Source organism: Corapipo altera, unplaced genomic scaffold (genome assembly GCF_003945725.1).
Source record: "Corapipo altera isolate COAL_440 unplaced genomic scaffold, ASM394572v1 23b, whole genome shotgun sequence".
Taxonomy (NCBI): domain Eukaryota; kingdom Metazoa; phylum Chordata; class Aves; order Passeriformes; family Pipridae; genus Corapipo; species Corapipo altera.
In genome coordinates this window covers 15,791,059-15,934,406 of record NW_020884885.1, presented here as the reverse complement: position 1 = coordinate 15,934,406, position 143,348 = coordinate 15,791,059, and the positions used below count along the sequence as shown (strand labels likewise).

Here is a 143,348-nt window from a genome sequence, read left to right as displayed (position 1 = left end):
AGTGTCAGCCAACACAAACAGGGCAGTGAAAAGGATGAAGATATAAATATGCAAGGAAAAAAGATTCTTGGATTTTGATGAATGCACTATAAGAATGGGATCGAGGTAACTCAAAAAAACTACAAGCAAACAGAATAATTCCATGGGGAAATTTGTATCCTGAGTTAGAATTCTTTAACCTGTACTCACTTTGAGCTGTCTGACTGTCTATCTGTTCTATCTATCACAGAGTCAGGTTGATTTTAAGAAATGGTTAACACACATAGATGTAATAACCCTATGTAAATAACAGAAATACTTTTCTTGTAAGAAATATTCCCAAACCTCTGCAAAACGCTACCACAGAATTTACATATATCTTTTAGTTCTGATGGCATGACAATCCACTTTGAATTGGCTCCCATGGTAACCGCAACATTAACGTCCCCTGAGAGTCATCTCACACAAACACACACACACACACACAGGATTGGAAGGGACATGTCTTTAGCTTTGCAGTTGAAGAGACAGAACACAAACTTGATTCAATGCAGGGAGTCTCCCTGCAACCGTACCCTCCTTTCAGCTAACGGCGTTCAGAAACACACCCTTTCCTTCCCTTAGGAAAGGAATTCAGCTCTCAAGTCATCTCCAACACTAGAGCATGCACTTCTTGTTAGGAACTGACCCTTGCTACCTTCTTCCCTCACACCTGATACAGCCTAATTGTATCACATGTACTTAAATCATTTCACTAGCAGCTTTTTGTTCCTCAGCAAGACCCAGCCTTCTAATTTTTCTAGTTGAGTTGGCGGAAGCCCAAGAAAGCCAAGAAAAAAAGCTCTCAGTCAACTGGAGTTAGCTACTCTAGAGAGACACTGCCATGCAGTCAGCCCAGAGATGCAGCCCAGGGAAAAGTCCCCTCGCCTCCTTCCTTCATCATACAGATGGCTCCAATGCTCCTGAAAGCAAAGGCATCCTTTGCTCACCTATATCTCATCCAATTCCCCTTTCCAAGGCCATGTCTTTCACCTCCCTCACTAATGATTTTCCTTAACTGGCCAGCCTAAGCCGCTGCACAACACCACAGTATCATGCTCCCACAGCATCCCACCTTGAATTAGGAATACAGGAGTGAAATGCACCTCTCCTACTTCATCACCTTGAGGAGAGGAGCGGTAATGACTAGACTGCAAGCAGTGAGGCATCACTGTTCCACCACATCACTGTGCTGTTCACTGCCACACACAAAAACAAGTCCATGTCTTTCTCATTTCCACCTGCTAGCAACTGAATTTCATGCAGGACTTGGTCTAACTCAGAAGTTCCCCAGAAAGGGAGCTGATTTAAAAACAAAACAACACAGCAAAGCTACATTGTCAGTATGTTTCCGACCTCTAGTTTGCTGTGGCGTACAAACTATGAAAGGCATCACAGATTTTTAATAGGAAAATATCACTTTATGTAAGGTATATTTATCATCCTGTTCATGGAATACCCCTTAAAAATTTAGATAAACAGTCCTAGAAGAGGCACTTTCACAAGATCTCACTGACAGACATAATTCCATCAGCATCCCTCCTTTCCAGCCTGCTATAATATATTAGTATCAGAATCTGCAAACTCAGCCTCTAGCAAGACAAAAAGAGGCAGGAAAGTAGTGTGAGTGAGACCTATAGCAATGAGAAGGAAATGTTTTTTTTAGGAGAAAGACCAGAAAGTGATGGTTCACTCTTTGCCCCAAAAGAGTTTGTCCCTCTTGGCAAACCAAACTCTTTCGTTCATCTTCCAAACATATTTTGGCTGAGTTTTCAACTTCTAAAAAAGAGGCAGGAAATAGCTAATTAATTATAGTATCATGAAAGTGATGAAAGCTAGAAGTTTATACAGCTTTTGTTTAAGGCTTTTGTTGAAAATAAGGGGGTTTTGGGTAAATTGTTTAGATTCTAAAGTTCTGCTTAACATTTCTAGAACTTCAATTACTTGTAGATAACAAGCAATGCATGCTATCTAATGAAAATTACTATGAACACTACTCTTCCTTTGGGAAGTATCTCCCAGTAAATGTGCCAGAGATACTTACGCAAGCAACAGGTATTTTTGATTCAGTTTCTCAGAAGTGAGAAAAGAAGATAATTTAAAATTCCTGCCCATTTGGCACAGCACACTGCTCCTTCTGCCTACCGTTCTCTCCAAGACATGACATGGTAATTCACAAAGCAAATTCAAGTCCTAAACATATCTGCCATTTTACATCTGGTTCCTGTTATTTTAACCTAAGAAGCAAACTGGAAAAAAAATATTCCTATTACTGATGATTGCTTATACTTTCCTAAAATCCCCTTCTTTTGTTCTATCAGCCAGGTTATTTAGAGGATATTACTCTAATCCAACAAAGAACTTAAGAATATTTCCAGTGAAGGCAAAGGCTGTAATGGATCAAAATGCTTTATTTATTAGATTTTATCAGCTCAGGCTTCATATCCTAACTACTCCACCAAAATACCTTGCAGTTTCATTATTCTGCCTGTTAGCGATAAATCAGGCATAGAGCACGTAGACTCCACATGGGAGTTCACTTCTACCTTCCTAGGGGCAACTTTTCATACATCAGCTATCAGATGATGATACTAGTACCAACTTCCTCTAGACTTTTACCACAGTTATTAACAATTGGGTCAGCTGCCTGAAGAGCAAATGGTCAGAGTGCACATCCAACATCCTGCCTGCCTTGAGGACAACGAGAAAACTAGCAGGACAACAGTTCCACAGAAAACAGCCAGTCAGCTGCTGCTCTTCATCCTCAGTACAGTCAGGATTGCCCAAAGCAGTCCTACCATCAGATAAACACCGGGCCAGGCTCTCCTCAGTTACACCAGGGCACTCGCCTACTCACTGCACTAGGCTGTGCTCTTTGCATGCAACTTTGTATGAGCACAGACTTATTCAATGCAGTTACAGGACAAGAGCTGCAAGCAAGTTAATGAGCTAAAATAAACGCCGCTCAAGGAAATTCCTGCTGCTTCATTTGTCATGTCTTGTATTGCTTAATAGAAGATCACACGAATTAGGAACCAATGTCATCAGCATTGCAACATTCGGGAATTCAAAAGCAATGCATAAGGCTGAAGAGTTGTTCTTGAATCCCTGCTCGCTTGCTGTGTTTGACACCAGCTGCCAGTACTTCCACAGAACTTGCTCTATTCTGCTCTTGCTCCATCTCATACCAGTTACCCAGCTGGCAGCCCAGGAAACCTCACCTCAAACACAGGTGAGAGAAGGGGGGAGGGGAGAGAGACTACAAACTCCCTGGGCACCTTCTTTCTCAAAGTCATATTGCAATGCCTCCACAGTAGCTTCTTCTTCTTGACCTCCTTTAAAAAGAAAAAAACAGGCATTATCTTTGCCTGCAGGTGTCAAGGAAATGAACAATCTCAAAGCTAAGAGATGCAAGATGCATCCTCACTTGGAACTCCCTGTAGTCAATCCTATGGGACAGAGACCATAGCTAGCACTAGCCAGCTGCTATTAACTACTGGAACCTGGATCCTTTTTACCACCTCCTCATGAGAGACACATTGTACTCAGACATGACTGTGACAGGTTCAAGGCACCAATGAAGCCACCAGTGCTGTCCAAAGCAGAAACCCTTCCTTTCCTGCACCTCACTCCTGCTCTCAGAAACACCCACTCATGGCTGCTTATGTGTTCCTGATTGTTAAAATTAGCAGCTTCCCCAGAAAAGGGTCTTGATAAAGAAAGAGTCAGCAATTAGCAGGAGTGGGGAAATACATCTGCCCCATGGAAAATCTTCTGAAGTCAAACAGCCAGTCCACAAGTCAGCAGCAACAGAGATATTCAAAGTCCTCAAGTTCCCCTAAATTTTCCTGTTACAAAGTTGTACAAAGGATCTTGTTTTCTAAAAGAAAATAGAGCCCATAAAATTGAAGAAACATACTAGTGCAAAAAGATTTTAGTGGGTATCTTTGGACAACTGATACAGAACTCATGTATTGGTGGCAGTGACAAGTTACCAAAATACATCATTACTCTTCAGAAAGCAGGAATACAACACATATCCTCTTTATTCCAGTTTGTTCATCTAAGCCTAAACAAGAACAGGTACTTTAGGTGAACAAGAACTTCAGATATATTTCAAGCATTTCATAAAGTAATAGCAATAAAACATCTAGATAAGGAAACATTTTACATTAAATGGGGAAAAAGCAAAACAAACCCAACCAACAGCCAGGATTTCCCAGTAAAAAGATTAATGTATTTAAGTAAGGAGGGTGGTGGGAGGAAGGTCAAGAAATGGATGTCCCATACCACAAAGAAGAAAAACTATTGCATATTTAATGGAATACAAGATTTTTATTTGAAAACCTATCAGATTCTGAAAGCATAACCATCTTCCTTCCCTTCCCTCCCTTTGTAACCATTTTCCTCTGTGATGCAAGGGGGAATGTGGGGGAGGGCAGACTACCACACCTCATTGTCTCCTAGCAAGGCTGCATTTCCTTTTCCAGGGGACCTGTATCCCAATTCTACAGGAACATGGCCTGCAGTTGATTAGGCTCTTCTCATCCCAAAACACCAAAACCACAATCCCACGCTTTGCCAAAGCAAAGAATAACAAAGATTCCCATCTTAAAATCTTAAAGCACTCCTGTGTGTCCCACGAAGTTTGCAAGGGAGCAGACCTATCGAGCAATCATGAATCCTGCAATTCCTGAACTGACTGGCCTCACTAATCTGGTCCCAGCACTGGAGTACACATGTTTTCTGTTGTTCCATACAAGCCAGCAGTCTGAGAGAAAGGAAAGTGGTAGTTGACATCTGTGACAATCAGAGAACATTCTTTATCACAAGGAAAAAAGAATTTTATTCAAGGCAGGACAAGAGAGTCATTGTCACTCACCAAAACAGCTCACAAGCTTCATCAATTAAGGGACACAGACTGAACCTCCCGTGAGTTTTGAATGTTTTCCCCCCTTTTTCGCCAGACCACAATCTAAAATTACTCATCTTTACCAAAGCAGAAAGAAAACACAGTTAGAAGGGTGACAAAAGCATTGCTTAAGAGCTTAAACTAACTGCAGCTTCAGACCTGTACCTTACAGCCAGGACTGTATTTTGAAAAAGGGAAGAAGAGGAAGGGGAAAATAGTCATATCACACACTCACAGAACATGCTCAGGAGAGTCAAACTTTGAGTCTCTCATGTCCGAAATATACAAAGACACTCACACCTATTACGTTTTTTATGCTACCATCACTGCACTTCCACAGCTCTTCCACAAAGCTGAGGGATGCCAGGAGGATACTTCAGTGACAAGGTGGGACCTCCATTTTTTGACAAATTTGATTAAAATTGGCTAACAGAGTCAAACATTATCACCATGTGGTAACTGTCTGATTGTGCCTGACAACCTCACACAGTGTGATTATGTAGGCTCATTTTTTCAAGTGTAGTTTCCCAAGGAAATGGGTGAGGGAAAGGCATTTTTACTGGCACTCCAAGCAAAAACAGAGTTTAATCTGGCACCCTTCACAAGTACTCAATTAGCTTCCAATTCAAGAACAGAAAAGAACAAATTAATTGACCATCAAAGTCTTAGAACAACCCTGGTATTGTGCCATTAAATGGAAACAAGGGGAATTAGACTGCAAACAGCCTTGCTGCAGGCGTCCAAAGCTGCCCTCTGCCAACACTTCTCCCATGGGACACCTTTGGTTCTCATCAAAAGAGCCAACATAGTAATTGCAAGACAGACAGTAGATTTGAAGGCATGTACCAAGAGAATTTCCAGCAGTCAAAATCCACATACGCAAAACCAGTGAGCTGACACAGTCATATGCACAAATCAGACTACCAAGGGGTCTAGCTTACGCAAACATTAACCAAAGTATAAATCAGTAGTGTGACATGTTAAACAAAAGTGGATGGATGAAAGCCACGAAAACGCTGCATCCCGAACTTCATCTTTACACAGGAGGTTAATCAGCATGAGTAAGCGAGTGAACGTGTTCACTTCTGTGTGTGCAGTATTCCCCAATGGTTTAGTCATTACAGCAAGAACCCAAGCCTTTAAAAAAAGATCTGCCTAAAAAGCTGAACACTTCAGAGAGCAAAATTAACTTGGAGGTTAACTTCCCTTCCGAAAGAATTGTATTAGACTATTATCTACAGAAGTCAAAATCAGGCCAACATTTAAGGGCCACAGGGGGAATAATACAATGACTGCAAAGGAAAAAAGCAAACAATGGCTAGGTGCTCACATTTGTTTGAGTCATATACACAGTGGCATTCATAATGATACTAATTTTGAGTTCTGCTTTATAAGGCATATTCCTAAAATGAACTTATTTTCTAATTATGAGCTCCAGTGATCATGCACATTAAACAATGAAAACAAACGGCAGTAGATATTAATGTTGTGACAGTCCCGTTATCTCTCAAGCAATGCATGAGGATGAAGCTGTTAGCCATCCTCATAGGCAAAACTCACTTCAAATGTCACTTCTAGCGAGGTTCCTACAGCTGTCACTTCACTCTCCCTCTATCCATACCAAAAGGAGGCAATTAGGGAAAACTGAATTTGAGATAAAAATTCTTACTTACCAAGAATATTTATAGTTTAGAGACCATGTCCTTAAAATGATCTTGCTAGTTTTTTTAAATCAAAAACCCAAAACAAGCACCCTCAAAAGCAATTGGGAAATGACTGGAATTTTTTCCTTCGTGATGCTGAACTTCTAAGGGGTTCCCTGCTCATTGCCCTCCTTTAAAACGCAGAGGCAGCAAAGACTTGATCTTCGAGGTTTCATGTTTATCAGCACACGAGGTATTGCTATTTTGCCACAGAGCACTTAAGGCTTCTAACAGTCCTTCATTATCTCCCCAGGAGCCTTCATTGGCAAACACAGCAGCACTGCATTGCTCAGCTGAAAAGCTTAAAGAAATATCTTCTACCTGTCACCTCAAAGCTCAGCTAAGTCCAACAAGCAAAAGCAGAAGTTTGATGCTTGAGAGCCCCACCATACACAGCTCCTTAGTCTTATTTTCTATTTTGTCTAGATTCATCAAGCAAGAACAAGACAGACAACAGTTTCTGAAGACTCACCACTTCAACCTTGGAGCAGGTGAATTTCAAAGCCAAATTATATTACTGAGAGCAAGAAAACAGCACCTGATTCAGAAGCAGCAGGGAAGTAAAAGATGTGCAGCCTATGGTAAAGTTACACCGCCTCCTTGTAGGACAACACTCCCTTGTAAGGGGGTAAATTGGGGCTGTTCAGCCTAGAGAAGAGAAGGTTGCTTGAAGACCTCAGAGCAAACCTTCCAGTATCTAAAGGGGGCCTACAGGGAAGCCAAGAAGGGAGTCTTCATCAGGAACTGTAGTGATAGGCCAAGAAGTAATGGGTACAAACTGAAAGAGGGGAAAATTAGATTAGATCATAGGAGGAAAGTTTTTACTATGAGGGTGGTGTGGTGAGACACTGGAACAGGTTGCCCAAGGAGCCTATGAATAACCTCAACCCTGGCAGTGTTCAAAGCCAGGTTGGATAAGGCCTTGAGCAACCTGGTCTAGTAGGAGGTGTCCCTCCCCATGGCAGGGGGTTTGGACTAGATGATCTTTAAGTTCCATTCCAACCCCTTAGCATTCTATGATCAGAAAACTCTGTTACTTAATGGTTTTGTGCCTGCTGCATTACTGCTCTCCCAGCATCACAAGCGATTCCAGACAGACATCAAGCCTATAAAAAGAAAAGCTCTGAAATCTCAGCCCATATTGTTCTATCAGTGGTATAACCGATAGGTGTTTCTTAATGTGTCTTTTAGCTTAAATATACAATAACTTTCACAATACCATCAATATAGAGCTGAAACAAAAAATAAAAGTGCTACAAGACGGCTCAGAGAAATCACAGACTTCTCCCAGGACAGACATATGGACAACATCTGGAAGACATTCAGGTTATCCCCACACAGAGCAAGCAAGAGTCTTGCACTGAGAGAAGAGCATCTCATTTGAATTGGGGGAGCAGGACTGCTCAGTTACTCCTCAGTATCCTAAGAAGTCTTCCAGTGATTGCACAGAACAGACGTTCAAGGACAATAGCATGTGATGAAAGACCATTCAGAGATAAGACTGTGTAACTCTTTTTGCCTTCTATGCACTGTTCCATCAGGGTTAAAAGGATGCAAGCTGGCCCTCACCTTAGTCTGAATTCCTGAACAGAGACACAAATAGCAGTAATACAGGCATATACTTAAAAACAGCATTCCTATGCTGATTCATACTGAAGCTGGGACAGAGAATGACACATTATACATAACACATTTAAAAAGTTTTGAATGAGACATCCAATTTACATTTCTTTCAATAAAAATAGATCTGCTTTATTCAGAATTGCTGCTATTCCTATTGTAGTTCGTAAGAAATGCAAATTCCCAGAAGAAATACGCATTATTCACTTTCAGAGCGTGAAAGAGATATTTGCATAGAATCACAGAATCACAAAATGGGTCAACGTTGGAAGGAACCACAATGGGTCATCTGGTCCAACCTCCTTGCTCAAGTAGGGTCATCCCAGAGCACACTCCATAGGATTGCATCCAGATCATTCTTGAATATATCTCCAGTGCAAGAGACTCCACAATTTCTCTGGGCAACCTGTTCTAGTGCTCGGTCACCTACACAGTAAAGAAGTTTTTCCTCATATTCAGGTGGAACTTCTTGTGCATCACTTTCTGCCCATTGCCTCTTGTTCTATTGCTTGGTACCACTGAGAAGAGCCCTTGACACCCTCCCTTCAGATACTTCTATGCATTGATGAGGTCTCCCCTCAGTTATCTCTTCTTTAGGCTGAACAGTCCCAGTTCTCTCAGCCTGTCCTTTTAAGAGAGATGTTTCAGTCTCCCAGTCACCTTCATGGCCCTCTGCTGGACCCGCTCCAGGAGCTCCATGTCTCTCTTGTACTGAGGAGCCCAGAACTGCACACAGCACTCCAGGTGAGGCCTCACCAGAGCTGAATAAAGGGAAAGGATCACCTCCTTCAACCTTCTGGCAATGTTCTTCCTAATGCACCACAGGATGCCACTGACCCCAGGGGCATACTGCTGGCTTATGGACAGCTTGTTTTCCACCAGGACCCCCAAGTCCTTCTCCACAGAGCTGCTTTCCAGCAGATCACTCCCCAGCTTGTACCAGTGTTTGGGGTTATTCCTTCCCAAATGCAGGACCCTGCATTTGCCCTTGTTGAATTTCAGTTCTCTGCTCATCTCTCCAGTCTGTCAAGGTCCTCCTGAAGGGCTGCACAGCACTCCGGGCTATCAGCCACTCCTCCCAGCTTTGTGTTGTCAGTGAACTTGCTGAAAGGGCATCTGTCCCTTTATCCAAATCAGTGACAAACAAGTTAAGCAGTACTGGGCCCAGTACTGAACTTTGGGGGACACCACTAGTGACAGGCCTCCAACTAGCCTAGATGGATCTTGGCCTTCCTTGTCTTATTTCTACCTACTCTGACAACCTCTCTATATTCATTCCAAGAGACCGGACCCTGCTTCCATCTCCTGTGCATTTCCTTCTTATGATTGAGTAATGACAGGAGTTCATTTTTTCATCCATGCAGGTCTCTTGCCCCCTTTGCCCAGTTTCTTGCTCATCAGGATGCATCCTTCTTGAGCCTGGAGGAAATCATCCTTGAATATCAACCAATTCACTTGGGTTTTGAGAAGCAGGGTCTCACTTCAAAACACAGATTCAGAACAATCTAATAATTCATTAAAAATACCTTTTCTAGAATGCATTTCCATTACCTTCCATTACTAGTCAGCGGACTGACTTGGAGGCAAGTTCAACTAATGCCAATCACATGAAAAACTATCCACAGAATCTACTCCTTACACAATAGCACTGACTGACATCATGCATCAAGGGAAATATTTTGACCTATGATATGACACTCCCAACATATAAAGATTTATTTTTCTATGTGAGCATGTAAGTGTAGCCTAGCAACAACAGCCAGAGTCAGTACCTTCTTTCACATGCATCTGACCCCAATAAAGCATATCTTTTGTCCCAAACCCTAACGGGTTTTTCTTGACAGAAAATAGTGAAAGAACAGTGTTCCCAAGAAAATTATGAACTACATACACATACAAACATATTAAAAAAGGAATAATATATCCCAGCAGATTAAAGGTTTTCCAAATTTAGTTTTCAGTCTAATGTTCTCTGGGTACTCAATGTATACAATCAAAACACTGTTTAGCTCCAGAAAGGTCTACTAGCATTTCTTTTCAAGTCCAGGACTGCAATCCTGCTTTTTGTCTTGTTTCCTCTCCTCAGGATCCTGAGCTCCATCCATCTCATGGCCCCTACAGCCAAGGCTGTACGCAGTTTTTATTCTCAACCTTCCTTGTTTTTAAGTATGTATGTAAGCAGAATGCACTTTTTCTCTATACAATGCTTTTTCATAGCACTTGCTTTCCTTTCCCCTAGCCCCTCACACACACAGCCCGCATGAGCACCACCATCCTTACCCAAGTTACTTCCTAAGAAGTAGATGTGAGCTGTCTAGGAACAAACCTGTAAAGCAAATACACTGCTCCCATCATCCACATTTTGGGATGGGGTCCCTTTGGACTAGACTAGTATCTTATGTGCTCCTAGAACACAGCTTCCAGTTTAGTTTTATCCAAAAATGAAAATAAAATACACACTCTGAAGCTACTCCATTATTCAAATTAAGTGTGGTAAGGTGGAATAATCAGGAAAATTAGCTTCAAAAAACATACTCCTAATGCAAATTAACTGTCCAACATCAGTGCACACACAGCAGCCCATGGTCAAATTCACACTGCCTTTGTTACACAGGACCAGTATTACACACTTGGAAGGTGCGAGATGCTGAGCAGGAAGAAACATGAGACAACCTGAACCCAAGGAAATCTTGTCTTAATTGCCAAGTTTTGGATATTTGATCAAAAACCCCAAAACATGAAAAGTTTGGTATCTCTTCCAAAGTGCTTGTACAAAAGTGACTGAAAGAGGTTATACCAAGTAGTATATTTTAACTGTTCTACCTCAGTGGCATCTCAATTATTTTTATTGTTATGACACAGAAGTACTTGTTTTTGCAACTCATTAAAGGGACACAATCAGGTTAGAAATAAGCAGACACACTAAGTGGAAGTCAGACTGAATAAAGATAAGTCTTTGGCCACCAGTCCACTGTTTTATTTGCAGCACTAGGCAACATTTCAGCAAGCATGAAGATGTATATGCTAACATATGATGCCCTGTCCCCCAGCCAAATACACTGTTTGAGTTCTTTACAGAAAATTCTACCAAACAGGGCTTTAAGACAAATGCTGGTGTGTTCTGTCTGCACTCTGACTAGACAAAAATGAACATTAACATATGCTTTCCTAACTATCCAAAGCTTAAGGTCAGTAGCATATTGTACACATACTTATAGGGGGCAGGTTTGTGCTCACATGTATATAGTATTGCAAATTGCCACAACATAACATCTATTTCCAGCTAAAATATATAACATACACCCAAAAAAAAAAAAAAAATCAGCAGACCAGCAAAGAGTGCCACACACAAGGCTGTGTACCTGTCAGAACCTGAGATGCTGGATTAAGCACTCAGGAGACCCAGGCTCCATTCCCAGCTCCAGGTATGTTGGAGATACGCCCTGCTCATCTTCCTTCATTCAGAGGACATATTCCCGAGAACAGGAGCTTTCTTTCCCTGTGTAGTGCCTTAGTGCTTACAGGGTCTCTGATAATCAACAGAACAAAGATTATTTCCCTCCTTTTCATACTTGCAACAGGAACAGGCTGACAAAACTGCAAGTCATCAGTAACTGTAAATAAGAAAGAAAAATACATAATGGAGGCAAATTAGATTTGGAAGAAAACATTGAGGGGAAAGGAACAAATCATCATTCTTCATCAGCCAAGATATCATTTAGTCATGATCTGGAGTGTTCACACCTCTGCCCAGTCACAAACTTCAACAGCTCTGAAAGGCACTGCAGCAGCACCCCAACGCCTCTCCTTCCGCCAAGCCTAAGCAGCATAACAGGATCATTCTGTCATTCAAGTTCCCACTTAGTTAATCACTGTAACACCTTCAAGTCTCTACAGTGTATTTCACACAGAACATCTTCACAAGCTAAAGCAGCCTCGTGGGTCTGCCCCTTCCAGCCCAGCACAAACTCCTGAGCTGCTGAACATGTGGGCAATCTTGCCACCCAAGAGCCGTGGGCTTGGCATCCTGATTTACCTGCGTGCTTGGGCCTACTAACAACCCTTTCCTGGCCACTGTTTCCTAACATTCTTTTTTTTATTTGTTTTATCATAAAGCCTCAGTTCAGATAAATACTTTGGCACGTGCTGCTCTGCCTTGGCTAAGCCAGACTGATGCAAGACATGTCTCAGAGCCAAGGAAAGGGACTAGTAAGGACATAGAGGAAATTCTCCATGGACTTTTTAGGCAGAGAGTATCTATGAAGTGCTGCTCTCAGTGCCTTCACAGGCTTGAAAACCTCTTTAAATGCACCTCTGAACGCTCAGCTGAACAGGGATTTGTCAGTACATTGCTGAATATGGATCCAGATTACATGAGAATAAACAATATAGGATATCTCTTTTCTGTACCTTGAAAATTCCTACCCTAAATTTCTTTCACCCCCTCAGCAGTGGCAATTTATCCATGTTACATCTGTGTGGACCTGTTCAGTTCAGCTCCTTCTCCATTACCATGCATTTGGCAGGTGATACAAGGAATGTTTTGTTGTTGTGATAACCACTGTTTGTCGTGATGTGGCATTTTCAACTACCTAAAGAAAAAAGTTCACATTGCACCTTCCAACAGCCAAATGAGTTCTTGATTTGAGACACTGTGGTGACAAGAAAATACGGCAGTGTAACTTTTCCTTCCCAATTACAGCTGCAGACAGCCACATGGATTGGTGCCAATAAAATGTAAGCTTCTGCCTCCATGGAAGTGAAATAACTTCTGTAGACTGAAAATGGAGGAGGAATAAACAGAAACTAATGTCAGGTCTTCTAACTCATATTAGTGCTTGCATGCAGTTGAGTGTTGACAGTTTCCAAGGCAAGACAAGGGCAGATTTATAAACATATTTTTGAAAATGCAATACAATTGGCAGATTCAGGGTTTTCAACACTAACTGTTCCAGAAGTCCTGGGTACCCCATCCTATTTGGTCAGACATCCTCTTCTGACTCTATAGTATGGAAATTATAGCATTGTCATGATTCTCAGCTCCTGGTCTTCTGCCACAGACTGTGAACCACTATCCTGCATCCAAATGGTCTGGGCAAGCACAGAACCACCTGTCTCACATACCCAGAACTGGGGTGTTTATCAAAGCCAAACACTACGGCTGTCTCTACACACCAGCTTGTAACCAAGTTTGTAGTGAATCTTTGGCAGCTAAGTGCTTTATTTACAGACAGAGCTCTAGTTTATGTTGTTGCAAGGCTAAGCACAAGCAGCTGACCAGAATTATTTTATGTCTGTACAGTGAGAACTTTCAGCTCCCATACAATTGCAAAGCATGCTGCTCTGAATGCTATAACAAGTTATTACCAGCAGTTTATATGCAGTGTACTTTTTTCTATCCATTGTAGTAGCTGAGTGTTGCCATCCAACCAATTCAGGGAAAAAAAATGAAATTATTCCTATTATCCAATCTTGAACACAACACACTCACCTTTGCTCATCTTACTACAATCACTGCTGAAAATCTATAAAATCAGTTAATCTCAGGTCCAGGGCTTGTTCCACCAGACATCCCACAGCAAAGCACTGAGTGAGTAATAACCTGACCATCCCCAAAACTTGCCAGTACCCACCTCAGCTAGGCTCAAATTCCAGCTTGAGACCAGCAACATTCTCTCTCACCATTTATGGGAAGAGCACACAAGCAAGTGCTGGAACCAATCAATGCATCCAGCTGCTGGCAAACTTATCTATTTAATGCCAAAACACCATTCACTGTAAGCAGGTACCAGCTCAAAGCTAAGTCAGAAAGAAAGAGCTCCTGGTACAAGTCAGCTGTTTCACCAGCTATTACACAGGAAATCTTCCATCAGGTAACTTAATAACAGCAAAGAAAGCTGCAACATGGATACTTGTCACCTGTGAACCACAGAGATGTTAACACCCTAAATGGTTGTAAGATGGAAAGAAAGGGATAATTACCCTATAGCAATAGACATTCATATTTTGGATTTTTTCTGGCCTAAATCTATGAAGGAATTAATTCAATTATTTTTCTGTACTACTGATTAACCATCCAAACACAAAATGCTAGCTACTAGAGCTGTATTTTTTCCTTCTCTTTCAAAAGATATTAGCTACAGTTCAGATACTTAAGTGTATAAATTCAGCCAGGCATGTTTAATGAAAGCTTTACCTCCTATCACTGCATTTTTAAAGTAGAGAATAGGCTGCCTTTTACCTTTCAGCATCATAATGAAAAAGTAACTCTTTCCATGGAATTGAAGAAAATACTGTGGCTAGCAGAGCCCTGTTGAGAGACAGATTAATTATCTACTCGGGTATGCATGCAAGAGTAAGCTTGTCACAGCAAAGGGGAAAAAAAAGGCAATCACTTAGGGAAAGGCAGCAAAGCTGCTGTGCTAACATTCTCCTCCTTTAGACCTCCACACAGCCCAGTGTAATGAGAGAGATGGTGTTCAGAAACAGCAGTAAAGCAAAATCAGGCTGGAAAATCTGCTGCCCTTTGAGTAGGACTACTACTGGCAACCCACAGCGCTGCCTCACCAGAGAGTGCGTCCTACTCCACGGTCAGGAGTGGGGAAGCCACATTTAGAGTGGGTAGCTTAGAAAGGAACATGATGCCTTTCAAAACAAGACCAACACTGCAGCCATAAACCAAAACAAGTGCAACCAGTGCCAGCTTTCTAGGGACTAGATGTCACCTGGAGCTGTGCATGGCCCAGAGACACTCAGTGGTTGACTCGTACATCACAAGCACATGTAAAGCGTGGGAAGGTTAGGGAAAGCATCCTCTCAGTTCATTTATTTAGTACCACCTCAGGCTGACATGATGCTTCTGTGCTCATCCCCAGCTCTCAGACTGGGTGTGGGAATGGATAGGAAGGTCTAGGAGAGAGACTTGATTCTGAATGAGAGACAAACAACAAGAAAGTGCAGGGAAAAGAGGAATCTGCAAGGTTTCCAACCAAGCTTTGTCTTGCTCCTGTAGACATTATACCAACATCTTCTGGCCCTTCCTGAGGAAGTCTCTACGGTCAAGACTCTGCCTTATTTGAGGTCTCTGGCTGAGTTTGGGCAACTGTACCTGTAGTCTGAGATACAGGCAAGTGCTATACCACACTGAAGGTCAAATGACAGCATATGTTCCTTGTTGAGCTGCTAACATTGCCAGCAGCAGCTATGCTTCCTAACTTAAAGGAGAGTTAATGACCCACAACAACTAATCAAGATATAGGCACAAAACAAAGGGCATCATTCTTCATATTACTAACAGCATAGCATCAGGCTCTGTACTAGGAAAAAAAAAAAAGAAAAAATAGATCCAACTTGAAACAAGCTTTTAGAAGCTCTACAAAAGTATAAGCAGAGTTTTCTTTAACCCGAGTAGCAGCAGAGCTGCAAAGGGGTGACACACACACACTGGTGTTCCATGCAGTGCTCTCCAACCCAGAATAAGGCACTCATGCAATACCCAAGTTAGGCAGATCATCATAGTCAGCTTCTTCTAAGGTAAGTGGAAAGAGAGGGACAGCTCTTCCCACCAAGATGGAAGTCATCATCTAGACATTAGCATCTCTCCACCTTTTATTTTAGACCCATCAACTAATTGGTGTGAATCCAAACAGAAGTCTATTAGGAAAGGCTGAATTACACAGGGTGAACTAAACAGGATTAATATTATTCTCCCTTACTTTGCCTGCACTATTGTTAAATCTGAGTAGCAATGCTCAATTCAGATAAAAGTAAATGGTGAAAGCTACTCTCCAGAGAGACACAGAAATGTATGTTTTATGCTGCTTTGTGGCTCCTTCTAGAAAACAGCAGGATAAACTTTGCTTAAAACCCATACCACATGCACAAAGATAAATGCAACCTTCAGTCAAGTTCCAGCAAAGACAGCTTTTTTTTTTAACTTATTTTTTAGAACTGAATGGCCATTTTTCTAAGGAAACAGTGTTTTTTTGGAAATAGCAACAATATCATAGCAAGGGACAAATATCAGGTAAAAGTAAAAGGTCAAGTGCATGAATGGGTGACCCTACTGTGATCATACTGCCTAAGAATTTCAGAATAGTTTCATTCCCTGACAGAAGGCTCAGAAATGCAGCAGCACTAGTAACCCAGAAACACTACAGTGACTCACTCGTGTACAATGAACTCAGATGCTCAGGGGAAACAACAAAGGCATCAAACAGGACACAGCCTAGCCAAGTAGATGCAATATGGCAGCGCAACCTGGACTTGAGCCACAGCTCCTTAGGCTGCCTTCCTGAGCACTTCACTTTCTGCCTCACTTCTTATGTCCCATAAAATAAGCCCTGTTTTAGCAGAGCTTTGACCTACAAATGAATATTACTGATAACCAGTAGATGTTTTCAGAGCACAAGCTGATCATGGCATACCGATGACCAAAAAAAAAAAAACAAAACAAAACAGCACAAGGAGATTTTATGTTCCAACATCCCTGGCCCTGAACAGAGAGAGGAAGTGAGGGAAACATCTCCAATAATGCAGGAAAACTCAGACAGAGCAGCTGTGTAAACCTGAGAAAACAGAGAGGCAGGCGAGGCTGATCACTGCGAACAGCATAACTAGCATGAAATGACAGCACAAACAAGCTTGGAAGGCTTGAGGTCCTCTTGCAAGCAGAGGGGAGCTAGTCCCCTTAAATCACACTCAATATCTGCTCTTGTGCTCGGACATCAGAATTGGCAAAAACAAAATAAGAAGAAACAGGCGAGGGACAGAATTAGGTCTGCAGCCCCTTCTCTCAGTTGCTCAGAGCTCCAGTTTACAGTACTTGCCCTTCTTCAGCCCTGCCCATGCACCCCCCTCTCAGCTACCCCCCATATGACTCAAATTTGAGGCCCTTATTCCACACCACTGGGCATACAGGGACACTGACAGTCACACACTCAAATTCACCAGTGACACATATAAGCAGCAAAAAATTAAGTGGGAAGGTTCCTTCTTCTCCCTTCCTCCTCCTGCGTCATTAGAGCCTCATCTTTTTCTCTGTGAAGCTTTTAAAAAGAGAAAACCACTCTGAAATTAAATGGAGGGGTATAAAAAGTGCCTGGAACAAAATACCGTATGTGCAATGCCTCTTCTCCTCTTCCATGAGCTGCAAAAGTAAACAGCACCTTCTCTGGCAGAAACAACAGGGCTGTCTTATGTAACTGGGGGATGGAGGGAGAGGGAAGGGAAAACACACACTGTCCACAGTTCAGAAAAGAGCCTCTTTCAGCAGCCATGAGCAAGAAGGCTGCAGAAATGACAGCTTTGCTACGTCCCTGCCCAGCTGGCTCTCTGACCTGGCTAGAAGCAGCATCCAACATCGCAGAAAGATCTGGCTTTGCTTCTGACACTGCTGGCCAGTGGCCTTATACACAGGATGACAGAATGCTGCTTTCCTCACAAGTTATGATGGGGCAATTTATTTTCATTGGCATGAGCAGAGAAGGGGAGCCAGTCTGATCCAATCTGCAGCAGCAGGACATGTGAAAGGCAATTTTACACGTGTATGTCATACAGTCCTAACACAGTACACACATTACACACCCTTTCTTTGAAGGAAAACATTCAAGAGAAACCTTTGATTTCAGAAGATGAACTGATGCATTTACAGTCAGAATCTTCAACCTTTGATCCCTGTCAAACACATGCTCCTACTTCAAAGTAAAAGCCTGTTTTGACTTTCTTCATGACTATCATCTCCCCATTCTCTCTTTCCACAGCAATCTGCTGTACAAAGTCGCAGGAGAATTTTCCCACCCTGTTGACATACTTTCCTCCTTGCTACACCCAGTTCAGTCCATGCACAAGCTGCAGGCTGGACTGGGTAGAGCGTAACAGATCCATCCCAATCCAGCTGCTCATAAGCAGCTATTACAAGTCAAGGCCAAACTAGTCATCATGGCTGGGCTTCGCAAATGAAGATCTGGGAAGGGCTCTACCCACGTTTGTCACAAGCGCGCTGGTGGCTAAAAAGGCCAATACAAGACAGGCATGTCTGATTGCAAAAGGCACAGCAGAAAGACTCCTTAGGTGGTATATTCTGCAAGGCACGATTCTTTCTGCGCTGTCTTTTCTCCTCAAGGGTGATCCTGCGTGCGTTCTCAAAGGCATCAGCAGTGTTACAGATGGTGTGTCTCCAGGCCTCCCGACTGGAGGTCAGAGTAGACCAGTTACGTTGATCAATATGGCCAAGGCTGAGATGTTGTTTCAGGGAGTCCTTGTATCTCCTCTTTGGGGCTCCTCTCACGTGGCAGCCGGTGGCAAGTTCATCATAAAGCAAACTAGTAAATAGCAACTTTACGTGCACCTGTGGCCATGCAGACTGTTCCACAGTAAATCTAGAAACTACTGATAGTCACACTCTGCTCTCATCATCTTCACACAGGCATGCACTTACATTCAGAGGTGCTAAACACCCGTCAGGCTTTTTGCATCCTCTGTGATGTCTTCCCAGTTCCCCAAATTTGTTGTGTCCACTCTGATCCTTAAGACTTAATAGACATTAAGGAGGCTTGGCATATTGGGATTTCAGAAAACCTTTTTTCTCTCCAATACTTCCAGCTTTCAGCAAGTCCCTTACACACCAATATCTTCCAAACTGTGTCTCAGAAACATGTCCTGTTTTCCAATATCCATGCAGTTGACCAAATGCTTAGCTCTACAGTAGCACTATCACGTGTAAATCCTCACATACGTCAAATCAGAACAAGAAGTTCCAAGTTAAAAAAAAAAAAAAAAAAAAAGAAAAAGAACTCAAAACAAACAACTTAAATGGCTGTTAAAAACATCAATATATCAGCTGCAATAGCAGCACTTTGGAGAAGATTTTTCTGGGACTTTTTATTATTACTGTTATCTTATCTGCAGAAGGCAAGCCAAGAAAAGAGAAATAGATGGAACCAAGCCCTGCATCTGAGCAAGCTCTCTGCAAGCAAATGCAGACACGTTTCAGGGCTGGCAGAACACTGTGCTGAAATTAAGTGGTGTGGGTTCTGACAGAAACACAATTTTTCAGATCTGGTATGAAATCTGTAATGCATGCCACTGAATAAAACTTCCATAGGCTGTACAGCAGCACCTAAATATTTGTCTTACTGCTGTTCATCCATAGCTGGCACACATTCAGAGACTACAAAGACAAAGCCAAACCAAAGCTCAGGCTGACTTTTCTACCTCCAATTTGCATTGCACTTTTCCCTCCAGGGATCTTGCATGGCTTGGTTTGGATCCCATCCCAGCTCAGTCCCAAACAGAGAGATGTCTCAAACAATTTCAATAAACCAACAGATTTCATTTTAAATTTAAGTATTCAAAATTACTTTGAATGCACATTCTTGACATTTCAATGCTATTCTGGATAACCTTTTAATCCACCCAATTTTTTACTACATAGTTACAGTGTAGGGCAGTTGGACTAAACTAAAACCAGAAATTTGAAACAAGACAGCATGAAAGCTCTTTGGGTGGAGTACTGCTTTCCCATGGGAAATTAAAACTTCATCACTAGCCATTTAGAATTTGGCTGTGTCAAATTCTGTCCACCATGAGCAAGACAAAGCCATGAGACAGCAGCAAAAGGAGGAGACTCCATGAGGCAAATAAGCTAGTTCTGACTTTCACCCCTTTCACTGCAGATAAGGGGACAACTAACTACCAAATGCCTTGAGAATGTGGAGCAAATATGCAACTCTACAAGTTATATAAAAGCCTGCCCAACAGAACTAGTCATGAACAGGCAAAGGCAGGGTTAATACATACACTCTGTGCAGGGGTATGCACCCATATACCTACAAGAAAATACCATTAGGAGGGGTCACCAAAACCATTTCCCTCGCTGTAACAAATAACTTAGGCAGCAGTAAAGGACAGTTGGCTCTTTCACAGCAGCACTTCCCTTCAGAATCAGTACTGTGCATGGTAAACGGAGCTTCCATTACCAAAAGCCACAGGGTACAAAAGCAGTCTGACTTTGGATGAATCCTTGCTAGGACTGAACCTGCACAGGTAAACTGAGTGCATAAGGAAAGAACCCTAGGGGGGAGGAAAAAAAAGCCAGAAAACAAGGCTTATTAAACTGTAAATGCTTTCGTACAGAAAATCTTGTGTGTTATTACACTGGCCAAAACAATGGTCCAGAACTGGTTCTACTGTCATAATACAGTACAAAAGAACCTGAAACCAATATTGTCTACCAATGGCTCATCATGTGTCCCATGAATTAAGGGCTTGGCAATAACCCAGCAGCCACAAGGCTTATGACAGCTTTCTCAGGAACTTATGAGAATTTGACTTCTTTCCAATAAGTCCCTTAGGCTCCCTGAGGAATCCTCAAACAGCTTTTCAAGCCCTAGGAGTCAGGCCAGTTGACAGAAAAAAGAAGATACCCAAAAGGCACTACAATGACAATCCTGCAGCAGAGCAGGAATGCAGGCAAGCAATAAAACTGATGCTAAACAGATCCACAATAAACTGGCCCTAACCATAATGTGAACAGTAGGGCACTGCCAAAATGAAATGGTCATTTAGTGACAGAGAAAGCAAAGAAATATAAAACCTAAATAGAATAGTAAGAGATCACAGACTACTTTCAGAAAGCCTACCACTGCATCTAGATGAAGGTATCTCCTCTTCTGAGTGTAACTCTTTGTATCCTCACCTCTTGCACGGGAGCAGGATGTTCTGGGCAGTTCTTGCTTTCTGGTATAAAGGCATTCTATTGTCCTTTATTATCATTATTCTTTGAGTAAAAAAAAAATCTTTTGTGTGACAAAAAAGTCCTAGTCATTCCAGAGTCCCCTTCCTCCAGATGTCTTGATTCTCTGACAAAGGCAGAATGCTCTAACAACACTAGCAGTACAGGCAGAGCCACTGCAGCACAGCTCCAGCCCCCTACCACCATGACTGAAGTTAAGAATGCTGAAAAAAGTGCATCATGCTGGCACTTCTCTACAGAAGCAATAGCTCTTCTGTGCTCCAAAACCCCTTCTTCAATCCATAAAGTGGCTGCATATGTACTGGGGGGAAAGCCATTCTTTCACCCATATACCATTTTGTTCTGCAGAATAGAAGGGAAAGTGCATTTGTTCAGCACGTATTTTAAGAAGATCAATTGAACTAAGTCCACATACTGGGGATGTAGCTCAACAGAGAAGCAGAAAAACACTTCTTTGCAGAAATGCAAATACAGCCAAACACACCTCTGGCCCTGGTGCAGATGGGTGGCATCCTTTGTGTAACACTGCCCATGGCCAACATTCACCCACATTACAGATAAACCACTGCACAATTCAGTTCTTACAGAGCTAAACAGAATTCACAAACACATTCATCTTCAGAGGCTTCTCAATACAAACAGAAAAGGCTATCTTTCACAGAATACAGGCACTTGCTTCATATTAAGATTTTAGTTTCCCTAGTAAGAATGGCAAATGTCATAAATCAAGAAAAGAAGTGAAGCAGTTTGACGAGGTCATACAGGGCGCCTTGAGGAAATGGCCCTGGCTGGAGGGACATCCCAGGAAAGAGAACCCACATCCATGCTCTCAGCATGCCATTTCTCAGGCCAAGTGGATGCAAGGGTGAAATGTGGAAAGATGTCTTTGTTTATGCCTACTTGGAAGAGAGTAAATTTAAGGAACCAGAATAATTTGGGGGCATCCTCAAAATACTCAGCATATCCTAAAGGAGAGGGGAAAAGTGCTCTCCAAATAGTTTTGGGGAGAGCACAGGTATATACAGTTAAGTACCATTTTTATATCAGGCAAGATTTTTAGGTTTGAAGGCAAGCTGCAAACAAAACTGCAACCTTGATCTCCCTGTTCTTTTTACTTAAGGCCAAAAATGAATGCAAAACCGCAACCAAACCCACCAGGTCCCTGGGCACAGCTCAAGCAGCCTATTGTACCAGGAGGACTTATCAATCACTACAGATAACCCTCTCTGAGCACATCACATGATTGAAGGCTTTCCTTTATTATGCCCTCACACCACGACCAAGGAAGCAGCAGCGGTATCAGATCAAGACAAAGGAAGGGCTGCCCTTCAGAACACACTTCTGAATAACTGCTCCCCGAGGTGCACCGTGTGTGGTTTTGCTGTGCGCAGCGGGAATGAGAGAGTAACCACGCCACCTGTGCCATCACTTACTGGGTTTAAAGAGGCAACACACCCGAAAACAACCAGGAAATTCAGAAGTCAAGCCGGTCTTGTAATCTCAAGTTTCTTAAAACTTCTAGACTGCTTAAAACCCAGTATGCTGCGACATTCCCAAATATTACACACATGCCCAATAGCGTTGAACTGTTGGGTACAGGCAAGAGACGACGGAAAACTCAGTGAAAGCGAGCCCTCCGCAGCTCAGTCCCAGCTCCACCACGCTGTGCTTCACCACCGTGCAGGCCTCAGGGCTTCTCTGCAGCAAGCTGCAGACTCGCCCTCAGGCCTGGGGCTAACACACCCCACTGTTTCCCAACCCCCTGCTACTCCAATGCCACTGTGTTGTGATTAAAATACTGGAACCAGTTCTTGAATAAAAAAGAAATTCACCTGCAAGCAAAACAACTTCAAAATCCATATTCATAAAGAATGTTAGAGGAATGTAAAGGCCTCTCTCCTTTACTCACCGAAACATAACAGTTCTCGGTCTTTCATATAAAACATGCCACAATTTCTCTCTTTCCTGCAGCGCAGTCACTGTGCCTGTGTCTATCACTGTATTACCTCAATATTTTTTTCAAAAAGCGCTTCTCTAACAAAAAGGAATTCACTCGTACAAAGCAAACTGTATTGCTTCTGCAAAATTTCATTTGAGACTCCACAGCTAAAGTGCAGGACCCCTACAGTTACCAGTTCTGCAGTGTGATATCTTCAGCATCCCTTGTGAGATGAAGCATGTCACCTTAATGCATGCTTAAGGTAAGAGAACGACCAGGCTGATTGGCTTCATCACCCTAAGGACACAGAGAGTGACATACTTAATCTGATGAGAGACACTAAAGCAGTGCCTCTTAATATTTTATGAAACATTTGGCTGTTTTTAATTTTAAAAACAGCAGCTCAATAAACAAAGCAATGGAGCATTCCCTGTGGATGGCACTATGAGAGGTGCACAGCAGCCCACTCAGCTGAGTGATGATACCCAATGTATCGACTCTGTCCTCCTCCCCACATCCATGCTGGAAGGCCCATACACTGGGAGGGTTCAGGTTCTGCACACCAAGGACTTTTTCAGAAATAATTGTCTTTCCCCAGAATGCAGCACACAGCAGGTCTGGGGGTGGTTTAGGACATCCAGCTTCCATCTAGCACCTTAATCTGGAAACCACAGGCTGACATGCCCAAGATGAGCAAATTGTTTTAATATTAAAAATTGCATTTTCTTCATTACTTTATCAGTTCTGAAACATGACAAGATACAGACTTGCATGAGACCTAAAATGCAAGCATCCCACTGTATTGCTACCACACACTTGCTTTAAGACTACCTGCTTCCTTAAGTACCTATTACTGGCCACTTAAAGAGATAAGATATTCAGCAAGATGGATCCTTGCTCCTGCTTATAACAACCACCTTCTATTCCCACTCCCATGAAGACTTGCAAGGTGCAAGACCAGTCAGAAGAAAAAGCCCAAGGATCAAGTTTGAATACAGACATAAGCACCCCCAATGGCTCAAAGGATAGCCTTCAGCAGAGCCTGCTCTTTCATTCTGTGCTCCAAATACATCCATCACCACTTATGAAAGCCTCGCCAATAAGACTTAAAAGATAAGTTAGAAACGCCCTCATTTCATTTCACTGAAGTTCAGAAACTCATAGACGCCAGAGCCAGCTCCTACAAGAGGGATGACTTGCTACAGTATCATTAAATGGACATATATCCTGATGGAAGAGGACCTGTGTGTACACCCATAGGAAGAAGTGCCCAGCCAAAGACAGGAAGCACACCAGAGACAAAAGCACATCCATGAGCTCAATGGGAATACACACAGTCCTCTCACCATGGAAGATCACCACCTTGGGGCTCCTCCCTTCAAGCATTAATAATTGACAAGTCTTGGCCTCACCTCAACTTCACAGTCCTTTCTTTACTCTGGAAAGAAAGACTCTGTAGAAATTAAAAGCATTATTCCAAGAAAGGGGATTATTTTGTCATCTGAGGACACTTACATGGAAGAGCAGAGCTGATGGGCAGTCTTGTGATCTTTCTGATTAAAATGCTGCCTCGGGACATTACTCTCCCCCTCCAACATGAAACAGTCAATTAGCCTGTGATATATTCATGTAATAAAGGCCTTTTCTTAGAAAATATGTCAATCCAAAACTAGCTATACTTTTACCTTGAAGTGACCTTACTAAGAAGAAACATGACAATTAAAACCAGTCTTAAACTAGTTAAATACTGGCATCTGAGGAAGCAACAAAGTGAGGTAGTAGACAAGTGTGTTTTTCAATCCCATCTCAGTGCTTCAAAATAAATAAATAATAAAGGAAGGGGTAAGGGGGCTTCATTTCCATGAAGAGTTATCTTAACCTTGCATTATTAATTTTATGTATATATATATATACATATACACACACAACTACCCTTACCTGCTACCTACAGCAACCTCTACAGATACTACAGCATGTTAAACCAAATGGAGCAAAATTCTGTTCACGGCATCAGACACAGTGGTGTCAGGTGACCACCAATGGACAATTCCCAGACCAGTCTCTTACACCACATAAAAAAAGTCATTATTGAAACAAGAACTACCTTTGTGGACCATCCATCCCTAGCCAGAACACCACCCCAGCTTTGACTTCTAAGCACAACCAGCATGATCACAGATGGTCCAGCTGTGCTTCTCCACAGCAATGCCCTGCCCCCAAGGGCCCACTGAAATAGCACTAACATACACAAGAAGCAGGGACAGCTCCACAAGTCTTAGAAACTTACCCAACGCCACCACTGCTCACCATCTCCTCCCAGCTCGTTAGCAGGAGCAATTGGTAAATATGCCGCAGAGCTCATTAAAGACAGCTTAATGAATACCCCGTATGCTGTCAGAGTCCCGAGTACAGAGCACCATCCCAGCATCCTAATTCCTGTCCAGTAAAGCGAAGCATAGTCTCTGCCCCACAAAAATAACAAGATAAAGTCTCTGCCCTCTTCTCAAGTAGTAGGCAGTGATCTCTACGCCTAACACTAGGACACCTTAAACTGTTTTACAGAAAAAATTTGCATTTTTGGATACATCTATGGGACTTCCTGATACACTCTATTTAGCAGAGACATCTGTTACTCAATATATATATTTCATCTAAATCCCACCCTCTGAATCATTTCCATCAGTTGTCACTAATGAAGCTTTGTATGCAAAACCAAGTGCATTCTGCCCCCATTAGGAAGCCAATTATGGCAGGAAAAACAAGCAATTAACAAGGTGCAAAATAAACATCTTGCCACCTGCCTTTTAATAGCAACTCCACTTCAAACAAGTCACAGTCTCAGCATAGCTTTCAGAACTGGCAACTGATATTATATATGTATTTATGCAGCAGCTGTTCTTCATTGCAATAAATATTACAGGCTTACCAGATAAGGTCAGCATATTTAAAAAAACATATAGCAAGTATTAAAACCTGCTTTGAGGCCCCGAATGTTGCTTTTAATGAAATCAGCAGCATCAGGCGTGTCTGGTATTACAGTGAAGCTGCAGTCACATCCCCAGCTTAGAGAGATTTCTCCTCATTTCTACTTGCTTAGCAGCTTCTGTATTTGTTTCACTAAATCCAGGGGCCCGAGCAGCTACTACACAGCGTGCAGGGCAACTAATAATGCAAAGCTCTACAGAGTAGACGAGTGTCTTCTTTCCCTCATCTCTTCCTCTCCTTGTCTTTCTCCACCTCCCTACCATCACATCACCTAAATCCAATTGCATTGTGGAGCTAGGGGGGACATTGCAACCCACCCCAAAAAAAAAAAAAAAAAAAAAAAATCAAGGCAAAACCAAATCTAGATTCCAGCTTACTCTTTGCTCCTTAAGCCTTCATGCTTTAAAAGGGAAAGGAGGGAAATCCTTCCAAAGTCACACTAGCAAGCTCCAGAGGGAGCCACTTTTCTTTCCCTTTTGTGGAACAGGATGAATGTCACACTTCTGAGTAGTTAACCAAGACTAAAAGAAAGCCCAAGAGTAAATCTGCAGGATTTAATAACCTTGCAAGCGGAAAATGTGCCTGAGAAAAGAGCAGCCAAGCTTCATCTTACATATTTGTTTGTTTTTCAATCTTCGCCTCTGCTCTGGCTCTCTAGAGCTACATATTTGTTAAGCTTTCCATGTCACATTTCAGTTCCTGACTAATGTCCAATTTAAGCACTTATTTCAAGATTCATTCAAGTCTTTTCGTCTTAAGAGTTCTTCCCTCTCTGGCTCTGTTGAGATCTGAGGAGTAAAACACTGAATATGGTACTTTTGCAACCACCTACGGGATTCTGGGGTGTTAGCTGGAGATGGAGTGAAAAGAAATCCTTCTCTAAATGACCACAGGAAGTAATAGGAAACAGAGTTTTTAACTCCAAACAGGGCCAACAAGGCTACCCACAGTTTTATAGGAGGTTGCAAGTCATGATCAATAGTAACTAAACAATCCTTCAGTGAAAAGTTCTTTTAAGAAGCCCTGAATTTAAACAACCATTCACTGCCCTTGAACACAACTGCTACCTAACTGGCAAGTCAGATCGTAATGATCCATGTTTTCAGTTCTGGTGATTATCTACAAGTATGCAGAATAAGCAAAGTCAGAAGAAGGGGAACACTGACAGAAGGTGAAAAGCAGTGAAAGGTAAAAGTTTTCCAAACTCATAAGGATGCACACCTAAACTTGACTTACTGCAACTTACAAAGTAAAAAAAATTCTCAGCCACTGGCTTCTCATGCTACCAGTACAAGTGCAGAGATCCCACAACTGTTTCCTACAGCCATAATTACAGAGACAAGGTCACAAAAGACACGATCTGCCAACATGAGCTGCACGAGGTCATATGGCCACTCTAGCTATAAAAGTATTTTAAGAGTAGTTCAGTCAGTCAGGTCACTTAACTGACTTTATTTTTGTCTATTTTTCAAACAAGCAGCAATATTTTCCCTTACATTTTGTGTGGGGGAGAACAGGAAGCAGGATCTACTCCTTAGTCACCAGCCTAGTATTTCAGCACGCATCCCTAACAATGCCATGGAGTGGTCATGTCTCGCTGCATTTTGTAGGTCTAAATCCACCAAAAATGCCAAGAAGGAGCCTCAGCCCAACAGTGACGGTGGGACAGAGTACTGACAGCTTTCAGAAGTTGTTCAGATCACAGGAAGTCCTGCCCTGCATTAACCAAGAAGTGGGATGTATTATCTGCAAAGCCCCACAACAAAGTTTCATGTGACAGAAGCTGCTCCAGCTGCACATCAGAAAGGCAGCCCACAGTTCTCAAGCTTACTTCAATTTGATTAGTTCTAGGGCAGTCTCTTCCACTTAATGCTGAGAAGAGCCCCAGTGTGTTTCCTGACCAGAAGGCTGCCTGAAGACCCAAAGAATCAGCAATTTGGGAACTGCTGCTTGTTGAAGGTAGCAAGAGACCAGAAATGTGACAAGAACTTACTTGTAGTTCTAGGATTAGTTCTAGGAGACAGGACTCCAATTCTTCTTCCAAGGATGCTTAAAGAGATCTAATTCTCCAACTCTTCCAGCCCTCTTCAGAAAGATGCTTGAAGATATCAAATTTGACTAAATACTAAACTTCAACAGGTGAGTGTCAACAGTACCCAGCTCACCTGAACAAGAGTTGAAAGGTGACAATGCCACAACTGGCTCACACTGCAGAGTTCCCCTAATCAGTGTGAGCTACAGGCAATTAATAACTGATTCTGATTCCAAATAGTCACGTGCACACTCCCCCGTGCCGCCTCATCTCTTTTAAACAGACTTCTGTGGTTTGGCAAATGGTCAGATTAAGTGGAGGATACATGAAGTTAAGCAGAGAATGTTCTCAGTATGCAGCAGTCTCTGCAGGTCATAGATCATAAAAATCCTTACAATTCCTAGGATCAAAGAAGCTACAGCCATAAAATACTATTAGTTCGCTAAGTCCATCACCCAGCCAAAGCAGGTTATCCAGAAAAGACGTGACAAAATTATAGTGTGTGAATAAGCTGAGTAAATTTTTATTTGAAAAAAAGACAGTAAGCAAAGTCATATACATGAACTAGGTCTGAAAGTTAAAATTTAGTTTTGTTTCTAAGAAATAAGCAAGCACATTTCTACAAGGCAGCTATAACATGCTAACCTACATCTAATGATGTGGCTTTGCCATGAAACCCCGGCGACAGCCCTTCCTTCTCACTCCCAATTGCAAATTTCCATCTCCAAACACAAATGCTTTTCACCACACAGTTCAGTAAGAAAATTACTTTGGAGCCCTAGTGCTAAAAATGCATAAAAGCACAATCTTCAAATTCTCAAACCTCCCCCCCCAAAAAAAAAGAAATCAAAGGAGAAAAAGAAAAGACACAGTTTGGCTCCCGCTGGCCTACAATAACAATAATGATAATAATCTAGAGGTTGCAGGAGGTTCGTCTACACTCCATGCCAAGTCAATTTGCTCCATTCACAACTGTGTATAATTGTCCCTGGGACTGCAAAAATTACTGTCTTTTCACTCGCAACAGTATTGTAAAAATGCTTTCAAACAACCACAAACCCTTATTTGTTAAAACAAAACTATTTGCTCTTTTACGGTTCATGTTAGGTCTGGCATTTCTATGCAGAGGGTCAATAATCCAGTCGTTCAAAAAATAGTCACGAAAGACGTATTAACATAAGCTGTGCATTAAGACACATTTATATGCCTGACAGTAATGGCTCTGCGCTGTGCACTGTATCAACTCACACATACTTTAGCAGGAAAATAAAACACTTCGGAAGAATTTCTGCTCTCCCAAGGATAATTAGCATAACACTAATGCTGAAACGAGAGAGCAATAAGGGCTGACAGAGGCATGCTTCATCCCAGTCTCCAGAACAGTAGTGCCTGTCCCTAAAGTTTGCACCCATCACAGCATGCTTCCCTCTGCTAAGCGCACACAGCCCGTGCCTAATGCTTCCCCAATCCTTAGATTAACGAAACACAAGTAAGCAGTTTCGAGATGCATTATCCTCTGCTACCAAACCTCCCCGGCGCGGGGTGCCCAGGGGGATCGGCCGCGTTGCCCGCAGCCACCCTTCGCCTCCCGAGCCCAAGGAGCTTCCCTGGCTCTCGGACACCAGCGGAAGGCTCCCGTGGGTGCGGGCTGTGCCCGCGGCGCTGCCCCGCACAGCCGGCGGTGCCCCGGGGGCAGCGCACGACGCCGCGGGACCGCTCCGTGCGTATTCCAGCCGCGCACGGGTCACGGCAGGGCGGAGCAGCACCGCGAGCTAACGGGACGGCGCCGAGTCCCATCTGGCCCCGGAGTTTGAAAACTCTCGGCAAAACCGCAGCCACCACAGCGCCCACAACTTGGCCGGGGCTGGAAGGCGCGAGTGCCTTCAGAGGGACACCGCCTGTCCGGGCGGTGGGAGCCGTGGAACACCCACCAACCCCGGGAGCGGGAGCCGGAGCGGGCTGTGCCGCCGCCTCCCGCCCGAGGGAGCCCCGACACCGCGGGGAACGGCTCCGACAGAGCCCCAAAACCGCGGGGAAACAGCCCCGAGAGGCTGCGGCGCCGCTCCGACAGGGTCGCGACACAGCGACCACGGCGGGTCCCACCGCCCCCTCGCTCCCTGCCCTTGCCGGCCTCCCCTCAGCCGGGGTCGGACCGGCTCTGCAGCCGCGGGGACACCGCGGTGGAGCGGTGGGTGGGCTGCGCGGGGCACCCCGGCTTCGTCCAGCAGCCCTGCCCGCCGGTATCCCCCCTCTCCACCAGGATGCCGGGGTCGCCGGGATGCTCACCCACCCTTTCCGACGGGAATGCCCTGAATGCCGGGATACCCACTCACCGCTCCGCTGGACAAGGGCTTGCGGGTGCCGTGCTGCAGCAGCCACCAGTTGCGCTTCCCGCCCGGGACGGCTGCAGTACCTCAGGCAGGACGGGATGCGAAGTCTCACCGCCACCGCAGCCCTTCTCGCAACGCAACAAGTGGCGCGGGGCGGGGGCGGCGCGGGGGCGGTGGCGGAGCGGCCGCTCAGCGCTCGGGGCGCCCCGGCTGCCACTCACCGCGCCGCGCGCCCGGCGCCGCCGCGACACCGCCCCCCCGCGCGCGAGCGCGCGAGCGCCGTCTCTTGGGCAGCCGGGGACGCCGTACCCTGAGCCGATACCATCGGGCATCGCTAGGGGGGGAGCCGGGCCGCTTAACCCGCCCGCCCGCCGTGCCGGCCCGCCCGGCGGCGGCGCGGTTCTCCCCGCGTGTCGCGGTGGTAGCGCTCCGGCGGCCATCGGGAGCGGAGGAGCCGCGCGGTGGGAAGCGTTCGGAAGGGCCGGGGGGTTCCCGGGAATGACCGGGCGGGATCGGGGGATCTGCGGGCGGGTGGGAGGGAGGGAAGGACGGGCCGCTCTCCTCCAGGGAGGCCTCGGTTCCGGGCTCCTCCGGCCGCCCCCGGGACTGTGCGCACCCCGCCCTGCCCGCGGTGTGTCCGAACGCGGTGTGCGGGCGCCGGGCAGGGTTTTGATGCCGTGTTTGTGTCCTCACAGCTGCAGCGCAGAAATGATCATCCCGGTCAGGTGCTTCACGTGCGGCAAAATAGTCGGGAACAAGTGGGAAGCCTACCTTGGCCTTCTGCAGGCGGAATACACGGAAGGGTGGGTGTTTGTCGGTGTGTTCTTTGACTCACGCTTTAGGTGGGATTGTACAGTGCGTAACATCACAGAATTGTGTTCTCTGGAGATCATCTGGTCCAACCCCACTGCCAAGGCAGGGTCAGATGCGTTAAGTGCACGATCGTGGCATTACAGAGTAGCTGTAGAGAGGCTGAAAACCACAGGTGTACATTTAACTGAGGCTATTTAACCAGAGCTTAGAAATCGTAATAGCCAAGAAAGTACTAGTTTCCCCACTGAATCTTTCAGGGCAGTAGTACGGAAGTTGCCAAGTCACAGCCTTTGTACCCAAAACATTCTCAAATGTGTAATTCCGTGCTGCTTGTTTCTTCCCTCCCCCTTCCATACACTGCACTCTGAAACCAACGTGGTGGTGGTTTTTAAAGGGAGAGAAAAGAACATGTTACAAATGCGAGAAATAACTGGCACTGTTGACAAAGTGTACCCCTTTTAGGGTTTTTTTTAGAAACATTTCATATTGACTACGTGGAATTGCTAACCTTATTTATAAGCGCTGGTTTGCTGGGGGAAGGGGAAGCTCTAAGTCCTAAGGTTTCTGTTTTAAGAAGTCCATCCGTGTTTTGTGTAGCCAGAGTTGTCTGTTAATAGTTCCAGGAGGGTCTAACTATGGTCAGACTACCTCAGAAGCTGTGAGAAGGAAATTCTTGAGAAATACTTATGTTGTCATCGAGTTTAAGTAGGAAGAAAAAGAAAAAAAATCCATGGATGTTGGCTATTCAAAGGAGTGAAAATGAAGTTAGAAATTACGTTCAAACTGTTTAGTAGAAAGTAGTATTTGCTTTGCATTCAAATGGTTACAGATCCTAATAGTTCATACAGGTAAGTCCATTTTAAAAACTGTGGGAAGAACATGTATCAGCAACAAGCACTGCCTTTTCTCTAAAGTAAAACTGAAAACATTCCTATGCTGTAGGATACTATTTTGTCAAGGAAAGCTTTGCTTTTTGATCCTCATCTAAACTGGTAGAAAGTTGTGGTTATTTGCTGTGCTTATTCTTTGATGTGGAGTTTGCACGGGAAGGATATCCTGTCCCCCCACCATTTATCAGCTCCATTAAAAACTGTCCACTGAAAATCTTTTGGTACTTTTTCTAAATCTCATTTCTTCTGTCAGCAGCCTTTTTACAGAGCATTTACATCTCAGAACTTGTCAAATGTAGCAGAGTAGAATTTTGCAGCTGCTAAATGAGAGGTATCTGTAAAGTTCCTACGGATTTTTTATTCTTTCATTTACAGAGTTAAAAACATTACAATAGTTCAGGGTCCTAATCGTTTTTCACTAATACTGAAATTTATCAGAGCTATTCTGATAGTGCTTCTGACTTATTGTCTAGGCATTGCATTTTAATATTTTCCCTGTCTTCATTATTTCTCTGCTTTTGTACAGGGCAGGAAAGTTGTATAATGTCATTGAGAAATGCTCACTTGAAAACAATTGCTGTGGTCACTGATGTGATTCTGTGGTGCTTGTTCAAACTCATACAGTTAGGGTATTGTAAGAAGCAGCGTTTACAGATATCAAACAGTTAAAATCTTCCAGTGCAGTACTGGAATCAATGGCGGCTTAAGAAATGGATGGAAAAAATGGAAAAACTTGCCTAACAAATTAGTAGTTAAAAAAGACACCCACACCTTCCTGTTTGTCCCTTAAAAGTGTTCTTTTTTTCACAAGTCTTCGGAAGCTGGAGGAAAAGGGAAATACAACTAAAGTTGTCTTGGTTAAAATGTATAGTATGACTTCTGGAATTCTGATTAATGTTGTGTTTTTCATCTCTATTAACTGCATTTAGAAGTTCAGAACTTTCCAGATAGCTCTTAAAATTTAAATGTCAACAGACATCAAATGCTTTTGTTCTCAAGTGTTTTGGAAAGTTTAGATATCATGTGATGTTATTTATAAGCATTCTTTTGAAAAAACCCACAGTATTCATATACTTCTCTTAAACAACTTTTGCGGGTGCTAGTCCTAAAATGAACATGTTATTTATTCCCCTGAAGAACCATGGATAGGCGCAGTATCAGCAGGGACTGATACCACAGAAGTTGCTGCAGTTTGACTCCTGCATTAAAGACTGTACTGCTTGAGGCCAAACAACCTCTTTCTAGCTTATCCAGAGGCCTCCTTCCAGCCATTTGTATTTTAGAAAAGTATCCATCAGCTCCTTCCTACAGGAGAATTACAGGTTTTGGGAAATTACATTTCTTTTAAGCAAATGCATTATTATTGCATTGCATCATATCAATCTAAAGGCCTGAGATCAGTCGTATGTCATGAATGTCAAATTCTGAAGTAGTACCAGACTGGCTTTATGGTTAATAGATTGGAGTTAAAAGAGCTTGGGTGGTGTCACTTATCTTTAAGAGGTCTGATAGCGATAGCCATGGAAGACACGTGCAGTGGTGACTCATACATCTTCTACCCAATGATAAGAATCTGGAGCAGTCACTCAGAAGGAATTAAGTGGAAAGCCTGTAAAACACAGACTTCTTATTGATGAGCCAGCACGTACTTATTTGTGGGGAGCAGGTTGTATAACTGAATGCTGCCTTGTATGGGAACTGGAAAGGAATTTAGCGTTTCTCAGAATTAGGATCCCTGTGTGGGGGAGTTTGCATTTTGAGTTATTTTAGTTTCTGTATATCTCACCTTTTTAGTGTGGCCTAGATTACAAATTTATCTTGTGAAATAGGCAAGTATCATGCTCAGTTTACAGAAACAGGTTGTAACAGTGCCCTCTGAAAGTTCGATTGTTGTGTCAGCTGGACACCATCTTTGGCAGCAGGTCATGTGCTGTGGCAGGGCAGAGAACAGGCAGACACCCTGTCGAGAGTAAATGGAAAAGAACATTAACAGCACATGCTGAATTTCTGTGTCTTACTTTGAAGTGCAAACAAATTTTCCTTTATGACTGAGCTCAAAGTAATCAGTGCGTTGCTTAGGAAACGCTTACAAGTGGTTCTGACTCACTTCATCCATTATTTTTTTTAATTGTTGTTCATTGATAGAGATGCCCTGGATGCCCTTGGTTTGAAGAGATACTGCTGCCGTAGAATGCTCCTTGCCCATGTGGATCTGATTGAGAAGCTTTTGAATTATGCACCCCTGGAGAAATAAGATAGAAAAAGTACTATGCTGCCAGCCATGTGGAACGGTATCTCCAATTCTAAACTTGAAACTGGACTTCAGGCAGTAAAGGATGAAAGCCAACTGTAGTGCAACCATCGAGAGATGTTTATCTTCTGGATAAAATACTGCCCTGAGCCACTACCGTCTTTCAAGGAAACAAAGAAGGAAAGATGAAGTCCACTTAACCAAGATTTGGAGATTAAAAGTTTGGATGCTTCTTTTTAAATCTGTGTTTGGAGTTGTTTTGTGAACTTTTAGACGCTTCTGCCAGTAAAAATAAATGTTTGTTCATGTAGAAAAATTCTTACGTTTCATTACAATGTTGAAATAAAGGAGGTCTTTCCTTGTAACCTTCATAGTTTCTGGATAAAGTTAAGCATACTCTTCAATGGATCTTGCCCTTTGGTTGTGCTGGGTTTTTTGAGGTGAGGGATACTGCTAAGTACCCAGTTCAGTGTCCTGCACTAGGCAGGCAAGGGTTAGAAATGTGGGACTGAACTCAAGTTCCAGTGACACAGAAGTGGGTGAGCTTGTTTGGTAGAAGTGAGGCATTACTCTGGAAAGCTGCTGGAGCCAGCAGAGTACACTTTCCACCACATTTAAAGTCAATTTGCGGTCTCTGCCCCAATCCTTACAAAACACTGGGGCTGCTGTATCTTAAAAACCAGTGAATCAGATGGTGCAGTGCCTTTGCTGAGGTAAAACATGTGTGAGTGTTCCCATGGAAAGCACTGGATGTGAGAATTTACGCATGCTGGTGTGAACAGGATCAAAGTCCTGATCCTGCCAAGCACCTGCACCCCTCTGTAGCTGGTACATACGCAGGCTTTCCACTCGTTAGTCATTTCACTGACTTCACGTTGTTCTGCGCGTGTGGTGCGGCACTGCCTGGCCAAACCGAGAGAGCTCTGTGCACTCCTGGTGGCATGAAACAGTACCAGCTGTACCTGCAGGGCTTGGGAAAGTAACCTACACTGAGGCAGGCACTGACCCTGCCGAAGGGTCTCGCCTTCCTGTTGCACTGTCATCTTGTAAGTTGGAGCACGTTTCACTCTGTTCTCTGACGTGCAGAAAATGCAGCGTTCTGGGTGATGTGTGCACAGGCACACACACCCACCTTACCTGAAAGTGAAGGAGGCCCTTTGGTACACTTGTACATGCTCAGGATTCTGTGCAAATGCAGTGTTAGCTCATCTGTTACAGCAGCCTTGTAGAGAATGGGCTCAGAAAGGTGATAATCCCTTAGCTTGCAGCCTGTTACTCCTTGGTGCACCTAACTTCTGACACTCACGTATTGGCTGCAGGGTAAGAAATATCTCTGTGGATTCTTTTCCATAATTGAAGAACTACAAAGAAGTTGAACAAAACCTGGCTTTCCAGAAATGCTAATTATTTAAGGTGTTTACTGGGTCAAACTTGTACACACAAACTAGATTGTCTCACAAAAGAAGTGGGAGGACTGCTTGCCTTCGGCTGTCATCCCACCAATCTTTACACTTGAACTTGTGTTTCAGTTTACTACAAGGCAACAGTAGATGTTTCCCATATTCATCAGTTCTTCACTGAAGACATTTTAAAGCCAAGTGCTTTATCCTAACACAGAGAGAATTAAGCAATTAATTCTAGCATTTGTTTCATACTTGGTTGGGTAGCTTATGTTCTGCATGCCTGTTGTGTTAGCCAGCTAAACGCACTTCAAAAAAACCCCAAAAACCCTTCACTCCTCTTTCAGGTTATTTTTTTTTAAATGGACACTGTGAAATAGAGGATGACCTTTCCAAACTGAACTCGTGTAGGACGCTTTTCCATGCTACAGTGGAGCGTTACAGGGTGAGACGTGCCAGCTTGTTCACAGATCAGTCGCCCGGGCCCCACGCTCGCTCCGGGAGCTGCACTGGAAAGCGCAGCAGCCCAGACGGGTACGTCTGGCAGAGGCAGCCGTGCAGGATGCCGTGCAGAAAGCTGTCCTGCATCACTGCCAAGGAACTGGATTAGACGAGCTGACAGGACTTGGGTTTCTATCTGCAAAAGCAAATTTCTAATCTAGTTTTCTGCTTTAGAATAACATGTTTCTTTTCAAAGCGCGTGCCAAGTTGTCTGATGGGAAAAGTTATGGCTCTTAAATACTTGTAATGAAAATGCAAATTGCAGAAACACAGCAGGCCTCACTCAAAAATGCTAAGGAAAAAGAAAAACCACCTTTGTTGCTCTCATTACTGTTCTCAAAAACAATGCACTGGAAGCCAATGACAGATGTTGCACAAGGAGCAGGAAAAACACCTGAGTAGCAAGACTAAGGGACAGCAGGCTTTAATATTAGCTCATGCAGCACTTGACACCCTGTATGCATCACAACTTTTCCTCAAGAGTTTGCAAATGCAGTATTGACCAAAAAAAAAAGCCGTTTCTGTAATGTGGCAAAGCAAACAGTTTATCGTGTTCATGTGAAAGGTTTTCTCAAGAGTTTTGTCCTTCAGAGGACTAGGATCAGAAGCAGAGTTTAAATCCTGTTGCAGAAAGAGTCAGTGAAATTTTCAAGGGATTTCTATAAATCCCAGCTTTCACCCCCGCTCATTGGTAACTAGGAAAGTAATTCCCTTTTTGCTGTCATTTCTCCTGTGATACCTTCTGCAGCAGTTAATAACAGGAGTATTGGATCTGCTTTCTAACCTTCCAGATCTCTTTGGGAAGAGCCATTAACTATACTGACAACAACAGTACTTTTTCAAGGCAATGTAAAAGACACATGCACAGAAGAAAAGAAAAAAAGCCTCGGTTTCCCCTGAACCTGAAAAAGGAGCCCTTAACAGAATTAACAGATAGGCAGAAGTGGCCAAAAAAAGAGAAATGGTACTGAATATGCAGTCCTTAATTACATGCAAAATTCTGTCAATTGGAAGATTCCTGAAAAATACAAAAATCCCACTGTATCCCTCTGCAGTCATTTATTCACTATACATATAAAAAATTTTGGAAATTTTTCAAGTCTGTTTTGAAAGACTGTTGTAGGGCTCCCACTAATCTGGTGCTGTGGTATTACCCCAGCCAGCACCTAAGTCCCACACAGCCGCTCACTCATTGCCCTGCCAGCAGGACTGGGGAGAGAATTGAAAGGGTAAAAGCCAGAAAACTCATGGGTTCAGTTTAGTTTAATAGGGAAAGCAAAAGCCATGCACACAAGCAAAGCAAAACAGGGAACTGATTCACTGCTTCCCATGGGCAGGCAGGTGTTCAGCCATCTCCAGGAGAGCAGAGCCCATCATGCGTTAACAGTTACTTGGGAAGACAAACACCTTAACTCCAAATGCCCCACCTTTCCTCCTTCTTCCCCCCACTTTACATGCTAAGCATGATGTCATATGGTCTGGAATATCCCTTTGGTCAGTTTGGGTCACCTGTCCTGGCTGTGTCTTCTCCCACCATCCCATGAATTTCCAGCCCCCCCTGCCAGCATGGCAGTATGAGAAGCAGAAAAGGCCTTAGCTCTGTGTAAGCCTTGCTCAGCAATAACAAAAGCATCTCTATCTTATCTACCCTGTGTTCAGCACAAATCCAAAACACAGCCCCATATCAGCCACTGTGAAGAAGAGTTAACTCTACCCCAGCCAAATCCAGCACACCTGGTATTCAAAAAGCAAGCAGTCACAACTGGAAGTGTAAGAGAAGACATTCCCGGTCGCCCAGGCCGCAGCCTCTCTTCACACACCACAATTGTATCGAAATAATAAAGTAGTGCCTGAGACACACATGGTGGGAGTTGAGGTCATGAAAGTACAGAGGAATCTGCTTCTGGAGTTCAGCATCTTGCTTCTACCTGGAGCATCAGCACCAGGCTACGTGTGTGCTTGGAAAGCTTTACGACTCTTGAAATGACAATGTTAAACAAAAAAAACCCTCTTGATCATAACTCTGAGTCCGTCTGCAGGAAGGAAGTGCCTTTGTGCCTATCTGTAATGAGCCTCAGGCCTTACATTTCAAAAGGAGTTTTGCTCTGAAAAACCACCTCTTGTGAGGGTCTCACCCCAGGGTGATTTACTGAGAAATGTATGCTGGGTTTTTGTTCTTCCCATGACTTTTCCCTAAATGCAGCCTGGAACTGGATATTCAAGTCTGACTTCTTGTCTATACAAAGAAATAGGAAAACTCTGAAAGTCCTGATTAAAACCAGCACACAAACCCCCATAGCTGTATGTTTCAATTAAGATGCCTAACTAGCCCTGTGGCTACAAAACTACATTTCGCTGGTAATAAACTATGAGGATCCAGAACATGAGCCACCTCTTTCCCTGCAAAGGGCCTACAGGAAAAATCAATCCTCGCCCTTCCAGAAAAAAAAAAAAAAAAGAACCATCACCAAAACCTATTTAGAGGCCTATTTGCCTCTAAAATTTAATTCCAGTTTAATTCCAAATTGTTTCTAAGTTCAGTACTGATCCTAGTAAGAAAATAGCATTTCTACTTTGTCCCCTCTCAGAGCAGACCCATGTAATCCATTTGAGCTCAATTAGCCAGTAAGATTTTTTTACTACCGAAACTTCTTGGTAGTAAGACCAAGCTGGAGACATCTCCAAAATAATGATGTTTCAACCTAGCTCTGATTGTCTAGATTATGAACACAGATTGGCTTTCCCCCTTCTGCGCATTGCACCAGGATTTACATTGTGGCTCTGTTTTCAGATCCGATTTTTATTCAGTTCCTCCAGCCAGTGAGAAAGCATTTTTTAATTGCTCAATAGGGACAGCACAATAGAGATGTTTGAAAACTAAGGGCAGGAAGCACGTGGCTGAGACTTCATCTCTGCCGTGCTGGATGGTTTGATGTGTTGCCCACTGAAGTCTGTGGGAGTCTTTTCATTAACTTCAATGTGACTTAAAATGGCCTGGTGGCATGTGGTGCCTTACACCACTCGGGTGTCCAGGATTAATTCATATTGCTAAGTTCTGCTAAGAAAAGCTCTTTGAGGTGCCCAAGCCTTAGAAACTCAAAGAGCTTTCAGATCTTGCTGCAGACCTCAACCATGTGTACTTGTAGCACATAAGGCCATAAAAGTAAATAAAAGGTAAGAAGTTATCTTTGGCTTCAGCGAGTCCTGCCACCCAGGGGGAGCTACAAGACTTCACTTTTGGGCTGGTGCTTGGAAGCAGCACAATATTTACATGGGAGTAGTTCTCATTTAAACCCTCATTGCTTTCTCCCTCATATTCCCTTTCAGAAATGTATAGGGAATGTAGAGCCAAGATGTGCAGAAAGCAGTAGGGTTTGTGCCCCTGATTTAATTTCTCCTCCACAAACACACATCTTCCAGACTCTGGCAGTCACCCTTTTAAGTGAGCTACATCTTGTCTTGTGCTGTAGCTGGGGTGAAGCCACCGAGCTCCCAAGCACCACACAAGTTTCCCCACAATTTCCTCCAGGATACATCTCCTCCCGTGTTGAACATTTTGTCTTGTAACAGCCAAGCTAGAAAATTCATGCAGGAAAGCCCTTCATTTATCCCTCCAAAATACAATGCAAATGTTTTAATAAAATGGGTTCATTATTTCCTGCCTTTTAGGAGCTGAATGGCCAGTGATCAAAGAAAGGCATGGAATAGCAGACAAAAAGCTAAAAGCCCACAGTCGTTGGGAGCACAAGAACCCTGCAGCTAACAGCAAACTTCAAAGCAAGTGGCAAAGGCTGTGGTCAAGCCTTTCTGTAGACACTGATGATTTTGAATTAACCCACACCCCACCCCCTGGGCTGGATTTACAGTTAGCAAGAAAGAATATTGAATACTCACTGTTTGGGAAGCAGACCTCCTTCTTATAAAACCAGGTCTACTTGGAGCACTCCAAGTAGAACTACTTCTAAAAAACATTAAATAAATCAGTGGTGTGATTCAGTGGGAGCACAGGACAGCTGTGCTCAGCACCTACTTTTAGATGCTGACCTTTCCTGAGCTGCTGCTTTCCACATTTTCTAGTGTTCTAGCTTTGAATTTCCTCAGAGATTAACCTAAATGTCACTGTCCTTGCCAACATTTCTCCAGAGACCCGATCCAAGTGCATGAAGCTCAACAGGAATCTTTCCTGGAGTGCTGGTGTACTTTGGGTCCATCCTTTTCCATCCTCTCTTTGCATTCTCTAGGCTGGTCCCATCAGGAGTGGAGACTCCCTTTGCCCAGTCTCTGTTTAACCTTATTGCTTATGTCTTTTAAAGACAGAAAAAGGCATCACTTCACAGTGAAGTGTCTGTTTAGGGACAGGCCCTGACAAGAACAGTCTCGTTAATGGGAACCTTGGGCAACCAGTGAGATGCCTCAGTTTCCCTGCCTGTACCTCTGAGATGGCACCTCATCCCACTCTTCAGAAACCATCAGAGATGGGCAACAAGGAGAAACCTAATATCACCAAACCCCTGGTGTATTCTTGCCTCCCTCTTATGAATGACCCCTATCATATAACCTCAAATCCTAACAGAATATTTTTAACTAGATTAAAAAAGCAGTTTTTGACACTAAGCAGAGCCCAGTGTGGGAACTGCTGATGGAAAGCGGCTGCCCTGAGCTTTTGCAGCAATTCAGAGATCAGCAGCATCCCCAGCAATCCAGAAGACACAAGAACACAGCTAAAGTCCAATTATCTCCAGCTATTTACTGAAAGCTGCCTCAAAGAGCTTCCCCTCCTTTTTTTTTTCTTTTTAATGAAGTCTTCCCTACAGCAGTGTGTGTAAAAGTGTGCTCCTTCCCAGGCAGTGAGAGGAGAGAGAAGGGAGAAGTACCCACTTTATGGAGCAAGGGGTAAATGGTAATTAAGGCAATGCCAACTACTCAGGGTTAAAGGCTGCCCTGATGAAAAAGAATGTGCTCCTCTCAACACTGATCAGCCACTGCTCACCTACCAGCTGACCAGCTCTGCTCAGCTCTTCATCAATACCATAACCAAGCAATACAGCCAAGCCCTCAAGCCTCCCATTTCCAAAGAAAGTGGGAACTCAGAACTTTTACAGCTGAGTTTATAAATTCATATGTAGCAATGCAATAGCTAACACTTGGGCTGGAGGTATAACAAGAGGTTTTTCTGAAATTACCCCCTGAAAATTTGAAAACAAAAATCAGATGAGTGCTGCTCTTGGCTGTAGGCCTTTCCTTGTAATGAGATGTGCAGCTGAAGCAATTACTAACTTTAGTTTTTTAAAGAAGCAATAGCAGTTTGACTAGGAGGTCTTCCTGCAGGAACGAGCTAGTAAATGAAAGCATTAAGTTAATAAGGGCTTGAGTGCTTCAGATCATTACAGAGATGGCCTGCAGCTCCACAATTCTCCAACTAGATTTTTTTTTTTTTAATATTATTGTCAAAACAGCTTGAAGAAAACCTTCTTTGGATCCACTGAGCATTAAATGCATCGTAGACAAATGGCTGCTTTCCTCTATTAAGCAACGTTTTAAAAAGTAAAAAATTAATAATTAAATTCCACTGATGAATAATCGCTTCTAATAAATGAAGGACAAACAAATACCATTGGCTTCAGCAGCTTTTATGTCAGTGACCCAAGCTGCTACTGAACCAAATGGACAATGCATGCTGCAGGAGCTGGGAGCAGCACCATGGAGAAACTCCTATTTCAGCTCCACCAGAGACATTTCAAGACATGTTTCTTGATGTTTGAGCAACGGCCAGAGCAACTGGTAGTTCCTGACAGCCTGGCATCCACACAGTTAAACCCATTGTCTCAAACCTTGGATGGGCAAACTTTCTTTGGGCCAGGTCCAGGACATGGATCTGCATTGTCCAGATCACAGCTTGATCCTCCACCCAGGATCAAGACGGTCATGCACTGCCTGAGTGAACATCCTTCATGGAGGCTGGGGCTAAACTGCCCCAGACCTACCACAACAGTTTACCTTCACTCCTTGCCAGAGTAGCATGCCAGCAGGCCAACAAACTCCTACAGCTTCCACATCTCAACTCAGGGCAGATTTCCACAAAAGAAGGTGAGTCCTACAGGGAATACCTGGACAGCAGAGCTCTTCCTTCTATTGAAGACCTCTTATAAATTATCATCTTTTTTTCCTCCTATCTCACCTCCCTCAGGTATGTTCCCAACTATCTCACCTCCCTCAGGCATGTTCCCAACTCAAAACATCTGAAACTTATTCTAAACTTTGAGAGTGATCAGCTAAACGTAATCAGAACGAGCTTCAGACCTTCACTCCCTTTCACACATCCACTTCCAGAGGGGTTCACAGAATCACAGAATTAATTAGGTTGGAAAAGACCTCTGAGATCATCAGGTCCAAGCATTGATTGGATACCACCATGTCAACTAGACCATGGCACCAAGTGCCACGTCCAGTCTTTCCTTAAACACATCCAGGGATGGTAGCTCCACCATCTCCCCAGGCAACCCATCTGTGAAGAAATTCCTCCTAATGTCCAACCTGAACCTCCCCTGGCACAGCTTGAGGCTATGTCCTCTCATCCGGTCGCTAGTTGCCTGGGAGAAGAGACTGATCCCCATCTGGCTACAATCTCCTTTCAAGGAGTTGTAGAGAGCAATACAACTTGGACTCGAGCCTCCTCTCTCCAGGCTAAACACCCCCAGCTCCCTCAGCCGACTGCTGCAGGCAGAAGCAGGGAAGTCATATTGTGTATGAGGTTACTGCAATATCACAAACTTAAGCTGGTTATTTCTTTCTTCTTTATTTTAAAAGCTACAATATTCAGGTAGCTCAAGGAAAAACAACCTTTGGATTTTGTCTGCTCATAAATCCATCACAACAGCTTGGGGGAAAACAGTAAATAAGATACTGGAAGAACAGCACAAGAGGCCAAAAGAGGAGCATCTGCCTCTGGATGTGCTATTTGCAACCAAAGCCAGGTAGCTGGCTGTGATATTAGTGTGTGGTATTGATTTGTTCTTAATCCAGAGAAATGCCCCTGTAATGAACTCTGCTGTGCCCTTAATGATTTCATATTGAAGGATGTTAGGTGCCTTGCTTATAACAGAGTAACAGCAATTCCAAAAATAGCAATCCTCATAATAAAATGTTATTGAGGATCCTGAATTTCAATATAAAAGGGACTCTGCTGTACTCAAGGGCTTACTAGATACAAATGCATACTTTAAAAAGTTGTATTAAAGTCATGTTGGTACCTGAGTTACAGAGGCAATGTGAGATGCTACTCCAGGGAGCAGCTGAGTCCCATGTCCCCAGGAAACTTTTAGGTAGATGTAATACAGGCTGGATTTAATCCCGTCAGATGACTGGGGCTGAATGGCTGGAAAGAGCTGAGACGCTTCTGCGAGCTGCCTGTGAGGGCAGGAGAGCGTGGCTGCCGTGCTCCTCAGCAACTAACAGGGACAACACAGGAACAGGGCACTGGGCCAGGTGCCACATGCTTGATCCTGGCTCTGCTGCTCATCCCCCAGCCTCAGGCTGACACCTTCCAGAGGGCCACCAGCGAGCTGCCACTGCAACTGGTGAAAAGGGGGCTTGCGAGAGAGGGCGGCCACCGCCAGCTGACCAGTCGGGAGAAGCATTCCCACCAAGCTCAGGGCCACCACAAAGAACTCAGAGCTGGGAGCACCAGGTCTAAAACTGACTTACACTCCCTTGCAGGTGATTTCTCAGCCTTAGTTTTGTCAGTGCAGCAAACAGCAGCCTCAAACTAAGCCTGCCAGCAGGGCTTCCCAGCCCTATCAGCACAGACCTCATCCTGCAGGCTAGCCTGGTGGAAAGGACCCCAGTGGCTGGGAAGGATGGTGGTTGTCCATCTCCCACTGCAGAGCCCCCCTCCTGGACTAGAAGGGCAGAAGGGAAGACCCAGCCCTGCAAAGAGTGGCCTGGAAGCAGCTTCAAGCCTTCAAATAACCCTCATGTACCAATCAGCTTAATTTAGAGCAACCAGGCACCTCTAGAGGGACTGGGGACAGGATTAATTAGCCAGAGGAAACAAGGGGTGAACATTTGCCTCCTACAAAACTCAAAAGGAAGCTCAGAGTTCAGCTCATAGGTTATCCCGGATGTAGACTGGAAAAAAAGCCGTTAGCTCAATTATGCCTTAATTTAGAGCATAATTGGCTTGATTACAGCCCGTTGTTTCTGACCCTTGCCCAGGAGGTATGCCAGCCAGGCTGCCCCTGCCTGCAGGGTCTGTGCACAGGGCAGGTGGGAATGCCTGAGGGGGCTGTAGTTTGCTGCCTTCTCCCTCCAGGACCCTTTCCTGGGGAAAAGTGGTATTAAAAACTGGGCCAGAAAGGTGAACTTGTTCCCCCAAACTGGTTCTAAGCAGGTGAGGCAGGAACTGCCTTCCTCTCCCCAAACCCTGAACTCCCTCTCTGCTCTAGCCTAGTTCCTGCTTCCACTTAACCCACAGGCTGGCAGCACATGGTCCTCCCCTGGGAGACAACAAGCATCCTTGGACCCTGACTCTGGGAAGGACTCTGAATCTTAATGCAATGAAACAAGAGCATCTCTCCAGCAGTAAAGAGTGGAAGTTATCTGCACCCACAGCCCAGAAACCTCTGCCTGCAATAACAGAATCAATTACTCAAAGCTCCAGGCTATGCAAAACTAGAAAAAATTACTGATTCTAAACCAGAAGCTGCACTTTGACACCAATGATGTGCATTTCCCATTACTGGTTTCAGAAGAGGAGTGCCACCAGACTTCAGCAGTTTTGCAGGGTCATAACTCCTTTGGAGCAATATTTTTATTGTTACAGGCAGAACTGAAGTGATGCAGCTGTGACCGGGGCTTGGCACAGCTTGAACGGACACTAAAAGGAAGCTCTGAATCTAAGAGGGCAAGGAAAAGAAAACACTATTAGGAATTTGTCTGCTGTGCTTAGCAGGGGGCTTGCAGGTGCAAAGGAGCTCAGCCCTCACTCAGGCAGGTGCAGGCTGGAATTCTCCTGCAGCGCTGTCTGCTCCTCCACTCCCATCCAGCACCAGCACCACCAACATCTGAATAACTGGTCACTTCACTAAAGGGGTCATGAGCTCTGCCAAAAACCCTGATGCAAGAGGTATCCTCAAACCCCCAGGGAAACTGCGGACACAACACCAAGCTCCTGTATTCCAGTCAGTACCTCAACCACATCCCCACCAACCCACTGCTCTGCTTGTGAAATGCTGCCTCTTTTCTCCCATGTTTGTTTAAATTCAGTTCGCTCCCAGAAGGCAGAATCAGTTTTTTGGTGTAAAGGGGGCCAAGAGCCCAGATTTGTTAGAACTGTGATTTTAATAACCCCATCCAGTGACATTACCTATGGAAAGGTAACTGTAAAATACATTTGAAAAACATATTTAATAGATATGCAATCTTGTTTGCTGTTCCATGATTTAGGGCTCCACTCCCTATTCTAGAGTTCAGGATTGTTCAGTTCGGAAGTGTGGACATGAAATGTTTCTTTTGAGTAATCCTGTCACAGCTGCCAGCTAGAGCCCAAACAACTGAATCATTCATGAGCCCATCCGCAGAGCACGAGGCATTCAGCAGAGGAAAGAGCAGGTCAGCCTTTAACTGACTGCTATTAAAAATTTTCATTAAAGTCCTGGAAAAGGGTGGTGTGAGAGGGAGAAAGGAGGAGAAGGATATAAATTATAACATTGATCATGTTTGTGGAAGGATGATGGAAGTGGGATGGAAAATGCAAGAAAGGACAAAATGTGAGTGAGCTTGGGATATCTCAGTTGGGCACGTTTAAATGGGACAAGATCTAATTTAGGTAAATATAAAATAGTGCCTGACAATGCTCAGCATATAACAGAGAATAACATGCAAGAGAGGAGCCATAAGAGCTGGGCTTGGAGGGACATGCCTTCAGATGTCACTTTGTAGTGACATTAGCTGTTATTTTAGTCTGCGAGCAACTGACACCTTCTAGGAATGGAGGTAGCAGTTGGAGTCCCAAAACCTGAGCCTGGTGCCTCACATCTCAGGCCATCACTGTTTAATGCTGCATCCCAAAAAGGGCAGCAAGAAATCAAAGTGTGTAAAACAACATGGGAAAGCAACTAGTCACTAAAGATTGTTTGGGAGGGTAAACAGCTGATTAAACAGGCAGCTCTTCCAGGAACTGGAGAGAAGGGAGAAGGCAACCATGACTCTGGAATAACTGAACACATTTCTATGGTGGCAGATTCCTGGGATAAAGGGGTTCCAGCATTTTTGAGCAAAATAAGAAATATAACCCTCACCTGTATATAAGTTCCTGCAGGCAGTGGAAATCCTCCAGCATAGCAGGAGATATGTAGATGTACGTACACACACGTAGGGTCACAGCTGTAAAGCGTCGCCCCGCACCTCTGCACCCTGCAGTCAGTGCTTGCTTTGGGCTGGCCTCCAACCACAGAGGAGTGTGAGGGGCTCAGAGCAACCCTCATGTTTCCCCCATGGCAGCCAGGGACACATGCTACAACCATCACATTTGGGACTGCAGGGGACAGGGCTGGTTTTTGCTGTTCCAGTGTGGGGAGACAGCAGCTGCTGGCAGGATCAGGCCCTGTCAGGGCACTGGGCTCTCTCTACACACTGTGTGAGTAGAAACTGCTCTTTGCTTGTCAGCAAGACAAGTCACTGCTCAGAAAAATGGAGCCTGGAAATACCTGATGCTCAGCAGCTCCTTTTCTGCAGGCAGGAGCTGTAATCAGAAGAGGGAAAGCTGCTGATCCTGATGGCCTCGGCACATGTAGCATCCTTTCTGTTAATGCAAGGCAGCGGGAACACAGAAGGAGCAGCCTCCTTTTCAGGGAGTAAGAGGACTTCGAAACCCCAGCATGCCTGATGGTCTGCTGTGCTGGAATAAGTCACTGAATGCATTTGGTGGGCATCAGCATCCCCGCTGTGGATGTAACTATAGCTCATTTATGGGCATTATGCTCCCATCCCACAAGGGATTTGTCATTTTTGAAGGCACCACATGAACCTGCTCCCCGTTGCCTCCTTGGCCAGCTGGGGGGTGCCATCGGCACCTTCCCTCCTGACCGGACTTTGGCGAAGAGCAGGGACAGGCAGACGTGCTCCTCCTGCAGGACCAGCTCCCGGGGAGACACGGCGCAGGGCCGGCAGCCCGCGGAACTGCTCTTTAATAGAGCCCAGAGCCCCCACAGCAAAATCGGCTGGGCCAAGAGAAGCTGGGAGTCCCCGCTCATGCACACCCGTGCCCCAATTCAGCAGCAGAGCTGCTTCAGCCAGCTCCCGTCGCTGGTCCATGCTGAGTGACAAGGAGCAGCACAGAGCACCCAGCATCTTCTCCCACGTGCACATGGAAACCTGGGGAGGTCTTACGGCAGGAAAGGAGAGAGCATTCCCCTCTGCCAGTTCCCAAACAGGCTGCATTTGTCCTGTCTCGACAGGGAGAAGAGTATCACTGCCTGAGTCTCGACTTTTTCTCTCCTCCACTACAGCTGTGCTTAGTCCCACTCCATCAGAAAAACAAGGACATTACAACCACTAGGAACAGAGGCTTCACAAATGGCAAAAGAAAGGGCACCAAGGCCTCCCTGCAGGGCAAATTCCTCTCGATTAAACGGCAGGAGAAGAAAAGGCAGGTCTGTGAACTGGTTTGGGGTTAGAAGCAGCCCAGCAGGGGAGCATAAAATACCTGTGTCTTCTTTGAAGCTGCAGGAACAGGGTGACTGCCCACAGCTGGACCCTCGCGGAAACTATTTACTGCTACATCTGTTTTCCCTTTCATTCCCGAGCAAATTGTACTGACCACTCGGGCCCCCCAGGAGAGCAGACCCCCGGCTGAGCTAACTGCTGAAAAGGGCAATTAGCACACTCCAAATCTCCAAAGGGGAGAAGCCTGTGCTCCTGCCTCGAGAGAGGTGGCAGCATGCAAGAGACCTGAGGCTGTGGGCCCGCAGGGATGCTGTGAGATGGTAATTGCACCCTGATCACAGACACTGCAGAACCCAGCCTGCTGTGATCATGCAGAGTGTTGTAATAAGACAATGCCTGCCTGCTAAAACTCGCAAATTGAGTCTTAGAGGTTTTTTTTAAGAGCTGATTTTAGGCAACATTTCAAACAAAAAGAGAAATCCCTTTTAAGCAATTGCTTCATGCTTAAAGACACTGTGCTACAGACTTCACAGACACCACCCTGTGACAGTCTTGTAGAAGGGGTGCTAATTTCCCTTTGGGGGTGGCAAAGGGTGGCCACACTGCACCCCTAAGGGACACAGAGGGGAACAGGACAAAGCGTAAGGAACAGTGCTGTGGACATTTCTCTCTTTGTGCAGGAGAACTGTTTGGACACAGCACAGAGCCATCCGTGCCACCTTTTGCACCTCCACTGCTATCATGCAGGCCAGAACCAGCCTGTCTGCTCCTCCAGCCCCACTTTGGCAATCAGTTCTCCAGCACAAGCCCTCCCTTATTCATTGTGCTCCACTTTAAACTCATCTCTCCTGAAAACAGGGCTCGGGACAAGGTCTTACAAAATGGGACAGGACCCTTTCCTGTCTTACCCAACGCATCCCAGGAATGCAGCTCCCTCCCCTCAGTAGTACCACAGCAGGGGCACTGTCTCACCTCGCCACTCCTGAGGCACCCAGGCCTGCCTCCTCTTGCACAGGCAAACACACTTGTGCGTGTTTTTGGCAGAAATCCCGGCTCCGAGCCGAGTGCTGGCCAGGTCAAGCTGTCAGCCTCAGTCTTGCGAGACCGGTGCCTTGCTGTAGGCATGAAAATCAGGCGCGTTGCTGGCCCCGGCAGGAGCGACCCCTCTGCTCCGGCGGCGGGACCTGCGGCGCGTCCCTGGGGCTGGAGACAGCGCCGAGCCGCGAGCGCCACCGCGCGGCCGCGCCCCCCTCCTGCGGCCGGGACAGCGGCACGGCCGGGACCCGCCACGGGACATTCCCAACCCTCAATCCCAAACGGTAATAACAGGGGGCACACGACTGCTCCCTCCTTTTGAGATGCAAGGTGGCCACAAGCTACTCTGCAGAGCACAGAGCAAACACTCAGAGTCACAGAATTGTTAGCGCTGGAAGGGACCTCTGGAGACCATCCAATCCAAGCCCCCTCTGGAGACAGGGTCACCTAGAGCAAGTTACACAGGAATGTGTCCAGGTGGACACGCAGCACTGTTTCCCCTTTTATTCCTAAGCAAATTGTACACAGGACCCAGCACCCACACACGCCCTGCAACCCACTGTGGTAGGAACAGGCTGCCCCATTGCAGTAGTCCTTGTCCTTTGTAGCCAAGGTGGAAAAGGGGAAAGATTTCTACTGTCTTTGTGGTAAGTGGAAACAGCAGAGCCCTGAGCCAATTGAGAGCCTCAACTGGTCTTCTGAAGCAGACCTGATAACCACAGATGGCAGTAGGGCCAGCATGGTGAATTTGGATGTTACCTGATGGCAAAGGCCCTGTCGCGCCTGCCTCAGAGCTCGGCCTGCGACAAGGAGGTGTAGCCTGTGTGACAAGGGTGAGAGCACAGACCCTGGAGCAGTGCTTGGGTGCACGCACCACAGCTGATATGCACTACCTCGTCCTCTGAGGTTCTGCAGCTTCAGCCTCTGGTGCCACAGGGAGCAGCCTGCAGCACCCCACGGCAGCACGTCATAACCAGGCTGGCAAGGCGAGGGACGTGGAGCAGATTCTCCCCCAGCTTCCTTCCCGGGCTGGTCCCTCAGACTGGCTTCTTCTCTAGAAGCTGGCTCCTCAGCATCAGGATCTGAGCCATCCATAGAACCCACCTGGCATATGGTACCCATTCAATTTTGCTGCACAGAGTCAGTACAGAACCTTAAGCTTTATTTTTCTATTGGCCAGCAACTTAAACTGGGTTAAAAAAAATCCAAAAGCAATGAATATTGTTACACAGAGAAAAAGTATAAAACAACTCAGTGTACAAAAGCCAACTTACTGTTCATATCTCATTCTTCCTGGCCTCTCCCAACCCTGTACAATGTCTTTGAAGGGAATGGGCAAAGGCAGCTATGAAGATATGCTTAAGAAACTAGAAATATTGCTTCAAGCAACATGCTCAATATTTTCCTCTTAGTTAGTAGTCAATACTTGTTAAGGAACTTTACTATAAAACAAGAAATAATTTAGAGATTTCTCCTTTAGATCATTACACAATAATTTAGATTTCTTTCCTCTCTTTCTTACTGCTGTGGAACCAAGGATACACCTCAGTTCCTCCACCTCTCTTTTCAGCATTAGTCAAGGATTATTTCTTGGGGCTGATGATGAGGGAGTTTCAAATTGACCTGCTCTGAATTTTATCATGTCACCCTTTAGTGCCAGTCCAAGATTTCTGCTCTGTGAACCAAAAACCCCACAATGCTGCAAGACCCTTTAGTGGTCTGGATGATTTTGCTTGTGTTGGCTGTCTGCTACCAGGGACAGGGCTCAGCCAGCATCGCTAAAAGCCCAAGAGAGGGAATAAATTTGTTTACAGAAGTCTGAGCCTGTCTTCACTGCTCAGAAACACCAAAATCCCATGGCCCTTGCTGCTTCATGAGTATAATAGGCACACCAGGAATGAGGGATGAGAGGCACACAAGATACCATGAATTCAGGCTGAGAACCTGCTGGCACCAAGTCCATGGCAGCAGTGATGTCTGTGTCCTGTATGTATACAGTATCCCAATGCACAGACAATATTTAATTAAAATCTATTCCACTGCAGCAAACAGTTAACCCAACACTACCAATTTACTAAGTATAATGGGCCAGCTTGTTCAAACTGACTCTCCTGACTTTCTCAGCAGTAACCAGTAAAGTGGGCTTCCAGATAAAGCCAGAAAACCCTCAGCTGATTAATGAGGTCTTTGGAGGCTGATACAATATTTGCATATATTCATTTCCTGCCCAAGGGAGGCAAGCCTGGAGGGTTTAACTAGAAAATTCAAGCCAAGGGCATGTCCCTACATGTATAGTAACAGATGAAGAAGGTATTTCCCCTAACCGAACAGGCCAAAGGGAAGCAAGATATGCCAGCCCCGCAAACAGACCAGCTCTTCACCAAACCTCTGCAGGGGATAGGTAGGAGGAAGAGTGTTCCCACTCATGCTAGAAGCCACTCAATAAGACAGACAGAATTAGAGAGTAGTCCATCATCTTTGCATCAGAACTGGTAGGAAGAAAAAGGCCTCTTGTGGCTCCTAATGGCACTGTGTTGGGGGAAGCTTCAAGGAAGGGGAGGAAGTGCTGAGAAATCCTAAGGCACTCACATCTTGGCAACATGAGAGTCACCACCAGATTTCAGCTGCACCAAGTTGTGCTCCCAGTTAGCAGGACAAGTAGCTCCTGCCCCAGTCAGCCAGGCAGGCATCCTCTCAGGTGAAAACAACTGTGTTAGGATGTTGGTGCACTCTCGGGAGGGAAGAAATCTTCCATGTATGAGAAACTCAGCTCTGACTCCACCTCAGCACAGAAACATCATCTGTCCTCAGTGTCAATGCCCAGTGCTGCTGAGCCACTTCTCAGAAAGCAAACCGGGATTCTTGTACTGCATCCTGATAGCTTCATATTGGCTCAGGAGAAGCCTCAAGAGAAGTGGCCTTGGATAAATCTTGCTTCATAGTTATAACAAGGGACTGTTTCGCTAAAGCTTCTAGCAGAAGATCCACAGCTCTTCTGTTTCTTGACACGGAAGAGGACCCGCTGAGCTCCCGGCTGCCTTGTACACAACAAGGAGGGTGACTTTCCCCCAGAGGGGCAGGTAAGGCGGTGCGTGGTTCTAAAGGCATTTAATTATAGAGCCGAGTCCTCAGGTTACAGACACTTTGGTGGTGGTGATGGAGAGTGGTCAGGTTGGCAGGTGCTAAGGGAAGTGGCAGAAGGGGAGCAACAGTGTTCCCACAGCTATTAATATGGTTCTGACTTTAAACTCTTGTACAAGCAGCAGGTGAAAATCATCCCGAAGATCTACAGAGCGAAAAGAGAAGAGAGAAATATATGAAAAAAGAGAATGGATGCAGCGGAGGCAGCCACTTGCAAACTAGCAGTCTGGACTCCGGCTGGTGTGGCAGCCAGCTCCTGCCTGGTGATACCACACTCCAGCTTGCAATAAGCAGCAGGAGAGAACATAATCTGTGCTAATCCTGATAATTAACCACCAGTAGCTTCCTGGGGTGTAATTTGGCTGCTTTCCAGAACAAAGGGGAAGATGACGAACTCCCAGACACATCTGCATCAGGAAAAAAAATATCCTGTGCTCTCCCCTCTATTTATAGATATGGGACACCCATATCCTACCCTTTTATTCATCACCCTCTCCAAAATAATGGCAGACCCACAGGGCTGCTATTCATTATGACACAGCCGAGGGAGAAATTCCGGATGATTTAGGATAATCCTGAGGAGCCGGGGTAGGAAGGCCCCTCCGGTGGAGCGGCTCCCCCGCTGGGCGGGCAGTGACGGCACATGGCCACACGAGGGCTCCCTCGGGCTGCCGAGCCGCCGCCATGGCCGGCACGGCCCTTCCCAGGGCCCTGGGGCAGAACTGTCGCTCTGGCCCTGCTGGATACACACCCTCACCTGCAGGGAATTGACCACACTGGCTGAAAGGCTTCTGCTTTGGAGCTGGTGAATCCTCGGGTCCCCGGAGTACTTGGCAACTTCTTGCCAGGCAGGGAAGGGCAATACAACACCAGATGTTTTTTCCATCCCCTGGCTCAGGGGTTCCTTTAACTTCTGCCCAGCAACCCCAAAACTCCACCCAGCCCTTTTACCTGCACACAAGCAATGCTGATCCCCACTGCCCCAATAATTTTCAGATGCTCTTGAATGAAGTTTTCCAGCTTGGTAATGCAACCGCTCTGCAGGGTGAAAGGAGGGACATGGAAAGTCAGCTTCGTTTTAACCTCTTGTTTAATTTAATCCCATGATTGTGACACGTGAAAGCAACATTATTGAAGGTGGTGTCTGTGAGCAACCTCTTCCCCCAGTACCACTGGAAAAGCGACGCAGATGATGTGAACTGCATCACATTTTGTACTGCTCTGGACCAGCTGGCTCAAGAACCACTGAACAAACCCGAGGTGGCTGCTGGCTGGGCAGGAGAAATGCAGAAAAACCTGCCACATCAAACAGAGTGTGCCACTCTTCTCTCACATACGTGGAGAAAGACTCCTCACTCACTGCCTAGCACATGTCTGCGGAGGATATTTACTCCTGTCAGGCCAAAAGGCCAAGGAAATGCTGCTGAGTGGATGCAGTACAAAAACACTAAAATAACAGGAACCTTTTAAGTGGAAATTCTTCCTGCTGCTATTTATGACAGCAGTAAGTTTCGGTGTGAACCTGGAGCACCAGGCTCTGGCTGTGTGTCTGCCTTGCAACTGCATCCTTGGCTGGCATCATGACCTTTCCCTCCCTGTTTCAGGCCCAAGTTTTTATCGTCAGAAGGCAAAATTAAATCAAGAGCATCCTCTGTTGCTCTGTATGTTTTTTTTTTCTTTAAATAATTAACTGTTTAACTCTTGAGACAGGTTTTCACTGGAAACATCAGGGGGATTTGTTGTGTAGGCTACAGCAGTGCCCCAAGGATGCTGGGGGCCTTCTTGCCCCAGGAGTTTAGAGTGAACACACTTACACACATGCAGGCAGAAGGAAGGAGTGAGCACACAGCCCTCCAGGGAGGGTTGGCAAATGCCTCATTTTTCCCACGCCAGCATTAGATTTTATAGTCAGACCCAGCTGCCCTGATATGAAATAGATACTCCTGATCCCTATCTGACCCTTTTCTAGGTTTTCCTTCCCCAAAGCCACTTAAATATTTTGTGAACTCTAAGACTTCACATCATGATATGCAGCATCTGACTGTGGATCCAAACTTGCCCTTTCAGCTTGTTCTCCTCTACAGGTAGGCCAAAACATCTGGTAGCCTACAGGGCCTCTCTTAATGCAGCTGGGCAGCTGCCTCCAGCTTCACCCAGCACAGAGAGAGGATGGGAATTGCCAGCCCTGCCCCTCAAATGGTTGTGGGTTTCCACTCTCAGAAACACCTCATCAGCTCGTGGATGCTTCCTGCACTACTTCCTCCTTGGGTCTTGCCCAAAAGGCAAACCTGATGGGAAAGCCTTCTTCCTGAAGTGCAAAACCCAGCTGAGCAGCTGGACATACGAAGGGCTTTCATAGATCAGAAAGACTGGACTTCATCTCCCTATTTATTCTACAAAAATAGATGGTTGGCTTCCTTTGAGCTGCTTGAGTTTCTTGGCTTAATGCAGATGTTATTCACGTTCCTTTTCCAAGTCCTGCTCAAAACACAGACTGTGAGAAAGAAATACCTGCTCTGAAGGGGCCACCTCTTCACCAACAGCCCTCCTTAACTGTCAGGGTGACAGGAACAAGGAAAAAGCTCCAGTTGCTGCTCCCTAGGCTGATAAAGCCAGCCAAGGTGCTGGCTTCACTGATGAGAAAAAGGTCTATGCTGCCCCAGAGAGAGCATCACAGTGAGCAAGTTAGAGCCAGGCAATGGGACTGGAGGGTGCCAAAATAAATGCAATAATTTTCACCAATCTCATGCAAACTGGATGAATAAATGGTCTGAGAGCCACCTGTTTACTTACTCAGCTAGATTAGGATTCAGTTTGCTTCAAGACAAGCCCCTATATCTTGATTCCAGCTACTTTTCAGGACAAACTGGAAATACCCTAATTTGTCTGATACTGGGCCCTCTTTCTTCCCCACATGCTGCAGATCAAATCCCATCTCAATCAAGAACTAAAAGTATCTCCACTTGCACCTCATTGGGTAATTCCAACCACGGGAAGCTGTGTCAAATGTAGGACTTGCATCCCAAGTCTCCTGCCAGAACCAACAACCTCTCCCATGTTCCCCATTATTACTGTACTCAGTGGTAACAAATATAATTTAGTATTTTTCCCTATACCTACATATAAATTAATAGCCTAGATGGCTGCATGCTCAGCTAAAGTAATGAATTCTGCTTTCTAAGGCATGCTACTGACTTTGAAGCCTACTGATATACCTTGCATTAATAACCCAACACCCTCACTCCCTGCCCACCTCCTTTAGATACTTTGTGACAGGTGGTTCTGAAGCCCTTTTCTCTTTACCTCCTTGTAGATGTTGGAAGGATGGTCTCTTCGCCCACACAGGTCAGTTATGGTCTTACAGCAGCTGTCTGGGACTTTCCGCCCGTTGGCCTCTGAAGATTTGATCCACAGGCTGTCAGCCCAGTCCGTGTGGTTATTGCTCCCACAGCACTTGAACTGTACACACAGAGAGCAAAGCCTGAGCCTTCAGCACCACAACCTCCTTCTCCCTCCAGCCTCCCACATCAAGACCTGGACTTCAGCCTCCTTTGCAGGGACTCCAGCTATCTCATGGGTTTGGGTTTTTTAGGCTACTATAATTATTAGTGACTTTCGTGTTAAGAGTCCCCCAGATGGCCATTAAATATCAGGTTCATCTATCCTTCAGCAGCTGTGACTGCTGGTTACTGCTGGGATGAGCTGTAACCAGAGTGCACCAGCAGCTGCCTCAGCTCTTAATCACTGGAGAGTGTAAATGATGCTAACAGGGCAAGTTTAATTACCAGTTACTATCACAAATGCACCTGCTATGGCAGTACGTGTATAGCAACCCTGCTGCTTTTAAAGTGCCTTTGCACAAGGGTCCTTTCTGTGGGAAAACCTGTCAGAACTGTGGCAGCCCCAACCTGAACCACCTCTGAGCCAGGCACAGTGAGCAGCAGTGGTGGGAGAGCTCTTCTTTCATTATATCTTGCTCTCTAGAGTACTGAGAAGTTTAATGAAAAATGTCAGCAATTTCTCCAAAGCTTTGAACTGGGAAGTATACACAGCTGTCAGAGTGACCTGGCAGCTCCAGTTCACTGGGAGCAGCTCAGATGTTGTTTCCCCAGTGCTACTGCTATTCAGTGATCACACCATGCAATTCTGCCAGTTGCATGGCTCAGGCCCTGCACCTCACCCAACTTTGCCTTGAATCAGGACAAGAACAGAAGAAATACCTGGAGGCTGGATGTCAAGAGATGCCTTTTGTATGCTTTGTTTTAAGCCCTGCAATTGCATTAGTTCTCTTTGCCTGCAGAGATACTTACCTCCTGCTGCAGTTTGTCTACGGCACTGGTAACACTCTCTTCTCCCTCCTTCCGGTACTTCTGGGTCATGGTGTTCTTCAGATTTTGTTTCAGCTCCATGCTCAGCTGAATGGAAGAGACAAATGGGATAAAATCACTAGGCAAACTCACTCCTTGGAGTGACCCAGAGCTCTGCATGTTTTATTGCCTTTGCTCCAAGAGGAAAGCAGAGCAGAGAGCTCAGTGGAAGCTATAGCTTCCTTCAAGATAATCCTCCAAGGCTGGACTGGACAGGCTTATTTTCAAATGATTACAGATCTTGCCTCTGTTTTAATAACTGGAAGGAGGTGTTTTGGGACCAAATTTCAAACCCTGTTGCACATCACCATATGGCTCCTCACTCTGAATATGTAAGATTGCCAAGACATGCCTGCAACAAAAGGGAATATAAAACTGTGCCTGCTTAAACATGAATATGCCTGTGACACCACGTGCAGTCTTCTCACTCTAAGCCTCTGACAAAATACTAAAACCCAAGTCACTCTGTCCAGGAGCAGGAAGAAATCAGAGTCCTTGGCATCCTGGACTGAAGCCATATAGTTTGAATACCTCTTGTATCAGCTTCAAAAAGGATGCCACAGGAGGGAATTAAGTGTGTGACTGCATAAGTACTGCAAGGCCTTTCTTGGTAATAGAGAGATGAAATCTGATTTTGCAAGAGCAGAATTTCTGAAAGCATCATCATAAACCACTGGCATGTTCAGGTGATTGGATTCAAACATTTATTCATGTGGAGACTCTTTTAAGCTAGATGAATTATTTGAATTCTTCTCACTCATCCAGACGTCAGCCAAAAAGTACCAAAGAGCTGCATCTTTTTTTTTATCATCCTACCAGACTTTTTTTTTTTTTTGTCATCCTGGTTCATGCAGCAACACTGCTTTAGTCCAACACCTTTGAAATTCCAACTTTCCTAGACCAAAAAACAACACAACATGATTTTTAGATGGAGTCAATGAATGAAACAGGTGAGCAGCACCTTTTACTCCACAAAGTAAGTACTAGATGAAAGGTCAAACATCCATTTATGCCGAACTGTGCAAAATACAGTCTGGAGTTTATTCTCCCTTTGAAACACTGTTTCTTCCAACCCCATGTGTCAGATGGCGACACCACCTATCTCACAGAGCTGATATGAGGCCTTGTTCACTAATATTTGCAAAACGCTTGGAGATCCTGGGCCGGGAAGCTCTGTGGAAACGCAAAGGACCTAGCGTAATCGAAAGAAAGAAAAAGGTTCAGCAACTGGAAGGCAAAGGCAAATAAAGGGGATGGTCCATTAGCAGAATTATTGCTTGGAGGAAAAGCAGTTACCTGCAGCCTCACGGGACAGAACTGCAGCATGGAACAGAGATAACAAAAGAACCGGTTTAGACAGACACACGCAAGAAGAATTAGACACCAAAGTGAGGACTGAAATAAAAACAGTGGCAAACAGAGCAAGCATCCTGCAACCTAGAGAGAAGGGGGATTTATCAGCCAGAGGGAAAGGGGAAGTGCAGTTATTGATCAAAGACACACTCAAGCGACCTAAAGCACTCAAGGGTACAGTTCCAAATATGCTGTCCCTTATTTCAACCTAGGGATCAGCTCCTCTTCATCCACTGCCACATATGAACCTCACGCCTATGCACAGATGGATGGACAGACCCTGCCTTCCTGCCATGCCTACCAGGATTGATCTTTTCCTGTTAAATATGCAAACTCATACCCCAGATCCCTTCTGGGCAGGAGCCAGCACAGTTCTTTGGCTCCTCACAAACCACCAGTGCCCATCTTAGCAAGGCAAAGCACAGAAGGCCCAAGAGAAAAAGGAATGGCAAGGAATCCTGGCAGTGAAGTCAACAAGATGGGAAGTTCAGCTGCTTTTCAGACAGCCACTTGATAACAATCCTAATTTGCCATTCCCGATCAATTTCCAGACATGAGAGCAACTTCACAGGCTGTTTGTGCCTTGGTGGTTAAATGCCCTTTAAAAACAAAGCGATTACTTCAGCCTCTGCTCTCAGCAACTGCAAAAAGTGCCAGGCTAGACCTGCAGCTGTTGGGAGCCTATGCTCTTTCTCCAGCCCCTCAGCTGGGCTTAAGCTGGGTTAAGTAAAGCTCTCAAAAACTTCTTGACCTGAAAGGACCTCTCAGCTGGACAATGCTTTGTCTTTGCCAGTTCAAAGCATGGCAGGTAGCTTGCTGGATGCAGCAGAACTGTTCCTATGTCCTGAACATACCAAGTGACACTAATGTGATTTCAGTTGCTTGTACTATGCCTTGAATGATGTCAGGAGAGTTCCTAGATCTACCATAGCCCCAAACATTGTCTTCTACAAGCGTCTGCAGAAAAGCAGCAGACAAAGGTGCACCACAGGAAGGAGATGAGCAACAAGGCTAAGCAGCCTCCCTAGAGTAACCACCACTGCTTTGTCTAAACCAGTAAATAATCCAAGGTCTTCTGTACGGGGAGGGGAGTGAGCACTGACATGTGAAAAGGAAAACCACAACCAAACCTAGGTCCCAAGCCTCCAAGGCCAATTTTGGCTGGAGAAATGGGATGATAATGAGCTGTTCTCCCTCCCTCGTTTGAGTCCCTAAGGTCTACTGTCCACTCACCTGCTGGTAGTAGATATAGGCCAGGATTCCAGCAATGATCTCCAGGAGAAAGATGCACAGCAGCAATATGAAGTACTGTAAAATAATGGGAAAAGGAGGACATTAGAACAGAATGTAAGGAGATGCTGTGAGCCAGCTTTTCATTAGCTGGTAAAATGCCTGACTGTCTTCATCGATCCTTTCCCCAGCAGTGTTCAAAGGCAGGGGTTGGGATTCGGACCTTGACAGGGTAGGAAAGGAACAATCCCACAGGTTAAGAAAACCACCAAACCACAGGACAGTCGAAAACAAGCACCAGCAAGTGTGAGTTTAACTCAAAGAGCCAGAGGGATATAGAGAGTGGAAAAGTGCAGGCAACTGAGATAAGATCACTGTACAAAATAAAGTGGTTGCTGGATAACCTGATGACTACACTCAGTACCATAGAAAACATCTGATTCTGACATCAATACAAAAAAACCCCAACTTTTGCTTGTTTTGATATTGTTTGGGGCATTTTACCAAGTTACTAAGGTGCAATCTATATTATAATGATGATTCAGTAAAGCCACAAAGGAATCATTTTGCCAAAGATACAGCAGAGCAGCTAAGCATAGACCATAGATTATTGTTCCCTGTGACTCCTGTGGGACTCAGCCACAGGTTGAGGGGCACTGTTGAAGCGGATGGACTTCAGCACTGCTTCACACTCATGAATGACTCTGACTATATGTTCTGCTGAACCGGGATCTAGAGGGAAAAGCTCAATATCTCAAAACCAAAGTGAGAACTCTTGGAAGACTAAAAGGAGAACATGACTATTTCTTAAAAGGGCTTAATGGCAGTGACATGGAAAGGGACATGCCCTACTTACCAGAAGGAGAATTATATGGACAATACTGAAAACTGTTTGGGAGGCCTATTCCTATACACAAGTAGGGAAGCCAAACCCATGAGAAATATGTATACTAGATTAAAAGGACAAAGCAGCCCTGAAGACACAGGGTGATGTGGCCACTACCTCTTTAGGGTCAAAGACAGATTTTCAGGGAGACCCCCTATCTTAATAAACAGCCCCTGCCTTGCCTCTGGTCAGTAATGAACAGCCTCTTTACAGATCCAGGCTGTTCTATGACTGCTACTAAATTCATCTTTCTGTAGATAAAGCTGAACAGACATCAGTTCCAGCTGTAACAAGAACTTCACGCTAAGTCCCTGAAAGAGCTGACCTCCCCAGAACAGAACAAGGACAGTATCACCTATTTTCTGTTTTACTTCTGAAAGGTCTGTTGTCAAGACATGAAGTGAAGGGCTCTCTAAAATTGTCACTAGACATCAAGCCATCTCTCCCTTCTCAAAGGACAGTGAAGACCTAGACAGAGCAAGGTGACCTACACAGCAAAGATGCCTTCAGTCGCATGAGGTTTAGACTCTCGCTGTGCACTCTTTTCTCCAGGTGTTTCCAAGCCCATTTTGCAGGATTCGAATTACACAAACACTCAGGCTTCCTCTTTCACCCTGTTGGGATTCATCAGCTTCGAAGGACTGACAGCTGGGTTTTATCTGCAGACCCAGCTTTAATCTGAGCACACAATCTCAGTCTTTCACTCCCCAGCCCGATCTCCCCGATGATCTGTGATCATCTCTGCAGCCTGTACAAGGTACTCATTCATACCAGGGGAATGAGTCACCCAGTGGGGAGCAGGATAGCTAAAGGCTGGTTCCAACATTTACAGGAGGCTGAAAGGAGGCAAGAAAGGGTTAGCATGCCTTGACAGAATGCTGGCTCTCTTTTGCTGGGACCTAGTTATGCTTAACTGCTCTGACATCATCTCTCTGCTGAGAAGGAGGCAGGAGCATGGCAGGATGCTGAGAACAACCAATGAACAGGAAAGCTTATTTATTTCTCCCTGTTCTGTGTAATGTCAGAGACCTTCAGGTAGAGCTGAAGCTGTGTCACCACACAGCAGATCTTGAAAAATTTGAGTCACGAGGCCCTTGTAAAACCTTGTCAGGGAGGTTAGTGCATCTACCACCCATGAATTCAATCTGTCTCTACTGATACACTCCACCATTATCCTTATCTCAGTCTCACTGTTCCCTGAAGGCCACCTCCAAGTATCATGTTGATATAGGGAAGCAGCAGCTTTCACTATGGACACATGCAGAGCACAGGGCTGCTCTCCCTGCTCTTCATCCATAGCTGCAGGGTTTTCTTACAGGTCTGCTGTGGGAGGAGTAGGCCAGCTCTGGCATGGAATTGTAGGGACATGCCCTACTTGCTTCTCAAGTCAGAAATGTGTGATCACCCAAAGGCTTGTAGCAGACACATGCCCGGACCCAGGTGGGCTCTGGTCAAAATTTACTCTTACCCTGGCTCTAAGCCAGAGCCAGGGCTATCTGGTGTCTCAAGATCTACAGGGTCCAAATTGCTTCCATCCAGCTTCAAGTGTTTGAATGAAGTACCAAACGTTAGCATGTTTTCTCTGAATAACCCAAAAAATAGTTCAACCCACCAACAATCCAAGTAATTATCTGGAGGCATCTTTCTGCTACCTGAAGAAGAGATATATAGCAACTATACTCCTAAATCAGCAACCTCACTTCAGTGGGAGGGCTTCAAGCTGAAATGCAGCAGGAACAGGAATCATAACCCCTGTGTGTTCCCTTCTCCCTGTCCAAGGTAGCCGACTAGAAGAGGCAGTGTGAGGGGACAATCCAGAAGAAAGCCACCTTCCCTCTTTATATGCAAGGTCTTCTATTTGATGGGTCTATTTGATGAGACTCCTGTTTGCATCTTGACTGATGTATAACATAGTAGTGGTCTGCTTATAAAGAGCTGGAATGCAGCATCACAGCCAGTCAGGCTGCAGTTCCACTGCCATGCCTGCTTATGGAGCCAGAGAAACTCCACATCTGCTGCCCAAGCCTCAGCAGAGCACTTAATTAACAAAGGCAAATAAGCAATGTCATAAAAACAGCAGTACAGCTGTGGGTGATGAGCAATGAAATACTATGAAAAGCCTCGAAGTGGGCCCATAAAACTCATAGTTACGTAGAAGGCAGCAAAAAAATTCACAGCTTCCCAAGTCTTCAACAGAAAAACAAACTAAAAACCAGATATGCATTTTACAAACAGCACCCAAAGCTGTCAAAAATCCATTTTTAAAAGCAAAAAGAAAGCATTGGGGAGAGCAGAGTGCCGCTTATACCGCTCCCTCCCATATTTACAGGGGTCTCTTGTACAGAGAGAAATTGGGACCGACTGGCACAGACCCTGGGGTGACAGTGAAGCTGTCAGGATTACTGTCTGAGCTCAGAGCTGGCAAAGGCCCCCAGCCAGGCTCACCCAGCCCTGGCAAGTACAGCCCTATCTCAGATTACTCACAGCAACCAAAGCAGAGCACAGGCAAGAAGAGACAATAGGCCTAACACAACCCACCACTCTGAAAGGACCCGTGGTGTAAGGAGACAGAGTGACCTGTTGTTCCCAAGAGACAATTATTAGTTTTCTATGGCAGATAACAAAGAAAACCCCACTGGATTTTCATACTTAGCTTCTGGCTGAGGGAAAAAGACAAAGGGAGATCTCTTTGGCATCGAGAGCAAGTGAGGCAAGGCCAAAACAGTCTGCTGCAGACCAGGAGGCTAATGAACAGCATCAGCAATGCACTCACTGTGTCCCCTCTAAATTTTATTTTCCCTTCCTGGCCCTACTCTACCTCTCACAGGGATTATCAGGTCTTCACAGCAGTGGTACAAGCATCAGGCTTGCTCACAGCTTCTATTTCTGCTCCTCTATCCAAACAAAAGAGGAGAAATGAGACAGTCAGGTGAATGAGCATTTGCAAAGGAGGGAGCTGGTGAAGAGCTGCTGAAGTATCTTTTTCTGTACTTGTGAAAGCCAAGAGCCACCGATTGTTATTTCAGTCACTGCTCTCACTACTTAGCCCAGACGCTAAAATGACTGCTGCTGCACTCCAGACTGAAGGGGATATTTGAGAGGGAGGGAGCTAAATAGAAATCTCAGGGCTGGTCAAAAACTTCAGTGTCGATGGGTGAGCAGGGAGCTCAGGAAGTAACACAGAGAAAGGCGTAAAAGAAGCAGCAGATTATCAAAACAGTATGGCTGGGTTTTTTTGTGGAAGCAAAACTAAAATAATTTTTTTGCAACTAAAGCATATATTGGAAACGTTCTTATTTTTGACAGCCAAGTGAAGAAGTGTGTTAATCTGGCTTGAACCTACTGTCATTAAAAGCTAGTTTTGCTACAGGTCTCTCAAATTTTCCTCTTCCTTCCCATTTTCCAAAAGAGAATACAGGATGGGCAGGAAAGAAGGAGGAGACAAAAGCCACAAGATTTTGAATAGTTTCAAATAGACATTCTTACACAAAGCACAGGTTTTACAGCTATACTTTGTACTTTTGAACCATGCAGCACATTCTCTGTGTGGATGAAAAGAAATGCTCTGCAGTAAAACCTGCCCCCTGGGACAAGGACAGCATTGCTGTCAGGAGCTGGAGGCTTCAGTGGTTTTTGGTCCAGGACGAACAAATAACAACCAAGCTGTTCCCCCAAACAAAACTACCAAACGAAACTTACCACTCTCAGCAAATTCCGACGCTCTTTGAAGGTGGCACAGCAACCGAGGATGCCAGTAACCATGACCACCACCCCAGCCACCACCAGAATATAAGCAGTTGCGGAATATGTGCTGGAGGAGAGCAGGCTGATGTAGTCACTCTTCTCAGCGAGGGTCCAGGTGCCCACTGCCATCACGGCCCCACCAGCCAGCTGGGAAGGGAGAGAAGCAAGCACATGAAGGGTTTCTGATGCATGAATTTCCTCACCTCCCAGAGCAACTGGACAGGGACACCAAAATGAGTCTCAGCTCCATAAGCTGAGCCAAAGATGATCTACGTTAAAGGATGGTTAAACTCTAAACTTTGCAGCAAATGAACATAGAGAAACCAACCACACTCCTAGCAGCCCCCTCTCTCTTTGCAAGCCTTGTGTTTCCAGAGGGTTTTATGCAGCTTCTAGTAAGCTCAGACAGTTTTTCTTAAACATCTGAGTTGGACACTCTAATGCTCTGTTCCATACATCAAAGTAAAACACAACCCTTTGGCATCAGTAACTTTTCTGGTGGAAAGCACAACTGTAAGAAGCTCTAGTGTGGACCAGCTGCAAGAAGGTGTGTGTTATTCATGCTCTAGCTGTCTCACTTCACTGCCAGGACTCTCTCTGCCATTTTGAGAGGAGGAATGGCGAGGTAGTGGAGCCCTCAGGATCCTGGAAAAAGTAAGCCAGGTGAAAAAATGAAGATTATTTTCAGGCTCCCTGTTATTTTCTGTATTTGATAACATGACGTACAAACAACCACAGACAGCATCAAACCACAACTTCTGTAGCACGGGCAGGCAATCCCAAGGGACACGACTTCAACCCACAGGACAAAAGCTGTGTCCTACTGACATCAGCACTTCTTGACAAAGACTTCATGAAGGCCAAGATTCTGTGCCCCTGACACCAAAACTGCAGTGCCATCTCAGTGCCTCTGAAACAGACTGAAGTTTCTTACCCAGAAAAAGAAGTTGAAGATGAAGAGCAAGTACTTCAGACAGATGGTCCCACATGTTTCCTTCTTTTCTGTATACTCACGCATCTTTCTGGCTCAGAGGGGTCCTGTGGGGGAAAAAATTATTATTATTATTATTATTGTTGTTGTTGTTGTTGTTATTAATAATAATAATAAAAGAGATAAAATCTTGAGTCAGTCATTCATCACATCGCTTCTGCCAAAAGGCAATTGTTATTACTCCTCTCCTGCAAGAACTAACACCTCCAATCTTCTGCTAAAGAAAGCCATTGAACTGACTTCAGGGATGCAGGACAGTGCTTGTTTAGATAAAGAGCTCCCATATCCATCTGGGTGACCTACAACACACAAGACCTTTTACAGTGTGAAAGGGAGGTAGACAGTACCAGCACGTGGCCTCCCTGTACTGCCTTCATCCTCCTCTTCTCTCTCCATCCTGCTGTCACTTCTGGAGAATCATTTTCCTCTAGACTGATACCTCCAGTGGAATGATTAGACTCACCACTGTCTGAGTGGTCATGCCAAAACCATGAACTGTGATCAACATTACACTGTGGAAACTTCAGTAGAGGCCACATTCACTTCTTCCTATTTGAACTGAAATAAATAAAATCCCAGACCTGTTCTCCAGAAAATCCAGTCTGGCTCCTGACTATCACCTGTAACTGCTGTTCTGAAGGCAGCAACAGAAACCTCTGTCTTTGATATCTACAGAATAACCTGTCTCCAAAGAATATTATTTTCTTACTGGTATTAGTTACAACTCCCTTAAATAGATCCTTCTCTAAGTTTGGGCTATTTTTAAACTTTACAACTGTAACTGGGAACGTACGTGTTGTAAGTTCCAATGTCCTATCCTCTTTGAACCCTGGCAGTATATTGGAGTAATTAATTCTCTTCTTCACTGCTTACTTCTCATGGCCCTTCTCACTGGCTAGCTGCTTCCCAGGGCAGCTGTCCCAGCTCCTAAGAGTAAGAAACATAACTACTGGCTTCAGCTGATCTGACAGTATAAAACATCCCTGCAGATACACAACAAACAGGAGTTCATTGTGAGTCAGTCCCAGTGTTACAGATCTGCTGCTCTTGAGCAGGTTTCTCAGAAGCAGGTCTGCAGCAAGTGCAGCTCCATGTCACTTCACTGCCTGTTGTTCAGACCTCAGAAGGTCTAAACCTCTCAAAAAAAAAATAAAATTCTCACCACTGCCTGACCAGGCAGACAGGACAAAGGCACTGCCCAGACTATCACTGGTGGCATCATCTGTGTGAGGCAGGATACAGAAGTGCAACCAAATTCACACCACCTGCATTCAATTAAAAAATCATCCCTTTCCTTCCCCAGCAGCCATCAGGGAATGATGCAAACACTGTGCACCCATATCAGAGCAAAATGTTTTCCTAAAACAGCAATTTCCCTGGAAGCAGGCAGGCAAACAGCCTCTCCATTTTTCCAGAGGCAACTGAGTTCATGCTTACTTAGATTACAAAACTTCTTTCCACAAGTGATGTAAGCTCCCTCCAGGGACCCACTGCAGCTGCAACCCAGCCATGCAGTACAGACACTTATCTACATTGGTAAAACACCTGACAGCAAAGAAAGCAAGCAACCTGTACGCACAGCCAGGCTGCACATGAGGTGATTGTCAGTATTATCTCTGCCACCACACTGCTAAGCTTTGGCTTTAGAGCCAGATGAACCTAGGCTGGGAACAGCAGCTGCCCATTCTGCAGGATCATTGTATTTTATTTGCAGGAAATTATTTCCTTTTGCTGTATGCCAGCCCACACCTAAACCTCAGCCAGGCCTGTGCTTTAGAAACTAACAAATGAAGCTAACAAGGAAGGCAAGGGTGAGAACATGCCAGCAGTCCCACCCATGCCTGTCCCGCCCATCACCATTTCACAACAAAACATTTTTCTCTAGAATAACATCTGGCAACAGCAGTTGGCAGCAGAAGGCCGTTTCACCAGCAAAGGGAGCAGCTCTGAGATGGTGGCACAGATCAAGAACAACTCTGCAGAGTTATCTTCAGAAGAGATCAGAACCTCCAGCAATGCTCAGATTAATTACCATGTTGCAGCACAAAAGGGCCCGGGGCAGTGGGAAGGAATGGATGCTGCTGGTACTGTATGTACTGAACAGACTTGCAAATTCTTGATGCCAAGACACCCCGTGAACACAACATTCATGGAAGGTGACAGATTTACAGCTCCCAGAAGCTTCATTTAGCCACAGAACAAGAATGGCAGCAGCAAGGCAGGCTCCCACAGCCACACATGCCAGCACAACCCAAAGGGTACCTCAGCCCAGACCTGAGAGATGCCCTCTAGTAGCAAGTCTTTTGCCTACCCCTTCTAACATCAGGGCTGTATATCGAGGAATATGCACTGCAGGTCTGCAGAGACCAACCCTGATTCCTATCAGTGATAGCAAGGGGATGGTAACAAGGCTTACTGTCCTTGGGCTGGCTCCTTGACCCAGTTACCCTCTTGCTCCCAAGGATTTTAGAAACCTTCCTTCCTTCCTTCCCCTCAAAGTATGTCCCCCACTACAAAAAAAGCAACTACAGGTATTTCCACATATTGCCACAGAGCAGATGCTGTGCCCTAGCAAAGGACACCAACTTGTCCCTCCTTCTGATCCAAGAGTGCAGAAATCCCAGTCACAACTACATCCTTTTCTTGGTGAGGACTGGGCAAACACACAGCTGAGACTGTACCTGCACTCAGAGTCTGAAATCCCCCCCAGGACTGCAGGTCCTGCTCCACCCAGGGCTGCATACAGACCTTTCAGGTAGCTTGGCTTTGCTGCTGTCAGAGAATCTGCCTCTTTCCAGAGGGCTGGCAGGGAACAGCAGGTTTATAAAGCAGGGTGATTCACCAGGGATGGCAGGCCATGAATCAGAAAGCAATCAAGGCTGTCTCCTGTATAATCTATCCTTCCTAGCCAGGAGCAGAGCTGATGGCATTGGCTGCCTCTGCTTGCTATATGACTCACCCAGCAAGCTATTCAGGGAAACAGCTCTCTCTAGACCCTCTTTTTGGAAGTCATGTGTTTGTGCTCCTTGCCTCAGAGTGCCTGCTGCCTCCCATCACCTACCAAGACAGGCTTTAGGGAGATATCCTGGTCTTCAGAGAAAGCAAGTGAGGGCAGGAAACTACAGTGAAATACCTTTCCTAAAGAACCCAGGCAATGGAGAGGGGAGCCACAATCTCTCTCCCAGGTTTATGGTAGCTATAGGCTCTGAACCTCATGGTCCCAAAAAGCACAGAGGTGTTGATCTGCGCCACAGCACCAGGATGAATATGGGGAGGCCTCATCCTGAATTCACTGAAGTAACCACGGTCTCTTGCCTTCAGTCACCTTTTAACAGACCCTCAGAAGTGATATGAATCACTTTTGAAACCAGACAAGAAGCAGTAACAGTAATTAAGACATTCTATTTTAAAACACCGAGGCAAAGATCTACTCTGAATCACATCGGTAATTATGTATGAGCTCTCCAATTAACGGAAAGTGGCAAGCTCTGCCACAGGGGTGTATTTACAAACACATAAAAACATATTAATTAAACATCAGCTTCATAATGGGAAGCACTTTGCTAACTGAAAAAGTGGTTAGAAGACTAAAAGCATTTCCATAATGAAGTTCACTTGGTCCAGTCTGACAGACACTAGCTTCATCAGCAAGCTAAATTTAAGCAAGCAATTGCAGTATACACGCTGTGAAAGTGAATTCACAAGGAACAACAACAGGTTCCTGCTATGCTCACGCACACTTCAATGTAAGTGATAAGGAGAAATAATCCTCTAAGGAAAACAAAATACACAAAGCTGGGAAGAAAAAACAAGGACAGGTGCCTGGCAAATTGGCAAAAGCCCTACACCAACACAATTTCACTGACTCAGAAGTGCTTTTGCCAACAGACTACTTCAGCCAGTGAACTGGCTGAAAGAAAGCAAACTCTTTTGGGCTTAGCAAAATCCATACTTATGAGAGGACTGTCTGGTAAAGCAATTTTGACAATCATTTATGAGACTTGCTAGTTCAAATACATCAGAGATTGAGAGATGTTAGTAATGAAGTACAAGAGAATGGGGTAACACTGAAGCATCTACATGAAAAGCAAGGAGCAAAGGATGATCCACCTACATAAACATCTCAAAAAAATAAAAAAGACAAAGAGTGAGCTCATCCTGCCCTATCTGACTACCAGGCACAACCTCCTAGCTGGGTAAGAATATACAGTGCATGACTACCGGGTAAGGCTGGGATCACTTCAAAAGTGAAACCATTCCATGGTCTGGTTTTCTTGCGTTCTCATCCTACTGTGATTGAACCCTTAGGGCAAACTGGACAACAGGGAGCTCATCAGAAGTTGAGCAGTTTGGCTCCAGTTCTGGGTGCTGAGCACCTGGGAACACAAGCACTGCACAAACAGCTGTTTCATTGTGCTCAGCCATGTAAAATCAACGGCAGGACTTGCCCCGGGTGTCCCACACCACCCCATTGTATTTTTATTTGCAGGCCCAAAGGTACATACAGGCACACACCCACATCCCAGTGCAGAAAGCACGTGACACACACACACACACTCTCCTGCTGGCTAGACATTCATTTAGTCATCCCAGACATTGCTTGGTGCATTTGCCTCAACTTGCACAGTAACAGTACTTAATTAAACAGCAAAGAAAGCCAGGCCTGAAGGCATTTTCTGTACAACCTACCCTAAAGCAGCATCTGACAGATGGGGAAGAAACAATGCCAAAGCAAATGAAATAGCTCCCAGGCCATTAAGAGCATCATTATTTTTAAGTATTGATTTTTGAGTGATAGCAAGAAAATTGGTATCCAACACATCAGTGACATCTATTTCACAAATAACTCGTATGCCAGAAGTTAGAGAACTTCTAACCTCCTTGCCCGTGCACACAAGAAAGACTGGCTGCAGGAAATCCCACTGCACCTATGCTGCTACAAAAGTAGCACCCCAAGGGGTGCAGCCCCCCACCAGTACAGCCCCCTAATGCACCCACTGGGTATGCTGCTGGCCTGGAGGGAAATGTTCCACTGAAGCCTGTCTGAGCTGGGCTGACAACTCTGGCAGGCATTAGCAATGTAGTTGTCCTCCCCTTGGTATGTGCAGTGCAGGTGTGGGCCAATAACTTTAATCTTCAGCAAACTGACCGAAGATCTCATTCTCCAGCAAGGTTAAAGTCCAGCCTTTGAAAGCATGAGCTCTCTTAAGTTCCCTCTCTGTAAGATGAAAACATTACCATTGCTACTTTACTTAACCCTCTGAACATCCTCAGAAAGGGCCTCTGGCAGCGTATCAACTCACCAGCTCAGAAAGCAGCTACATGTCATTTAAGCGAAGCCTTCCCAGGGCAGGAATTCTAAAGTCTGCAGGTGAAGAGCTCAAATTTATGCCATGTGGCATTATTCACCCTAAAGTGAGAGCCCTCATAGATCAACAGTTTTGACACTGACCTTTTACCACCAAAGCAGTTTACAGCACCAGTGCAAATGTTCAGTTCTCTCCAAGTGCTTTCTTCCACCTCCTCTCTTCTTGCTGGCTCTGGTCTGCTGTGGATTCAGGAAAGCAGAAAGCTGGAGAAGAAAATAAGAGAGATGCAGAGAATCATGAACTATGTCAAAGATTATTCAGGGAATCAATATTTGATTATATGCTTTGCCATCAAGTCCTTTAAATAGAGACCACGTGATTTCAGAATACACCTTGTGAATGCATTTGATTAAACTGCAAAGCATGCACTGGATAACAGCAAAGAGCCAGACTGCAACAGTGGAGAATATGAAAATCTTCTGCTGGTAGAAAGCTGTCAGAACAGGTTTATATCTACTGCTGCATCCTGTCAAGGCTGTGTACACACAATGACAGCTCATTTAGTGCAAAAGGCCTGAACGCAACTCCATGAGAAAACTTAGGAAGATGACCCTTCTGTGCAGTGTAAAGCCCTAGCTGGTGTTAGTGCCTTGAAGTGATCACTGCTCCTAGCCCTCCCATGGGAACTGCCCAGGAAGAGAAAAGTGGGGGGCAGATGGTACCAGAGCTCATTGTATACATCCATCCCCTGCTCCAAGGGCCTACAGGCCCTAAAATATAGAGCACAAGGCATAGCAGGGTCCCTGCAAAGCAAAAATGTGGTAGGAAATCAGTCTTCTTCAGCCTCTATCCCTGCCCAAGTACAGTCAAGACACAGTTCCCAAGCATCGTGGCAGGCTCTGCTGGAAACAGCTATCCTGAGTTCATCTATCACTGCCATTCATCCTAGAGCAAGGCCTCACCCTCACAGCGTCAGTGCAGAGCGTCTCCTCCAGATAAACAAGAAGCCGCAGTCTGAACAGGAGTTATTTCTCTACAACCTTACTACACTTGTCATAGAATCATGGACAGCTCGCTGTGCCACTTTCCCAGCAGACACCGGGGTGGTTGAAGTCCTGCAGCAGGACAGGAGCCTGCGAGTGTGATGCCTCCTGTGGCTGGAGGAAGAAGGCCCCACCAACAGGCTCCCCTCCATCGGGTGGCCGGTAGTGAACACCAACCACAAGGTCTCCTTTGTTGCCTCTGTCTCTAGTTCTTCCCCACAGGCTTTCGACCTGCTCACAGCTATTCCTCAGAGCCAGCTCTTCACACTCTGTCCATTTCTTGGGGTACAGGGCAACCTGCTGCCTCTCCTTCCTCACAGCCTGCAGCCATCAATAGTCATACTCCAGTCATGGGATTCATCCCGCCAAGTTTCAGTAATGGCAAGTAGCTGGTAGCTTTCTAGCAGCACAGTGGCTTCCACCTCCTCCTGTTTGTTGCCCATGCTGAGTGCATTGGAGCAGACACACTTTACCTGGGCTGTTGAACATGTCACCTTTTCAGAGGAACACACCTTAATTCCTTTGAGGTCTTTCACTGGTGTTTCCCTGTTGGCTCCTATTACCTCAGGAGCCCCTGGCTCCTCTCTCTAAGACTTCAAGTGTGCTCCAGTGTACCCAGCACATTGCAAACCAACAGGCTGAGGGCCCTTGCTAGCATTCCATCCCTCTAACCTTGGTGTGTCATCCCATGGCTTGTCATTTCTGTGGAGGCAGCTAGGCTGCATAAGGCTGCTGTACTGGAAAATGGCCTCTAGTATGCTCTCTTTCCTCTGCTTTTCTAAGATAGAGGGTCCCAAACCTTCTGCAGTTGTTTGTAGTGCCCCAACCTCATCCATCTCACCTTCATCCTATAGCAGGCAGGCTCCCTGCAATCTGTTTCCACTGGCACTGCAGGTAGCAATATGATGAGGGGAAGAGAATAGCAATTATTCCTCCCTAGCCTATCTTTTTGGATACTGAATTAATGATCCTTTGATCTACACCCTGACACTAACTAACTTCACAGCCTAAGGCTTAAGCTCTTATCTACTGCCCATACTGAGATATGGAAGCAGTAATACTTCTTGACTTGCCTGAGTGGGATAATGGAGTTTTTGAAAACCACCTGGGAAGAGAAAGTAGGTACTTTTTATTAACAGATCAAATTTAATAATTCATAACCATTTTAACTTCCTATTATGTTCAAGGAGGGGTTCCTGCAGGCCTTCACCTAGCACAGTATGGGCTACACACCTTCATTTATAATCAGCTTGGATTACCCCTGCTGATTTTCCCCATGAAAAATGACACCAATAAGAGACCGAAACCTGTTGATTCACATTATAAAAAAGCTTCTAGACCACAAAAACATCTCTTGAGAGAAACTGTGAAAATCTCAGCACTTGAGCCATTGAGAAGCATGCCAAACAAAGTTTCTGGAATCATTAACTAAAGATCAGACAAGGGAACTTTCCAAGGAACTGGGGAGAAGAGGGAAAGCACAGGCAGCACAGTCACCTGCAAGGCAAGCAATAGCTCTGAAGCATCCTCCCGAGGCTGAGCACAAACTCTCCTCGTGAGGCCCTTGTGCCATACCATTTATCCATCTGCTTCATACTGCTCCCACACTCCTGGCCTTCCACAAGGATGCAGAGCTAATCACTTTGCTTCCTCTCTCAGCATGTTGGAACGTGCTGCAAAGTCAATGTACTTGTGCCTCTAGGGCTGGAGAGAATGCAAAACACAAGTCAGACATCCAGTGAGGTAAAGCTCCTTCTAAGGAATTGTCATTTAAGCTTGTGGGGGCAGACACACAGAATTGGGATTTTGGTCAAAACCCCTCCTCTCTGACATCTTGACCTCTTGACTGGGAGAGCACTTTTCTGAAGAACTGAGAGAGGATGAGTCCCCATGTTGGGAGTTTTGGAGGATCTCATCTCAACACTCTCTCGATCTAGGCAACATCTCCACACATACATCACAGTCCTGCTGTCACCCCTCGGGATCCTTGCCAAATCCCTCCTTTCTTCTACTGTGGATCAAGCTGCTGTGTTTTGAATAGACCCCTCAAGAGAGATGTAGAGACCCTTAACTCCTACTAAGTTTGATGAGAGCCAGGTATCCAGAGAGGAACTGCATGCCTAATGCACCTGCAAAGAGCTGCCTGCTCTTTGAGTCGAGAGCTATCTCTCAGGATAAGAGCACTCAGCCCCTCCACTCATATTTTCAAGACTATTTATTCCCCAGGGGAGGGGCTTACTGAAGCATAAATAACAATAAGCGTAAATTTCAAATTCAACAAGGATTTACATGTTCAGCACCACCCACATACCTGTGAATTAAGTGTTTTATGAGGGGGTTATCCAAACCTGGGTGAGGCAATGCCTGGCTTCGAGATCCTTGAGGATAAAAGGGACCTTGGCATAAAACCAATTTTACAACCGTTAAGGAAAAAAAGGCATGAGAGAGAAAGACAAGAGTGATCAAGTGTGCCTGGGACTGCATGTGTCTGTACTCAAGCACCACTGCACTACAAAGCAAACAAAAAACCCTTCATAGGCCTTTCTGGTCCTGATAAAACCTGCAGCCAGCCACATCCTGAGAGCAGAAAGCCCATGTTTTCTGCTCCCAGAAGTGGGTAAGCAGGGAAGCAAACAGACCCTCCAAGCACCCAGTCCTCAGGAGGAGCTGGAAGGCAGGCCAGAGACCAGCACACACTGCGCGACCAAGGGGAACTCCTTCTGCGTCAAACAACATCCTCTTGTATTTCATAAGGCCTCCTTTATCCTGAAGGATCCCAAAGCACTTTATGCTATTTATACACAGGAACCACTTCACTAGTCATTGAACTGAGGAGAGGAACAATAACCGTCTCTTTTCTCTCACTCGAAACACCAGAAATCAGAGCCTGGCTGTGTTTGCAGAGAGCTCATAGCAATGAGAGTTTGACACAACAAGGAGCAGTAGTTCAGATAGGTCAGGGTTAGCCAACAGACAAGACAAACTCTTCACTGCAGCCTGCTATTGGTATTTTAAATTCTATTTTCCCAACTCTGCTCATGGGCGTTGTGGAGTTCTCTTTGTTTGGTTTTTTTCCCTTTTTTTTTTCTTTTTTAAGCAGGGCTTTGTCTGTGCTGGAGAACTTACCAGTACCATTAAACCACATTTCTAAACAAAACAGTTTGTGCAGAATCAGCTTTCTGCCTGATCCCTTCCTATTCATTATCTTTCTATTCATCACATTCATTTCCAGCTCAGCTCTCAGGAGTGAAGCCACTGGGTCCTCAGTGTTTTCAGGGAGTGCTCACAAAACCTCCCTTCCCTGTAGCTATGCCAGTACTAGGACCAAGTCAACAAGCACTAAAAGTCCTGGGAGGATAAAAATCCTCCCAGCCTCCGAAAAGCCTATTCAGGCAACTCTGTACATGAACTCAAAGCACTCTGCAAATAATGCAGCAATGATAACAATTTTTTCACTCTCTACAAAGACCTGGGATTTTACACAGTGGTTTGAACTAAGGGCAAAGACTAACCAAAGAACACGTGCTGCATTTTAGCTAGTGCACAGTCACTCAAAATTTGGCTTCATTGTCATCGCATTTTTGTTTCCTACAAATCATCTGCCAAGCTGTTCTGTCCTCTGGAAGACCAATGCAGAACACAAAGCTGTAAGATGCAAAGTTTTCAAGCTACTTGTTAGCACTGCCTTGCCTATGCCTGAGACATCTGACCACAGAAAGCACAAAGCAAGAGGTGCATAAAAACCCACACCAGCTTTAGCTTATGTACAAAACTTGTTTTGCTTTGAGTAGGCTGTTCCCCTTCTCACTTTCTGTGGTACAAATGAGCAAAGCAAAAGTCTCTGGAATCATCCCACAGATCTCTCCCAGGCTTGCCTCAATTTCAGCTCTGCAAAGAGCATATATTAAAAGTAGCTGACAAGGAATTTGACAGTGGAAACTAAGGTTAATGTTCTTACTGCTTCAGATACGTTGATGATTAGCTCGGGACTGGCATCAGCTATGCCAGAGAAAACCTCTGAGCATGTCAGCAATGGAGCAGGTACCTGCAGTCCCAGGAAAGGGGCAATGCACTTTGCAGTGCCCTAGCACACTGACAGAAAAGTGTCATCAGCCACATCATGCAGCCACAGAAGAGGGCAACAGCAGCTCTCACCTCATCATGGCAGCTGGAGATATCGGTGACACCTTCAGAAGCCTCCCTTCCTACCAAGGACAGCCTACTCATGTGGGAACACTCTCACACCTGGAAATGCCCACTTCACTAACAGCAGCACCAGGAATGGCCAAGAAGTCTCTTCTGACCATCAGTCCTTATATAGATCTCCCCAGTATCCTCGTCTCAGGAAGTGTTTTCAAGCGATCACTGAACGCTTTGAGGAGCTATATTCCTCTCCACAGCTAAAAACACTTTATTAGAGTGAGATCAAATATCAAGCACAGTCACAGACAAATTAAATGACATTTTACTTCCAAGAGCTGTAAGTCCAAGTTCATAGGAGCTGTCTCTCTCCTGTTGCTATAGGAGCAGTGCTGGAAACAACGCTCCTTCCACGCTGCATAAGGCTGCCTTGAAAAGGACCGTTCTTCCAGTAAAATTAAACAACTCCCAGCCAAAAATAAAACATTCCTCCCCTTCCGCCTTGCTCTTGTGTAGCACGTTTTAATAACTCCACCAAACCATTTATGCAGCTTTTTTTGGACCAGCCTGCAAACTTGACAGGGAGGCACCAGCAAGTGAATAAACAACCGGGAGGCAAGGGCTGCCCTCAAGGCAATTGCTTGCTGGCCCTTCATCCCTCCTGGGGGCAGGAGAAAAGATAAAAAAAGTCCCTCAACCCAGAGGACACACCAATAAGCTCTGCAGAAATCCCCCAGCCCCAAGTCATCAACTACTTCCCTGAAACACCTCACTCCACCGGTTCCATGCAGAGGCCCAGGAGCTGGGCTTGCTCGGGTCCTCTCTGCTCCTTCAAACAAACACACAAAGGGCAGCTCTCCGTGAAGGGTACAGAGCAACAGCCAGTACAGAAACTTTGGCAAGTCTGTCTCAGTGTATGTCCTGGTTTTGGCTGGGAGAGAGTCCGTTTTCTTCTTAGTAGCTGGTGCAGTGCTGTGGTTTGGATTCAGTATGACAACAATGTTGATAACAAACCCGTGTTTTGGTTGTTGCTAAGTAGTGCTTACTCCAGATCAAGGACTGTTCAGTTTCCCACGCTCTGCCAGTGAGGAGGTGCACAAGAAGGGAGGAAGCATGGCCAGGACAGCTGATCCAAACAGGCCAAAGGGATGTTTCATACCACAGAACATCAGGCTCCATAGGGAAACTGAGGGGAGTTGGCCTGGAGCTGCTGATAACTGCTGGGGGATGGGCTGGGCATCAGTCAGCAAGGGCTGAGAAATTGCACTGTGCATCACTTGTTTCTCTTGGGGTTTATTTCTCACTCATTTTTTTATTGCTACTGTTATTATTGTTATATTTTACTTTATTTCAATTGATAACTGTTCCTATCTCAACCTATAAGTTTTATTTATATTTTTTTGACTGATTGTCCTCCCCATCCCACCACGGTAGGGGGATGAGGGAGGAGTGACTGGCTGCATGGTACGCAGTTGCTGGCTGGGGTTAAACCACAGCAGTGTATCATCCACTGCATTTAGAGTTGTCAGGAAAAAGAAACTCCAAAAGGGTTCCTCTAACAGATGCCAGCACAAACTAGCTGGACTTCCAACAAAGGAGGAAAATCCTGCAGGAGATTTCTCCACCAACCTACCTTCATGTTACCTTAGCACTCTATGAGCAAGTTTCAATAAAGGAAAGCCCAACTTAAGTTTGAAACTTAATCCTCCCCACACCCACCCCTTGGAGGTCAATTTTCAAGTCTCATCTGATCTGTTATTTTAAAGGTTAAAATTTTAAAGGCTAAAAGTAGTCCACTCTACATTCTATTATAGTACATTTTACCCTGGATTACCCATCAAATACCAGGAAGATTCAAGAAGGCTTCAGGAGATGGGAGAAACCACATACTTTGTTCCCTCAGGAGTCTCTCAAAATGTAGCTGGCACATACCCAGCATTCAGATTACTTCTTTGAGCTCAGCAGAAAGAAGCAGAGCATTTTGCTCTGCATGTAAGAGGAGCGTGGCAAACATCTGGTACTGGGCAGACTTATTATCCATTTTTCAATTCATCCAATGCCATTAGTGAGCAGGAGGGGAAAAGCAATCCACAGCATGGCTCGCTTGTAGGTTATTTAAGACACTCAGTAAGTCCTTAAATATTAAAAGCAAAACATACCCAAGAGAAAATCCAGGAACAACACAAGTCAGAAGTTTCTAAAGAAACTGAGTAACTACCTTCAGTACTAAATGCTCACTGCGAAAGTGAGGCCCCTCTAGGATGTAAAGGGACAGAGGAACCCAGAAAACAAAACTCACCTCTTACTTTTGAAGAATTTAGATTAAAATTCATGCTGGAAGTAACCACGTCAATTCTGGCACTGAAAATAATCCTCCTTTGATTGATCTCAGATGACAGAGTGTTCCAGCACCGACTGCTCAGAGACACCTCTCACTGCAGGGGTAGGTGGGCACACAGCAGCAGCATCGGACTCGGTAACCACTACCCTGTGCCCAGACTCAGGGAAACAAAAAAGGCTATTTGGTCAGGCTGATGAAGGCAGAGCAGACCAGAGCTAACCACACAGGGTTATCAACGTAAAAATCTGTGAGGACACTGCTGATCCACAGCAGTTATGCCCTTCGTACACAGAGAAACCAATTTCCCACTTACACACTACTAAATATACTGTTGATAAGAATTACATAACTACAGTGATTTAATTTGGATACTTTCACTGCTCTCATCTAAGTTGGCTTCCCGCCCCCTCCTTTTTTCCCTAAAAACTTTTTTCCCCCAAGAAGGTTTTCTTCCACATGCAGACAGATGTAACCCAGGTAAAGCTTGTGACACCAACAAAAGCAGAGGTTTCCCTTTGCAACTGTCTGCTTTTCCCTCTCCCTTCTTGCAGCACACCTGTGAGCCCGGATCCACACTTCCCCAGTGCCTGAGGGCGAACAGCCCAGTGACATCAGCAACCAGGATTTTGTCCTGGTGTAAGCATGTGGTTTAAATTCCCTTTTTTTTCCCCTGTCTCAGGACACACTGCACACACCGATGGGAAGCCCTGGGGAGAGCACAATGGACAGAGCAGGCCTTTGTTAAGCTCTCCAGAGCCCATCTCTGACACTGAGCACAGCCTCATTCCCCATGAGTGAACACAGGAGCTCAGCAGGAGGAAAAAAACCAGACAACTGACACTCAAAGATGCAGAAATCAGCCTGACAGTTCTTCCTCCCCAAATACAGAAAGAGGTCCTCCCAATAACAGGAAAGCTGTCCTCCCAAAAACCCTCCAAGTGGACAAAGTACATTGGAGACCACATCAAATCTCTCACCTCTGGCAGACCTCTTGCCTAAGCCAAGTCTCTCAGCGAAGATGAAAGGAGGCCACTCCATATAGCAAGAGGGACCTGCAACTAACCACAGCTCAACTCCTCAGCAAGGTGTACTTCCACAAAGGACTCAACTCATCCCTTCTGTGCTACAACAGCCAAACCCAGAAGAACAAAGCTTTCCCGAACACACATTCCTTGCACACAGCACTTGACACACAGCCCCAAGACCCCTTCCTGCTCCAGCACTGGCTGCTCCAAGGCAGTGCTTGCCACATGTGTCCGTGTGCCTGGCTTCTGTGCTCACCGTACACCGCTGTGATGGCACACACAGCTCCCCACCACCTCCCAGGAGCTCTGCATGGAGCTCACAGTGACCATGGAGGAAAACAGAAAAATCATCTCTGTTTCCAGAGCAATGTGGGGGTGAGATATGGGATATGAATTTCTCCCTTCTGGATTCCACCAAAGCTATTAAGAGATACTGACATTCACAGGCCATGACTCACGCCTGCCTCGTCAGGCACTACAGAAGTCCCGCTCACTGGCTGGCATGCCAGAAATGTCAGCATGGCTGGCATCTGCCAGCTGGCTCTGTTAGATATATAAATTAGACCGAAACCATCCTTCCCCTGTATTTTCTTTACTGTTGCAGCACGATGGTCACTGAGGATCAGAACACTCCCTGAAAACATAACCATGCAGGCACTACAGCTCCTACTCTGGCAGGTAACAGGTCAGCGACACACTTCAGACAAAACAGAAACCTCTCCTCCAGTAATTCCTACCTCAAACCACTCTTGGTCCCAGTTTTAACTGGATCTCGTTAGTGAAGGAGTCAAAGAATATGTTGTTCATACTCCAGCTATGTTGGTAAGTCATACACTGGAATTTAAAGAGCTGCCAAGGACTTTTTTCAATAGTGCAAAACAGTAATTATCTGCTTAAACCTTCTCCTGTCAACTTCTTCCCCATAGGAGCAGAAGTATTCCAGGGTGAGGTACCAGACACATTTTCACCTTGCCCATTTGTACTGTGCAGCAGATCTTTCTCCCACAGCATCTCCAAAAGGTGTTTCCTTCTCTCAACCTGTCCCTCTCCTACAGTAGCAAAGACATCTGTGAAACGTGCTGCAGATTTCAGCACAACTCCACAGCTTCTTAGGAATGTACAACTTCCGTGCTGCAGCTACAGGGACAAATTTCACCAAACCACAGGCACTTTGCCTTACAACTCCTTCCACTGCCCCAGATCCCCACTGCTGTTTCCTTTCCTATAAAAGTAAAAAGAACGTGGGTTGAACAAGTGAACTTTGCTCCTTTTGCATTCAGCTCTGGTACCAGCCACAGATAAGAAACAATGGTCAATGCCAAACATTTTATGTCACCTACTTCTGCCTCGGTTTTTCTTTCATCAGCCTCATTACCACCACCAGGAACAACCTGTAGGTCTGAGCTACATCCTCTCTTGCAACTCCCACATCTCATTTCCACCTCTCAAGAGGCTGTGCCACACCCCACATCCTCCACGCTCCCTCTCTTGGATGCACTCACCTCAGCAGGCAGGAAAGGTGACTCCTCAGCAGCCTACACGGATGCAGCGTTAATCATGAGCGAGTTGCACAGTGTGTATTTGGTTGGCTGCACCCTGTGGACAGTGCCTGTGGGTCAGCATCCAAATGAATTTAAACAGCTGCCAAGGACACTTCATTAACCACCTCAGAACATAATTCCTGATATCCTCCCTTATCCCACTAAGCCAGTATCCTGCCTCCAATAGTGTCCAACGCTGCTGGCATCAAAACTATGCATGAAATACACACACAAATACATATGTATCAATAACTGCATGAAAAGCCCAGCTGACACGTCATGGCCTCTATTCATGCTTGCATCCTTCTACACAGCCAGATACAGTTTTAGTCCCGCTGTTGACCTTACTGCACTCCTGCCCAAAATGCACCCATGGAGCTGCACAGCACTTTTCCGGCTCAGACTGGACAGTCATAACCACCCAACCAGCACAAGGAACTTAGGTTAGAAACACAGACCAAGCTGGTCATACCCAAATGCCCAGGCCACAAAACACACCTCTTACTCTGCCATGCAATGCCAGGAGTGCAAAATAGTCATCACCCTCCTGCTCATTTTGCTGGAGTTGTATTACTGTCAGCATCCACAACACAGGACTAATAGGATTGCCTGAATTCATTCCCCGGGATCCCAGGCTGTTGAGATCACAAGCAGAGGAGTCTGGCAGGCAGGACAGAGAGGAGCACGGACGAGAGAGATGCCCATCAGCAGTGCTGCTATTACAGTGCAGATCCTTGCCAAGAGGGCCTGGCAGCCAACAGTTTTTGAGCTGTGGGGAGAGATGGAATGAGATGCTCTCCACAGAACTGATCAAACACCTCATCTCCACTCTGCAGGTCTGTCATTCCTCATTTCTCCCTCCACATCTTGGCTTCAGACATGGGGTGGCAGGGAAAAGCATGTTTTTTAGAGACTGGGAAGATGGTCACCATCCTGGGGGAAAGCTCTATCAAAATGCACATGCGAAAAAGAATGGGGAAATGGGGCGATTTTACAGTGACACTGTTCATTTTATTTCGGCTTTGCTGTGGCAAAAGAAAAAATCACATTCAGGGTCTGAAAGACAGGATGAGCGGGTGAGACAGAAGCAGACTTGGTCTTCACCTGTACAATCCTGAAGGTTTTTAAACAACCAGGGAGGCTTAGGTTTCCATTCCTTGCAGAACAGAAGGAAGCCTCCTTCCTTGAGGGAAGCTGAGATGAGCTGTCATTTCCAGGAGTGCCCCTCCCTCAGGCTTTCCAGGACCTCAGCTGTCAGGGCATAAACTCAGTGAGAGCTAGAAATAATCCAGTGTCAAACCCAGAGCAGAGAGTAGAGTAGAGGAGTAGGAGAACATCCTCTCAGGAGGTTTCAAGAGCAAGACTGATGATGCCACTGGGTATAGTAATGGTAGACTGGGACAGGAGAAAGCAAAGCTACCTCTTTTTGCTTATCAGAGTCACTTATTTTTTTTCTTTCTTAGCTTTTGTTTTAAACAGAGAAACAGTATGATTGCTTTATAAATGACCACATCAACTGGAAACACCAGACAGGACAGTCTGCCACATACAGGTACAGTTGGTGATAGAGATGTTAAAGGTACAAATACTCGTAAATACGTATTTTCCTTCTATGCATAAGAAGTAGCTCAATGCGCTCCTTAGAGCAGAATCCAAACTATGCAGAAGCAACAAGTGAGTTTACCTGTGGGATGATCTGGCTAGAAGAGACACAGCTCACCAGTCAACGTCTTCAGGGCTGTTTCAAGAGCAAGGGAGTTGTTGCCTTCTATGTATGTGCAATGGAAACAGCCAGAGTTGTGATACAACTTTTATTAGCTGGGAATAATATAATACGCCTGCTACAAGCTTCCTAAGGGTAAAGAGAGCACTTCATCAGCCACTCCCACCTAGCATTTTTCCTTGACAAGGGAATACAAGCAGCTTTCTTCCACCCCCTTGTTGAAGAATCTCTCATACCCAAAGACACAAACTTCTGGAGGCTGCACTGAAAGGAGCCTTTGCACATCCAGCATTTTGGCAGTGTGTGCCCTACTGTATTTGAAGAAAAGCCTCAGAACCCTGCCCACTTCCAAACTGACATAAGACTTCCCTCTGCAGAAGGGGGATGGGAAACTAAAGCTTTGCAGAAAAATCTTCTTGGGTTGGTATTCCCTGCTTACTCAGAAGATTGAATACTTTTGTATCAAATCCAAGAGGAGAACCACAACGCCAACAGGACTGTAGTAGCTCCCATTACTCTGCACTCTGCTCTCTGCACTAAGAACGATCCGCCTTTAACATACCTGCTTTGAGGCAGGTGAAAGAAAGCTTGACTGTTAAACTCTCACAAAATGTACCACAGGACAGACTAACCACGTTAGACTCCAGAGTAAAACGAGGTGTCACACATGGGACATTGTTTCAAGCACTCAGAAAAGGTGTGTTCTTATTGTTTCCTGGAGCCAAAATAGTGCAGGGATCACCAGGACTCCTTATACCAGGCAACTGGGGAAGTCATTCTCCTCCACTGCAGAAAGACTCCACTGAGAAGGTAAGCCATTATTTTAAAAAAGCCACAGGCCAATGAATATGTGCAACAGTTTGGAATGAAACGTGCTTTTTACAGAAATACAGCATAAGGACAGAAGGACGTACAGATCAGGAACCCAAAGACATCATCAGCAAACTATAGAGCAAGGATGTGATCCGAGGAGAGTTATACAGAGGAGCTCAAAAGCTGACACCTCCAGCTCACAACTCAAGCATTCAGCAAGGGCATCTGACTCAAATAACTGGCACATAACAGCAGCTGTAGCAAACCAGAGCCCAGGCCCACCTGTGCAAGCCAGCATTATGCCTTCAACAGGGACCTGTCACCAGATGCCTCACAGAAAACATAAGTGATGCTGCCCCAGCTTCCAACAATCCAGTTCCTCGTTGCCCAGCTCATAACAATCTGCAGACTAGGAATTCCCTGTCCTAGGCACACAAACAGCTTCAGAGAGTATAAATGCACTAAAACTTTCGCATCAACTTTTCTAGTTTCTGTGAGCTCAGCAACAGCTCAGCAGAGAGAGGCACTCTGCTCCCTCCATCACAGGCAGTCCTCTTTGGCAGCAGCGAGAGTCACCCAGGAAGACTGGGATGGACCTCTGACTGGTGACACGATAAGAGACTCTTCAGCCTCAACAGTACCAGGCAGCAGACATCCATCCCAGCAAAAGCTTCCCTAAGAATGTTGGCAATGGCCTCCTAGGTGGCAAAGGAAACACGTTTTGGTAAAAGGGACTTATTTCAAAACTGTTTCAACAAAATGGCCACTACTGGGCCATCTCTGATGAGTTATGTTAATCAACCCTTGTTCTAGAAGGCACTATGTGAACTCTCAAAGCAAGCCAGGAAGAGCTGTAGGGGGACAAAGGAAGTGAAGCAGTGTCATTTAAGGGATGCTACAGAGTAACTTGAAATAAAGATATGTCATTGCTAAAATTCAACAGGATACTGCAACATGTTGATTACAAAAGCGCTCAGGCAAAGTCAGATTTTTTTTTTAAATTTACATCAGTTTCTGTTCCTTATGAGATGACATGGGGCAAAGGCTACTGGGAAAGACTCCTCATGGAAAGCAATACTGCAGTACATCATCAGCCATCAACACCTGCTCCCCCTGATCCAGCTTCCAGAGAATGAAGGAAACAGAACATCGCCTGGACCGTGTGGTAAACAAGGGCTCTCTCTCTCTCTCCTCCGCCTCCAAGGGTCCTGCAAGCCCAGCATAAAGGCCAAGTCTTTAATTGTACAACAGGGAGACTTAAGTGAACAAAAGACAGAGGGGGATAATAATGGTTTCACAAGATTATGGCAACATTCAGAACACCTTTACTAATGCACCGGCTATGCAAAGCTTCTGACACCACCTGCAACAGGTTAAAACAGTTTTCTAAGGAAAAAAAAAAAACCCAACACAAAACCAAAACAACAAAAAGCATGCAAGGGTGAAGCCCCTGCGAAGCTGTGCAATGGCACGGGGCGCTGGAGGGGAGGCACAGCAGCGCTGCGATAGAGCCGGGCTCGGGTGACCGCGGCCAGGTGCCCAAGGGGCCCGGGGTGCCGGGAGGGCGTGCCGGGGCCCCGCTGCCGCACAGGGGCCCAAGGGCACCGCTTTGTCCCCGCTGCCCCGGCACCGCCGCCCCCAGCCCCTTCTCCAGCCCCGCTCCCCCGAGGCCGCCGCGCCCCCCGCCTCCCCTCCCTGCCGCCGGTGCCGCCATTTCGGGGGCGCCCCGCCTCACCCTCCGCAGCCGCTCCGCGCCGCCGCACGCCCCGACCTGCCGCGCTGCCTCGGAGGGAGGGAAGGCACCCCCTGAGGAGGGCGGGAGGGAGGCGCGGCCGGCCCAGCCCACCCTAGCCCGGGCCACCTCCCCCCAGTCTCCCCGGCACTCTCTCCGGGCCCGGCCCCGATTCGTCCCGGGGCCGCTGCTGCCCGGGGGAGCAGCGGCCCGAGCGCGGCGGTGCCACCGCGGCCCCAGCAGCGCTGGAGGCGGCGCTGGGCTCCCGGGCCTCACGCTGCCATCTCCATTGCCGCAGGCAACGTGTTACAGCGAACTCCAACTGAAGCGGCTTTTTTTTTTTTTTTTTTTTTTTTTTTTTAAGGCGTCAAACTTGGTTGTTAAAGAGTTTTCCATGAAACACCCTGTAAATCAAGATCAAGCCCTGACTGGCACATTGCCTCATCCTTCCATTACCTCACTTTTAGCCGCAGCCCACATACCTACCTCTGTGCAGAGCAGCCCTGAGCTGGGAGAAAGGCCCTTGCCTGCTCCCCTCCATGACTGAGTAGCCTCACATGGTTTTTCAGGGAATGGGGTGAAGGGAGGAGATCTGGTCAGGGAGAGAGGAGGTATGGGCAGGGAGCGAGGGAAAAGGCCAGTTTAGGATCTCCTGGGTGCTTGCCCCGAATGTGACATTTAACCTCTCCATGTGCCCAACTCAAAAATCACATCATCCTTCCCAAGGAGTAAACTCACTCCTCTCTTCCTCAGGTGATGGGAATACTGCCTAAGCTTTGCCTTGGAGCTGCTGGAGGGCCAAGTGATCAAGTAGAGCCCTGGGGGACCAGGTCATGCTTACACACTGGTAGGTTTTTTGCAGGGAGTGTGTGGCAGAGCCTGGAAGCCACAAACTCTTAGAAGCCCCTACCCTAGGCCCCAGCCCTCCTTGGAGGAGCCTCAGGTACCCTGCTCCACTGGGCTGCTACCTTCTTGCCATGTCCAGGGATTTCATGCACAAACAGGAGAAAACATAACCCCCTGCCCCAGCAGATTTGGGTCAGCAAACCAGCACGACCAGGCACAAGTGTTGCCTGCACAGAAATCATGTGCTTGGGAGAGCCTGTGGCTAAAGGCGAGATACACCACAGGACCCCCCACCTCCCAGTTCTCAGCTTACTGCTGGAGTAATAGGTATTTACTGGAGATACCTGTTTGCCTCGAAAAGACTAATTTTACCTGGTCAGGTGTCCTGTGGACTAGTAATTTCAGAAGAAGCACACAGCTACACTTGTGTTTGCAGAACAGGGCCTTACCAAACCACATGGCTTGATACATATATAAAACATGCCTTGCAGGCTGGAGAGTCCGGAGACGGATTATTGTAGCCACACCAACAGAAATTTCTGTGTGACTCATAAACAGCCAGATAAGTAATGAGCATCTGCTAACAAAGCTGTGAATTGCAGGACTATGGGTCTATTGGAATTGAGTGGGAGATTCCCAAACAGAGCTTTAAAGGTGTATAGCATGGGCTGTGAGATATGTTAACACTTGGAGATTAAGTACTTGGTCTCTCTCTATATATATATATAAATACACACACTAAGCAATTAACAAGTAAAAAGAGCATGAAAAGAAACAAACAGAAGAAGGTGACATGACAGGCTGCATGATCCCCGTTGCCAGAACTCATTAAATGTGAATAAATGAAAACTGACCCTTGGAGTTCACACTGCTGGAATAAAGAAGGTAGAGGAAAACAACATCTCAAACCTTTGCAATTCCCACATTTGTCCTATGGGAAAGCTTTAAACTTAACACCGTGGCTTAATGCTCCCTTTTCAGCCCTGTTTTGGCTTTTCAAAGAGATGCTGTCAGGCTAATCCTCTTACACTTACCCTTAGCATATTAACATGAAAGAGACAAGTGAAACCCAAAGCAGAGTGAGGTCCCTTTGCCAGCATGCAGAGATTGGTGGCACCATGGCTGCTTATCAGAGTAGCTGCTGGGGTTTTTTTTTGCTTTTGCCCCTAAATCTGATTGTATACACAGCTGCACTGTTGCCTGTGCCAGGATAAGGCTTCCTGGGCTATAAAAAGAGTACTTTCTTGTGATAGGATTCCAAAATACCTTACAGGGTATGTGCAAAATGTCACTTGTTCCCTAAGAGACTGCAGCCAATATGGTGAAGGAATAAGGCCCTGGGCAGTCTTATTTTGCATCCTCACTCATCTCGTGCCACCTCAGGATGTCTCCATTATTTGCTTTTTATTTCTGCTGCAGTTTCCAGCAGTCACTTGCAGAGGGTGACTGCTCCTGGTCTTCTATTTAGAGGCAGGAGAGATTCTGACACAACAGGAGGATGTAGTAAAATTAAGAATTTTGTGGAAATTCTGCTCTAGTTTGGGTCTGATATCAGACAGATTTAAAAACTGATAACATGCACCTTCAGACTGTGTCTGGGTCTTCCAACAGGAATTATTGTGCTGAGAGACAAAAAAGACAACAAAAGACCTTCCAGTAATAAACCCCACCCTGGTGCTTACTGTTGTCCAAGCACAACCCGCTCAAACTCTGTGCCATTTTGTCATGCTTGAAACAAAAATCCACCTTTTCCTGCTAAAAAAAAAAAGATGAAGTTACAATGAACTACTTGTGTTATCAATTTACAGCAGGGGAAATGAGTAATAATTTGTTTGGTCAAAACTGCAGAGTGATTAATTCTGTAATGCACGAACATCCAGCTGGAGCCCTACCAAGGCACAACGATTAAAAGCAACCAAGTTCATAATTCGAGTGAAAAGGATGCATGGGACATTAATAAAATAAAGGTTTAGCTCTACAAATATAGGTAACAAGGTGAGAACGTGCCCTCTCTGAAAGCACTACACACCCAGACATTGGGGAAGCATCTCCCCTTTTTCTCCTCTGTGCTCTGCCTTCCCTGATCAGCTGGACTCTGGCTGCTTGAAAGAGGTAAAAAAAGACTGGAGATTAATTTCTCCTCTGCTACCTACAAGACATGGGTTCTTGATCGACTCTCTCCCTACTTATAAGACCCTCTGTGTACCATCATGGGGGACAGGCAACATCCTGAGCAGTGAGAAGTCACTACAATCATTGAAGATGGGAGGCTGAATCTCTTGCAGCATCTGAAAAAAATCTCTCAACGCAATGGTTTGTAAGACAGGATTTCTTTATTGTCTGTACTGTTTGCACACTAAGAAAACATGCTTAAGGTTGTACATCAAAAGAACCTGGTAGTTCTTGCCATTGCAATATGACAGCACTGATCAAGGTACTACACAGACTGCTTGTATTTGTGTGTCAGCTGTAATTTCATGCCTTTGTCTTTGATGTGCTCTGTACAGAGTGCAGGAGGTGCAGTTTCAGAACATTAGCTACTGCTCTCTTCCTTCTGCAGCAGCTTCCCAAATCCTGCTGCTGCAGGTAAGTAACTGTTAGCATTACGGATGTGCCACGACCGAAGACACCAATTCTTGGCCAGCCACTCCATGTTAACTGGCACCTGGAGCTCCCCTAAGGCAGATGGTGGGTTCGACCTGTTCAACAGGTGATAATGCCTGTGCTCCTTCACACCCACACTGGTTAGAAAGTCACATCTGTGTCCAGATTAGAGCTGTTTTCTGAAAAACAGAGATGATTTCCCTTCCCACACATTGTTTCTTGCAAACACAAGGAGTCCCAGTGGCAGCACTGCTGGTGTTACTCTAGGCTCCACACTAGCTACCCTGGTTCTGGACCTTTTCTGGCTTTCTGCTTCCTAGTCTCTGGAAGGCATTACTGCAGTTAAACACAATGTGAGCCACAGCCAGCCAACACTAAGGACTGAGCAGGAGCTTATTACTTTTGGGTATTCGTTTTACTCAGAAATCCTGCTCTTGCAGAGAAAAACTTCCTTTCCTATCTAGAGTAAAGGGCACCAGGAGGAACCATGGAAATTCTTTGTAACACTGGAGGCCTGTAAGTGACTCAGAGCACTTTTCCTGCATGGGATATTCCCAAAGAAATTTGTGCAATAAATAGACATTCAGAGTAACCACCTTATCCCAAGGGAGGAAAGACAGTGGACAAATACAGGCCTTCCCATGCTGCAAGGTTGGGGGGACTGCTTCAAGGCTGCAGGAACACATCTTGTGCCTAAAATGTCAGTTGCATAAACAGGCTCAAAGATGAAAGGGAACTGGGCATTACCAAAAAGCTCACTTAGTCCTATAAGGCTTTAAGAGCAACTGAGCTACAAAGCAGAAAGCATCACACCCCAGAGCACACCAGGTGCTCCGTGCCCAGGCACAGCTGCAGCTCTGCCAACAGGCACATGGCTGGGGCCAGTTTCTACCTCAGCCCTCCCCTCCCCTCACTCTGCTTTGCCCCACTCCTCAGCAACAAGAAGGCCCCTTCCCAATGGAAACAGGTTCAGTCCAGCTCTTTCTCAGGCCCTTCACCAGGAAAGTGAGGTTGTTGCACAAGGTCACTGCAAGAGAAAAAGCTGCATTTGACACAAGCAGCTGCCTTGTGCTTCCAAGCCCAGGTACATTTGAAAGCACTGCGGGAAAGGCAGTTCCAAGTTGCCGGATATTCTTCAGGAAAAGATAGGAGAATGGGAGGAAACAGGCAGCGTTCAACCATAAAACAGGCTATATATGGCTCCCCTAGTTTGTACAGCACAGCTCTGGCAATGGGTTATGAATCAGCAACACATGTCAGCACCTGTGAGTCCCAGGGCAACTGCTCTGTGTTCAGTAAACAGTAGGAGAGGGACAGTGACAAGGTCCATTAGGGTACCAATGAGATGAAAGCCACTGGAGTGACTCATTCTATCAGTTCATACCATATTCACACATGGAATCAGTTGACTACAATATTGACAAGTCCAACTTAATTTTGGAGTAAATACAGGGCCTTATCCAGATCTTGCAGGAAGTGGTAGAAGCGTTCTCACTTACCACAGCAGGATCTCAACTGGGCCCTACTGTCACAGAGCCAAGAGGAGATGCTGTTCTCTGAGATGGATGGATGGATCACTACTTAAAGAAACTTAAATTTGGGCTAGCTCTATCTCTTACACTAAAATTCTACTTAAGACAGCAACCATTGTGTCCTCCACTCTCTGCTGCTAGGCCAGTTCTTTACCAGAGAGAAAAGGAATAAGACCATCCCTTTACAGGGAAGCAAACTCTCCAGACAGAAGGCCCACTTTGTCCAATTAGCCAAGACCAGCCAAATTTCCCCAAAGAAGCAGAGGCCTCCAGAGACCAGGGCTGCATGCAGAGTTGGGAAATGGAACAGTGCAGATAATATGCACATTTTGGCCTGATTTAGTGCCTCAAAATTCACAGACTGGGAAAAGCTTCAGCTTCCCCAAATCTCTGAAGAGCTGATACCATCAGATTCAGCTTGCTTGAAAGGAACCCCCAGCTTCATGATACAGTGCTGGCACATGCCTCTTGCTGACACACTGATGTGCCTTATGTGCAGCACCCTTTCCTCCTGCCGATATCTTCCAGCTGCAGGGCATTCTCCCTCTGCCTGTCTTCTTGTGCTGTCAGCAACCTGGAAAGAGCAGCACAGACCAAGAGCACAACCTGGTTACTGAGCTCTTCCTGCCAAGGCATTTGCCTCTGCCCTTTGCTCCCCACCAGCCATTTAGGATTGTAAGAAATGACTGGCCAAGAGACTGGACTTCTCTGGAAGTTGGGCTAGATAAACCAACACACACAGAAAATAAGCATGAATTTCCAGGGAACAGGGAAAGAAACTGGTCACATACAAGAGGGGACCGCATGGCTTAGTAGTCAGAGCACCAGGTGTGAGTGGTCTGTGCCTTATTCCCAAGCTCCCACACTGACGTCAGACTCTTGGGCTGTTTGCTTCACCTGTCTGGGCCATCTTGGGCAGCAGCATGGTAATAAAGCATGCTGAAGGCATGTGCTATGGGAGACACAATTTACCTAGCTGATAAGTAAATCATCCCAGTTAATGAACAATTAGATCCTGCTGTGGATTTAACAGAGATGATGTGCAGGAGGAGGTGAAGGGATAAAAGAAGACAAAAGGATAATTTCCTTGCAAGATTTCAAATACTTTTTTTCCAAAAACTACCTTTTTTTAAAAAAACTAAAAATCTTAGAGCAAACTTCTTTCAGCCTAACAAAGTGTCTTATCTCCCTTTAAAACTATTGCCACCAAAATAGCACGGTCAGTACAATGCTTAATAAGATAGGGAAGAAAAAACCCTTAGAGCTGCATGCAGACTTCCAAAACACCAACTTAAAATCTATGATAGTACACAAGGTTTTTGTGGTGAAATATTCAAATAAAACTCCCAATCTTGCAACAGCCAGCTCTGCCAGATGAAATTTTGTGTGTGAAAGTGTCCAGTCTACAACTGGTGCTCTCCAGGCACAGAAGACAATGACTTGGAGTCAGGAAGTCAGGTGGTTTTTGTGATATGGCAGAAAGTCAGTCTCTGACACGCCCCTCTTCTTGCCCATTCCCCAGGAGAGCCCACACCAGTCACCTATAGTGGGGAAAATATCCCAGGGTGACTTTCTGTTCACTGACCTGGCCATGTGCAGCATGGGCTCCATGATGTTATAGCCAGTCATCGCACTGCACTCATAGAAGACAGCCTTGTATTCCTGCCAGAGAGCACAGCAAGCACCCATGTTGGCTGCCACCTTTCCACCACCATTCATTCACATCCTTGGGAGCTAGTCCACCCCCACCACCAGGAACTCTTCCAAGATCATTTGGGGCCAGGAGAGTGGCTGTTATCACCCCCTTAGCAGCCCAGAAAAAGGAGATGCTTTTCCAGCATTGGGGGCCCAGACAGAGCATCCAAAAGGGAGCATTGGAGAAGTTGTTCGGGAAGAGAATACATCTGCTCAGGGTACTTTAATTCCCTTACCTTTGTGTTGCAGAGTTCAGAAGATAGGGAACACCTTTGAAACCACTTTCAGCCTCCCCCCACCCAGGGGTCAAAGTCCCGGCAAGCATGCAGACAAGGGATTGAGGGAAAAGGCAGGATGATGTTACAGTAAGGAGTCCTCAGATGGAAAAACAGCCATGCAAGTTTCCCTCAGAAAGACTATAAGGAGGCATTAAGCCTCAAGAGAAATAAATGAGCCTGCCTCAAGGGCCATTGCGTGCCACATCTCATCCTGCCTGGTACCAGAGGGACCTTGGTACATGTTTACATTGGAGAAACATGGGGTGGGGGAGAGAGGCAAGGTACCATACTGGAAAATGGCTCCAAGAAGGGCTTTCTGCCAGCCAGGCTGCCCTGCTGACAGCTGGAGGGAGGCTGCAGAGCAGGTCAAGCAGCAGAGCAGAGTCACACCTTTGCCAGCCTTTCCCCCTCCACCTTGGGCACATTCCGTGTCTCTCTCTGCACAGCATCCATTTTATTTCCAAGCAGAAAGACCACAGCTCCATCCTCGATACCTTCCTGCAAAGGAAACAGAGTAAAGCACCCTGGAAATTCAGCTGAAGGAGGGAAGTAACTCAGAGCAGATCCTTCCAGCTCATGCAAACAAGACCTTCAGCAGCACGATTGGGCCCTTTAGCTCAATAAAGGGCCATTCCTTCAGTAGCCCCAGGGATTTATGGAAGAAAGCTTAAGCTACTGGAATGTATTCCAAATCTTTCTCATGTTCAGCTGGGATGCTGAGAGAGGGGAGACAGGACATAAGTTCCTCTCAGGGAAATAACAAGCCTAAGGAAAAGCAGCTTGCCCCATAGGCTGCTGGGAATTTGAGATCAGGCAGAGCTTCTTAATAAGTTCAATAATTTTTGTGTGTATGTGTGGTACTATTCCTCTGATGTCCTAAACTCAGTGATCCCTTGCTAAAAATTCACTGGCCAAGCAAGCTAAGCAACTTTTAACTCCTGTACACTGTCTCTGTAGGGACTGTTTATTCTGGGAACCCCTTACCTCTGGTAAAACTCCCTCAGGTTCCACTGGCTCACTAGAACATTGCCAGAGTAAGAATAGGGCTCAAAGTTATTTCCAAACTTGAGTGCCCTGGATGACATAATACAGTACCTGAAGAGCTTCAAAACAAGATAAATACACAGATGGGCAGAGGAAAAGAAGAGAGATATTAAAAGTTACATATTTTGCCTGTTTTGATTTTCTCTGTGCTCAGTTTAACCTTCCTGAAAGAAGCCTGATTTTCAGAGGCTGGTTTAGTTTTGAAAATCTTAACCTTTGATCTTTTAGAGTCCAAAGAAATAGCTGAGTGGTTGTTTGTTTGTTTTTCCCAACAGGCCTGTGGAAGTTAATAATATAAGAAACCTCCATCCTATGCTTATTCATTTCACAAGGATCTTGTTTTATTTTGAGACTCGGCATAATCACGACAAAACCACCCTTCACAATTCCCATTCAACATCTTGATCATCTACACCCAACTTATTTAAAACATATAGATGGGTATTTTTGTCTCCCCAAGGAGATACAAGCCACAGATGAACGCTTTTTTTGAGAGTTTGGAAATAAAAGGCAGGAGGGCAAGTTACAATATTAATACACAATTACCAAATAAAGAAAAAAAATAGAAAAGGAAAAAATTATCAATTGTTAAAGTTGGAGCAAATGAGGGAAACAAAAAAACAAAGCTATTACTAATAATGCAGTCCCATTTAGAAATCTCCAAGCAGAGTCAGGATGTGACCATACAAAGTGCTGTGCTGCAGGTCTGAGCCTAAATGCATCAGGGCTGTCTCCCTTTCCTGCGCATAGGCTGGACGCCAGGAGATCTCCTTACCTGAGCACAGGTGTGATGTGACCATGTTTAGGAGATGTTGCCAATGCACATGGGCTGCTTACAAACACAGATTACTGTTTTGGCAGGTCCCACCACATTCTGCCACAGAAACAGCCCTCCTTCACTCAATGGCCTACACTGGCTTTGGTATCTTCAGCACAAAGCCCCTGGTCCCAGACTGACTCCCACAGGCAGTACCCACAGCATCTGCTTTGATAATTCAGCTCCACAAGGTCAGTAGGACCTCCTGGGGCTCTGGGGAATGTCGCTTCCAGACAGACTGTTGGAACTGGTCTGGAGCAAGGCAGTGGAAGCACAACGAGCATTGGATAGCCACGGTCCTGCTCTCACCTGGATGCTGCTCATCCAGTTCCGCACGGCCATGAAGGAGCACTCGGCCGTCATGTCGTACATCACCAGAATCCCATCTGCCTTCCGGAAATACTGCTTGGTAATGCTCCGAAACCTGTGCCAAACAAAACCAAGGGCACTCTCAGAACCATGGCCATGTAATGACAAGAAACAGAGTGGGATTATCTGTCTTTCAGTGCAGGTCCTTTGCAAGGCCAGGCAGCCCCCGTGCGTGTCCCCTGGGGCTGGTGTGTCCCCTGGGGCCTGGCGACAGGTCAGATCCTTGCACTCCTGAGGCGGGCCAGGCAGCCAAGGGTAAGCAGGAGTCTTTCCAAATGCATGCTGCTGAGAAAACAGGAAGGAAGACCTTTGCAGGTGAGGAAGAAAGAAACAAGAATCTGCTTAGGAGGGATAGGAAAAGGAAATTGCCTATAAAAAGGGAAATTGCTGGAAAAAACATGATCTTTCTCTGTAGTCTGTAAGAATCTGCAGACTAAGCTGTACCACAGTACAAACTAGGCATGCATAATGTCTGCCCCAGTGCTGCCAAAACAGCAATTAAGATCTCAGCATCAATAGAGTCTGTTTACAGTCTTGAATCTATAAATCAATGCCATCATAAATAAAAAATCAGGAGTTAGACATAATTTCGGGGAAAAACTCCCATCAGACATCTACTGTGTCCTCTCCATACCAATTAAAACCACAGGCTTGTATTTTTTTAATAAATTAAAAAAAGAACCAAACCAAAACCAAAAAACCAAACAAAAAAAACCCCTAAACCCCAAAAAACTAAAAGAAACAAACAAACCCAAAACAAAAAAGCCCACAAAAACAAAAAACCCAAACCAAACCAAACCAAAAAAACTGAAAAAAACCCAAACAAACAAAACAAAACAAACAAAACAAAAAAACACCAAAACCAACAACCAAGCCAAACAAACAAACAAAAACAGAAACCAAACTCAAACCTTAAAAATCTGTAAGGAGTTTGTGACAGAGCCATGATATAACCACACTGATTGCAAACTGATGGAATGAAATGTAACACAGGTACTGAGATCTCACTGGAAAGCTGTGTATTTCAGCCCCGCACAGGATAGCAAACTCTACTCTTATATTACGAGCCAATAAAACCTACAGCAAGATGTGACCCTCCTGAACTCTTCAGATGATTGCCTGGAGCTTGTTCTTTCTCAGTGCAATAAGGGCATGACATTCTGGCAACTGCTCAACTGAGAAAGCACAGACTGTGTCTTTGGCAGTCAAGGTGCATCTCTGGAACTGCCAGACAGGCCAGATGCTCCAGAAAAAACATCAAAAGGTAGCATGCACCTTTCTCCAGAAGCAGTAAAAGCTTTTGCTTTTTCCCATGTCTTCTAATCGGTATCAGCACTGAGCCAAGTTCTCTCTTTCAAGCACACATCTAAGACCTGCTAATGCTTAAGATCCTTCTGCAGACAATCTCTTCAATTTGATGCAATCTGGCCCCAGTAAAATGTCACATTTTATGTCATAACTCCCCTTACTGCTGAGTTTCAGCACTGAAATATCCACAGGAGTCCTTTCAGAAATCATTATTTCTTTAGCATGAAGCTTGATTTTGGAAGAGATAGTTGCTTTTCGATAAGATACTCCTACTTAGTACATTCCCACCAGGTCTGCATGGTCTAGCTGACTGAGCAGACAGCGTCATGGGCATAGTTTAGGATTATAATATTCCCATGATCTCAGCTGCCTCCTGAAGGCCTGCCCCCATAACATATTTAGCCCTAAATATCCAGTACTTATTTTTGTCTGGCCCTTGAGGTTCATGGTCCCCTTGAAACAGCTTTGCATCTTAAGCTTTGAAGTGTATCCCAAGTAAAATGTGATTTACGTGAAGGTAGTGATGGGCTTTCATCTCTAGTAGCAGATGAGGGTCAAGTGTGTCCTCTACTACTCTGATCCTCACCAACAGTGCTGATAACACCTAGAGATGGCCCATGCTTTCGAAACTAGAGGCCTTCAAATGGGAACGTGTGTTCACTGTCACAAAAAGCTGCACAGTCCCTCTACCAAGGATTATCGCTTCCACAAGTCTATCAGCAAAAAGGGACAGTGGGAGGGGCCAATAAACTCACTGACAGAGTCCAGCAGGTTAGTGCAAATCACCTTCCCCACAGGTCAAACTAATTCAGCTGGCTTTGACAACTGAATCTGACCTGGAAAGGTTCACACAGTCCTTCCCACCCCCTGAATAGCAGGTGGTGGTGAGCAGCTGGGGACAGGAGTAGCACAGCCAAATCTGAGAACAGAATGTCTATCCAGAGCCTTAGTTTTTATCCTAACCTGCACCCTGTCCTGCAGCTTTTCCCTGAAGTAGGCTGATGCAGGAGAGCTTTGAGGGTTGGAGGAGCTTTGAACCTCACACCATACAGTGATCTATGGACAGACTACCTGGAGCCACAAGCATGCATGTCAGACATATGGAAAACTACTTTTCTGTCAATCCTGAGAGAGATCTCCCCAGGCTCTGCTTCACAGCCAAAGCTTCTAGAAATCTCTTGAAAGAGGCCTTTGCTGCAGGTTCAGCACTGGAATAGCTGCTGTGACCTCTCTGGTCCTTCTGAAGCTAACAGTTTTCCCAGGGGTAGAAACCAGCTGCATGCACTTTCCCTTTCCTGCAATGAGTCTGGCAGTAGAAATTACTCACAGAAATTACTTACCTTTCTTGTCCAGCTGTATCCCACAGCTGCAAGGCAACCTGGGTGTTATCCACCATTAGACTCTTCACCTGGTAATCAATACCTGTCAGGAAAGTAACAATGATCATAAGGTAGGAGAGGGAGAAAGCAGCTTGCCATTACAATGGCCAGGGTTCAACTCTGTTTAGTTCAGGGAAATTGCAAGATTGATTCAATACTGGGAGAGGGACCATCTTGACCTTTAGCTGGGCTACGATACTGGCAAAAAACCATTTGTCCAGGCTGACTTTCCCACCCTTCTTATCCAGATGAGTCAGGGACCCTATTACTTACCGATGGTTGCATTGAGCTCAGCCAAGAACCTGTCATAGCAGAAGCGGTGGATAAAGGAACTCTTCCCAACACCAGAGTTCCCTACAAACACCACTTTAAAGATGCGATCTGGGGAACAGCTGGCTGGTTCCAGTGCCTGGAGCTACAATGGAAGAAAGGGACTCAGTTTTGAAAAGCCTAATTGCAGGCTGTGCTTTGGTTTGTGCAGGCATTGGACCCCTGCACTATAAACCTATGGAGCTGGAGTTAGATGGGAAGAGAGTCAGAAACCCTCAAGTCCCTGGTAGCAGGTGTTTGAGGAAGAACCCCAAGTGACTACACTCACCCTGGTTTCAGTGCCAACAGGCTGTGCTCTAGGAGGCAGCGGACCAGCATCTAAGCCATCTGCTTTTTTTCTGCAGTCAGTGTCACCCTTCAAAGTCATCTTAAACCACTCAGTATCTGCTGCCAAGGGCCATCTCTCCTTGTCTCTAGGGTTGTCTCCAAAGTTTGTGCTTTCTCCTTCTCCTGTCTTCATCCATGTCCTGTTGCCTGGGAAGTATTTACAGTTCTTTCTGTTGGGTTCTTCCACTGCCACATCCGCTGGGAAGGTGAAGGGAAGGTCCGCAGAGGCCAGTTGTCTGTATTAAAGCTCACAAGCATCACAGGCAGGGTGGGAGGGTAGGGAGTGAGGAGATAGGGAAGAGGAGGAGGTTGCAAATTCCCAAAACAACCAGTACAATCCAATTAGTGCATATGCAGTGCTTGCAGGAACTCCATACATACACTCCCCACACTCCCCGTGACTAAGTCATCAGCGACACCCCTAAGGAAAAAGAGACAGCTCACCTGAGCTATGCTGCACTCATATGTGCCAACAAGTTTTTCATTGGTTTTAATAAAAATTGCAGGCTTCTGGATTTTTTTTAAGAATTCTTTGCCTCCCATTTCCCCCAGTACTGAAAAATGAGGCAAAACATACAAAGGTGGCAAAAAGAGAATCTTAAAAAAAAAAAAGGCAGCAAAAAATACCTCACTATTTTTCTTATGAAATACAATACAAAGAAGTAACAAAGGTTTTGAGGTTAGTGAAGAGGGTTTTGCCTGCAGGCAGCGGCGCAAGGGCTGTCTGATATCCCAGGGAGGCTGCATGCAGTGTGCCCTCTGCTGCAGGCACACAGTCCTGCTCCAGGGAACCTGCCCAGCACTCCCAAACACTGCTGTCCCAGAGTCTTACTGAGTTCAGGCAGCAGAAATCTGCCACAGGTGTGCAAATTGCACTGAACATTCTCACACAGGTGAGAGTCACTTTGTCTGGTGTTGGCTCTGCTCTGGCCTGTATCTATATCTGGCCAAGGTAAGGGAGCCAGGACCTGAAAGATGTTTCTTTTTAAAGCTTCCAACCAGCCACACTGGCTCTGAATGGCAACAAATGCCCAGGAGCCCTGTCGAAGCTGGGGTAATTGGGAATAGGTGTTGCACAGACTGTGCCCACACAAGAGCAGGCTGATGCACTTTGCTCTGCAGGGGGTAGAACTGACATGGTAAGTGGAGGAACAAAAAGCCAAAGGGAGTGAGAACACTTAAAACTCAACCGAAGGGCTTTATCCCCCACAGACATCTCCATTGCCTTCACTGGCCAGCAGATTCCATTTGGAAGCAAATCAGAGCTTACTACAGTCAGTCTCTTCAGAGGCAGTACGTTCCACCTCTCTTTGCAACATTTTTCTCTGGCTACTAGTGCAGGAATCAAGAAAACTCTCCTTTCTCACTCCTACAAGTACACCTCATCCGGGTTGAAAAATTCCCCTGCTGCCATGCCTACACTTCCATGAAAGGGAGCTCACATTCCTGGTTGTCCTCCCTACATCTGCCCTGAATGCCAGTCTAGAGCCAGGCCAGCTGGAACCTCTCCCCCTGAAAATCAACACATACTCCCAGACTCAGGCTCTGAGGGACAGCCCCCATCTCCCAAGGCTGGCACAAGTCACAGAATGAGGGGCTGAGATTCAAGAGCCTCTTTGTGTGTGTGGGGGGGGGTGGATAAGGAGAGGGGGGTAAGAGACAAACACAAAACTTCCTGAATAGTGACTCCAGATCTCACTGGTTTTATTCATGTTTCTCAAGTGACGTGGTGTGACACAGCACTGGGACAGACACAGGGCCAGCAACTACTTCTCCCCTTCTCACATCACCCTTACTGCCAGACTTCTCCACCTGTTAAGCCTTTTCAGTGGGTTTATGCCAGCAGCAGCTAGAAGGATCTCTGCAAGAAATACTCGGGGAGGAAGATGGGGGAACTTGGTTGTCTGATTTGATGGATAGCATGTGTGCCAGTCACACAGCCACAAAAGAGCTCTGCCTCAAACATGTCCAAGCAATCTCCCTTCCTGGGCTCAAGAATCAGCCACAATCCACCTGGTTTTCCACCAGTCCATGACCTAAGGAGCCTGGAGCTCAATTCTTAAATGCCACTACCAGAATTGCAGACTTTAAGTGTGGGTTGAAGCTGGAAGAAACTCTGAGCCTAAACCCATGTCTCTGGTTGGCACTAGGAGGAACTAGGGAGCAATGGAACCCTCTGCAGAGGCCTGGTAAGAGACAGGGAAGCATGCTGCCTTTAAAACTTGTTTGGGGCCAGCAGTTGCAGGTGAGATCCAGCTCCAAGCCAAGTCAGGGCTGGACTGGCCTCCCCTGCCTCCCAGAGGAACCAGGCTTTTGGCCAATACCAGTGTGCTGGTCACACAACTAGTTCACAAAGGCTGATGCTAAACACCAGCATGGTTCAGGCAAGCATACGTGGGCATTGAAGGAACTGCATAGTCTGCTTGTATGGGGGGGGAAGAAAAGGCCTTGGCCGCACAGACACGTTGCCTGCCCTGCCTGAAGGGAGGACTGGTGTGCCAGCTGAGCTTCTGCATAGGTGAACAGGAGATGGGCAAGATGAACACACCTGGAACTGGGCCCTCACCTTGGGGCCTTCACCTGCCAGGAAGAATCCAAGCCTAATGGATTCTGCCCTCTCCCATGCCCCAGGGATATGGGCTCTGGCATGAGGCACCAGTGGACAGGATTTCTGCCTGAGGAAGAACTGGCACACTTGGAAGTTGATCCAGTCATTTCAACAGAGCTGCCTGACTCGGTTAAAGGCAGCCTTTGTGACTCCCTTCCCATGAACAGTCCCAAACCTTCTGATGGCACTTAGGTTTGCTCCCCCATTGCTGCAGTTAAAAGCAGCAGGGCGGTTACCTCCCCGTGGAAATTAGCTAATGGTATCTCAGCTTCATGCTGAGCCAACACTATCTGATGCCAAGAGGCAGCTTGAGCCACAGAAAAGCTGCATCCCTCCGTGCTCCCAAAACCAGCCAGCACCAAGGTGGGAGAACTAGACACAGGGCACAGCTTGACTGACAGGCTACTCCAGCGGGCACAGACTGACACCATGAACACAACACAGACACCCATCTAACCGTTTGACTGGCTTGTCGTCCGGCAGGTAACTGCCTAGCACTGAGCCTTTCTTCAACAGAGGGTTTTTGTTCTGAGGCACCTGGAAGTTGAAAAGAGAAGGAACGAAGAATGTGATTACGAGCCAAGAACCTGATCAGCCCCAGTTCAACCACTCACCACCTCTGCAGAGCACTTTGGGGAGGCAAGGCTGGAGCCCTTGCAGCCCCACACCGTGCAATGGTAGGTTCAAACAGAGGTGAGCACTGAGTGTGCTTTCTTTAGTTCAGATAATTTAATTTGTGCAAGAAGCCATCACTGTTGCTGCTTTTTCCTTCACAACATAATTCATCAAAAGTAGAAATGTTCCAAACTGAATTCTTTCTCTAGCCAGAGTTTTTATTTCTGTGGTTGTTCTCCACTTGGTCTCACAGTTGAATCTCTCTTCTCCCACCTCCCTCTTTATTATGGTGATGTTTTGGGGGACAGGCCAATTGCCCCCTCCTGAGAAGACACTAATACCCCTCCTCCACCAGTGCTCACCCAAAGCTGCACATGAACCACCGGAAAGGAAGGAGACCACGCTGCAAAGGGCAATGCACATGCTTTGCCTTACATGAATATCCCTCTCCATGCTTTCCTCCAACTTACCTCAGACCGTACACTTCCTACAGCCAGTATTCACTAGCTCCCCAGAGAAGGAGAAAGCAGGACCACTTCTCTCACAACCCTCTCCCCCCCATACAGCAGCTTTGCATTCCCAGTAGAGTCAAAGATGAGGAGCTTGCTTGCAATCACACAGCAAAGCCTGTGGCAGAGAGGACTGACCTGCAAATCTTCCAAATGCCATGCTAAAGCCTAGTCCCCCCCTCACCCCAAACAGACTAGCTCACTGCTCTGGCCACACACATAAAACACTGAAACAGCACAGCAAGGTGCCCATTGCATCAGCACTGGGAAAAAGGGAGATGTATCCAGTCTGCAAGTCTGGAGATTTCTAATGCGTCCTCACAAGTTATTTCTGGGAGTAAAGGTGTGGAAAGAAGGGTTTGCAGCCTGCCAGATCTGCCTCTCACAGCAGTTTTGAACTGACCAAACACCTGCAGGCAGCTCTGGACAGGCCTTCCTTTGTGCTGCCCACAGCCCTGGGGGAGGACTACGAAGATTATTTCTTCAGTAACCCTTACTGAAGGCTTATTTTAAAAGGCAAAAAAATTAAGAAGCTGTTCTGTTGGCCAGAACTCCCAGAACACCTTTACTGCAATGCAGTTGAACAAAAGCAGACACTCTGGACTCCACAGAGGGCCTCACCCAACTAGGAACTTTAGGGGGAAGGGAGGGGAACAAAACATTTTTTACATGTAAAACTGGTGTTCAAGAAAAGCTCCAGCCACAGAAACAATCCAGCACTGAGAGGCTCACAACTGTGGAGCACAAATCTTCCAAGGCAAAAGACCCCCAAATGCATAGCATCACTTCAGCCATCACAGCCAGACTGTGTTTCAGACAACCAGTGGTTCTCCAGCAGGGATGGAGGAGGAAGTTTTCAGTGTTTGAGCAGGTTCCCTCAAGGGCACCCTCTAGCTACACAGAAAGGACAACACTGTGTTGCAGGCCAGTGGAGCAGCCACAACCTTCAAGTCACCTATGGGACAAAAGGACTCTCACACAATGTGCTATGGCACAACCCTACCTGGAGAGGAAACAGCTTGCAAAGCACATACTTGGGTAAGAAAGGAGAAACAATGGGGCATGTTCTGCCATTGGTTCTGCCATGCTTTATTGGCCTGCCAGGTTTGTGCAACATTTGGCTTTTCACCAGGATGGTAAAGGGACAAGACAACATCACAGCTGTATAATACACGATGGCAAGGATTTCACAACAGCACATGTACAAGCATTTTGGATGGGAAAGATTCTGGTTTATCAGTGAAATACAAACACATGTCCAATGTAGTTTAAGTACCAAAACACTCATCATGATGAGCAGACATGAAATTTGCTCTGTCAGCATGCAGCATGCAAGCATAACTCCACAGCCAGATGGGTCACGGGTGTGAAACTAAACCTGCAATCCCTGGGTCTTAGAAATACCCATCAGTGGTTTGCACATAGGCAGAAACAGCCAGACATCACTGTTTGTGACCCAGACACTGGGACAAGAGAGCGCCCCACAGTGACGTGGGGCCAGGGCCTGCCCACCCTGGCAAGGCCAGAAACTCTTATGAAGAGCAAGGTATTAAGCTGGGCACTGAGAAGAGCAAAGGAGCAGTGACTGGGTTGCTATTACCCATGAACAGCCTGATCCCTTCTTCCAACCACTTCAAAATTTTTGCTATGAAAGAAACTCTGTTCATCACACCTTCACTTCATGGAAATAACACAACTCTTCCCAGCACTAACAGAGGGTATTAAGGCCTTGGGTTTCTTTTCAGCCTGTAAAAGCAATGATAGTCTCTGGCAGAGAGCGTGTTGCACAGTAGGGATCCCCATCAGAACTCTCCTTTTTGCTGCTGTAGGGCAGTACTGATATTTTCTCTCTCCCTTACAGTGTGACAGGCTGGACAGCAGATCTTCTGCAGGTGTGTGATGACAGTAGCACCTCTGCAATCCCTTGGAGCCCTGCTTTCCTGCGGACTGAAACGAGAGTGGCCAGAGGAAGAAAACCTTACTCCAGGCTTCAACTGCCCAGCATGACATAGACTTGACAGATAAGCAATGGTAGTAGGAGGAGTTCACCCTGCTGCCTCATTCCCTACTGCCAATGGCAGGAGAAGGGAGAGAGTGGCTCCTCCGTGCTATGACTCTCTGCTAGGCTCTCTCTTGGCTCTGCCTGCAACTGCCATGTTTCAGAGCAGCCTCCAGCAGGACCAAGCAGGGGAATGGGAGAAGAGAATAGAGGAGAAGCAGACAAGCTTTGTACACACAGAGGTACATACCTCAGCCATGGTCTCCACAGGCCACCCATCCCACCCACAGGAACCCAGAAGCTGATGAGGCACAACACATGGAAAGAGGAGATGAAACCATTTTCTTTGCCTGCTTGCCCTGGACTCTGCTACAGAATGACAGTGTTTATTGCTTCTCCAAGAGGGAGCAGGAAGCTCTGGTGCACGTACACAAAGCTAGCAGCTTTAAAAATGGAGATTAAAAAAAATCTTTCAGCTTTCAGAAACACACACACACACACACACACACAAAGGCATGTGCATACACATCTCGTCTCCATCCAAAAGAGTTACTGACATTATTTTATACAGCTCTCCACCTGGAGAAGAATTTGACCCTCTCTCCCAGCAGGGCATTCCACCCCCTATCTGAGCACAATCCCTATGCTTCTTTCCACATTCCCTTACACATCAGACAGAAAGGCTCTCGCAGCCTACCACTGCCTGTCCTCACTGCAAGGCATCTACGTCCAGATCTTCAAGTGGGGCATGGTGGCAGAGCAGGCAAAGACACATGGTGGCAGGGATGGGTTTAAGAGGACATAGCAGCCTTGCCAGGGACATTAGGGAAAGCAAAGATGGTTTCATGGAAAAACAGTAAGAATTAAAGATAGACCCCATATTTGTGCTTATTGGGGAAAGGCCAGAGATTGACTGTTCCAGGTGTCAGAGGCCCTACTTTATCCTAGCTTTCTGACACAGGGCTCACTGCTGCACCTCCACCCTGCAGAGTTCACAGGAATGGGGAGCTGCCCCAGAGGAACATCTGAAAACATCTGCTACAAAATCAAGGGGTCAGAAAAACTCCAAAACCTTCCTGTGTGCCCCTCCACACCCAGTCAGCCAGCAGCACATCTGGGAATCCATCTTCCTCACCACCCAGCTCCAGGGACGCATCCAGCTTTACTCCCCTCCTTGCCTGTCACAACGCACAGACCCCACGTGTGCAGCAGGCAGCACCCACTGCAGCCCTGCACGAGGCTGTGTGACAGTCACAAACCAACATGCCTCGGGTTAAACCCGGGCACTTGGCAACAGCAACCAGCAGTGCTTGTCTCCAGCACGGACACAGAGGTGCTGTGAAGTCTGTATTAGGCAGCACACCAGGCCCTGTGAGCTCAGGTCATTGTCCCCCGTGGAAGTGACGGGCCCCCGAGTGATGACAGCAACAGCAGCAGACGAAAGGAGGGTGGTTGGGAATTGGGATTTTCTTTCTTAGACTAACCAGCTTCTTGGCTTCAAAAGCGTCTCGCTCATCTCGAAGTTTCTTGTTCATCTCTCTGCTCCAAAGGAAGACACAGGAAAGACATAATGAGGCACTTGTCCAAAATAGGGTAAAGAGAACATTTGAAAGTGAGAACAGAAAGGCAGCTTGAGACAAAGATGCTATTTAAGGCCAGACATGTTGGGATTTCCGTGTATCCCAGCTCAGGTAATGGGCTCCACATGTTTTTTTTAACCAACAGGAAAGACTAAATTCCTCCAGAGGAGGGATTACCTCGTGAAATAACAGAGTCTGTAATCTGCCAGAGCTGGCCAGATTGCACAACTCTGTCTGGACCTAGAAAAACAAGCAGAGTCTGAGCACTGCTCAAATACAATCCCGTAGCTTTCCATGGGAGAAATGAGCACAGTGCTGAAACCTCAGCCCCTTACATATGTAAGAGCTCAGCATTTCCCTCCAGCCTTGCTCTTACCTGAGGAGCTCCAGCTGGCGAAGGAGGCTTTGTTTCTCTTTCTGCATGTTCTTGGAGACTCTAAACACATCCCTGGGTGAAAGGGATTTTAAAAGGGGAAATAAATTAATGGGAGAGAAAATACAAAGATCCTTTTCTCAGGGGCACTCATGGTATTCTTAAAGATAAAGGCCTGCCTTATGCTAGGAGGATTCAGAGGAAGCAGCACTGCTGTGGGAGCTGGGATGGCTGGATTGAACCACAGCTTTCCTGCTCTCCTCTAGCCTGAGGGTAGGCAACCCATCTTCTCCATTTCCTCAGCTGCTAGAGATGGGGAGGATGGTCACTGCCATCTGGATTTGAAACATCCCAATGTTTTATCTATGCATTATTAGATTTAACCCAGAAATGGGAACAGAAGTGATTAGAAGAGGATCTTTAAAGAGAGCACTATAGAGGTGATGGTGAACTGGAAAATACATGGAGAAGAAGACTTCTTCAGGCTGAGGCTGTACTTTTGCACTGATTTTCTAGCCAAATATCAATGAATATATTCATTTCCCACTAAAGGTAGGCATGAGATAGCAGTATCACTCCCCATTTAGGCCCATAAGACCATTGGGATGTTTCTTCTTTTCCTCAAGAAGAGACAGGCAATCCTCTAATAAGACCAAGGCTCCTAATTAGAGATCGTTATACTTTAACTGCTTGCCCACCCTTCCTTCTCTGCCTGTGTCCTTGCCCTGACACCCCCTTTCCTGTCCTTTCCCACCTGTCCTTCTGCTCTTGCTCAAGCTGAGCCTCTTTCTGAAGCTTCTGTAATTGCCCCTTCACCGCCTCCAGCTCCCATTTGCTTTTCTCCAGCTCTTCCAGCAGGTTTTCATTCAGGTGCCGGAGCTTTTCATTCTGCACCCGGGTCTCCAGCTGCTCTGAGTTCAGTGACTGCAGCTGATGTTCCAGCTGCAATGTGAGAGGAGGAGGAGGGATTAAACACAGAGAAGGGTCTTGTGCTACAGTGATGCCTGTTAAAACAACCTGAAAAAGCAGATATAAACAAAGCAGAAGGGGGTAAACACAACTTAAGTCTGCAGGACCACTAGTGGCATCGAGAAGGTGAACAGGAAGGAATTCTTTCTCATTATGCCAGCACAGGGGAGCAAGCAATACAATTAGGCACAGCTGAGGAAGTGCTTCAGACGGCGTGAGGAGCCTGCTGCTGTCAGGCACTGTAGAAATCAGAGCACAAATGAGGGTCAAAGGAGGACTGGAAAAATTTGTGCAGAAGCAGGAATGTGTCTGTCGGGACCTATTAAGCACAGTTGTTGAAATGCATCTTCTACTTTAGGGGGTTGCTGAGCCCATGGCAGCTGAAAGGGGGACATATCGAGGTGCAGGGGGCATCTCACACTACACCTGGAAAGTCAAGTGATCGGGTGGCCTTTACTACTGCTGGAGACAGACATACTGTTTAAATGCCACTGGGACACAGCTGCACTCCAGACAGCACAAGCCCCCAGCACAACTAACAAGCCTGATTTGGGAAGCTGAAAGCCTGCTGTCACATACTCAGGCATACTCAGTGACTCAATTCCTCACACATGGCTGGCATAGTCTGGGAAGGAGTCACAGACAGATGCAGCAGTCAAACCTGCCCATCTCAGATGACAAGTAGGGCACTGCAAGAAGGATCATACGGACACTTCAGTATCTGGCCAGCCAGACCAGATAACCAGGGCCCTCTGCTGAAGCTGGTGCTACACAGAAACTGCAGCACCATCTGAGGGCTTACAGCCCAAAATAAAAGCATACAGTCCATGCTGACAAACAGAGAGAAGCACCAGGAATCAGGTCTGATCAGGGTAGCAGGTGGCAGAATCAGCCTCCACATTTACACCTTCAGCTTGCCTTTTCTCTCAGCCTACTTTCTCCCCCTCTCAAAGGAAAAAAAAAGCAGCACAGTGTGGCACAAGGTAAAGTGCTTTTTTCCTTGCTACCCTGCTCTCTGCCAGCACATCTGAACAACAGTCATGAGCGGGAATGAACAGAGCTGACCTTTCCTAGGTTCCCTGAAACACAAACCCTACATCTCTTCCCACTGAGGCTACAAGGCCAAATCACACCCAGCTTTGCCTGGAGACCTCTAGTCTTTTGGACATTGGGGAAAATTTCAGCATGACCATATATGCTGAGCAGTGGAGTTTAGACTAAGAAACCCCTGCTTACAGCCTTTGGAACTTTCAATAAGCCAGGGGACAGGCTTTAAGTAAAGTACAACTGCCCCTCCCTAAGAAATTTCCATCACATAAAGCTCTCCTGTTTATGTTGCCTGCACCTGGAGGTGATACCGTAGAATAGCACAATCACACTACTGGTCTTACACCACAAGAGGGACCCGATTATCCACACAGCTCAGAGTTAAGGGCATCAGAAACGACAATTTGAGTAACAATGTCTATGCAGCCTAAGTATTCTGCCTTGACCCATAGCAAAACGAGATGCTACCTAGGAAGAGCATGCCCGGGCTCCTTACTATGGTCCATTCCCCTCATACACGCCCAGCATCCACGGTCCCTGGACTAGGGATGTTAGAGGCCACATCTCTGACTATCCCTCCTTTTACCAAACATTTACAAGCCTATTGTACGATTGTTTGTCCAATTAATTTTTGAACTGCCAATACTCCCTGCCTCCTGTGGCCAAAAGTCCAGCACTAATCTCTGTGTAAGGAAGTATGATCTTCTAAATCAAATTCATACTGGTCTCACTGAGTGTCCCTCCTCTCTTCTGTTGCAGGACTTGGGGAATAGCAGTTTTATGTGGACCTTATCTGTCACTTTCCCAAGTTCATAAAGCTCACTTGTATCTTCCCTCAGTCCCCTTCTCTCCAAAATCAAGTCTAAGCTTTCCCGGTTTCCCTTCCTAAGGCAGATGTTCCATTTCCGTAGTAATGTTAGTTCTCTGTATCTTCATACCCAAGAAGGACACAGTGGAATTAGAGAAGAGCAGAACTGCACTCACCAAATGAGGCACTCAAAGATGTGGGCAGCAGGAAAAACACATCCACATTATCTTATTCTTGATATCCTTCCTGATGGCACCTCAGTTTTGCTGGCTTTTCCAGCTGCTGTACAGTGAGTTGATGTTTTCAGGGAAGTGCTGTTTCATCCACATCACAGATAGGCATCCAGCTTGGATACCCCCAGTCACCAGCATCTTACAGGTGCCTACCATGACTTGTTTCTGTGGGAGCCATGTAGCAATTCTTCAGACACCAAGGAAGAAGGCATTCAGAATAGTCCATCACATACAAATGTCCATGCCACGGATGGCAGGCTAAAGGAAAGTCTGTGCTTAGATCTTTTATGTGACTGATTAATCAGCATATCAAGTGCCCAAATGCAAATCCACAATATGTACCTCTTTAAAGTGTCACAGAACTGCTCACTACAGGTCATTTTGGAGCAATCAGAAAACAAAAACTAGAGAAATCTGGCTCTTTTATGTCCATACCCATCTTCCTTATACACCACAAAAGACTCCAAACTCACAACTTTCAAAAATTTTTACCCTTTCTTGCCAGTATTGTACAACTGATAGGAAGATTGTGCCAAGAGAATACAAAGCAGATAAGAAAATGCATGAACAGTACATTCACAGAAAGGCATTACAGTTGAAGACAAACCAATTATTTGACAAACCATTTCAACACTCTTAGAAACAGGAGAGAACTACACCAGCTAGTGTCAAATTGGCTAGTACTAACCCTGAGTAGATGAACACCATTTTTGGTCAGAAAAAGCCTTAGCAGAAACAGCAGAAGGTGATGTGCTTGTTTAAGAGGGGTTTGGGTCATGTTACCTTCTTCTGGCGGTAGAGGATTTTCTCCAGCTCCTGTTCTTTGTTGTGCAGTTCCCTTTGGAGCAGGTTACTCCTGTCATGTCTCAGTGCTTCCTGCAAAGATAAAGATACAAAGCTGTGCATACAACACCCAGCACAGTAAGAGCTGTTCAGTGGCCAGATGAGCCACCACCTCTGCTTCAGACCAAAGGAGGTTTGCCTTTAGCCAAGAGATAGATGAGGTACCTGGCAGACCAGCCTCTCCCTTTCTGCTTTGATCTGTTGTTCCATTTCTTCATAAAGGCACCTGACTTCTCGGTCATGGTCTGACTCCTTCCTACAAAAGGCAGGTGCACACAGGTCAGGAGAGAAAAAGAACACAGAAAGGAAAGAGGAGGGTGGAAATGGATTCCTACTAACAGCTGTGTGGCCTTGAGTGGGATTTTAACCAGACCATGTGTTACGGGTGGGCACTGATGCCAAACAAACTCATGGGGATCAGATCAAGATAAAAAGTCATTTTATTATAACAAGAAAAATCTCTACATCCTGTAACCCAGTCTCTCCTTGCATTTGAGGCAGGACCCAAGCATCAGCTGGTTCTTGACAGCAAACAGCCACGATGTTCTCCTTACCGCTTCAGTGCCTGTTCCATGGACTCCTTCTCATGATTCACCTCCCTTATGTACGATGAAACTCGCAATAGAAATTCTTCAAAATTGGATAAGAGCTCCGGACGCTCCTTTCGTAGCCGAGCCCAGAGCTCCCGAATCTCATGTGGACTGGACCAACCATACAAGAGAGAAGGAAAGCAAATGAGTTTCTGTGTCATCTTATGGACTGTTATCCCAACTCCAGCATGCACTCAGGACAAACTGCTGTTCTCCTATGATGACCTCCATTACACCATCAGAGCAAAGAGGGAAGTTGGACAGTGACAGAGCGTGCACGTGGAGTGGGATCTGCTGCGAGATTAAAATAAAGGGAGTCATCTAGAAAGTTCATCCTAGAGTTATTTTTCCCAAGTATTCAGTAATAAGACATTTTGTGTCTAAGTCAAGAGATGAATATTCAGCAAATTTCCTGTGAGTTACAGTCAAGCAGCAAACTGTTATAGCTCAGGGATTTTAGCACACATCACAGCTGTTTTTCTTACACCAGGACTGTACTGGTCCTGCTACTGTCCTTATTTTTTTTAATGGGTTTGAAAACTGAGGCACAAAAAAGATGCAAATTTGCTCCAGTGCCCAATCAGAATAATAATGGAGAAAAACCCTAGAAGTCTCCTTTTTCTAAACCTGCAGTAATGATTACACTGTTTTGACATTTAATTCATTGCAACTTCAACACAGCACTTATAAACTTACTCTTTCCCCAAGTCTTATAAGCCTGCAGACATCATTTCATGCTCCTTTTTAGGGAAGAGATGTTTTGGTTTTTTTTAAATCTATGAAGTACTTTGGGGGAACTGCTTTGAAATATACAGAATAATTATACCTATAGACATTATCCAAATAAAATTTTTTTTGTATATGTATTTGCCTCCCTTAATATCCTTTGTGAAAAAAGCAAACAAAATCAACAACCAAAAAGCTCTTGATTTCCTCTGCCACCATTGCATGTCAGCCTCCTTTTTCTTTTCCAAGCTGAAAAAGCTGTAGCACTTCATCAAAACTTCGTGTTTTAGATAAAAAAACCATACTGAGTCCTATTAGTAAATAAAACCATTTCTTTCCTGAGAAAACAATGAAAATAATTCAGATTTCTGCTCTGCCCCCCATTAGCTTCTGTTTTATATTACTTCTTTACAACAGCTGGCTTGCTACAAAGGCGTGACATGAAGTAGCTACTGAACTCATTGCATAAAATTGCAAGTAAGTAGTCAAAATAAAACACAGGATAATTCCACTTTAAGACCTGATGCTTCTCAAAGCAGAGTTATAAACAGTAGACTGTTTTTTCCAGAACAGTTTTCCTTTCACAGTGTCATCCAATTATTTGAGGCATAACAGCTTTCCAGAATGGGAAAAGTTGTTTAGCATTAAAAACGTGCAGGTGCTTTGCATCACAATACAAATGAGACAAAAAAAGTGTTTTGTGACAGATGCAACTCTGAAAGCAGCAAATTCCTTCACTCTCAGCTTCAGTCTCCAAGCCTGTCCACCTCCTTCCCTAACCTGGGCTGCTCCCTGCAACCTGGCAACACTGTTGGACTACAATGCCTGAAAAAAATGACTGCCACAGATGCAATTGGCACCCCAGCCCCTGCAGCTGTGCATCAGTAAGGATCAGTTTATGCACAATACTTCTCTTTGGAAAGCCTAAACACAGGCTGGATGACACTGGGGCCAGGACACTCTACTGGGGCCACATGACCACAGCATTAATATCAAGTTTCAAGGCTCAGGTAAGCATCCCTTGCCCAGCTTAGCCTTTCACACTCTTCAAGATCAGTCCAGTCCCAAGCAACAACTTGAGCACAGATTTTTCATGGAGACTCTTAGAACTGATTGTCTGAAAATACATAAACAGTCACACATCATTTTGGAACAGACAGCACACTCATCCTCCTTATCTTGTCTAACCTTCACATGCTTCTTTTCATTTGCTGAACTTCCATGCCACCAAGTGTTGTATTTTACAGCTGTGGTATGAACTGGAGTTTGGGAAATGATTTGTGAAAAGCACTGAGCTAAAAGTAATTGGTAACTGATGAGAAAACCCAGACCTCACTGCATTTGCTACCAAGCATATGAAAACCCAAGCAGTGCTTCAGAGAGCAAGCAGCTTGGTTCACCTCTTTGGTCTGTTCTGGTACTTTGAAGATTTGGTACTGCAAGATCAAAACAGGGCAACAGTAATGCCATGTGACTCCCCTACTTACTCTTCAAACAACTGGGCTGCTCCGAGCTGCTCCATCATGGAACAGAATCGTTTCTCTTCATCGTCATCTGCTGGGTCCAAGTCATCTGACCAGCCTGACTCAAAGGTCTCCTCGTGCCTGGAGTGATCCATTCTCCCAGCCCCTTGACACAATTCAATCCCTATTAACTTCCCTGGTGGAAGGAGAAGGAGAGAAGGAGAATTAAAAAAGTCAAAATTGAGTGTCATTTAATAAGCTGCTACTTACATGGCAGCCTGACAGAGCTCCAGGAGCAGCTGCCCGCACTCTGCTGGGGCAGAATACAGCGCCTGGTCAGTAAAGAGCCTCCGTTCTGACGTCCTGAGTGATGTCAGTGTCCAGTCTGCAATGCTGGGACTGAAGCTGGCTCCCAGCCCAACAACAGGCTGTCAGGGCTCTGCTCACATCTGTGCGAAGATGATCTATCGCCCACGGCCTTGGATTCTCAGCACAGAAAGCACGAGGTCACTTCACTCCCACGGAGCGGCGCTGTGAGTTCCAGTTGCCAGTGATCCCACATGTTCCCTCTGGACTGCACACCCGGCCCTGAGTAGTACCATGCCTCAGCTCCTCAGCTTAAAAATGAGAAGGAGTTCATTATCCCTCCCGTCTCATGTGCTACATCTATTCTGATTCAAGTGCTACAGGACAAGGAGAGCCTCTTGCTAGGATTGTGTAGACTGTCTGAACAGAATGAACTTATCCCTCTGAGCACCTCCTCCTGCCCCATCCCACATATGGAGTGCTTCCAGCTCTCTGGATTCTGTTTCATGCTGTAACACTAATGCCACGAGAACCTCATGCTATGCAAGGCATGTGACAAACACTGGTGCTGGGAACAACTTCTTCTCAAGAAACAAATCAAGCAGTCCTATCCAAAACACAGGCCCCCATCCTGTATACAGAGGTCAGATCTCCATCAGCAGTTACTCTTCCTTTCCAAAATATATCTGCTTGGCTCAAAAGGCAGAAATGACATCCCAACTACAAGACCAGGAGTCAAGGATGTTCAGAGCACAGATGAGAACATGAAGCTGCTCTACTAAGGGGAAAAATATCCATCAGTATTGTACCTCAAGGGACTTAACTCTACCACTTCTTAGCTCCATGCATCCAGAATCGAGCTGCTTCTCTCCCACTCTTAAAATGTGATGTAAAAAAACTTGCACTGTGGAGATACAGGCCCTACTCAGCTTAAAGCCTGATGCTGAGACAGTTAATTAAGCAGAAGGGGTTAGACTAGGCACTTTTGATGTCTGCTTTAAAGAAAGAGTCATTATGTTGTTATCTCTCTTTTACAGATGGGGAAATTGAGGTAGAGAATCATCTGAAGATTGATTTGTCATCCTAGAAGGAGCAAGGAGCCCTCTCAAGAAGCAAACTTGACTGCAGCTTGAACAGCTTTCTTTGATTCCCCTCTGTACACTCTATAAGGAATACAGCAATATGCCAGGCCAAACTCTTGATTTAGGGGCAGAGTCTGAAAAGGATTTCAATTATTCCAGACACAAAGAATGATTGTAAAGAAAAGAAATGCAGAAATTAAGTGTTTTGCCTAGACTGGAGTAATTGCCATGGAGTCAGGCTGCCAACACAGGGTGGTACCTTACACAAAGGGAGAACTTGCCTACCTCTACTAGCAATGGCACTGAGGCAGGTGCCCTCATGATGCCAATCTGTGGCCGTGGCTGGGACAAATGCCTCAAACAACAAGATTTGGGAATAACGAAGTCATAACACAGAGGGCACTGTGGATGCCAGGGTGCCCAAATGTTGCCTGTTCACCTTCTACATAGTGCTAGACAAGAAAGCCCACACTCCTGTGATTACAAACACTTTTTATGTGATTACAAACAAGATTACTCTTATTTCTAGCAAAGGCAGCAGAACCAGCCAATAGGGGCACAGGCAGAAACAGGCACAGTCAGCAGCCACTCAGTGGTTTAAAACAGTCCCTGAACAGACTGTCCCAAAATACAGCTTTCTGGGTTTATTCAGAGGAAATGTTTGCAACTTCTCCATTCACAGTGGCTGTTTCTGACCATTCAAATTCAAGCACCAAAAGCCCTCCCTCCCAAGTTGTGAGAAAGCCAGGACCAGCCACAATCTGAGCAATCAGGACAGCAAAATCACTTCTGAAAACCCTAGACCATCTGTGTTGACTTGCTTTGACCTGGTACACTTAACACCTCTACATGTCCAAGGAAGGTGCTAACAGGTACAGATTTTCTGAGGGCTTAAAACCAGATAAGGCAACTAAGCACCTGTGCTGCTGGGTGAGGACTCTGGTATAGGAGCAGCATTCTCCTAGTGTTTGGAAAAGACAATAGTAAGGAAAATATAAAAGCTCATTTGGCAGTGTTCTAGCCTACTAACAGGACTCCTACTCATGCTCTTGAACAGCACTGCTATCAGCTGGAGACAGTTGCCAAGGGGCATATTTCTGTTCCTTTATTCAATGAGGGTCCTTATCCAGATGAATAACTGTGGATCAGATAGCCAGACACAGGCTGCAATATGTACCATTTCTAGCAGATACTCAGAAGGTGGCTCTACCAGGTAGGCAGTAACAGTTGTGGAAGAAGGCAACACAAAGCCTCGGGAAGGGAGATAGCTGTATAGCACACTCACCTTCTCCAGTGATACTCACCTGAGAATGGGGCATTGTCCTGCATAGCTGGTGCAGCTTCAGCAGAACCACTGCACTTTCTTCCTTACCAACATAAAACATCATGTCACAGGTGGGTTTTTTCCTTCCTCTACCTCTGTGCAGTCCTTACCTAATCCCATGCTGAACTCCACAGGTGTCAGGTATCCCTTATTGTTCTGTTCCAAGCTGTCAAAAACAGTCTCCAGCTGCTGAAGGGTTAGGGGCAGTTCATTCTGGAGCCGCTGCAAAGACATAAGAATGAACAAACTGTAGGCATGACTCGAGTCTTCTCTGTGACTGTCCCTGCCATCCTCAGCTTTGGCTCACAGCAATGTGCCCTTTCAGCACTGCATCCTGTCCAGGATGTGACAGTCTGCCAGTACAGCTGAGTGACGACACAAACACCTGTCTGGAGCCATTGATATGGCGACACTTTCCACTGCTGGATGATTCAACCAGAACCGCAGAGGGGGAATTTCAGGTTATTTTGTTTGGAGGGAACTCAACCCTCCTCCTCCCCCGCTTTAGAACCACTGCCTCTAGTTTGCTGTCTGCCTCCCTACATCCCTGCCCAGAGGTGGCTGCCCCCAGGGCACTGCCAGCCTCCCACAACCACTGCTGCTCCCAAGAGAGCTCTCTGTGGGCACATCAGGTACCAGCTCCTTTGGCCAGAGAGAGACGTCAGACTTATGGGTATCTGGATTCAGTTCCCAGGTCTTGCAGGAAATCCTGCAGATCATAAATTAAATGTTCAGTCCATAACAGCAAGTTAGTTTTCTTCTGCCATATTCTGTCTGCTGGGGCTGTAGTATGACTCCCACAACATGGGCAAGGAGCAGAGTAATTTCCCTTCACAATACATGTGCACCTAGTGTGGAGGAAGGGCACCCAAAGAAACTTCCAAATAACAGAGAGGTGTAGGCTAAAACCTCATAACTGTCTGTTAAATGTGCAGCTTTAGATAAAAGCTTAATAAAAATGTATTAATATAACTACAAAAAAGTAAGCTTCACACAACTCCAAACAAAGTGAGTCAATATTTCAAGCAGTATGAACCTGTCAGTGTTAATTACAGATGTAAGGAGAGATGGGACAAGAGACAAACAATCCACATGTAACCTTCCTTATAAACCTTTAAAAAAAACCTCACTAAGAACTACAGAGATTGTGTTAACAAATACTGCTTTTAACAAAAAGGAGCAAAACACATTATTCTAGAGCAAAATTATAGTTCAGGCCTAAAGTGAGTTTTTGAGATGAGGCTTTAGGCATGATTGAGACAAAAAAGTTATACAACTTTTTTTGTTAATAGGTTGGTGCATTGTTCACTGTGTGTTCTTTTGGGGGTTGTAGTTTCGGGTTTTTTTTAATTGAACCAAGTTTCTTTTCCCCCATATTTTCCATTCACTGCATGCTTGATATTTGTAAGAACTGTCACAATTTTTTTTATTTTATGCATTCTTTAAAAATTTGGAATTGCAGTCCAGCTTGTCTCAGGAAGTCCCTGGAGGTGCAAGGCCCTCTTGAGATTTTTGGTTCCTAGCAGCTGGCTGTGGCACAGTTTGGCTCCCGGATATCTGAATGAGACAGAGTCTGTGGGCACACCCACACTCACCAAAAGTAAAGACATGCCACATTCTCCCCACTTCTGCCACCCATGACTTTACAGATCCTCCTAGACCAGGGGAAGGATTTTTTTCCTCTCACCTGCATGTCCACCTTAGTGATAAAACCCTTCTCATCCTTGTCACACAGCTGGAAGAGCTCCCTTGCCTTCTCAAGCATCTCCACCTCCACATCTTGCAGTCTACTTGTTTGGCTGGAAGGAGAAACACGAGGAGCCACCTGATCCTCCGCATCCCCTTCCTCTTCTCCTTCCCAGCTGACATATCCCAAGAGCACTCCCCTCTGGTTCTCCATCTTCTCAAAGTCTTTTCCCCCAGGGCATGGGCAAACAGAAGAGCTGTGGGACACAAAACAGAGAAAACCCTGTCAAACATGACCCTCCAATTCCAACCCACACATGATCTAGTTACATCCTTTGTCAGTTGAAAGAGCAATATTGAGCATCCACATCTGGATTAGATAACCTGTAGAAGACCCTTCCAACCCAAAATATTCCATGTTCATATGAACTGAGCGGAGGGGACGAAAGGGAGTTTGTGTCAGAGATACACACCACACGTAGGTACACACTGTACACAACATGGGTGTAACTAAGCCTTCCACACGCAGTAACCCTCCACCTGTGATGGGCTCCAGACTCTGCACCGAGCAGGGATACTCTTTTGCTATCTCTCCTCCTCTGGGTCAGACCTTCAGGGCAGTGTGAGCTCTTTGCTGGTGAAAGCCAGCTGCCAAAGGAAGGTTTCAGCAGAGATGAAAGACTGGGAAGGTAAATCTGTGATAGTCCCACATCAGCTGAGACAGGAGGCTCAAACGCTGCAAGCTGCTTTTGTCTGGTCTTAGTTCCTTTGCTAACAACATGTACTTTTGCTCCTCTTGTTACTTTTCTGCACCACCTTTGAACACCAAACCTGCACATCAAAACTGCAAGAACCCAGAGCAGGATAAGAGCAGACAGGAAGGAGTAAGATCTGTGCAAGTAACAGAGGAAAGAGAAGAAGGAATGTTTCTCCCACCCCTCTCCCACCCAGATCCTCCTTCTGGCCTTCCACCTCTGACATCTTCTTGTTAACGCTTTCCAAATAATAACTCCAACTTTTTTACGCTATTACAGCACAAAGAAAGGTCAGACAATTCCTACACTGGGAACTCCTGACCCATTGCCTTCAAGCCTCTGTTTTGGGAGCTCATAAACTGCCAAACAGAATTTTAATCTGAAATGTTCACCTTTATAGGAAGGAAACCACACAACTATAGAGACATTTCAGAGGCCAAAGAAAATAATTCCCATTAGTTACAAGTACCCAAAGCAAAAAAAGGGGAGGAATGAGAGCACCCATTTAAGTACAGCACTGTGATTGTAAAGATTTATACAATGCATCCCTACCCCAACCCACCTTCCAGCTTACTGATGCCACGTTAACACCCTCCAGACAGCTTTTCTTCAGCAACACCACCACATTTTTAAAGCCTTTTTGCATGAATTGCTCTAGATTTCTCCTTCTGCAGATCTGTACTCTGCATTGCAGGGCAGAAGTGAGCTGTGCAAACAGGCTGAGAGCAGATTTAAACAGTGCTGGACAAAGAGGGCTTGCGGGTTGGCTTCGTTGTTTTTTTTTTTAATCTCGAAGAAATTAAAAGCCACATACAGATGCCATGATAACAAACAAATTCTGTTTGCACTTCTGGTACAATGGGAGGATAAAGAGCACGATGGCCAGGAAGAATGTCACATGGGAGAACGATATGAAGCTGAGACAAAAGGAGAAGGCAATTATGTACCACGCTATTTGACTCTGTTTATTACTGCTGGTTCGTGAGCCAGCGGGTGGTTCTGCTTCAAAGAACAAGCAGAACGCTTCATTCCCCCTTTCAAATCAGTGTTTTTCCAGGACACCTCTGTTTAGTGTCACTTGAGAAGATATTTATGAAACTCTGCAGAAGACTACCTATAAATGGGTACTATTGTACGTTTCTAATCAAGTAGACATTCCTGGCAAGCAATGGACACAGAGCTGGACTCACCCTTTGGGGAATACAGCAGAAGAAAGGAGGGAAGAAAGCAGGAGGAAAAGTAAGGAGGCAGATGATGTCTTTCTCTCTTGCTCTTTTCCAAACCAACCCTCATACCAGGCATTTTTTGTGTTATGGAGCCAAAACAGCAAAATCTAGAGATTAAAGTTTGATTCTATCTATTAGCTGGACAGTTAACTTGCTTCTGATGGCAAGTCTGTATGTGTAAGTAGTAAAGAAGTCAGAAAGAACACCAGCTTACTTTTCACATTCAAGTGAAAAATGCAAAGCTGGCTTTGAAAGAAAAAGGGGGGAAAAAAAGACCCAAGTATCTTATGCTGCCTAGATTTTACAGGTGATTATGGTGAGGAATAACAGCTACATTGATAATTAATGGCTGCTACAGTCCACCTTCCTGAAGTTTATTACCAGACCCATTCCTTTTGCAAAGATACAGCCTCAGCACAAGCAGCACCCTGTACCAGACGGGGAGCACAGGCAGCAGCAGAGGAGGAAAGAAAAAGGGAGTTCAAAGCAAGAGCCATGGCAGGATTGCCAAAAACAGGCATAATAAGAAAAGGCACAAGTAAAAAATATGTTTTCTGAAATATCCCTCTAGCTGCCTAAGAGACAGAGGCCCCCAGAAGTCAAGATGATCTTACTTTCCTATTATCAGCTTTGTCATTTCTATTTCAAAAGCCAGAACAGCCCACACAGTTGATGTCTCCTCAGCTTTGCTACAGCAAACAAAAGGTGGTACAAGGAGGATGTTCTGTTCTCTCTCCAAGACATTTTTTTGAAGCTGAAATCCAACCCATTACATCCCTACCTCTAGCATTTCCTCACTTTATCAAAAGCCCAGCTGTACTGTAGCTCCCAAACACTGGTTGAGCTAAAAGCCCCTTAATTAGAAGAGCTGGGAGCCTGACATGGACAAAAGTCTGAAAGGACTTTACTCATGTAAAAGACCAAGCCCATTAATTCGTTGTTCAGAGCAGGCAGTCTCTTGTCCAAGCTGCTTCAAGTGGCTTCAAGCCAGATGTGGTTTTTTCAATTGTGAGACAGCACTTGCAGAGGAACAAAGCAGCGACTAAGAGAGAGCCCCAGTAAGCAAAATACATCGCAACTCTGATGGACTTCTTTCCCAGAAGCTTGTGACTGAGAAGCTCTTCCTCTCTATCCCTGGTTGTAAGGCACTGCATGATGTAAGTGCAGATGAGGCACAAAGCAGATCTCAGTCTAATAAGTGCTGTCATACCTTCTCCAGTTACAATCATCACTGCAAAGTACTGTGGAAGCAGCTTCATCAGCAAGACGCAGAGCACCACTGAAAGACCTCTTTGAAAGAGGTTGAGGTCACTAGAGTGCCAAAACTGTGGACTGGTATCCAAAAGTGAGGCAAGTGGAGCTGGCTTGGATGCAGAAGGATCAGCTTGGGAAGAGCCACGCTTGCCTGACACAAGTGGTGAAGGCAGAGAAGATAGGTACAGGCAGATAATGCTTTTGGTCAGGCAAACCTGCCAGGCTCTGCCAGCAAGATGATGTCAAACCACCTCCAGTGACAAAGCCAGCGGTTGTTACACAAACTTCCTGACAGAATTAATTTTCCCAGGTCCCTTCTGGCAGGAAAATGCAGTTATATTGAGTCGCCACCAGTTAAGAATTAATTTCCACACTAGCCTGGAGTCAGGACAACCTCTGCATCTTGGGCTGTTGATTTCCATCACAAAATGTCCACACTGGGTCATGGCAGAGTTTGTCTAGCCCAGCATCTTGCCCTCAACAATGGCCATGAATGACTGGTGAGGGAAGAATAACAGCAGGGCAAGCAAAGAGAAGACTTTCCTGAAGACACCTGTCAGCTAGTAGCCACTGTCAGCCTGGGGCAATTCCTGAGCCACATTGTTCCTTCCTTATCTTCCAAGACACTTGCCCAGCCTCCCTTTGAAACTGTATGGAAGCGGGTGCTGACAAAGCTTCATGGGACTGTTACAGTTTTCTGGGTACATGGTTTGACCAGCACCAACTCCACGAGATGGAGTCTCAGTGTCAGCTCAAACAAGACTTCTTTGCCACCTTCACATCTGGGAACTGTGTTAGAGACCAAAAAGTCCTCTCCCAGGGCCTGGAAGATGGAAGCCCCAGGGACACTGGGGGCACCAATGGGTTCCAATCACCCTGGTCAGCCCCACTGTGTAATGTTCTTCTGTAGCCCCATCTTCTCCCACCCCACAGGTTTGGCTGCCTGTGCTCAAGGTCAGCTCTGATATTGCACACTCCAGATTTGGGCAGTGTCCAACTGCTGAACAACCTGATACACAGCTTGAGAGAAAGCCAGGCTTCAGGTCTCATGGATTATACTGGGTGTCTCCTACCATGGTGTGTGCTGGGGCTCAGCAAGCAAAAATTCACCTGCTCCTGCAACACAACTTTCCCACGGCCTAGAAAGCAAATATTGGTCCTCTCAGACACAGCACAGAATGGGAAATGGACTGCCATAAAGACAGCTAACCCCAGATTTTCTATTTCTGCACTGAAGTAACCCAGACCAATCTTACATGAATATTCTTAACCACCTGAGGCATAAACAGAGGTTTGTCCTGTGCAAAACTGTTGCAGAAAGTCAACCGAATCCCATAGGCTTGGCATTCTTTGGGGAAACCATAAGACCTGAATTTTAATCCTGACTCAGCTGGCCATATGGCTCAGGGTAAGTCATATCACCTGCCTATGTGTATAGACTGTTAGCCCCTCCAGTTTAGTTCCTGATGCTTGTGACAGCTGGCACTTTATGTTAAGACTCAGTTCCTGGAGACTGATTATAATTAATTATAATACATGTGAAACTCAAGCACCAAAATAGTTTCAAAGACTTGAAACTGAAGAATGAAAAATCTGAACACAGAAACTGCAAATTTCAGCAAACAGAAGAACAGACCCAAGGTACTTTTCCTGGAACGGGGAAATACTTATTTGAAGGAAGCACTACAGGGTCACAGTTTCCAATTTATTGTCTCGGAAAGCTTCTCATTGTAGCCATAAGTAGTTTTAAACAGGTAGAGGAAAGTCATGGCTAAAATACTATTGACAGCCAAGCCCTTATCTATGTGACCGTGACCACCATGAGCACATGACAACTTTGGGGTAGTTTTTTTTTCCACAGCCCAACGACAAGGAGAAAAGGAAAGTGGGGAGCGCAGCCAAATTTTCTACAGCTGGTCCTTAGATGACCCTATTCACCACAGGGCACTGTACATGCACTGAATTCCTAGCAGTCCTCCCCAGTGCAGGACAATGAATCAACAGTTAATAAGGAGGAAAAACCTAAGCATGATTGGCTTAAGTGGCTTACCCAGGATTACAGAACAAGTCCAGTGTTTGGGCCCTGGAGAACTATAAGGGAAAGCAGGTTTTTGCTTTCCTGTACCACTGAATTTTTGGTGACATAGTTGTAGAGGGGAATATTAAATAATAACCGTTACAGGTGTCCAAGGTGTCCCACAAACAAAAGTGCTCAGATAATTGCTGGGAAGTTTCCCAAAAGACATTCTCCTGTATCTCCGCCTAAGACAATATTATTAGAAACAACAAAACCACCCCCATACTAAAGCTAAATATTTAAGATTTTTATTTAAACAAATCAGGGGAACACAAACCCTTTCCTTTCAGCTCCTGATGTAGAAAAATAGTCTTACAGCTTCGAAGGAAGGAATCCACCAAGTGTTTAAGTACACATTGATCACACTCCTGGCACATACACTGGATGAGACAGGTTTGATCCCTTATATGAGAAGATATTACACAAAGAAGAGAAGGGTTTGGTAACAGATCCCTGCAGCAGGAGCCTGTTGCTTCAGCAAATTACAAATGCACAGCAAACACACGCCAATATGCAGTAGTACAAAGCATTTGTTACTTGTTCATGGAATTGGAGCATCACTTAAGAGCAGATGAGTAACAGGTAAGTTTTAAAAGAAAAGGGTAATAAAAGTTTCACAGGTTCTTATACCATTTGATATCAAACACACGCCACTTGTTCTGTTTGTTCTACCTTCTTTTTGGTCCCAGTGTTTTGAAAGCTAATAATTACTATAAAAACTGCATGCTGTAGGTCACAGTCACATCTACACGTCCCATATTTCATAGTACTGTGAAATTCAGTGATCAAATATACATATTTACAATTATTATCCTAGTTGCATGCAAAAAGCACATATTCTAAATGCATTGACAAAATCACAGGTATGCAAAACTGAACAGATGAAGGCATAGCAGAGCTCTTGCCAGGGAAAGACACTGACCTGTGTGTCAAACTGACTGCCACACAGGCTTTATTTCCAAAAGATGCTTAAAGGAGTTGGGTACCCACTTGGTGGAAATTGTTTTAAAAGGCTCTGCCACGGTGCCTGAAAAGGCTGGGAGGAGAGCAAAAAGAAAATAGTTATGTCTCCAGTGTACTTTGTTCAAAATTAATTTTGCTCTTTCCTTTCTCTAGGAAATTTGTTTCCATTGTTTGGAATTTGTTTGGGTGGTTGTTGGGTTCTCCCTTCCCAAAGGGAAAGGCAGGAAAAGAAATACACTAAAAAATGAGAAAAACATCAATTGTTTTGTGAGGGTTTTTTCTTTAGAAAAACCTAAGAAACCCATACACGCCCTGGGCAGAGAGCCTGAAATCAGGTGTTCACATCTAGGGCTACACTTTACTCTGTTTTAATTGCCTGCACTTGACTGTATCTCTTTAAGAAAACAGGAACAAATCCAGGAACCTTTGTGTTGTTTATTCAGCAGGGGATTAGCCCAGCTTGATAGCCCTGAGCTAACCCCTGCTGCAGGATCGATGGATGACTTCATCATGGGATATGCCAGTAGGATACAGAGGTATATCCCAGAAACAGGACAGCTGCAAGGGGCTTCATCTTTCTGAAGAGCAACTTAAAGAGGAGCTCTGCTGTGATTAACCAAAGCTCCTCAAAGGGGAATTTACCATATCAACTTCTTGATCTAAAAAAAATTTCCATGGGGAAACTGTTTGATGCAGACTCTCTGCTCCTATCTCCAAGCAACTTGAGAGTGGTAACACCTCTCTTTTTCCATTTTGAGAGGTGAACAAATAAACTTCTTAAAACTGCACTCAGTTATGCTTCCTGATTCAACGGCACAACAGAAAAGTACCAATGTGTGCCCAGAACTACCAATATGAGAAGTCTGCAACACAGACAGGTAATTACAACATACCAAAACAATGCTCTTCACCCAGAAATTGCCACAATTCCTCCATCACAGCCTCATGCCGCTCCCCAGCTATGCCCATCTCAGTGGCACTTTGCAGCTCTCTCACACTGGCACAGAATGGGCACTGCAAACACTGAGGGTGCGTGTTTGCACTGGAACCTCTCCTACTAATTGGGGTTTTGGCTTTGCTGGGTTGTTTTTCTTGGGGAATGTAGAGAGAAAGCATCAGTTTTTCCTCTAATAATGTTTGGGCCAAGAGTTAATTCTCAGCAATTAAAAACAAAATCCAAACCACATTTTTTCCATAAACAGCTAATGGTCTTGGATCTGTCAATATAACTAGCACATAGCTGATTTTTCAGAAAATAAAAAGCATGCCTGCAATAAGACATGACAAATAGCAACAGCTAGTTTAGAAACAACTTATTTTCACAAATTCCTTCACTTTATAAAGGCTTATAGGTTTCCTGAAACATTTTTTAAAGAGACAGAACATTACACAATGTATAGTGCAACATAAGGATTTGTCTTCTATACCGCAGCAGCAGAGTAATGGAAAGAACAGCAAGATTGGACCCTCTGGGTTCAAGAAGAAGAATTAATTGTATTTTATAGGCTAGAGATCACGCTGCACATCACAGAGGACATGCTTAGCCAGCAGGAAGCGAACATCTTTCACTTAGTGAAGGAGAAAAGGCTCTGACCAGTATCATTTCCCACTGATGCCACCACTGTTCATGTTGTACCACAAATGTGCAGTTGTTAGAGGACAGGAACAACCAGCTCAAGAACATAATTGAGAAAGACAGGATACTTTAGCTTAGATTGTGAAGAGATAATACAGCTTTTATTAGCTAAACACCACTAACAGTGTAGTGAAGTTGGAGATAGATGCTGCTCTGAGTTCAGCAATCAGAAGGTAGATTATGCCTGTGTAACACCAAGTATGCTGATCACAGAATATGTGCTCTGCTCTGCTGGTGATAACTACCAGCCAGGTAGATAGGCAGGACGCAAAGAAACTTTCTTTGCCAGCCCAGATCTGGGAAAAGGATAAAAGACTCAGGATTTGGTGCTTGACATCAAACATGCTGGATCATTTTTGATTGAAAGCAAAAACTGAGAACTCCCAGGCAAAGGAGACTCCTGCTGTCTTCTACTCCTTTTTTCCAAGAGCTGGTGAGGCAGTCAGGAACGCCCCAGACGGAAGACAACTCCAAACCTAAGGTGGCATTTAAAGCCCTTCAGGAAATTACATAAATCCAGGGCAGCTCCTCAGCTTGTTTAATTGACCATCACTGGTAATTCCCTCCTGCCTTACCTGCCTCTTTAGAGAAGGGAGCACTTGCATGCAGAGCAGGTTGTACTAGAGGCAACAACCAGAAGTCAGCACACTTCTGCTGCTCATGCCACTAGTTACTGACCAGCTAAGATGTCATCAAGGAAAACAGGGCCTTGGCTTCTGCAGCTCAGGAAGGACACATCAGGAAAAATGCTGCTGGGGAGACTCCTTTCACACCCTGCAAGCAGCAAAGGCACCAGGTACACGAGGCTCTTCCCCAGCCCTCAGGAATGCAACCACACTTGGCATCCTACAATTAAGTGTGGGACTTGCTGACAGAGGATGCTGAGGGCTGTAAAGCGGCTGTTTTATTCTGCCCTGAGTTTGTCCACAAAGGACAATTGCATAAAGTATGAATTTTGGTGAAAATTTTCTGATTCACAAACAGCCAAAAGAGTATACTAGAAAAGTATCATTACACATTTATGCTGGGAAGATGAGGGATCTGCCATTAGCTGCTATAGGAGATGCACAGCTGGTTCAGCCTGGCTGCTTCTCAGCATGAATAGGGGCTGCTTTGTCATCTGCAGAAACCACCTTCAAAGTACACAGAGTCTTTGACCAAAAGGACCACAGCATTTGCTGTGTTTTCACCACCAACAGTCCTGTGAACTGGACTTAGTACTCCAACAGCTTACTGAATACATGAGACAGTGATTTCTTTTCCAGCTGAGCCAGTAAGTTCTCTGCAGTACCTGAAACCTCCTTATCCAGAGGGCTACAACTGCAGGGGACATGCATGAAGTTCAAGCACCTTTTCCTCATTCCAGGAAATTCACCTCCAAGATCTTAAAAACCGCACACCGCTACCTTACCCCCACAATATCTTCTAGGCTACATGTTAGCAACGGGAGCTGTGGGAAAAGCTTTTCCTCAGTATTCTGAATTTGCGAGATGCACTTAAAGGGCAAAAATGGTCTGCAAATATTAACAAGTAGGAATGAGTATGGGGAGGATTTCTAGGCACTACAACTCACTGTAGAAGCCTCTCCATGGCTGGTGCTGTACTGGTTTTGCCCAGGAGGGATGTATGAGACCCATGGACAGTTTGACCTTTCTGCAAATGTTGTTAAAACAACAAACAGAGCCGAGGCAGATGGTGAAGCCAATTTCCAAGAAGACATTTAACCCGTTTTCTGCCTCACAGAGATGAAACTTGCCATGTGCACAGGTGTGTGACACTTGGTTACCTCTCAGCTCATAATCTACCCTGCTAAAAACAGGTATAAAAGTAAAAATTCACTCCTTCCTGTGAGCTAAGGAGGTGTTGGCTGTGCTATGCAAAACACTTTTCCTGAAATGCCAGTGTAACCTATGCACTAGAAAAGGATGAAATCTGTGCTCTTAGTAGAGAAACCTCTTGGCTGTCAGACCACTGAGGGGGACAGAGGTAAAATCTTGAATCCAGGTACTCCCCCTCCCAAAAGAAGAAAGGATCAGTCTGAATGTACAAGATATCAGAAACACCCTCTCCCTTTCTCATTCAGGGGGACAATCACTACAAAATATTAAAAGCTTCAGATTTCTACAAGACAGAAAACCAGAGAAAGTTTTGAGCAGCCACAAGCCTTGAACTGCTCCTCCACAAAGTGGGATAAGTGTGCAACTGTTCCCTGCCTCCCAGGCACAGTTTAGTGCAAGAGTCAAACTTGGAAGCAGATGCTGTTTGAAAGGTGCTTTTGTTCAACACGTACAGTTGTTCTGAGAAAGGTAAAATTACTGTAGGGGAGTTGTGCAGTGGGATATTCCACTCTTTGACAAAAGCTGTCACTGAGTCAGAAGCCCACAACAGGAACAATGATATAGGATTACAGAAAGGGGCAAAGGGGAATAGGGATGTTTATGAGAGATAGAGGAAAATTTCCTGCCAAATGTTTTTACAGAAAAATTTCTAATGGTCTTCAAAACCATGCAGCAGGAAATCCTTAAGTTTTTAATCTGACCAGCTCAAGGCATCCACTTCATAAGAAAACATCACAATCTCAAATATTCCAGTATTCAGCTATTACTCTAAATCAGCAGTTTCCAAAATCAGTGAGTCACTAGAATTAGTTAAGCATCTTGCAGAACCACATCAGAACTGAGAGCAAGTTTCTTAAGTTCAACATTTCCAAAGACCTCAAGTGATCCAAAGTGATGCATTAACCGTCCGTTAATTAAGCATTCCCAGCTCTTGAAAAACCAATCAATAAATTTTCCTTCCTCTTTCACAGGAATAACAACTGGTTTTTGCAGTGGTATACAATGCCACTGCACTCAGTGAGCTCTACTCTGCTGCTTTAAAGCAAAAGCAGGAAGTCAGAACAGAAAATTCCTAGGAAGAAACTCTGCTGAGACACAGCAACTCGCAAACTCCTTCAGACTTTCTTCTCCAATAACTCCTTGTCCAAACGACAGAGACTTTCTTCCCTCCCCTCCACCCCATTTTCTCTCTCTGCAGGTGTCCCCAAATACCTTGAGTGGCAGGACAGTATTGCTCCCCTTCCCTGGAACCAGCAGTGTATTCCACAGCAAAAAGCTAGTGGAGAACAAACTCTGCCACTGTAAATAGAGTATCAGAGCCGGTCCAAGCTGGGAGGTGTGGTTTGCAATGCTCCCTACGCATCTCATCCCCTTTCCAACACAAGCTGGTAGCCATCAGTTCAGAAAGCAGCACAGGAAAACCTGCCCTTAAGCTTCCAAGGTAAATTCGTTGTAATCCTGCCTTGCACACAGCTGTGAAAGAGAAGGGCTTGTTTCTGATCTGCCTTAGGTGAGACGGGAAGAAGTGATAAGAAAGCAGATTAGCGCTGGTCTCATGCTGAACTTACCTTCCCTGAGAAACTCTAGCTGTGCTTGTAGGTAGCTCTCTGCCTACCTCCCATCCAGTTTCAACAAGGGAAGAGCTGCAAACTACCCCTGTGAATCCTGCCTCAAGTTTAATTCCACTTCTACAAGGCTGGAAACCTCTTTCACAAAGAGAAGGACAGAGTGTGTAAGAAAAAAGAAAAGCAAAGCATAAGATGACAGGGCAAGGAGCATGTTTCCAAAGCACTGTAAAACACACCCCAGGGGTGGAGTACACATCCCAAGACTATCTCACTAAAGCAGCCAGAGATGCCACCCTCTATCCTGCCACTGACCAAAGCGTCACTCTATCCCACAGCAACCCAGAAAGGAAGCAGAGCCACCACTGCCTGCTGACAGCTGGAGATGCTGATGGGGATGTCACTCAGAAGCAGCTCCAAAACCCCCTGGCAGCATGAAGATGTCCTCAGCTGCGTCAGCTCCTACTAGTTAAGCCTGATGTCTTCTCAGGAAAGGTGACAAAAGAAAGGGAAAAAAGAGCATGTTGAGACCCTGGCAGGCTGGCTCTTCATCACCTGCCATGATTTTGTCCTCTTTTTTCACCCTTACCCGAAATGTCTCTTTTGTCAGCCCTCAAGGATAATATTCGCTCAGAAAACAAGTTTTGCCATAATCATGAGCGAGCAACCCTAGCCTCTACAGAGAGTAAAAAACCCCTCTTCAATCAATTTCCACTGAGAAGACTCCAGCTGATAGGTGAACAGCAGAGACTTCATCAGCCTGCAAAGACAGGAGCTCCAAATACCCCCATCCTACCTGCAACAAGCAGTAACAGGACCTGCAGAAAGCAAAGGTAAAGACCAGTGCTTCCCTATTAGTTTAAGATGGTTATTTCAAAACCCAGATTAAAAAATGGGCATGAAGACAACTACAAGCCATCACAGTTGTCTTTAATACAGGTTTAACAGGGCCAGAGAGCTCCCCTGAGCCATCTGAGAGGGCTCTGTGATGCCAGAGGGCAGCTCTGCTCCACTCTGACCTCCTCAGAGGCTCAGCTTTGCCTAAGACCCAGGACCCCACATGCTTTAGGGAAGGCTCTAGCCTTAGCAGTGTAGCTGTGGGAAAAAACCCCAAACCAAACAAATCCATACCAAGTGTGGTATCTGCCTCTGAGCAGGAGAGTTTACTCACCATTTTGTTCACAGTGGGTGCAGAAGTCATGCTTAACACTGACCCATGGGCTTGGCTGGGATTCTGCTAGAACAGTACAAAAAAGCAAGCAAACTGCTTTCCTGCACCTTGCAGCCTGTCCTGTATCTAATCTTCTCTTGGGGTTCTTTATAAAGGTTCTCTTAGTACTGACTAGGACAAAAAAGCTTATAAGACACAAAAAAATAAATATACACATTGGAGCCACAATAAAGAATCCTTAGCGTCTCATGGATAAAGGTCAGGAAACACAAAAAGTTATGGTTCCCATAGTAATGCTAATCCAACCATACTGCACATCATTGTGTATTTAGTGGTACACATTGAAAAGAAAAACCCTTCATCTACCAATGCTTAAAAGGTTTCTGATTTAGTAAAGGCACTTGAACACCACCCCCCACACGCAACATTTATTGTTCTGAGCAGTGGATTTTCAGATCGAATTGGATTAAGCCAATCTAAGCATCACTGTAGCTCCCCATATCTAGGGCAATAGCAAGAGCTCTCAAGCATGATTACAGACTGAACATTATTTGTCCAACCTGAATAGAGGAAAGGGATCCAGGCGTCAGAACGGGTTGAGTCACCAAATCACAGTCGGCGCAGATTCTGCACTTGGATGCAGCAGGGAGGTGGTAAGGAGAGAGGGGAGAGAATGACCGACCAAGCCCCAGACACCCATAACCAGTAAATGTTAATCCATTTCTATAAACACTCATTTACTTGATACTGACAGCCTGAAATATCCTCCTGCCTAGTATCCCACCTCGAAAGTCTGGAAACAGACTGTGAGTGAACTACAGCCATGCTGACCTTCCTCTGGCACAAATCTGTGTATTCTCTGTCTCCAGGCTATTGAAGTCTTACCTTCATGCTTTACATAAAGCCTGCACCACTCTTCCAAGAGGGAACAGCTACAAGTGGTCCATTTGCATTGAGCAGCTCTGACTGAGCAACAAGATTTGCATCGGAAGCGAAGGACTCTTTGTGCCACAGCAAACACATTAAATCAAAAGGGTTTGAGCACCTGTACTGGAGCAGAGGATTACTTCTCTGGTTACATGTCTGGGAGAAAGGAAGGCAGAGCAAACATCCTGTACTCCTTTAAGAGGCAAAGAGGGTGAGGAAGAAGGAAGGTAGCTCTCAAGCACAGGAGCAAAGCATGCAATGGAAGAAATGTCTATTTGTAGGGGCATCCACATGTGTCCTTTTCCACCTCCAATAAATCTGAATTATCTTCCTAGTTCCCACGATCTCAGACAGAAGGGCACAGTTCAGGACAACAGGCATCTTTGAACTTCAAAAACCAGAGAGGTGAAGAGGTTCTCAGCCCTGCTCACGGAGCAACGTCAACACCAGAGTCCACAGCAGGGCACAGGAACACACAGCAGAAGTCCTTCTGCCCACAGGGTTACTGGATGCCGGTTCCTTTATTCACACCCATCAGCCCCTTGCTCTCACTATCCCTTGGGGTGTACTCACCTTCCTTTTTGTGCTCCAGCATCAAGTCTCCATGTTTTAAGGAGGCTTTGCAACCCTCCCCACAGCTGCAAAGCCTGGCTACTCCTTTGAGCCGCACAAATTCCAATTGGCATCTAGCCACACCTGCCAAGGGTAACAAGGATTTGGTCATGCTTTATCTTATCTAAGTAATGATGACGCTTTTCTTGCCTCTTGGGCAAAGCTCAGTAGCTCTGCACCTGCCAAAGAGGGGAGCTGGGCAGAGGCCAGGAGCTTCAGCCTGCAGCAATGCACCCCAGAGCAGGATGGCTCTGCTGGCCTGCCTGTCCCACCCACAAAAACCAGGCACTTAATCCACAAACAAGAACTGTGGAGAAAATAAGGCTAAACAAAATTTACACTTCTCATCTCACCACCACCTCAGGTGCTAGCACAGGCGTACAGCTCACCTTCCCTAAAAACAGTACAGCCACACTAGTCCTTGCCAATAGACAAAGCAATATTTTACAGGGAGTCAGACCACTTGTCCAGAGAGAAGACTTCAATATCTGTCCTGCTGTCAACCTACAGGTCACCTACAGCTTCAGTTCACAGCTGGAGATGAGCTTGGTTTCCTCCTTGTCATTTTATAGAGGGAGAAGAAAGGAAACTGAGGTAGATAAAAGCATTACTCTTACTCGCTCTTTGAATTCAATGGAGAGGGATTCAGCTACTCTAACAGTGAGGGCTACCAAGTTCCAGTATTATTCCATGTCCGCCTCCCTGCACTTGCACCTCTCCCCAGCTCCCAGCATGCTCAACCAAGGCTTTACAGCTAACCTGCAATCTCCTTCTAACCCTACTTTTCCAGAGGCTGGACTCACCAAGCTATACCCAAACATAGCTGGATTTTTCCCAGGTTTGTTTTCCATAGTCTAAATTACCTATTTATGCATTCCACAATGTTATTTTAAACAACACACAGCTACCAGTTCTATTCCTCCAGAGGTCTGCAGATATCTTGCTTGTTATTCATTGGAAGAACTTGAGATAGGAAGCAATAAACAGCTGGATGTTGTTACCTTGATTGCACAGCTACAACAACTAGACATTTTTCAAGCCTTCGCTGCATTGCTTTAGCCTACATCCAGCACATGTGCTAAAGGCTAATTCTTTCAAAAAAGCTGTAGGATAGGTCTTAAGAGCCTTGTTCATAGTCCCATCTCCTCTTCGGAAACGAAGGTTGCCTCAGCCCATGACACATCACCTGCTGTGAGCAGTGACAACTCTACATCTGCCAGGATCTTACCAAGAGCACAAGTTCAAGCCAGCCTCAAGCCCACACTGTGCTGGACCACTAAAGCAGATCTCCAGAGGTTCACAGCTCCCAAACACATTTTTAGAGGTCTCCTACTACCCTCCGAACAACACAAGCCTTTCCTGCAGGACTTTCAGGTATGTGTAATCCTCAAACTTCCTTCTGAACCAGGCACACCCTTCCACATAGACAGGGTCAGTAACTAGGGCAGAAGAGTGATACGAAGTCTCCTACCAGCACAGAGATTAAAACTACAGAAGCAGAGGCAACAACTCCTCCTTCAGATGACATCTCTGCTAAATTAACTGCACTCACACACTTCACTAAATAGAAAGCAGGGATGTTACAAGCCTCCTTGCTCTCAGTCTTATTATGTGACAGATTTTCTTCCAGTTATGCCAAGCAGACGAGAACACTGTACCCTTCCAAAGCATTGTACCATACCCCATTTCCTCCCAAACAAACCTATGATTAAAGCCACAGTCTCTAAGAGCACAAGACAGTATTTGTTCCTGCTTTAGTGCTCTGTAGCACATGGTTAAGAGAAAAACACTTGGTTAAAAACTCCACAGGGCTTCCCAATCATGTTACCCCAACCTGAATGAAGCACACCATGGCTCCAGACTTCATTTGAAAGTCCACAGCCTACACAGAACCCAAAACAGGTATTTTTGGCATTGTTTTCTCTCAAAGCTCACAGTATTTGTTATTGTGCTTGAGGTACCCAGGTCCTGCAGTCCAGTGAAATACTGATATTCAAGCATTTCTTGGAAGCTTATACAGACATGCAGAAATCTCTAAGACAATCAGAAATGAGCACGAGAAAGCAAATTAAGAATTAAAAAAGTTACATCATTCCATGGCAGTTTTTTTATGCCTAGCTGATGGTTTTTAAAAGCTTAGGGCTGGCAAACCTTTTGAACATACGGCCTAAGGAGAGCACATGGTGCTCCTTGCCACAGCAGAAGCACATGGGAATACTTAGCAGATCCACCCTAGTGATCCTTGCCCAGCTGCAGAGGTCAGGTTTGCTTAGCAAAATGAGCAATTAGGGCAAAGCACAGGGAAATCCTTCTTGGCATCAGACAAGAAATTAAAGGTTCAGGATGGGGAAAAGAGAACACTGATAGAAAATATTAAGAGGGGTAATCAGAACATCCACAGCACCTCTCTTTTAAGCTGCTGGGCTATGGATACCTCGAAGGATGCAGAGTGACAAAGGACAGAAAGCCTTACTAACTGTTACTATTCTGCTCTTCTGGTAGGACAACAAAATGAATCATTCTAGATTCAGACAAACAAAGTAAATCAATTATTTCCACCTCAGATTTTATATGGACAGCAAGCCAAGGCATCTGGCAGGAACAAGATGGCTGCTCCACCCAGTGGATGAGGACACATTTGCTGCAGCTGAAGTTTCTTGTCACCATCTTTAAATCAAAGATGAGCTTCTACAAACAGGGAAGGAGAAGAGGGAGAATTAAGTCACCAGAGCAGCCTTATGAAATCAAACAGATTTAGACAGTGAGTAGCTATATTATGGAAACCAAGCCTAGTTTATTGTACATAAGGATCGATATCCTCAAAGCTCTCTGACCATGAAGAACATTGTGCATGGAACTGTGTCCATGTGATTGCTGTTACTATCAATTGTCCTCATCCCATTAGTTTATTCTCTGAGGCTGCCTGGCAAAGTCAAAAGGAACAGCTATTTCCATCGCCTTCAGGAGATGTATAAATATATATATATATTCATCTGCATAAACTTGCTTATATGATCCTCCAAAATAAATACAGCTCTAGAACATAAGAAGTAAGATGCAATTGCCCCTGACGTTGCATAATGCAAAGCTAGAAATTAAGATTTTCTGAGAACCCCTTGATGCACAACAGCCATCGTCTCCATCGAAATAACCAAAAACTCAGCAGGTCACAACTAAACAAGCAAGCTGTGTTTGGATTATCCTGCCTCCTCAGGACATTCCTGAGCACCGCCATCTCCCTGTGTCCCAGGCTGGAGATCCCTGGCCTCTTTTCCCCTTGGCTGTTTTCAGGAAGTCCTACAGGAAGGACTTGAGGTTCAACACACAAGTTCACTGAAGTGCATCCCATGCACACAGGATGTTAAAAAGACACTGCAGTCTTAGGAGAGGGAAAGCTCTGGTATTTTTTCCTTCCAAAGAGAAGGAGAAGCAGCACCGACAGAGCTGCCATAGGGACTTGCAGCATCTTTACTGTGCAGTGTCATCTGCACCTGAATCGTGGCAAGAGAGAACAGTCCCTGAACAGTGGATGCTGTAAAAAAAAAAAAAAAAAAAAAAGAGAGAGAGTAAAAGGTCTGCATTCAGGTCCAACACGCAAGACCAAAGTCCCGTGACCTTATATCAAAGAAGCCTGGAAACTTCACAGCAAGAGAAGGAGAGAGGGCGAAAGGGGCGGCAGCTCCCCAGCCCGGACTCGACCCGGGCAGCGCTCCCCATCCCATGACACGGCCGCGGCTACACCTCAGGAGCGGTGTGTGGTGGGAGAGGCAGCTCTGCACAGGAACGTGGATGCTCCATACCTGTCCCTCACCGGCAAGGCACCTCCGACAGCCGGGGGCGAGGCAGGTGTGTGGCTCTGGACAGGCGAGAACCCCGCAGCTCACAGAGCCCCCCAGCCCTCCGCTGCCTCTCCCCACAGCCGCAGGGCGGTGCGCGGGAGGCCGGACAGGCGAAGGTGCCGCCGGGGCTCTTCCCAGGGGCGGCCGGTCCCGGCCGGGCAGAGCCGGAGCTGCCCCGCGGAGGGGACCCGTCCGAGGGGTACCGCGCCCTCAGCTCCCCCCGCTGCTGCCGGTGCCGCTGCCAGCCCTGCCCGCCCCGGGAGTCCCTCACGGCGCTTACCTGGCCCGGCGAGGGGAGCGGGGCGGCACCTGCGGCCGCCCGGGCGGGGGGAGCGGAGCCGCCGCTGGCGCCGGGGGCGGCCCCGAGCCGGAAATGAGCGGGGCCGCGGGCGGGCGGGAGCGGGAGCCCGGGGCCGGTGCCGCTCCTGCCCCGCGGGATAAGCGGCAACAACCCCCACCCACAGCCCCTGCCCCAAACACCCCCGAGAGACGCGAAAGCCGCGCACCCAGCCCCGCTCGCAGCTGCTCCTCCGGCGGAGCCGCGGACATCGCCCAGGCGGCTTTAGGAAGGAAGGAAGGATCAATTTCACCGAGTTGGGGTATTTGTTATTTTGGTGGCATTAGAAGTTAAAAAAAAAAAAAAAAAAGCTGTTCGCTTTACCAGCTGCATGCTGTAATGTTAATTACAGTTCTCGTTCCCGTCACGTGGCAGCACTTAACGAAGTCTCTTCCTAAAGTTTATTGCTGTCAAAAGCCTGGACCAAGACGAGCCCGAGCCCCGCAGCGTCCAGCAGACACCCCGCAGCGGCAACCCGCGGCCTGTGTGGGGCTATTTGCCCTGTTCCCGGGGATCCCAGCTGTGCAGCCTGGCCGCAGCTCCCTGGGCTGGCACCAGGGAAAGCCCCGACTTTCCCACAACCCAAGGGCCGGTGGTTTCCACGTGCTCCAGCTGGAGATTAACCGTGGCAGACCTCAGTATCTGACCAAAAGAGGCAGACGCACAACAGGCAGTACCATCTATTTCACCCACTTGTAAATAGAGCCATAAGAGAGACATTCGGTTTCCTCAAGAGAGGCCCTTGTAGTGGAGAACTTTCAAATTTGTGAATAACTTTTTACCGACCCTTTCACAGGTGCCAAGCACCTGCTATTCTCCCAGAGGATGGTGCTTAAGTCCTCCCGGAAACCAGGGTTTACCCAGAAGCTCCAATAAACAGAGAGTAATAGCATGTAGGTCATTTCAGCTTGAGGAAGTCAGAACTGGAGCAAAATGCACCCTTTTTTCACCTCCAGGTCAATGCCCCATTTATCACATGCTGATACATGTTTACCCTGAGACGAATTTGAAGGGTGGGGGCCCTAGCAAAACAAACCCACAGCATACAGTGAATTCAAAAAGTATTTAATAAACCTTTAAATAGCAAGACAATCTACCACAGCCAGGTAAATATATTGAGAAAGTTTTTATTAGAAGATATATTTCTGCCAAAATAAATAGTTACATTTTCTTCAGCAAAACATTAGAAAATAGAAACAGGAGAGAAAAAAAAAGCATCAACAATTTAATACTGAACTTTTAAAGTGACTGTGAACACTACTTATTGACATTGCCGTGTAAATATGTGACTTGTGTATGCTATTGCTGGTCTGGTTGCTGCTCTGACATCAGTAATTTCCACAGGATCTCCATGTGTATTGTGTGCTTAAGGGTCTTCTGAAACTCAGTGGCAGCAGTGGAGTCCCAGGACACATATAGCTCAAACAGCTGTTTTAGATGCTGTTTTCAAGAGCAAGAGAAAACCCCAGAAGAAAGAAGAATTTATCTCAAGGTTATATTTCCAAGTCTTCTATTTGGAACTAGAGGTCTCCTCCCCGCTCTGTGCAGGAGGGCTGACGTGGATCCACAGAGCGAGATGGATGCAGTTGGAGGCTGTCCTAGTAGAGCTGCCTGCAGCATGGAAATGGAGAAATGTCCCACCAGTAGGCAAGGGGAAGGAGGCAGAGCAGAGGGGAGCAAGTACTGCTGCACTCAGAAAGGCAGACACTGAGGGCAGGCAGGCCAGAGCCCACTGTAAAGGCACAGGGTGTGTTTGGCACAAACAAGCTGGCTGACATGGCAGCCAAGTGAGATGGACCGTTCTCTCATTGATTTAAGGGAAAGACAGAAACTAAGCTTGAGAAAACTGTTGGGAAGGCCCTCTGACTTTGGCAACACACAGCCCTGCCACCCACCACATCTAGCATGTTTAGCAGAAATGGACCCTTAAGGGAAAAAACACATACAGTTTCAGGTATTTCTCCCAAACCACTTTGGCAAAAGTGAGAGCTCTTCTCTCAAAGAAAGTATTGAATTACTAGATTAATTTTTAAAAATGAACAAAACCACTGGGAAATATACAAGTACTAGGAACACCCCAGTGCTGTCAGACAGCAGATTCTCTTTTATTCTCTGGTCTGAGTGTTGCAGGTACACAGCCCTCCAAGAAACCACAAGAAAACAATTTTAGGTGCTATACATGGTGGTCAGTATTTTCTCCTATCCCTTGAAAAATCAGCTTGTTAACAGTATTAGCAGTAGGGCAGGCAGCAAACCAAACCCAACATCCTACACACTAATTTTGGGTTACAGAGCATGTCATAGGTATGAACTGTTGTACACAAAACAACTCTACAGTGTTGTGCAGGTTAGGGGCTAGTTAGATGCACAAGTTGTTCACCATTAGCCTTGTTAAAAGCAGCAAGTAATAACACAGGAAGGAGAAAAAAAAAAGTGGATTCCTGAATGCACAGCCCCTTTATGTGAAACAGTGGAAACAGCAAGGGTTGGGACTCCTGCAGGAGTCCAGTGAATACTACAAGGATAATTGGACATGGGCTGCATGAACTTTTGGTCCAGGAACCTGACCTCTCTCCCACCATATACTGGAGAGCAGATAGGCCCTGGCAACCCCCTGACTGGCTGCCCAGCCACACGTTTTGCTGAAGAAGGGACTGACTGCTACAGATGACCTTGTTCCTGTGAACTTGGCGAGTGTAGGTTAATAAGCAGTGTCTACCCAGAAGACAACTTTGCATGCCATGAGGTACACACAGAACAAAGTTCTGAAGAATTTCAGTTAGCATTATCACAATAAACACCTCCATATCTAATCCAGACTCTACCACAAGGTTTCCAGAGATTTCAAAAAGAGTGAGGTCTCATCTAGATAAGGCAGTACTGCATAACAAAAAGCTATTTCTTCAAAAGCTGCTACAACTCTTTTTCTGTATCAGTGGACAAGGTGATCTTCCCTACTTCGTTCATCCTTTATTATCTGTGATGAACAAGCAGCAAGAATTTCAAGCAAATGGGTGAAACTTCTCAAAAGAAAGATGAGGGTAGTTTGAGGTATTTTTTACAGGCCTGCAGTTCTTTATCAGAGCCAACAAGCTATCGCAAGACAGCCATTTTATCACTTGGGCAAAAAAAACAGGCAAAGAAAGGGTTAATACAGAGTGGTGCTTTCCCAGTATCCGCTCACACCCTGCAAATTAGCATAGGAAAAACAGGAATTTCCTTGTGAAAGTTAGACCTTTATATTTAAAGTCAGGCTTTGGTTTGTGGTCACAGTTTGAAGTGTACAAAAGTTTATCTTTCAGAAGTTACTATCATAAACTAAACTCCAGATGAGGTGAAATACAAAACAAATCTCAGGCCTTTTTAGTTTCTTGAAATACATGAACCAGAACCTGCAAGCCTTCTGGGTCAAAGCACTGGAAGAAGTGGCATCAGCCCAGTCGGCACCAGACCAGTCAGTTCTGATGCAAAAGGCAAACAGAGGAAATCCAAGGGACAAGGGTGCCAAGCTGCAACTTCTTAGCACACTCTGTTGGCAAGAATATTTTGTTTCATAGTTTAGTGGTTTACATAATCACTCAGTGGTTTTACCAGTCCAGGAAGAAGGGATAAAAAAAAAAAAATAGTTGCATCATTTTCTCCACCCATATATTAACACAAAAAAGGCAGAGTCAAAAGGGCAGCAGCTTATAAACACAGCATTTTCCTTATGCAGCTTTGTCCCTCTCAGATGTTTTGCTTCAGATAAAATGCCTTAGTTTCTTGCCACTAAATATCCATATGTTCTTGCCAGTTGCTCTGTATGCATTAGGGACAAGAGATATGCCTTTGGCAAACTAAGCCACTGTGCAGCCATTCCCCCAAAGGTAGTCCAAAACAGTGGAAGAACAGGAATCTGACCACAAAATGAACACCTTTTCTCAATTCCAATTTTCATCAAATTCATCTGCTCCCACTAAGTGACAGTAGCTTGTTGCTGGTTCACTTCCATTAGTTACATAGATCTAACAGTAAGTTTTTTTTGCAGGCTTTGGACAATCACAAGATTTACTTGTTTTGTAATCCAATATTCCTATTCTGATTTCAGAATCCTCCAATTTTTTCCTCTTCCTGTAGCAACTTCCCTGTTCCCTAACTGACTTAACTATGCAAAGCTTAAGACTAAATCTGACCACGTAAATGCAGGCCCACTTTATAGGCTATGCAGGCCCTTGTGTTACATAGGTAGGTTATATCCAGAAAGGGCAGTGGGGTAATAATCTAAGTCACAAGTTCATACTTGCACTGGCATCTCCTGGGCAGCACCACAGCTGCTCACTCCATTGCCTCCCAGCTTGGAACAGCCACTGCTGAAAAGTCCCGATGCTTATCAGAATCTCCACACAAACACCAAACCCATGCCCAGTGCACAACTGTGCTGATAGGAAACAGCACCCACCACCTCACCCACACTGTTCATGCAGACATGATGGAGCAGATTTGCTACTTTCTCCAGCTGTTAGTAGAGCTTCTGGTGTTATTTTCCCTTTCTAAATCTAAGGTGCAAAACAGAGTCTATAAATTATAAATCACTATTCCATGTATAGGCTATGTAATCAGCTTCAGATACCCTGTCCTGCTCCCCAGCAAAGACAGCATATGTTTGCTTTGGCCAGTTGCACACTGTTTCTGCTGGGAGAGGTAGAAGACACCTCGTGTAGCTGGACAAGCTGCAGAAAGAGATACCAGGAGCTGGGTTTGCGTCACAGTGTGAAGACTTAAGCTTAAATACATGCAATCCCTGCAGGAAGCCATGTCTCACCCTGTGAAGAACAGGGAAGTTCATACTTCTACACAGCAAGTCATGACCAGACCACCGCTGAGAAGGCAGTGCCTTACAAGGCACAGTCCTGCCCTGCTACAGACCCACTAGCACTGGTCTTTTAAGGGGCAAGACAAAGAGTAGCCAGTTCCAAGCGGGCTGCATGTGCATCAACAGTCCCGTCACTTCACTTCTGTGCTCCTGCTATTGCCAGCTGCAGAGCTGTACCTGTGAGCCACAACACAAGATGAGCAAGCTGTGAGGCTGGTGTAGCTACAAGCCTAAATCCTTCTCACTTCAAAGCCTCAACAACCAAACTTCTTAAGCAAAAAACAGATAGAGGCCTCAGTTTGGCAGGAGATCCATTCTGTATCACCCACTTGGAATTTCCCTCAGTTGTACAGTCCCTTAAGGAGCAAAGCCCAACCAACCCCTATCAGAGGCAGCCACTTCCCCAGCACTTGCTGTGATACTCCACCACAAGCCTCTCAAAAATAACATGCCCTGTACAGTCTCACCTTCCTACAAGCACTTCACATTGCTTCAGCTGCTAAGCTAATCCTGAGATAGTCAGGCTAAGGTTTTCCAGGGCAAACCCACACTAATTCCATTCACACTGACAGGAATGGAGCCTCAAATAAAACATGTTTCCCTGTGAAAAAAAAAATAAAAATCTGTTCAATTACTTCTTTAAATAAGCTCAATGACTTACTTAACACTCAGAGTTCAAGTTGCAGCAGTTCCTTGAGTACAAAAGTCAAAAAAGGAGAGACCATTACAACATGAATCATGGAAAATGCATAACTTTTCTACACTTTTCCAGTTCCAGTGCAGTCTGCAGCAGGGCCAGCTCTGGCTTCCAGTGTGGATGCAGTTAGGAGAGAGAGGAAAGGACATGGTTTCAGCAAAGAAGAAACTCAAGAGGAGATTTGGAAGCCACGAGAAAAATTGGTTTGGCAAGAGGCTACTTCATCTTTCAGTAGCACAAAGAGCTAAGGGATGCCACATGATTTAAGGAAAAGAACCGAGACACATGCTCTGAAAAACAAAGGAAGCTAAAAGCTGTATGAACTTGAGAGCGTCATCTACATCCTGATTATTTTGCAGTAAAAAGCCAACGGCAATTCAAAGTGCACTATTTGGGAGAGCCCAGCTGAGTCAGCATCAGCCTGGCCACAGGCAATGGCCAGGCCTCAATGCAAGTCTAGAACAAGGTATCAGCCTGTGTGTGCCTTTGAACACAGAGATCCCTTGCCTGGCCCAGCGGGCAACAAATGGCTACAGTCAATTCCACCAGTCTCTATCCTGGGGAAGTCCCCTTTGCAGCATATTCAGAAGCACAGGGCGCCTGCTGCTGAGGGATGAGACTGGTCCCACCCAGTGTCCGCTCCCCTTCCCACCCACCCTCATCCCCTCACGGCAGCAGGATCAGAAGAGTGGCAGGCACTCCTTCGCACAGTCTAGAGGTGGAAGCTTGATCTGCAACCCTTCCCGAGGGAAGAGGGAGGCCTGCATGTCCACATTGATGCAGAGTAAGCCCAGCATGAGCTGGCGTTGGTACTCCTCCCACTTCATCATGACATCAGATACGGAACGAGTGCTTCTCATCCACACGGGCAGCGCTTCACCACAAGGTGGCGAGGAAGGAATTGGCATGCTCTGGGGCCCTCCAAGCTCGAGGTGATAGTAAAGCCTGAAAGACAAATACATGCAAAGGATCAGTACATGGGAAGGCTTGAGCAGGTACCAGACCAGAGCTCCAGAACCACAGCCCTATTTCGTACTACCACTGACTGCATGACTGTAGTCAGAAGTCTGTGTGTGTGTGTGCGCCTGTTTTCCTCCTCACAACTCAGCTCTTGTGGATAAGAATCTCACCCTTGTACTAGGATCCAAATCACAGCCAGGACCCTCTGTCTACAACTCTGATCTCTTCCTACCTTCATTCACACAGTCTTGCCACAGCCTCAAGCCATGGGCTGTTGCAGGGCATTCAGTTCATAAGCACAGGAACACACACACAAACCCAAAGCACTGTCTCGTTTGGAACCTGTTGTTTCCTGGCCACCACATTGCCTCCCCAACCCTAAACCAGGCTGAGATCTTGAGGCAGAAGAGGTCATTTGAACACAAGTACTTCTTGGAAGGGACTTTTGGGGGACCCAGGTCAGAAAATGCCACAAAGGCAAGCACCTCTGTCTTCTACAGGGAGCATACAATAAACTAGAACGCTATTTTAATCAGACTTACATCTTCTGCCCTATTGCTAACATGACAGCTTCATTACAGGGTCTGCCCTATAATGGGAAGAAGGAAGGAGACCTTGTGCTGAGTCTATCGGAAGCCAAGAGACCATGGACCAGATTTACATTTCATGTTGGGCGGTAAATCCTTCTGGTCAATTTGTGCCTTACTTGCTCTGCTCCAAAGGAGTTGAATCTCTAGAATTCAAAGGTGAAAGGGGAAAGGAGGACTTGTCCAGAACAGTGCTGTGAAGGAAAGCAGCCATACCTGGCTGAAAGATGGCTCCCCAGTTTCTTCTTCGCTTTCTTCACAAAGTAGTTGCAGATTTCAATCATCTGCTCTCTCATCCATCTAATATCCTCAGGAATATCTGGGAGCCATTCCAGCAGCCTGTAAAGAGACCAGAGACAACCATTAGCTGCACCACATAAAGGAACAGGATGAAAAGAATGCCAGTTTTGCCTCTTCTCAATTATTTTTAGTGGCAAATGTGTTGAGGCATTTACACTACCATTCACAGAATTAAGGGGGAGAAGCTGTGAAGGTTGAGAACAGCCCAGAAGATTATTCTTTACATTTTCTGTCTGCACTTTCTATATTTTTCATCCAATTTCAGATTTGGAAAGTGTTTTTCTCTAGCCTTTTTATCTGTAAGGAGACAGTTTGTGCAACTTTTCATAGGATACTTCATACCAAGAACAAGCCTCACAAATCTGTCTTCCCAGCTGTGTATGAACAGAGCTGGAAATGGTTGGGACTACTCTACCCCTCACTCCAAAGGGAAACAACCTCTTGTGTGGTTCCTAAAATTTCATTCCTGCACTCCCAGATCAGAAGTTTCTCTCAAGGTTCAAAAATTTACCACCATTTTCTAGGGCAAGTTCCAGCACACAGCCATCTTCCTTCACACTGGAAGTATTGGCTGTAACTAAATGATGCAGGAAGATAGGGAAAGTTGTGGGTTCTTGGTTTTTCTGTGTGGTTTGTTTTTTTGGGGGGTTGGGGGTTTTTTTTCCCTTATGTCTGGTAATTGTTGGGAACTCCTTCCCCAGGAACTCTGGCACTCCAGAATTAGAGAGGATCCTACTCTTTGTCCATTCATGCTCCACCAGCTACATCAAACACTTTTCTGCACTGGGAAGAGCCCTGCTGAGGGACCAGCTGAAGGTCTACCTGACAGTGAAGGAAACTGCAGACTCCAGAGGCAGCATATAGGGCACCATCATCGCCGTGGCCACACGTACAGGCAGCATGTTGGTGAGGCCAGTCAAGAAACTTCTTCTTTCAGCACAAGCCTCCAGAAGAGCTGAAGGCAGAAGAAAATATGGCTGAATCCCCCTAGTAGGTCTATCTCTTTCCTTGTCATACCCCAGAAGTTACCCAGCCTGAGGTCTCCCCTATCTTAAGGAGGTATTGCTCAGGTTAGTGATTCCCTGAGCACAGCTGAGAACAACAGCTTTTAGCTCTATCGGACTCCAGAGCAGCAAGCAACAAGATTCTCTCTTCTCCTTACCTTTGACTGTCAAAGTCAACCTCTCCCAATCCAGCCCTGACAGGGCAAGCTACAACTTCATCTAAGAGACCCCCAATACTATCTAAGCATCAACAGGTGCTGGTCCGGTCCCTGGGTATGGCCAAGTCCAGCCATAAGCAATAACCACACATTCCAGTGATCCTCTGAATCCTTTGAATCATACCTTGGTTCAGTCTGGGAGGCAAGTGTTCAAAGATGTGCTCTTCAACAACAGCAAGGGCAGTATTTTCCTCTAGTTGGTCCTCAGCTTCTGTTTCTTCCTCTTTCTTCTCTCCTGGGGGAGCTTCTATGGCAAGGAGAGGACCGGCAGGACTTGGACGATGAAGGAGACCTGAAAAGAAAAGTCATGCCTTAAGAAGGATTCAAACTGGCTGTCCTGCCTTGCTTGGCCTTTAGAGTATTAGTCCTCCCTTCACCCTAATTCCCCTGAGGCTGAGGCCTTACCCAGCCTCTTTAGCTTCTGTCTGCTGCAATGCTTACCACAGTGAGCTGGACACCTTGCTGTTACAAGATAATTCTCTCTTTCCCCACCAGAAATTCTCACATTTCCCCTTTACGTTCTGCAGAGTGCTGTTTGGCAGAGTTTTGTTGCTCAAATCTGCCAGTCACCAATCTTGCAGGCAAGATTTCCCTCCTGCAGCACAATCCACACACACAGCTGTATCCCACTTATTCCGGTTCAAATCTGGGAGCAGAAAGTGCCTGATCGACTGTCTATGGACACGAGGTGGCAGCAAGCTGCCACTACAGCAGCTGGAGGCAAGAGCCCAGGGCTGGCACATGACAGCAGTGACACAGCAGCACTTCGTCCGGGCTGCAGAGGGCAGCATTACACATAGCCCAGCTGCATGTGCAAGGAGCAGGGTATCTGCAGGAGGTCCAAATGGCACTGGTTGGTGCCCAACAACTGTGCTGGCAAATGCAAAGGTGACCACTCGACCTCTGCTTCCTGAAGAGCTAAAATAGTCTTATTAATGAAAATTCCATATCCCAGTATCTGAGGCACAGTTCAGTTCTGCACTTCTACCTTTCATACGCACAATCGACTACCCT

At 45.7% G+C, this 143,348-nt stretch overlaps 4 protein-coding genes across 8 annotated transcripts in view; 1 reads left to right on the top strand and 3 right to left on the bottom strand.

Moving 5' to 3' along the window:
* The first annotated feature begins 30,619 nt into the window (after positions 1-30,619).
* On the top strand, positions 30,620-34,618 carry POLR2L (RNA polymerase II subunit L). The gene is made up of 3 exons (XM_027641999.1): positions 30,620-30,754; positions 30,989-31,096; positions 34,142-34,618. The coding sequence occupies exons 2-3, from the start codon at positions 31,002-31,004 to the stop codon at positions 34,248-34,250; spliced, it is 204 nt and encodes a 67-aa protein (XP_027497800.1). The 5' UTR covers positions 30,620-30,754; positions 30,989-31,001; the 3' UTR covers positions 34,251-34,618.
* A 15,377-nt stretch (positions 34,619-49,995) lies between these two features.
* Positions 49,996-84,784, bottom strand: CD151 (CD151 molecule (Raph blood group)). 3 transcript variants are annotated; one of them, XM_027642255.1, is made up of 9 exons: positions 84,713-84,784; positions 70,012-70,131; positions 64,503-64,606; positions 63,524-63,715; positions 58,942-59,016; positions 56,299-56,403; positions 55,292-55,447; positions 52,940-53,026; positions 49,996-52,133 (listed from the first exon to the last, which is right to left on the bottom strand). In XM_027642255.1, the coding sequence occupies exons 3-9, from the start codon at positions 64,584-64,586 to the stop codon at positions 52,074-52,076; spliced, it is 759 nt and encodes a 252-aa protein (XP_027498056.1). In that variant the 5' UTR covers positions 64,587-64,606; positions 70,012-70,131; positions 84,713-84,784; the 3' UTR covers positions 49,996-52,073. The 3 variants fall into 3 exon arrangements, with proteins under 3 accessions (XP_027498056.1, XP_027498055.1, XP_027498057.1); XM_027642254.1 differs by lacking the exon at positions 84,713-84,784 and adding an exon at positions 84,230-84,336; XM_027642256.1 differs by lacking the exon at positions 84,713-84,784 and adding an exon at positions 77,351-77,463.
* Positions 84,785-89,581: 4,797 nt separating this feature from the next.
* Positions 89,582-126,570, bottom strand: CRACR2B (calcium release activated channel regulator 2B). 3 transcript variants are annotated; one of them, XM_027642452.1, is made up of 18 exons: positions 126,478-126,570; positions 115,518-115,773; positions 113,941-114,052; positions 111,143-111,314; positions 108,894-109,040; positions 108,505-108,595; positions 108,280-108,372; positions 105,194-105,381; positions 104,443-104,514; positions 103,971-104,028; positions 99,821-99,900; positions 96,697-96,991; positions 96,372-96,513; positions 96,060-96,141; positions 93,352-93,466; positions 91,572-91,679; positions 90,794-90,870; positions 89,587-89,782 (listed from the first exon to the last, which is right to left on the bottom strand). In XM_027642452.1, exons 2-18 carry the CDS (start codon positions 115,728-115,730, stop codon positions 89,698-89,700), a joined length of 2,130 nt encoding a protein of 709 aa, XP_027498253.1. In that variant the 5' UTR covers positions 115,731-115,773; positions 126,478-126,570; the 3' UTR covers positions 89,587-89,697. The 3 variants fall into 3 exon arrangements, with proteins under 3 accessions (XP_027498254.1, XP_027498253.1, XP_027498255.1); XM_027642454.1 differs by having other exon boundaries at positions 89,698-89,782; positions 103,971-104,025; XM_027642453.1 differs by lacking the exon at positions 90,794-90,870 and having other exon boundaries at positions 89,582-89,782; positions 103,971-104,025.
* Positions 126,571-134,760: 8,190 nt separating this feature from the next.
* PNPLA2 (patatin like phospholipase domain containing 2) overlaps positions 134,761-143,348 on the bottom strand; it is a 30,062-nt gene continuing 21,474 nt past the window's right edge. The window contains exons 6-9 of the mRNA XM_027642455.1: positions 142,459-142,626; positions 141,935-142,067; positions 141,029-141,151; positions 134,761-140,210 (exon numbers count right to left, since the gene is read on the bottom strand). Coding sequence (XP_027498256.1) covers positions 139,946-140,210; positions 141,029-141,151; positions 141,935-142,067; positions 142,459-142,626 — 689 coding nt within the window. The 3' untranslated portion in view covers positions 134,761-139,945. The remainder of the gene's footprint in view (positions 140,211-141,028; positions 141,152-141,934; positions 142,068-142,458; positions 142,627-143,348) is intronic.

Coding starts and splice junctions, on each gene's coding strand:
- POLR2L (XM_027641999.1), top strand. CDS start 31,002: ATGATCATCCCGGTCAGGTGCTTCACGTGCGGCAAAATAGTCGGGAAC. Junction 31,097..34,141: donor CAGGCGGAATACACGGAAGG/GTGGGTGTTTGT, acceptor GTTCATTGATAG/AGATGCCCTGGATGCCCTTG.
- CRACR2B (XM_027642453.1), bottom strand. CDS start 115,730: ATGGAGAACCAGAGGGGAGTGCTCTTGGGATATGTCAGCTGGGAAGGA. Junction 114,053..115,517: donor TCACTAAGGTGGACATGCAG/GTGAGAGGAAAA, acceptor ATGTCTTTGCAG/CGGCTCCAGAATGAACTGCC. Junction 108,373..108,504: donor GGGAGAGGCTGGTCTGCCAG/GTACCTCATCTA, acceptor TTATCTTTGCAG/GAAGCACTGAGACATGACAG.
- CD151 (XM_027642255.1), bottom strand. CDS start 64,586: ATGCGTGAGTATACAGAAAAGAAGGAAACATGTGGGACCATCTGTCTG. Junction 53,027..55,291: donor CTTCCAACATCTACAAGGAG/GTAAAGAGAAAA, acceptor TTCACCCTGCAG/AGCGGTTGCATTACCAAGCT. Junction 52,134..52,939: donor TCAGCATTGCTTGTGTGCAG/GTAAAAGGGCTG, acceptor TTCGCTCTGTAG/ATCTTCGGGATGATTTTCAC.